The sequence below is a fragment of the Thalia democratica genome, chromosome 2, assembly GCF_965202585.1.
Source record: "Thalia democratica chromosome 2, ktThaDemo2.hap1.1, whole genome shotgun sequence".
NCBI lineage: Eukaryota > Metazoa > Chordata > Thaliacea > Salpida > Salpidae > Thalia > Thalia democratica.
The window spans coordinates 103,184,781-103,328,959 of NC_139166.1; positions in this window are offsets into that span (position 1 = coordinate 103,184,781).

The window sequence follows — 144,179 nt, forward strand, 5'->3', positions numbered from 1 at the left end:
AATCGTACTTTTCCAATAAATTATATATATATATATATACATGGAGCCCACCTTAAGGACTTTTTTAATAAAAAAGTTTTTGCAAGATGTAAAAAATTGCAAAACTTGAGTTGCGATTTTCACTCATCAACTGCAAAACAAGTTCAAAGTAAAACACAAAACAAAAAAGTCAAATGAAAGTTAAAAGTTTAAGAATAAATAAGTTATGATGTAATTTTAAAATTTTCAAAATCATGCAAAACGGCTTGTGCAAAAATTATTTTATCAATCGACATTAAATCATTTATTGTATTATACTAAATTTTTATTTTGTTATGTTTAGTATTTCCATTTAGTCTTTTATTCTGTGTAATTATCTTCAAAATTCCAAATGTAGTTTACCAGCTATGTTGCAGTTTTTTGTTAGTGATGTTGAATGAAGATTTGTAATTCCTATACCCTTGTTGGAACTATTTTCTGTAAATCATAAGTACTGTTTGGTTGCTTTATTGGATGTTACCGTTTCTCTGTAGATTATGTTAAAAACTAGGTTTTGATTGTTTACAAAGGGTTCTCTGCGGCATTTACAATTTTTATCGTTTGAGTTACCACTATCGTTTATACTGTTTTTGTTAAAAATTTTATTGTTTTTCTACATAGTATCAAAAATGTAATAAGTCATTTATATAAGTTAATAGCTTATTAAATTTTTGTATACTGATAAACTATATGAAATCTTTGCAATATTTCATAGAAGAGAGATTGTATAGTTTATTATTATTTAACAACATTGTCACAAAGTTTACAAGGTAAAAGTTTTAGTTTTAATTTTACAATAAATAATTTGATGTTATAATTTTGGAAATAAATCCAAAAAAAAACACCTTGCTATTAAATAAAAATGTTCATTATTGTTGTCTAAATAAATTGTCGTACTGATCACTTATTGTAAAATAACCATACTTTGCTTTTAGTACTAAAGTTTAAATTAAAGTGATTTATTAATTATCTACTACTTGGCATTAACAAATCTAGCACCAATGCTTACCAAAGACAGCTTTTAATGTTGGAATTCAGATAAACAACATAAAAGTGATGTTATAAAAGCTTTACATGATAGACCAATGAATGGCTCATTGCTGTCTGGAGATACTTTAAGTGTTAGTTTAATTGACTTTTACAACTTCTATTAATTAAAGATTTTAGTCTTAAAATGAATTGATTTCGATAAAACTCAATAAAAAGTTTATAAATGGAGAAGAATTTTATACAATATAACTCTTTTAATAGTAAATGATTTAAATTTCATTATTTCAGGAATTAAAAAGCAGTGTTGAAACTTTCTTGGACAATAGGGATCGCAGTTTGAAGACAAATAAAAAAAAAAGTTTGTTGAAGTTTTATTAAAAAGTCTTAAAGATTTAATCCTTGAAACCGATAATGATTCTATTAAGTAATGCGTAGGTTTATAATGTTATTAAGTTGTGGCAGTGGCTCTAGGTCAGAGGTCAGGGTTTCCCAAAGTGGGCGATATCGCCCCCCTGGGGGCGATTTTAGTAAGTCGGGGGGCGAATTTTAATAACGGGGTAAAAGGGGGGGGGGAGGATAACTAGTATGGGGGCGATTTTATAATTTTGGACAGTCATGAAATTTTTACTTTTTATTATGTTAATTTACTAATTTTAGCTTTCCATTAAATATTTGACCCTGAGATCAATTAAACGTCCCGAAGTGGATTATGGATGCCTTCGAAGCAGATCTTTTTAAAGTAAACGTTGACTTACAGGAAACTTTCTCAGACTTACAAACTAACCTTGAACTTAAAGTTTTTTAAAGAACGATATAAAAGCTTTTGGACTCAACAAAGACTAAGGCATTAGTTCCCAATCATTTAGGAGGAAGTTAGATTGTTGTTTATAGTTTTTCCTTCTTTCCATACAGTTGAGAAAGCTTTCACTTCAGTTATCAACACCTTGGGCGAAATATATGATCTAAATATTTTTTAAGGAGTTGAATTGAGGCTTTATTTGACTGATTTATAGCCAGATATAGAAAAACTTGCAAGCAGTCATTAAGCTCATTCTTCACATTAGATTAGACTTCAGTTGCAGACATTATTTTCTGTAAGGTCTTTAATTTTAGTTTATTTTCAAAGGATTTTTTATTTGAGCTCGGTTGTATTGTACTTAAGTAGTCTTTTTATGATAACAATTTTATTAAGTTATTTATTCTACAACAGGTTTGCTTGATGCCTAATGAATATTAATTATTGTAGACTTCCTCTTGAGTTCGCACTTTTTACTAAGAAATAAGTGCAAATTTAATTTTTTTTAAATTTAACTTAGTAAAGTATATAACTAACTAAGTATTAATAAAACACATATTTTATTATACTTTATTGCTTATGTAGATCTATGTTTTTAATAAATGTTTTTTATGTTTCAGTGGATTTTACGTTTTTCATAACATTATTGCATTATAACATATTGAAATTTGCTTTTATAAAAATTATGATAATGCACTTTTGAGTTAGCACTTTTTGATTTTGTTCAAAGTGCAAACTCAAGCGGAAGTCTACTGTATTTATTGAGTGGTTTTGTTTTGACTTGGTTAATTTCGTAATTTATACTTGTCGTTTTACATTACACTAAAAGTTTTTACAGCATAGTGAATAAAATATATTTATTTGTAATATTTTTGTTACTACTTGTTTAGTCTGTATAAGTAAAAAAATCTTGTAAACCTTTAAAGTTTTTATTTAAATAAAGATTTTTTGACTTTAAAAGAGCATAGATTTGAGATCTCTATTTGAAATGACTTTAACTATTTCACTAAAAACATTCAAAAAGTCAGTTTTATTTTCTAACTTGATTTATTATTGTTAAAAAAAAATGTATTTTAAGGATTTTAAACTATTAATACAATTTTTTTTTGTTTTATCTTAATTCAAAATATTTTGACAAGAAATGTGTTGTTTATTTCAACCCTAGCTTTTAATTTTTCACTGTTTTCCTCTGTTAAATTTTTATAGGTTAATTGCTAGAAAACAAATTCATTTTTAAACAGAATTAAATAAGCCGTCGAAAAGACTGCTACAGCTACAAACCAAAATTTTAATCTAATATGAATATTTTTAATTGATTACTTTCTGTTCACAAAATTAACTGTAAAACCTTTAATTTTTATATTTTTAAATTTAATTAAAGAAAATAAAATATTGTTAGGACTAAAGTTTAGTTTTTTAAAGGTTATTCCAAGTCAAATAATGAATTATGGTATTCTACTTCAAAACATATAGTTTAAAAATTTAAAAATTAAGTTTTTATCTTTACATCGAACTTGCTTATTTTTAGCATTGAAATTAATAACTTTTCTGCATTAACAGAAGCTATTGGTTAAACAACTTTTCATGTGAGATAATCAACCAGTTGGTCAAACATTCTAAAACTAGATCAGCAATGATGTTTTAATATTTATTTCATTCTGTGTAAAATAAGCTTTTTATTCTTTAGTAGTTTTTTTATCTATGGTAAAGTAGTTTTAGAATATGCCTAAGTTTTTAGATGGGTAACGTATGGTCCAGATCCAGTCAAATTTCGGCCCGCTAAGTAACTTGAAAACTACTAGTTCAAAACAAACAAAATTTAGCTTCTTGATACTTAATACTTTGAAATAGACTTTCATTTTAGTCTTCAGTTCACAATAGTGCTTCCTAGATCACAATAATAGTAAGTCAGTTTATAACAATTTTGCTCGAGTTTTTTAGTTTTGTTATATGTTAGTTTTTCAAATTATGTAGCCCGTAAGTACATTTTTAACAAGTCGACACTAAAAAGAATTTTTTAGTAAAAATGAAATGCTGACTACAAAAGTTGTCCACAACTAACCTAAAGGTTTCATTAGTTTCAAAACAATTCATATTTAAACAGAATTGATTACAGATTACAAAGGGCTTTTTAATATTTAAGTATTTTAATACACTTTACTGGAATCATAAGATAATATCTGTAAATTAATTTTTCAAGCCCTGTAAATTACTTTGAACATCGCCAAAAAGTGCGTGAATAAGAAGTTCCAGACTAAATGACATTTCGAATACAACTTTTTTGACTCAAAAGTGCTCAGTAGAAAAAATATTTTATAAAATCCCGGGGCACGATTTTTTTTTTCAAATTTCTGAAAAGGGTGCGATTTAGTAAAAGAGTTTAGGAAACCCTGCTCTAAGTGTTAGCAACATCTGGAGTGAAATAAAAAACTAGCTGAATATTTTAAAATTCTATTTCATTCAGCCAACCAAAGTAATATTACAAATTTTGTATAAAACTTTGTATCATAATTATCATAAAACAGTAAAAGTTTTACATGGGTTTATTTTTATTGTAGCAATATAACACCATTTTGTCCTTATATTTCAACTCAGTTTGAACAACCTTTTCTCAAATTATCCCGAGCAAAACTTTAATTTAAATATAGATACTAGTGTAAATCCACCACTCCACTGACATTCATAAATAGCCTTTGCTAGCAATTAGCAAGTTTAAACTAATATCACATAATGGTATAGTTTTTATTTCCAAACAAACAATGGACAACTATTTACAGTTAAACTGTTTAACTTGACATCCTAGTAAATTTTTTCGAAATTAGATCACAGTTTGAAAAAGTTTATGATTTATAAATTTTAAACTAAGGATGTATTGATTAACTAAATGATAAAGTTGGTTCATGACTATTTCATCAGTATTTTCAATTTATCCTTAACTTCAAGTATCATTTGTATAGCATATTTTTTGTTTAAGTTTGTAATAAATTTTACTACCTAAAATATTTTTGCATGAAAATTATTAAAGTTTTGTCTGAAAATGCAAACAAACTTTTACGTTTGTGTGTTTAGCTTTTGTAGTTTTATTTGATATTTTTAGCAGGCTCGCCACATAATCAAACTACTAAAGATAAATCTTGCTAATTTTTAACTTTTAAAAAACTTAGGCTGGCTTTGACATTTTTTATAAACCTCAGGGTAAATTTTGCGGTTGTAGCTTTTTTCTCTTATAACTTATATTCTTGTAAAGTCTATTTTTATCCCATGGTGTTATGTTTTTTTGTATTTGTTAAACGTAAACAATATTTATTGATTCATTGCAGTTAAAAGTGTAGAAATGTATATCATTATGCCAGTTAACTGTTAAAATAGATAATACTAATGTAGTACTCCAGCCTAAAACCTTAAATTCTTTTAGTTGTATTTGTTATACTTGCTTGTTATAATGTTTTTAAATCATAAATATTGTTATATTCAAATAAGTGTTATCCTAATTTAAATAACAATAAAATGTATAAATATAATACAATGATATGTATTATAATAAGATAAACCTCAATCACCGCTTCCATGATCAAAAAGTTAACTATAGTAAAATAATGTTGCAAAAATTTAAAACTTTTAAATTTAAATGTTCTCTTTATCTTTTATTTTGCGTTAATGTGCGTTGAAAAACCTTAACAAGATACTAATTTATATTTATACAATAAACGGTTAACTTTTGGAACACAAAAAAAAAAAACAACTGAAACAATTTTATTTAAGCTTTAATGTTGTTGTCTTTAAAACTTTAATGTCTTTAAACGGTACAACTTGACTTTAATAGTAAATAGTTTATTTTTATATTACAATAAGAATTTTTAATTGAAAAAAATTAAGATAACTAGATTAAAACATAAAGTTTTTTTTTCTGTTTATGTTTTGGACTAGCTTTTTTTTACAGCTTGAGCAAAAGTTTTAAAATCTGCTATTCAGCCTAATTTTCGGTTAAAATATTTGTTCGAAAATAAAAAAAAACTTAAAATAATAGGACGTCTAAAAAATAGTCATGTTTAACTTTTTTTTTGTGTTTAGTTTAAAAAAAAAGGAAAGTTAAGTTAATTTTTAAAGATGTATTATATTCTTTGTAAAAATAAATACTTATTAACTTAATTTCACTTTTATATTCAGTTATTGGAGATGTTTCTGATCAAAATGCAATGATAATCACTGGCAAACCGAAACCGGATATTAGTAAGTTTGTTATTAATATAAAAGGAAACTGAAAACCTTACAGTATTTTTCTTTAAAAGTAACCAAGGTATTAAAAACAATAAGAATGTAAACTTTATTTAACCGAAAAAGTTGTTTATTAACAACCTGAAACTATTTTTGTATTTAACTCAAAAATATTTTAAAAACACTGTTGTGGGTTTCTTTATCAACACAAAAATTTCTTTAAGGTTGTATTATTAAAGGTAAGTATGATAAAATAAGTAAGAGTTCATAAAATTTAGTTAGATGTCATTGTACAAAAAGTCAATTTTAGTATTTTCTCAAAAAGATAAATTTTTATTTATTTACAATTGAATTTTTTTTTTTTTGTGCTGATGTGGTTTATACAAGATGCAGATAAACTACTTCAGTTTTTCAACAACGGTGTAATATTAATCATTATAATAAAGTTAAAATCTGTAAAATAACAAAAACATCAGGGACGACGCGCGATGACGTCATAAGGGGTACAAAAAAAACCTATTATGATATTGGTACAGGCTGACTTGGGTATTTGCTCAATCAGCAAAAAATAACCTTTTTTTTTGTTATTTTCAATTTTAATTGCTAAAACTTTTTTTTTTGACTAATTTTTAAAATGTTTGGGTAAGGTTAGTAATAAAGGTATAAATTAAAAAAATGAAAAGCAAAATAGCTCACTCGGAAAATATGGAAATCAGACTGACTTTAAAATAAACTTTTAATTTTTTTAAAATAAATAGAGTGTTTTAGTAAGAGAAAAAATTGTATTTAACGCAGTTATATTGCTTTACATCACCATATGTACCATTACTCGTTACCACTTTTCAAATAAATAAAACCATAATTTATTTAAAAATAAGTTACCGAAGCTTTAAATTTCAAAAATTTATAACTGTCTTTATAACTTTGAAAATATAAGTTGAAGTTTTTGCTTTTATCAAAGAAAAATGCTAAGCTTTTTGGCTTTTATTTAAAACCAAAAAATTAATTAAGTACAACACTATTTAGAAATATTTTTAATTAAGTAATTATTAACATTTTCATCAAAATTGTGTATCACTAGATGTACAATTAATTTACTTTTATTAAAAATATTTTGCAATATAGTATGACGAGATCTTATTAAATTTTACTGCTAGCTTTAGTTGCTTAAAATTTTAATCTGTTCAGAATAGTCAATCTTATACATAACAGCAAGATAGTTTCATTATTCAAAATTGTTATGATAGGTTTTTCTGGGAGTTTTACAGGAGTTTTAGGGAATACAGAAAAAATTGCTAAGACATGAAGGAGAATATAAATCCATAGTATATCCAGGTCAGCAAGCTGCTCTTACGGCCTGACCGCACTTAAAATGTTATTTGAACACATTTAACACAGTTTTGCTTTTTAAAATATATCATACAATTTTTATGTTATCTTTAGAAACTTGAACTGTAGTTAGTTTTTTTATAACTTCTAAAAAATAAAAGTTTTTTAAGGATGTTAAGATTGTTCCTTCCCTGCTTTAGTATAAAGTTCAAAAATCTGAGACGGAAAAAAAAAAACTAAAATGAACGTATCTTAATAATTTATATAGTTTTTAAATTCGTTAAAAATAATTATTACTAAAAAAATAATTATATGCTTTAAGATTTTAATTAAGGGTCAAAGTATATTTAATAAAAAAGTTGTGGTTATTCCTTTATTGTCTTTCAGTATAACTTAAATTTAAGTTTTTAATAAGCAAACTAAAATGACACTATAAAATCTGTTACTCTTAAAATTTTTAAAAAGGGTCAAAATATATTCAAGTACTATGGGTTTATATTAACATAGCACCGAGGTTCACTTTTGCACAAAGACACTTTTGTACAGCATCAGTTTAGCACGTGGGGTAACTTTTGACATTGAAACTTTTGCACAAAGGGTCAGTTTTGCACGGATTGAATTGTTTTTTAATTAATTTTTTAATTAGTTTTTTACTAATTATATTTTTAATATCACTGTTACCCCTAAACCTGTTCCTCAATGGGTAACTTTTTGTTCTTCTTTTTTTCTTGCTTTTTATTAATTTTATTAAATAATTTTTATTTTTAGTTATACTATAATTATTACATTTTATTTTAACCACGGTCGGTAACTTTTTTTATGTCTCTGTCTTTTTTTTTATTGTTTATTTTACAATAGTTTTTATTACTCTCGTGCAAAATGACCCTCCGTGCGGAAATGGAAAATACCAAAAGTATTTTCTTGAAAAAATGTCTTGGTTCAAAAATGTCTTTTCATGCTAAAGTGTCTCTTCGTGCATATTTGACCCTTCATGCAAAAATATCTTTGTGCATATATAACCCGTGCCCTGATTAGTAGTTTATAATTTTTAAATGATACCCTGAAAGTAATTAAGTGCTTGTTTTCAAATTTTAGATTCTGATAGTTTGATGATGAAGATGTCTGGAGCTGGAGATCTTGGAGAACCTGCTTCGGTTCTGCCAGTGAATTTTGCAGAGGAACTTAAAATGAGTAGAATGCTGGATGTTGATTGTTCCATGCTGGCTGTTAAGGGTGGACTGGTGAATTTAATTAAAAATGGACAGAGTTCAAAAGTTAGTTTTTTTAAGGCAAATAGTTAAAATACATTTGACAAGTAAAACTAGTATTTATTTTTTTGTGTATGCAATTGAATTTATCTATCTGTAAAATTCAAACATGGTTTAGCTACACATAAAGATGTATCGGAGAAGAATATTACTTCTAGTCAGTTATATCAGTCATTTTTAACTGATAACGTAGTTAACTTTGCTAAATAAACTTAAACTAAACAAATAATATATTAACTGCAATTAATGATAATAAGCTTGTCTGTTTGAATAACTATGAATACAAAAACTTTTTGAAACAAATTCAATCCTTGAACTACTTCGTTTACTACGCTCCAATGCCTAAAAATTAATATTTGGTTACAACAAATGACTTAAATTATTCTACATTCCTTTCGAATATATTTTTTACAACAATTGTCAACTTAAGCTTACACTGTTTCACCTAGAAGGATCTTCAGAGCTTTTTAAGTGACAACTAAATGATATGAAAACACAAATATACATAATGAGAATATAATTAACCATTAAATCTATTAGTAATTAGGTGCTTGAGCAAATGTAAGGGATTCTAATTAATTAATTGTAAAATGAAACTAAACGAAACATTCTGGAGATATAATTAAACAATACTTATAAATAAGTTGATAGTAATATATAAATAAAGAGATAAAACTTAAGATGGTATTATAAACAAAATTTCGACAACAAATATCAAAAATGAAACTAAAAATAACTAGATCTAAAGTTTAACAAAGGGTCCATCACGCCAATTCGATCATCAATAACTTGTGGTCTGATGATCGAATTAGCATGATCAACCTTTTGTTAAACTAAAGTCTGTTTCACAGCAAACAAAAGTCCAGGCTTCTGCTCTGCAGACTTTCGCCGATATTTTTTGTTGATAGATCTAAAGTTAATTCTTTTTTTACATTGAGTGCTTTATCTCTGTCCGCTTCAGCAATGGTCATTTTTTCTAGATTACAAACAGTTCAATTATCTGTTTTTGTGGGTAATGAGCAGTTAATTCAAAAAGATATTTGCCACTCGATTTCAGAGAATTTTGTTTGATATAATAAATTTATCCAGGGCTATTGATTGTAATATCTTAAAAACGCTGTGCCTGTGTTGTTGCCACCTTCTTTTTAATGAATTTCCTGTAGAACCAATGAATCCTTTATCTCTAACTTTTGCTTTATAAACTTCTTTTAAGAGGCATTCACCGTTTAACGGGTAGTTCATCTTATTTCTGCAGTGGCATGTTCTATTCGTTTTGTTTTCAGCTTCTAATATCTTATTGTTGTGTAATTGATAATATTTTTTATGTTGGGCAAACAGCTTTACGAGATTTTAATTGTGTTCTTATTAAAAGTTTTATGCAACTTATTGTTTTTGAGAAAATGTAGACTAACAAGGTCCAAAAATTCCTCACCTACATCAATTTTTACAGTATTGTAAAACGGAGAGTTAAAATATATGATTTTTTTTTAATCTTTTGTTTTGCTTACTGTTACATTCAGTTCATTTTTATCATAATCCTTTAGCTTATCATGTCCTCTCAAAATTAGTGCTTCATTGTAATCTTTTTTTATGCTATCAAATATCTTCTTGATACTAGAGAGTGTAAATAGTCTGCTATTAATCATTTGACTTATGCCTTTTCTTACTATTTAGGGTGATTAGATCTATTATTTATGTATTTAACGTTTGATTAATCCTTTTTATGTGGTGCAAAAGTGTTATTGCTTAATTCATGTTAATTTCCAATAAATCCGTTTGTATTAGACTGCATTTAACGGAAATCTTGGGACTCGAACATTTTTCTAATTGCTGTTGTTGCGCTTTCATTTTCGCACTTTGATCTATTTTAAACGGCCATCGTCAAGATATAAGCCGAAATATAATAAACTACTCACGGCAGACAAATCAAATAAAATGTAGAGTCCTACTAGGTCGCAGATCTCAGGGACCATTAAGCTGTCCATGGCAACGTCAAAGTTACTAGTGTCATTTTTCTCAACCTATTCTGTGCTATTAGAGTCAGATAAGAAAAATGTCACGACAACAAACAACTAACTACCAACAAAATGCAACTTGTGATGCAACAAAATAACATAAAAATGAATAAAATTTTATTTTAAATTCTTCTTCTATTTCGGTTTCATAAAGTTTTTTCCTTATTTTCGGTCATTTGCATATTGTAGACCTCCACTAGACATAGTAATTTCATCCTATTTACCATTGATGACATCTGTAGAAAACAAAGTGTAATAAAATTTTGGGTCACTTTTGTAAATATTTTATATAATTAATCTAATTTTAATGATATATTTTTATTGTTGAAATAATCATTAATATTGATATTCAACAGTTTTCCAAATCTTTAAACTTTTATATTTTCGTTCAAACAAGTCACGAAAACAAACGACTTATTACCATATAGTCATGCAACAAAAGTACTACTAAAATGAATGAATTTTTTTTTGGCTTCTCCTTCTACTTCAGTTTCATAAAGTGTTGTTTTTACTTTATTTTTATTCATTTGCATATTTTAGACCTCCTTTTGACATGGAAATTTCATCCTATTTACCATTGATGAAATCTGTAAGAAATTAAGTTTAATAAACTTTAGTAAACTTTACGCATAATTAACCTAATTATATATTATATAGTATATCTCTTAAAAGTTTGATGTTATTTTTTCTTTTGATAGTTTGTTAACATTAATTCAATTATAAAGTGTATTGTTCGAAAACAGACTCTTAACTTAACTTCATGATTACATAACATTTTTATTTCTTTAGGCTAACAAAAAAATATATCCTTCTATAAAGCTCAACTCCTTAGCTGTTATTTTTACAGTTTATTTTGGGGAAGTCAGTTGAAGCAGAATCCTATTTAAAACAATTTTTTTAAAAGCTTAAACTGTAAAACTGAAACTTTTTATAAACTCTATTTTTTTATCTTCTTTTTCAAGTAGAGCAACAGCTTGCCATCCCACAATTCGCCCATTACGGTTTTTAGCATAAAAAACATAATTAAGTTTTTTAAAACAAATATAACTTGTTAAACTATTTTAAGTTTTAAACAATATTTAAAACAAAAAAAGAAACCCTAAGTTACATCAAACACGAAGTTTGTTAAAAGTTAAAAAACAATGTTAAAAAAGATAAAGTTAGAAAAGCTTTACAAAAGCTCTTCCTTTAAAACATTTTAGTTTACAAGTATGGAAAAATGATTAAGATTAATTTAAGACCACATTTTTATTAGATTTTGGTAAAACATTAATAACTGTCTTTATTTTAAATGATGTTTTTGTTTCACCTTATTTTTAGTTTTATGCAACAACAATTAAAAAAAAATTAGATTGTTAGTTTGTAATTCATAATCAACTTAATTGTATAGTTAGCTTTTGTATAAACAGTTAACAAATAGTTAAATAATAACATATTAATTTGCTAGAAGGAATCAAACTTCGGCTCTTTTTTGAAGAAACATAAAGTCGAGCGCAAAAGAAAAGCATCATCTGTGAAGAAAAGTATGTTTTGTTAATTTATAAACTTATGAAACTTAATATAAAAGTAAAAATATATATTTTTAAGTACAAAGTTTTATTTTTAGTTGTCAACCTTAGATATCGTTTTTACCGGAAAGTTATGCTGTAACATAAATTTATGCTTAAAAAAGTATTACAATTATGACAAAAGTTAAATTCTTAATGTGAATGTTTTTATAAATATCTATAATTATAATAATAGAAAAGCAATAACATGTTAAAAAATATAAAATATAAAACATAATTAAAAAAATATACAAAAGTATTATACTTTTAGTACAAAAATTATAAGTTTGGTTAGTTTTAGTAAACTGTGCAAAATAAACTTCTATTTATAGTTTATATTTTGTAGTTGCCAACAATTATCCTAAAAGATTCCGATTACATTTTTTACAGTATTTCAATCAATCAGTAGGTTAACTTTATTTTTAACTGGATATAATTGCTTAGTTAACTTTAATGAAATGTTGCATTGCATCCATGTTTACATTTGAACTTACTTCTTTTTAGAAGTATGGCATAAGTGTCAAACATAGTTAAATTTTTTGAACCTTGTTTGTAGTTTTAAGCTAAAAGTGTTTTAGTTTCAATAAGATGCTTTTTTGTAGACACTACTTATTAAGACATATTTTTGAGTTTTAAACTCAGATATATAAATAAGTTCTGCTTAAAAATATTTTACTTTTAATTTGCAATAGCTTTAAATTTGTAATAGCTTTAAATGTAAAATATTATTTAAAGAAAACAGTTGTTTAGAGGTGTTTTAGTTTAAAAATATTTCTTGAATTAAACAAATGAGTTTACTGGATGTTGTTTGTTTATTAATTTTTTTACTTAAAAAAAAAATTATCTATATATATATGAGTTTTGCTTAAAGTCATGTTTTTTATCATAACCACTTTCATAATAGTTTAGTTTTATTTAAATATGAATTTGTGTTCAAATTGTAAAAGTAGAGTAAAGAGTAAAAAAAGTTTATAAAAGAGTAAGATCTCAGTGAGCTAAAACGAACGAAAACTGATAATAAATCAATTAATTCTACTATTATAAATTTAAGTAACATTTCCTATAATTAATACAAGTTATATTAAATTATTAATTGCTATTTTTATTTTTTTGTTATTATAAATTTTCTTGTTTTTTAAACTTCACACTTTAAGTTTATCTTTTATTCAAATTACTTCCCTAAACAAACTTCTACCAAAACTTATCAAAATTTAGTCAAAACAGTTAAAGTCTTATAAAATTTTATTTCTACAGTTATTATCAAATTTTTCTATCAAATGTAGTGAAATGTTTACAAACGTATCAAATAACTACCCCAGCAGAAATATGAATAAATTAAAAAAAATGTTTAAATGAGTATAGTAGCTTAACTTTTTTTTGATGTGGGCGTAATTAAATATACAAAAGTTAAAAAAATTTTATTTGAATTTTTCTTTGACTATATCCAAAAATCATTCTTTGTTTATGAATCCGTTTTCTATCTACATAAAAAAAATCATAAAATTCTTTATATCTCTAAGCCGTTTATATGAACTACTTTACAGATGGCGTAAAAAATATAAGTTTTGTATGTTTCTTAGTTAAGCAGACAAAAATATAAGGTTCATTAAAACAAAATTAAGTGTATGGATTTGCATAGTACTAAAGGCAAGTTATATTTAAAGGCTTGAGATTAACTTTGTGGTAGTAATTTAAAATTTAAGTCATTTTTAAAAAGATTTTAGTTTCTCCTATTTAAACAACAACCTGTAAGGAAAATAGTTTTACTAATTAGAAATATTATTGCAATTCTATGACTTCTACCTAAAAGTTAATCAGTTTCAGTATAAAACTAAATAAAACATATTCGCATTAAAAAATAATTCATTTTAAGGTCGTACAGTTATTTCCTTACATTTAAAAGTAATAGTTGCAATTTTAAACGTTGTATGAAGTTGTATAATGAATATATAAAGTTGTCAAACTACATGTCATAAAACTATGTTTTTATTTTATTACTTATTAGATTCAAGGGCTGGAAAAAGAAACATTTCAAACCATATGAAGGCATCACTTAAAGTCAAAGAAGAACTTAGTAAGTTTGAGTTAATCTTAAATGTTTTAGTTTGCTTTTCTATTCTGTTTTTTAAAGATTTCAACTTCAATCAACTCTAATGTACAGAACTTATGAACAAGTCTTAAATGATGTAAATCTGCAGAACTTATGAATGAACAAGATAGTTCTGTCAAGTTACATGCAAACCAGAAGCCAAGACGATCAATGTGTAATTCAAAATTGTTTTATTGCAAAACAAATTTTGGTGAGAAGTTGCCTGAAAATGTGGACATGAAGTTTGTAACTGATCATCGTATCTCTGCCAAGTACAATATCGAGGTTTTTAAATTGTGATTTTTGAGTCACTAAATAATCATAGTTAAACATTTAATAGTTTTTTGCTTTGGTTAATTATAAAACATAAATCTTTAAGTCTAATTTTTAAATGTATTTTATAGATATTATAACCTTTATGTTATGTATGCTAATACCTTTATGAAGTTTTATATAATTACATTGTAGTTTATACTACATTGTCTAAAAAACAATTTAAAATATCTATCAGAACATAAGTGACAAGTAATTATACAATAAGTTACACAAGACACACAGTTTCAAAAAAATTAAATATATTTCGAGCAATTCTCATTAGTAGAGTACAAAGCTAAGAAGTAATAAGATTTTAGTGATCGTTTTTTGAAACTTGTACGAATAAGAAATTAATTATAAAGACTGTATAGAACAAAAAAAGTTTGTAATGATTATAACACGAATTTAATTAACTTATTCCATAAATACAAGTTATTGTAATTGTTTACTTATTATTAGGTTGAGTTCTTATAAACTTATAATTTTTATTTGCTCGCTTGTAAAAATCTCTCGTAAAATAAATTATTTAGTATTTTTTTGAATTGTACCAATAAGCTTTGATGAAAAAAACTATGTAAATTGTGGCTGTTAATAAGTAAAAATTTACATATTAATTGCCTTTAGACTGAAAGGATAATGATCATAACGACCAGAGTTGTCAAAATGTAGATTTTTTATCATTATAAAAAAATTAAGGTGTTATTATTTAAAAAGCTACATTTATGACGTAGATACAAATAATGAAAATAACGACAATATAAAATCTATCAGGCAAATTTGGTCATGGAGAAGGGAAGTTATGTGAAAAGATGGAACTGCAAGATCTGCGATAAATGTAAGAAAGATCTGATGAGGATTAGTGATGTGAAACAGCATGTTAGGGTTCACCATACAGGTTGTTATATTAAAACTAATATATTAAATACAATAATACAACAAAAGGTATTATATTATAAGTAATACTTTTATATAAATAATTCATATAAATAATTTCTTCTAAATAGTTATAAACTGTTAAGACCGCTTTTATCTAGTAGTAATAAGACTGTTTAAGTTAGTTTTAAAATATGAAAAATGTAAGATCATTAGTTAGATATGTCAGTTATTAGATTTAAAGAGGTGAAAACTAAACATCAAGCATAAAATTACATATAAAAATCTTTATTACTTCTTAAAACTTTTTTTTTCTAATAATAATTTAACTTTGGCTTTTTTTAACTTTGGCTTTTTTGAATTTTTTTTTTTATTTTTCACAACTTTAAATTTAATTTTCATAAAAGCTAAATATAAATGTATTAAAATTATTAAACCATTTTTTTTGAATATTTAAGTTTCTGGCTAAAAAACAAATCAGAAGCTAGATTTTTTTCTAAGTTAAAAAAATGGCTTGATTTTATATGGACGTGTCAGATATGCATAAAGACGTTTTTGCATGAATAAGTAAAAAGTAAGATAAAAAAAAATTGATAAAATACAAAAATAATAAAATAAAGTTACCGATCGTAGGTAAGGTTTAGGGATAACAGTGATAACTAATACATTAAAAACAAAATAGAAAAAATTAAAAAATAATGTATACAAGAAAAAAATTAAATAAGTTTTCTCAACCCGTGTAAAAGTGTATTCTTGTAAAAATGTCACCTTATGCATATTTGACACCTACCAAATTTGTATCCGCTTAATAACAAAAAAACTAACAAATCTGCAAAAAAATGTTATGTAGGTTATTACTTATTCTATTTAAAATTCATATTAACGAAAGAGCTTTTGATACTTAAATTAAACATTTAGCTCTAACAAATAAGTAATAAATATTTGAAAAAAACTAATTAGTATTTTAGAAACAACTAATTAGCAAAAATCGTTTTTTAATGAAAAATTTTCGAAAAAAAAGCTGTACAATAATCTCTCGCTTATTTACGCACATTGTGTCCACAGAGAAAATGCGTAAAGATAGAAAAGATCGCAAATATACGAGAGGTACCAAACATACTTATTATAATGGCTGTTTTTTGATATTGCTTCTAGTTAAAAATAGACTGGGAACTTTCCCATTTTCAACAATATGTTTACCTTACTATTTATAAAACGAGTGTGAAGTTAGCTTTAGTAAATATTTCAAAACTTTGGATCTAATTATTTTCCTTATTTTAATAGCTAATCAAAAACTTTTTTTATTCTAGAGTACGGTCTTGACTCCTTTGTCTTTAATAAAAAAGTCTCTGGATTGGGGTTTTGTGTTTTTTGGGTATATATTTTTGGGCCTCTTAGACAAAATTGGATTTTTTAATATTTTCTATTTAGTTTATTAGTTTGTGTAAAATTTAAATTTATTTTTTTTTTAGTTTTTTTAATAATACGTTTATAAACGGCTATAATTTCTATTTTACAAACTGTCAATATTATGCACAATTCTACCTTAATTGGGCTATTTTATGAATTATGACTCAAGCTCATAAATTGAATTAGTTTGTAATTTTAATTTTTAATTGTTTGAATTTTTTAGGATTCATAAAAGAGTAACTAAGCGAGTGTGCGTAACGTCACGAGTACGTAAAGATGCTAGAGTTTACCGTATAACGTTATTTTTAGTTTTATCAACAAGAATATAAAACTATAAGTTTTAGTTGTAACTATGTAGTACAACTATTTATTTGATATCAACGGCTAATATTACTAAATTAATGTATTTTACAATGGCATAAAAACTTAGTGGGCCCCTTCGCGACCATAAAATTTAGTAGTTAACTTTTTGACTTAGGTTAAAGCAGAGGCGTTTTTTGACTGGTTTCCTGTGAACCCCCTGAAAAAAAAAGATTTCTAGAGTATCACTTAAAACGTTGTTTATTGACTTTGTTTTGGTTATTTGATAAATTTGAATAATGAATGTTAAATTTATAACACCAAACGATTGTTAAGTTTTCTTAACAAAAAAATTTGTTTTTGCCCTGCTGAAATAGATTTTAAATAAAATTTTAATTGTGACTTCATAATAGGTTAAAGTTTTAAAGTTGCATTTTTTTCTTGGAAATATTTTACTAAGATGCTATTAGTTTACATTAAAAATTGTTACTTAGTCTAAAAAATTTTTGATTAATTATTGTTTTTCAACTAGTAATTACAATTTTACTTAAAAAATGTCCAATATAATCATTAAGTTTTATCTTACTAAGTTAATTGTATATAATAATGTTGTGTGAAACTTTCAAACCTTATAAAATCAATTTAGAGAGTTTTCAAAATCATTATAATTATTTCAAATCAAAATCTACTTCACCATCTGGCAATTTATTCCTTTATCATTTAATGGTATTTAATATTTTTATTTAAGTAATTAAATTATTGTATATCTGTTTGCCACAAAGTTGATTCTCGATTTTTTGAATTTTTCAACTATGAGAGGTTACAAAACCATAATTAGAATGCCTGCACCATCAGGCAAACATTTAATATTTATTTAAAATTGTTTTAATTTTAATTTTTAAGTCTAAACATTTTTTCTAAGTGAAATTTCAGTTTTTAATTAAGTTTTTTATTTTTGTATATGTTATTGTATATTTAGTGAAATTTCAAATTTCATAGATTGAATTAATTGAAAAAAAAAAAATTATTTTAAATAGATATGTTAATTAGAAAGTTTAAAATTTAAAAGAAAAAACTGTAAGAACTCCATCTATACTAACAATTAGATCAAAATTGTAATTCTATTTGTAAAAAATTATTCTAGCTTTAATTATTTTATAATATTGTTTCCTGATAAAAAGGTTAGTTTTCAGGGTTGTCACTTTACCTGGAATCCTAGAAAAACCTGGAATTTGACAATTTAGGCAAAAAAAAATGGAATTTGGGAAATTTTGAAAAAAACCTGGAGCTTTGAACAAAAGTCACTAAAGTAACCTGGAAAATACTGTAATTTTAACAATTATCAGCTGTAAAATTTCGATTTGACTCAAAAAATCTATCATGTAAATAAAAAAATTTTGTCATCATAATTTTTTTTTTATTAAAAAACACATTTAAAGTAGCTTTACAGTATCTTTTCAATGTATTTAAACTATTTAATACAGTTTCTTACCTTAAACTTTACTTTAAACTGAAAATCGACTTAAAAATAAGTACTTTTAAAAACCTGGAAGAAATTTGGAAAACCTGGAAATATTTATGAAAAGGCGTTAACCCTGAATTATTTTAGAGTAAGTTGGTTATGTCTGTAACAGCTGAAGAAATAAAATTACAAGTTTTGATATACCATTTGTAAGTTCATAACTTTGTTTTGGTTCTTTTAGTTTTTATTTATCTAATTTTAATACATTACAATAAATAAATAGATATATTTTTCATTTTTTACTTACATGTTTTTTTCAAGCAGAAAAAAGCATTTTAAACAAAAAGTTTTTCGGCTAAATGTTGTGTACTTAGCTAGCAGTGCATACCTAAGAAATGCGAACTTAAGCGGCAAATTATGAACAAAAAATTTGTGAATCCCCTTTGAAAAATATCGAGACAAGCCCCTGGATTAAAGTACAACACAATACAGTTTTGACGCAATCACTATTATTCAATCAACTAATAAATAACCTTTGAAATTAAATTTGTGACCATTACCTATTAGGTATTTAATAATATTAGTTTATGTTTACAAACTTTTCCAGTTTTGAAATAATAACTGTTTAATGTTGTAATTTAGCCTAATAAAAAAAAGTAGTTTTTAGATTTACTTATTAAGTTTCTTATAAATATACTTGGCTTTCTTGTATTGTTTAAAACTTGAAATAAAACTATGTATTTTATAAATTTTTATCACTTGTAGTGAATAAATAAAGTTATACCAATAAAAACAAGTTAAAATTTATTGTTTTTGTTTTCAGGTGAAAAAGCGTTCAACTGTAGATTTTGCAATGCAGCTTTTATGTACAGTAGCCAAAGGAACACCCATCAGTTAATATGTTCGAATAAACAATCAGTTGTTTAAGTGTTGCTTTTATAAAATAAATAAGAAGTGTTGTGTTTGTTAATTAGATTTAAGCTTAATAATGAACTTACTAAAATAATAATTTTGCTTGATTTGGTTTTATAAAGTATTAAAATACTGAAATCTAGTCTAATGGTTTATACTGTTTGATTTAATAATTTTAAATATTTATTTATAACCTAATGATTTTTAAATTTAATATAGCAGTTTGATTGCGCTAAACTTCTTTTAATAAACTTTCTTACAAGAAAAAATGTCTTTTTATGATTTTTAGTAAATAAAATACTGTTTTAAAAACACATTGGGTTGGTAATTATTATTTCGTTTATACAGTTTTTGTGTTTACATAAAATTGTTATTTTATTATTATAAATCTGAAATACTATACCTATAGAATGCTAGAAGTTATTTTAGTTAAAATAATATGTTGTTTAGCATGTTTATAACTTATAGTAAAGTATAACCTATAAAAGTAAAACAATCTTCAAATAATTCCAGTTAAAATTTATAGTTTTAAACTTTGTTATTGTTACTAGAAAATTATGTCTTAACTCCAATATACTATTCAAATGTTTTACTATGAATTTAAATTTAAAGCTAGAACAATTAAATTTTTGAAAATCAGACTTGACAAATTATTCATGGAAGTGTTGATTATACTAAAAACAACAATAGTTATTCATAAAGATTAAGTTTATTTAACTAACAAAAAAAACTTAATAAATAAAAACTAATCAAGCCATAGTATAATGTTATGGTTTATTCAACAAAGTTAGAATCGCCTCTAGTTTAAGATTTGAATTTTTTTTTAAATCAAATATTTCAAGTATCCTTTATGTGTCAAAATTTAAAACTTTGTCTTGAGCTTGACCAGCGTACGTAGAACTCAATCGATGTTATTGATAACTGATGTTATTGATAACTGATAAACTGTAGATTTACTCAACTATACTATGTTTGCCCACATCTTGCGGTTGTCTTTTTTTGTAAAACCAATAAGTCTTTTCTTAATTAGAATGTAAAACAAGTAGAATCCACCACGAAAACTAATTATCTTAATGATGTTTATTAGTCCTAAATAAGCTTTTGTGTATAGGAAAATAAACACGGAAAATAGTCCCTGGTTTCAAGACTAGATACACAAATTTTAAGTAAACTTAAGACGCATGTAGGACTTATATATTGTTACTAGCAATGCATTTAAAAAATAATGTTTTATACTTTAGTACTAAATATATACTTTTTTTATTCGGTATCATCCTATTACTTAGTACAATCAAGTACTAAGATAATCCAAGATAATATGTTGTTTAAATCTGTATTTGGATGTTTCCATTTAGTTTTGCATTTAAAAAAAAGAAAAATGCAAATTTTTAATTAAACAAAGTACATACATCTTAATAAGAAGTTACAGTATTACAGATTTTTAGAGTTTAGAACAATATGTTTAAACTTAAGATATTTAATTAAATGCATATAATAATACTTTATGATTGATTCTAAAAGTTTAAAAAAAAATTATACCTTACAAAGTTTGATATTTGTTGAACTTAATTCTAGTTGAGTAAATTAGACTCATTGATATAAGTTTTAAAAGCCGAGATTAAATTGTAATAAAGTTGCATATTAATTGTTTTATCTATTACCAGGTTTTCGTTCAAATAATTTCACAATTGTCAAATGCTAAAAGAGTCGTATAATGCAATAAATGATTTTGTATCAACTTATTCGTTTGAATACGTACATTTTTTATCTATATGTGTAAGTTGTGTTGTTAAACTTGTTGTTTTTAGGTTTCAAAATCTAACTTTACAACAATAAAGAAGGAAATATCAACTGGGTCAAATTGTTTTATAGAAAAAAAATATTTTTAAAATAATTTAGAAGTTATAGTAGTTCAAATAGAATAAATAGTTAAGATTTCTTAACAAACTGTGTTTTTTTGACGATTTATATTAAAAAAATAGTTTTACCTAGCAAAGATATTTAAACAATTTATTAATTGAACACATATACGATACTATTATATATTTTTTTTCATATAAAGTTAAAAATATAATGAAAGTTCTTTAATTTAATTTAGTTTTATTTATTAAATGTAAAATGCTAACAATTTTGTTCGAAAATTTTAAGTTTTTAGAATGCATCTCAATTTTAGTTATGGGAAAAGTTTAAGTGTAAAGTTATGTCAGTAACTTCAAATAAGTGTAAGTAAACTAATTTAAATAATGTACATACAAAAGTATTAAAAACTTCTTAGCTATTTTACTTTCTTTACTAATGTTCATAAATATTTATCAGGTTATATATTTCTTTTTAGTTATACTTAAAGCTTTTATGTTCCATACATCACTACAAAAACTAAACCAAAAGAATGAATAATTTACTAACTTATTAAAACAAGTGAGCAACTTTAATTAATTTCAAACTATTTTTTTTTAATTTGTAGAAATCATGTTTTATATAAAAGGGTAAACTTTTAATAAGTATAAAAATAGTCACTTATATTATAAATCAGTTTGAATTTTTAAAAAGAAGTATACTGAGTTATTTATAAAAGCAAAACATATTAAAAATAAAATTTTTGTACAAAACTCTATAAAAAGGTATTTAATTTAAAACAACACCCTATAAAACCTATTACTTATTCTTTTTGTTTAAACTAAGACTTTGCATAGCTTTAATCTTATTAACCTAACACGAATTGATGTGTAAGGAATAAGTATTAAAAACAGTAATTTTTATTTTATTTAAAATATACAGTTATGTTAAATAAATTGACAACATTTACAATATTAAAACCTTAGCTTTATGAAACATAAAATAAAAACTTTTAAGTTTTCAAAACTTTTCAATTAATTAAACCTTACAAAATGAATGTAATAGCTTATATGTGTAACTTTATTTTCAATACTTTACTAAAATAACTTTTAGAAAAACTCATAAGAAAAAAGACTAGATAGTTATGTTAGTCTTTCAAAACATTTTATTTTGATAACAGTTTAAAGTAGTTTGTGAAGCATTATACTGAGTTTCCATACTGAAAAAAAATCAGATTTGTTGAAAATCTAACAAAGTATAAGTATTGCTGTGTTTGTTTAAATCATCATATTGTATACACATATATATAGAATTAAGTTATTTTATTTGATAAATCAAATCTTTCACACTGAGTTCACCTTAAGGGCTTTATTAATAAAAACTTTTATACCAAAATGTAAAACTTAAAGGACTTGAGTTTCGTGCTTATGCAGTCATCAGCTTCAAAATAAGTTCAAAATAATTCACAAAACAAAACACACAAATAAAAAATTTATTTAAAAAATTTAGCATAAATAGATTATAACGTAATTTTGAAACTATCAAAAATCATGCAAAACGGTTTATATAAAAACTAATTTACCAATCGACAACAAACTGGCAAAAATTCATAAAACTTCATTGAGTAACTATATATTAGGACTAATAATTTTCTATTTTCACTCACTGAAATTTCATAACAGTTTGCAGTTTTGTCTGAAGGCACAATCAAATTTTTACACTACTTATGTCCGCGCAATTTTTAATAGTTCTGTCTTAATAGCAATTTTTATTTATCGAACAAAGTTCCTAGTTATTCAGACAATTCATTAATTCAACACATATACGACACTAATATATATATATTATTTCATATAAACTGAAAAATATAATGAAAGTTCTATAGTTTGATTTAAATATATTTTTTAAATGTAAAATGCTAACAATTTTGTTTGAAAATTTTAAGTTTTTAGAATGCATTTTAACTTTAGTTAAGGGAAAAGTTTAAATATAAAGTTATGTCAGTAACTTCAAATAAGTGTAAGTAAACAATTTTAAATAATGTACATACAAATGTACATATGCAATTTTTAATAGTTCTGGATTCCACGTTTTGCATTATTCTGATTAGATCTTCTTCAAAAGCCTGTAGATGTTCTATCGGCTTTGGTGTACGTGTGGTTTTGAATCCGTAGTTGTCATGACCTTCTATTGACACATCTTCTTCTTCGAAAAACTTCGCCCTCTACTTCGTATTAAATATTATATAAAAAATTCTGGTCGATAGTGCTTGAAAAATTGAATTGGATCTACATATTTATTTATTTATTTATATAAAAACAATAGTTTAGAAGCTGTTTCGTACATGAAGTATAAAACTTCTTGTACTCCTCAGTAAGCTAAAGTTTATAACAGTAGTAAACAGAATTTTAGACTTTAGTTTTTTTTTGTAATAATTATAACATAGTAATAATACAGTTTATTGTACGTTTAATTGAATTAGAAAAACACGCTGTGCTTGTTAGTTTATGCATTTTAGAAAAAGTTATATTAGAAAAATGTTTTAAACTTTTAGAAATATGTTTTAAAATGTAAGAAAAATGTTTTAAACTACTCTTGTTTGCGGCATAAACTTTACTTTGTTTTAATGTTTAGTTAGTTTTAATTTTGCTGAAAAGTTTTTTGGTAATTAATGCTTATGTTTTGCATTTCGCTTTTTTTGTTTAGTTTTATGTTTTTCTATTCTTTCTAAGTTACAAGGTCTGCAGCCGAATTAAGTATTGAATTTGATTTGGTCCTATTTAATATTTACTATTTAATTTTGTATTTATTGTTATTTTTTAAGTTCCATATGTAGTTCGCTAGTTCCGTTGTACGTCTTTTCTTAATATTGTTAAATGATGATTTGTGGTTTTTGTATCTTTGTTTGAAAGTGTTTCCTGTGAATCTGAAGTATACTGTTTTGTTGTTTTATTTGATGTTATTGTTGCTTTATTTATTATATTTGACACTAGAAATTGGTTGTTTAAATGGCAAGGTCTGTTACGAAATTGCAAAGTTTATCTTTTATGGTGCTTTTATTGTCTATATTATTTTTGTTTTTATATTTTATTTTATAATATTATATGGTTGTGTATTATTATTTTACTTTTGAAATTTCTTGTACAACTGTATGAAATTTCAACTGTGTTGCAAATTAATACTTATTGTATGGGTTATTTTCGTCAAATGTTGTGGTAATCAAATTTAAATTGTTTGCCTATTTTAAAATTTACATTTAGACTAAATGGTTGGTTGAAAATTATTATATCTCTTTTTCTTTGTCATTTATTTCTTTTTGGTATAGTGGTCTTATCGTATTTTAAGGTTATTTTTGTAATTTGCTAAATATACAAAGATACCTACTTTTAGTTTATAGTAGTTTTCTAACTTAATGTCATGAAACCTGATTTCTTAATAAAACTTAAGTACTATTACAATAACACATAATGTTTTCTATATTATTGATAAGTTTTGTGAACTTTTATTCGTATTATTTTTTTTTCATTTGATACTTATCTTACGTTTAAGTGTTGGTCAAGATTGTATTCTTTATAGCTGATAAAGCAGTTTAAATTAAACCTGTAAATTAATTAGTACGCATTGTTTAACAGTATATTTATAAAAACTAAGAAAATATATAGTATAATTATAAAACAAGTTTCTTCGTGTTTGTTGATAATACTAAATGAAAAATCAGCTTTACATCAAAAATCTACTTTATCCTAAAGTTTGTAAATTTTGAATTAGTTCCTTGATAGGAGTACATGAAATAGTGCACTTTTTTATTTCTGCTGAAAAATAACAACTAAAATTATGTTTTTAGATTCGGTTCTGATTCTTGTTCGAAACTAATTATAAATGTTTCTGTTGAGTTGAAACAACTAACTAAGATGCCTAGTTTGATAGTCGTACAAAAAGTAAACAAAACTGAATTAGCTACATACTTTCAGCGTATCAAACAAATAAAGATACATTCTTGATAACTTTCATTAAAAAATATTTCTTTATCCAAACTAAAAAGGTAAATATGATAGTTTACAAGTCAAATTTATCATTAAGATAATAATAATGCTTTTAAAATTAAAAAAAAAATTAAATCCTAATTAATTTATAAATGTTTTTTTTTTATTTCACTGTCTCAGTTTTAGAAAACTTTAAAATTAATAAAATCGAAACTCATTTCCACGAGTAAAAACTTAATTAAGTTAACAATTTAAAACAAAGAAAAATTTAAATGATGCTAACTTAAAATTAATTTTGAAAAATTTTTGTAAAGTTTTAGTATTTTGTTTTACTTAGAACCAAAATTTTTGCTTCTGTCAAATTTATTTTATTTGTACTTCTTTCAGTTTATTTGTACACTGTTTTCGTAACAGTGTTTCAAATTGAAATCTACTGAAGACTTAATTTAGTTTTATTTATATATCTGAAATATCATTTTAAATATAAATTTATCGCTGTAGTGAACGTTCGTGTGTTCACAAAATGACGTCACTAAGCGATGAAGCCGCTCGTTGTATTATCATGCAAACAAAAAGATCGCATTATAACTTAACGTAAATTTTTAAGTCTAGCTATTAGTTCTTTTATTTATAAAACCGTAGATCGATATTTGTACATAAATAAAAATGTTTTGAATGTTCTATATGTGTTTTACGAACACATCGAAAATTTGTATAAAATCTTTTTAATTAGTTTTTGGAATAGATAAATAACCTTAATTTTTGAAAAAAAACAGAATATATGTTTTAAGAAATTAAACACATATGGTAATTTTATCGAAAAACGTTAACAAAAGAGGTGTGATACTCAAATTTTTTTCAGAAAAACTATATGTTTACAGTAAATAAATAAAACAATGAAACTACTTTTAGTTTTATTATTAAAAGTAATGCTACATTTTCTTTTTAATTCGGTTTTTAGTAATTGTTGATTACTTTTTTTGTTGCAAAACGTGTCATTTTTACTATGACAATAACTCTAAGGATAAATAAAATTTTTTTTTTGTTTTAGGGCTAGTTATATTATAAACTAAAAAACGTATTGAAAATTTGAGACAAATATTAAATAACTGAAGAAAATTGAACTAGTTAATTTTTATAAATAAGCACACTTTTATTTTGAATTTGCTTAAAAAGCAAGTAGTAAACATTTGCTTTTAATAACTCTTAAAAAACTTTTTTTTAATGCATTTTAAATGAAAAATAGTATTTACACTCTCGTTCTCTATGAATTTTCTGCAGTTGTACATAAAAATATCAGTCAAAAATTAATTCACTTGTTGTACTACGGTAACTACAATATACTTAACTTAAAATATTAAACAGACATAATTTTTTCTGGTTAAATTTCTAAAAATTCGTACATTGGTGAATAAATACCCAAAATTATCGATTTATCTAATAAATTATACTTATTATAATTTTTGCACAGATACACTTATTCTATTTAAATTTTTTTTAAACCCGTAGATTGCTGAATATATACTTGAAAATTAATTATACCAACCATACAAGTGTAGCTTAAAAAACTTAATATGTGTGTTATTACGCTGTGTTCATGGCAGTGATAAAAATGCAAATCTGAAACAAACGTAATGGAATAAAATATATTTTTATCGTTTTGATGAATGTTTATGTGAATTTAGTTGACGTCAATTAGAATTTACAATGTGAGGGATTTGCGACAATTTTCAGAGTTTGAATAAAAGTTTTAGTTTTTATTCATTTTTTCCAGAACTTAAACTTAATTAGTTGTCTACAAATAAATTGAGAATCATAATTTTATTTTGCTGTAAGTTGTAATGTTTTTAAATTTCAAGTCTTGTGTTTAAAGTTCTATTTCTATTCAAATGCCTCCTAATGTTTTTCGAACAGTAAACGGAAAAATATTTTTCTAAAACAAAATTTTTGTTACAAATTATTAAAACTCGCACACTATAGGTAAAATCAATTACATTAACTTTTATAATTAGATTTTGTATAGATTTTACACTGTCTTTGAGACAGTGTTTCAAATATGAATCCGTTATAATTGTTAAAATACTTATAGCTTAATAAAAAACAGTTTTACTTATATATTAGTTTCTGTAAAGAACATTTGCTGCAATTATAATGACGTCACTGGGAGCTTTTTCAATTTATATTTTCTTGTTTTTCGACAATTTCCAAGTTACAGTAAGCTTTTAGTTTTTGTTATCAAGTGTTTTTTTCTGAACAGTTTTTAGTTAGTTAGTTACATACAAGTATATATTACTAGGATTTTAATTTAGCAAAATATTTAAAATATCAACGCTATTGACTTTAGATTTAATTAACGAATAACTTTTTTTTTTTAGCACAATTTATGCAAAATAAATTGATAAATTGAATTTAGCTCTACTAAACTACAGTGTAAATTTAATTAAAAACCATAATAACACATTAAAATAAACTTTAATTTATATTTTTAAATCCATTTTTCTTACTATATTGTTATACAAAAAAATAATAAAAATCACCAAATAATAAAACTGTCTAAACAATTTTTAAATAATAACATTACTTAAAGCAATTTTATTAAGTTATTCGTTGGTATTTCATTTAAGAGTCCAACTTTTATTATTTTAACATTATAACAACAAATGTTATTTTTTCAATAGTATTTAAAAAACATTTTATAGACCAATTTATTATATAATAATAGTTAAAATTACTAAAGAAAAAAAAAAGTACTTTTCCACTATTCGCTTGTTTTTTTTTTGAATATAGGGCTGAAATCTCTCATTTAAAACATTTAGTACTATATAGAATATTTTTTATCAATAAAAATGGGTTAATTTTAATTTCCCCCAACTCTAAGAAAGCGTTTACAAATTAATTTGTTATTTAACATAAGAATGTCTGAGTAGAAATAAATAAATGAAACAAATCGTTCAATTGTTTTCAAATCTTTAAAGCTAGGAACATAAATGCGATTTTACTAAGATAATAGTTTTACCGTTAACTTTTATTATAATTGCGATGTGTAAAGGCAAGTGCTGTTCATTAAATTTTTCCTTTGATTGCGTAAAGGAAATATCATGTCAGTAGAAGGTTTTTTAGATTAAATCCACGTTGTGACTCAGGGTTAAATGCTTATGTCAGCTTTTGGGGTCAAAAAGAATTACTCTTGCAAAAGCTTAAATCACATGATTTTTTTTTTGCTGATGATGATGTACTCGTGGCTCACTCTGCCTAAGACTTGCAGACACTACTGAGTCATTTTTTATCGAAATTCTCGGATTTCGGCCTAACCATAAGTCTTTAGAAGACTTAAGTTCTAAGCCATAAACAAGCTTATTTTTGAGTTTTAATTGCTTAGAGATTAAATAGTAAAATTTGCCATTATATTAGTTAACACAGTATTGGCTTAATACAAATAAAATGCAAAATAATAATTAAGCTTTTGTTCTGTACAACATTTACTGCAACTTTAAATAAACGTATCATTTTTTTTTTTTTCAATTATTGCACAACGGGAAATAGCTCAACGTTAAGTATAAAACAGGTACACTTTTCTGTTTAAACTTCAAAAATCCTGTATATTAGTGAATATATATTAAAAAAATTACATTAAGCGTATAAATGTAGATTAAAGAAAAAAAATATTTATTTTTACAATACGTTTAAGAGTGTGTTTGAACACAGATCTGACTAGGTTTAAATACTTATTACTTCTTAAATTACTATTATAAACATGTTTTTTATCGTTTTTTTTTTGCGTGTATTTTAAAATTTTATAAAATTTTTGTTTTAGTTTTTCTCCCACAATTTTCAGTTAGTTAGTTAGTTAATGTTACTTAAAACTTTTTGATTTTTAACCTATTTACATACACTTTCAAAATTTAAACGCGCCATAAACGATACTTTCAACTTTTTTTATATGCTTGTAATGATATAAAGCGTTTGCGGGTAAAATTTATGACGTAAGCCGTAGCTTAAATAATAAAAAATTGCGCAATTAGTAAATATAAATCACTTTATACTGCACGCTTAGTAGTGTTTTTTTTCGGTTTTTACTATTTAATTGTATGCAATACTCGACATTATTTTTTACAGCTTAACGTTAAACTAGTTTTAACAAGTTTTGGTGTTGCAAAGAAATATTTTAAACCCTAGGTTGATTTTCAAATAGTATCTAAAAGTTTCACCATAAATTCAAAATTACGAAAAAATTTAAAGTCTGTTTTTATTCATAAAAAAAAATATTTTCTTATAACACTATTTTTTTTTTAATTTTGTAACTTTTAAAAATATACAAAGATAGATTGAAGAGTATAAAATAAGTATTAGCTTAAAATATAAAAATTGTGAATACACAATGAAGCTTTTAATTTTTCGAATTGTATATTAATATAATAATCGTATGTATATCATCGATTTTTAAACTGTTTTACTTATTTATATACTATTTGTTTATTAAACGACAAAAAAATGCTCAAAATATTTGGTTCTGGGAGCTCGTGCATCATTTTGATTATTGAGCCTAAGACATTTTATAGTTACCTTCTAACATCTTTTCGAGGACATTATATATAAAAAATTAAACCATAAGTTAAAACTATCATAAATAGGTTATTTAAAAATATAGTGTGGTGTTGGAATGTTAAATTTAATGGAAATTGTTGTTTATAATTTTTTTACTATAATAATACCAGCTGTGGAACAAAAAACATATTACCTAAATAAAAAAGTACACTATTTATTTATTATTATCATTTTACGCTGAACTTGAAAAGCATCTAGCGAAATCACAGTTATTGATTTAAATAATAATTATATACTACTTAAAATAACTTTAAACTTTTAAGTAGTTTTAAGATTTTGATCCTGTTTTAAAAAAAATTTAGTAAATGTTTTAAATTACAACGGGTGTTACAATTGACAGTTTCATTAATTGGTCTAACCTTATTGAAACATTAAAAACAAAACTATTAAAGACAATAGGTATTTTAAACAAAACACTCTACTATTTAAATCAAAATTTTTTATATTACTTTTTCATTCCTTTTCTAATGAGTAATATTAGATATAGGTTACTTTTTTGGAGTAGAGCTAAAATTACTGAGATCAATGAAATTTTAAATAGAGCAACAGGGTGCATGCATTCTAAAAGCTGGAATGAAAATGTTAGTAGTAAAAAAATATCAAAAAAAAACATAGTTCGGTATGAGTTAGAAGTCTTTATTTACAAATTCAAAAAAAAAGTATATTTCCAGTTAATTTCAATCCTTACTTTACAACTATAAACTAAATCACAATCATAAAACAAGATTTTCAGAGACAAACATTTTTTTTCCTTAGGTAAATAGTCTTTACGGTTTTAAACCCTTATTTTATTTAAATTATCATAAGTGTATCTGCAATAACTTAGTTAAAAATGAGGACATGGTTTTCAATCAGAACTAGACCTTAAAAAAAACTAATTTAAATATCAATATATTTAAACAGCATTTATAGACTTGGGTCATTAAACAGTACTCCAAATTCATTTATTTTCTACTTTTTTTTTGTCATAGAAGTTAAAAAGTCTTAAACTATACAAAGTGTTGTCGTTAGTACATAAATAAATGGTTCACATTAAATTTTCTGTTCAAGTTCAATTTAAGGGCAAAAGGAGAGGAGTCCATCTTGATATTTACAAGTTGATTTTAATTTATAGAGTTTCACCTGAGCTATGAGACATTTTTGTTAGCTTTAATAGATTTAAAGTAAGTTAAAAAATTTACGAAATAGTGTAACACATTTATATGATTTTTATTTTAATGCTTTAAAAGTTGTTTTACTAAATGAGATTTTTTGAATGTAGATAGATATTAATTAAAAAAAAGTGTAAAAGTATTATTTATAAACAAAAAATTGAATTTTATAAATACAAAAGTGTTTATTAAATTAAGGTTTGTATACAATGCTTATATTTTAAGTTGCTTATAGTGTAAAGCTGTTTAAGTTAATTAAGTTTAACTTGTAGTATCAAGCTTCACAGTTTGAAGAATGAGTTTGCTTTTTAATCAAATTCAATTAGTTGCATTAACACCGTTTTAATTCTATAATGTTAATACTTTAGTTATTGAAATAAGACCTTTTTTAACTAATTATTATAACTTATTCATACGAAATTGACTAAAAATCAACTGAAAATCAATAATTATAAAATACGTTTATCAAAACAAACAAAATAACTAGTTTTTTTTTTTTTTTGGATGTTTAAGCATTAAAATTAAACAAAGAAGACATAATAAAGAACTTCCACGGTTAATTTGTTTTTAAATAAAGTTGTAAAAACTTTATAGATACATTGTATATATCATTGATAGATTCTTTTCTATATTGCACTAGATAGATAAATAAAAGAAGTTAAAACAAATTTAAAAATTTTTTATTTAGCATTAATATTTTCAAAGGTAAAAACAAATAAAGTATTTTACTTGTAAAACAACTTGCTTAAACATAAAGTTTTAATACTTTGTGCGTGTAAATAAAAAAATTGCAACTAACATTATCTTATATTCTCTTAATAAAATTTATCTAAAAATATAATTGTATTGATGTATATTTGTTAAATGTTTGGTTTCTTTTTACTTAGTTTTAATATTGGTTCATTGAACAAAAAAAAATTCTCAAAAATTTATTTGTTTCAAGGACCTGGATACGCAAAAAGACCCCTCGGTCATCAAGTTGCATACCAAACTTTTTTGAAATTATAATGAGCTACAAAAGAAAAAACATTTTTACAGTCATTTCTAAACTCTAAAACAAAAAACTTAATGAAAAATTAAACCATTAAAATATAGAAAAATAATTATATTTTATTTAATAATTTTCTCTACGCATATATCTAGCATCATATACACATTAAATTTATATTAAACTCTACGTCAAAAGGTAAAGTTTCTATCTGAAATGTATATTATTTTTAAATTTATCAAAATATTAGAAAATAGTTTAACCTTTTAATGAGTTAAAGAAGAGAAAACAAAAAAAAATAATAAATAAATTTGAAGTTTTTTTTCAAAGTATGTTTAAGATTTTAGACTCTACTATCAACTTATTTACACTTATTAAAAAGTAAGAAAAAAATTAAAAATATATTAAAGCTATAAAGTTTAAAAGAATTAAAAAAACTTATAAAATAAAGCTGCAATATTCAAAAAAAGAAAAAGTGAAACAAAGCTGTTTCCTTATGGAAAAAAAAGCTATAGATAGATAAAAGATATAAAATAAATATACTCTTTTAATTAAAATTATCAGTTTTTACAGTGATGCATAAATAAAAAATATACCAGTTTAATTATACCAAAATAGTAATATAAACAACCACAAAAAAATCTTAGAATAGTAAATAAGAAATTTTCTATAATAAAAATAAATAAGACAGAAATCACTAATAATCATAAAATAAATCAACTTACAAACAAATATTACAGTTTTAAGTTTTATCAGTGATTTCAGCTCATGATTTAAGTATTAAACGTTCTTTGTTTTTTAGCAAAAATATTCAGAGACTTTTGATATTACTTACACACCAAAAATGTAGACTATATGAAATTGTTTACTAACACATTAACCATCAACAAAAAGTATATATATATATATATATTACAACTTTCCACAAACTAGACTGTATCACTGCTAGAGAGCTAAAACAGTAAGTTAAAAATCATTTGTAAAATAAAAGTAGCTGGTTTCTGAACTATATATAGCAAGCTGAAACATATTACATATTATATATCAATATAACAATATATATTGTATATCTACAGAGACTAATACTTTTGTGATAAAATTACTAATTTTATTTTACCTTGAATTAGCCTTATAAGTGTTATTACACACATAATTTTAAAGTATTTAGATTTACAGTTGTTTTTTAGACAGTCTTTTTAATTTTGATGAACATGTTAAAAATAAAATTAAGGATTTGTTCTCAAACTTTAATAATATATTTTATGAACTTCAAAGTAACAGCAATATAAGCTTTTATAAAATAATTATACTTCTGTTTTTATTTTCGTAATTTATATTTAGCAAGATTGCTTATCAGAATTTCGTTACTCGGACTAACAAAATGAAAAATTTTAAAGATTTTAATAAACCCAAAAGCGCGTTTATATAGTTGGCTATTTAAAAAAGTTTTAATCACCAGATTTACAACAGAAACTTTGTCTTTTATATTGCCTAAAAATACAGAGATAAGCCAACTGCAGCCAATAAAATAAAATGTATTTTAAAAGATATTTTAGTTGACTATATATAATAATCTAGTACATATATTTTATTTTTTTTTTATATCTTAATAAAGTTTTAATCTTTAATTCAGACTACTTTTCTTTGATATTTTTCTTTAAAGTATAATGTTAAAACTGTTACTTTTACTAAAATAGCAGTATGTCAATCATTGAGTTGAGAAATGTTCCATGCTGTAACTTTAACCTATAAAGTCATCTAAGTGCAATAACTCGTTTCAACAAGTAAAAATTGACTATTAAGTAAAAAAAGTTTAAATAAAGCAGCCACTAAAAAAAAAGCAAAATTTAAATAAGGAGAACTTAAATGCAGTTTTGATAAACTTGTGTAAATATACAAAATTAAGTTAAAGTATGGAATTAAATTCTTATTTTGTTTAAGTTTAAAACTAACATATTTTGGTTTTGTCAAAAAACATTTAATATTTTATCTTTGGTCAAAAACAGCCAGTACAGAATCTACTTTTTTCATTTATTATTACACTGTGTTCGTGACAGTGTTTCAAATTGAAAAATAGTGAAGACAATAATCTTATTCCAATAACTAACCGAAATACGATTTAAATATAATTTTTTTCGCTGTAGTAAACGTTCGTGTTTTTACAAAATGACGTCACTAAGCGATTAAGCAGATCGTTGGATTATCATTCAACCAAAAGGTCGCATTATAACTTAACGTAGATTTTTGCATAGTTATTAATTCTTTAATTTATTAAAACGTAGATCGATATTTGTACATAAGTAAAAATGTTTTGAATGTTCTATATGTGTTTTACGAACACATCGAAAATTTGTATAAAATTTTTATAATTAGTTTTTGAAATAGATAAAATAACTTTAATTTTTGAAAAAAAAAAAACAGAATATATGTTTTAAGAAATTAAATACATATGGTAATTTTATCGAAAAACGTTAACAAAAGAGTTGTGATACTCAAACTTTTTTCAGAAAAACTATATGTTTACAGTAAATAAATAAAACGATGAAACTACTATTAGTTTTATTATTAAAAGTAATGTTACATTTTTTTTTTAATTCGGTTTTTAGTAATTGTTGATTACTATGTTACTTTTCTTTTTTGTTGCAAAACGTATCATCTTTACTATGACAACAACTCTAAGGATGAATAATTTTTTTTTTGTTTTAGGGCTAGTTATATTATAAACTAAAAAACGTATTGAAAATTTGAGACAAATATTAAATAACTGAAGAAAATTGAACTAGTTAATTTTTATAAATAAGCACACTTTTGTTTTGAATTTTCTTAAAAAGCAAGTAGTAAACATTTGCTTTTAATAACTCTTAAAAAACTTTTTGTTTAATGCATTTTAAATGAAAAATAGTATTTACATTCTTGTTCTTTATGAATTTTCTGCAGTTGTACATAAAAATATCAGTCAAAAATTAATTCACTTGTTGTACTACGGTAACTACAATATACTTAACTTAAAATATTAAACAGACATAATTTTTTCTGGTTAAATTTCTAAAAATTCGTACATTGGTGAATAAATACCCGAAATTATCGATTTATCTAATAAATTATACTTATTGTAATTTTTGCACAGATACACTTATTCTATTTAAATTTTTTAAAACCCGTAGATTGCTGAATATATACTTGAAAATTAATTATACCAACCATACAAGTGTAGCTTAAAAAACTTAATATTGTTTGTTAATACGCACTGTTCATGGCAGTTTTAAAAATGAAAATCTGAAACAAATTTAATGGATTAAAATATGTTTTTATCGTTTTGATGAATGTTTATGTGAATTTAATTGACGTCAATTAGAATTTACAATGTTAGGGATTTGCGACAATTTTCAGAGTTTGGATAAAAGTTTCAGGTTTTGCTTCATTTTTTCCACAACTTTAACTTAGTTAGCTGACTACAAATAAATTGAGAATGATAATTTTATTTTGCTGTAAGTTGTAAGTTTTAAAATTTCAAGTCTTGTATTTAAAGTTTTATTTCTATTCAAAATTCTTCTTAATGTTTTTCGAACAGTATATGAAAAGTTATTTTTCTAAAATAAAATTTTCTGTTACAAATTATTAAAACTCGCACTAAATAGATAAAATCAATTACATCAACTTTTAAAATTAGCTTATGGTATAGATTTTACACCATCTTTGAGACAATGTTTCAAATATGAATATTTAGTAAAAATTTGAGAACTTATTACTCAATTAAAAGACAGTTTTATTTATATATTAGTTTTTGTAAAGAATATTTGCAGCGAATATAATGACGTCACTAGCAACTTTTTCAATTTATATTTTGCTATTTTTTTGTTTTGCGACAATTTCCAAGTTACAGTAAGCTTTTAGTTTTTGTTATCAAGTGTTTTTTTTTTGAACAGTTTTAAGTTAGTTAGTTACATACAAATATATACGACTAGAATTTTTATTTAGCAAAATATTTAAAATATCAACGCTATGGACTTTAGACTTAATTAACAAATAACATTTTTTTATGTTTTTAGAACAATTTATGCAAAGAAAATTGATAAATTAAATTTGGCTTTACTAAACTTAAAATTAAATTTAATTTAAAACCATAATAACACATTAGAATAAGCTTTGTATTTTTAAAATCTAATTTTTCTACTATACAAAAGTAAAAAATAATAAACTTTCATAAAAATCACCAAAAAAAAAAACCGTCTAAACAGTTTTTAAATAATAATAATAGTACTTAAAGTAATTTTGTTGGAATTTAGTTTTAAAATCCAATTGTTTTTTTAATAGTATAACTACAATCTTTTAAATGGGACTTTTTAAAAATTTTATAAACAAAATTATTAAATAATAATAGTTAAAATTGGTAAAAGAAAAAAGTACTTTTCTACTTTTCGCCTGTTTTTTTAAATATAGTATTGAAATCTCTTATTTGAAACATATAGTACTTTATAGTAGATTTACCGTCAATAAAAATTGGTTACATTTAATTTCTTCCAATTCTAAAAAAACTTTAACAAATGATTTTGTTATTCAACATAAGATTTTCTAAAGAATAATAAATAATAAATGAATCAAATCGTTGAATTGTTTTCAAAACTTTAAAACTTAAATCTTTTCATTGCTTATTATAGATAAAAAAAAATATTTTTTACTTAAAAACAGGAACCTGTTTTATTAAGAGAAGATGAGTTAAGCTAAAGACGTAAATTAAATTTCAGTAAAATAAGAACTTCACCATTATAGTTATAATAATTACGTTATACAAAGGTATGTTTTGCAAAATACATTTCTCTTGTAACATGCATATAGGGAATATCATGTCAGCGGTAGATCTTTTGATCTAATTCCATATTGAGACTCAGGGTCAACTCTTTATGTCAGCTTTTGGAGTTAAGGAAGAATTACTTTTGCAAAAGCTTAAATCACGTGATATTCTCTTTGTTGATGATTCTGCACTCATGGCTGTTTCAAAACCTGTATAATGGTGAATATATACTTAAAAATCATTTGCATCAACCATATAAAAGTACCTTAGAGACTTGACTACTTATTTTTACACTGTGTTTAGAAAAGTCTTTAAAAATCGTATATGATTAGGGATTAAATACTCAGTATTTTAATAACAAAACTATTTTATATATGATATGATCATTTTGTTGAATGTTTGCGCTTATAGTGACTTCAATTATTAAAATGTGCGCAAAATCGCAAATTATTTCAAATTTTTGATACAACTTTTTTTTTCCAGAATTGAATTTTCAGTTAGTCAGTTATATGCAAAGAATTGGAACCAATATTTTTTTAGGCTTTAAATTTATATCGTTTTTAAATACTAACGATATGAGTTTATCATTTTATTATAACTAATGTTCTTTTTAATATTTTTGAACTAACTTGTTTTGTGCAAAGTATTATCTGTTAATAATGTACTTTTGTGTTAAAATAACAAAAATTTGCACATACTAAATAAAATCAATTGCAAAAAATATAAAAATTTAACTTAAATAGTTTAATTTTTATATTAGTTTTACACTGTGTTAGTGACAATGTTTTAAATTGGAAAAAAATTGATGGGTTTTAATAATTCATAGTCGAAAAATTACAATTTTTTTCAAGTTTTACAAGTTTCCACAAGTTAAAAATGACTATAAAGTAAAAAAAGTTTAAATAAAGTAGCCACTAAAAAACAAAGCAAAATTTAAATAAGGAGAACTTAAATGCAGTTTTGATTAACTTGTGTAAATATACAAAATTAAGTTAAAGTTTGGAATTAAACCCTTATTTTGTTTTTGTTTAAAACTAACATATTTTGGTTTGGTCAAAAAACATTTAATATTTTATCTTTGGTCAAAAACAGTCAGTACAGAAACTACTTTTTTCATTTATTAATACACTGTGTTTGTGACAGTGTTTCAAATTGAAAAATAGTGAAGACAATAATCTTTTTCCAATTACCAACCGAAATACGATTTAAATATAATTTTATCGCTGTAGTGAACGTTCGTGTTTTTACAAAATGACGTCACTAAGCGATGAAGCCGCTCGTTGTATTATCATTCAAGAAAAAGGTCGCATTATAACTTTACGTAAAATTTTTAGTTTTAGCTATTAGTATTTCTTTTTATTTAAACGTAGACTGATATTTGTACAAAAGTAAAAATGTTTTTAAATGTTCTATATGTGTTTTAAGAACACGTCGAAAATTAGTATACAATATATTCTATTAGTTTTTGAAATGGATTTTTTAAACTTAATTTTTGAAAAAATAAACAATATATGTTTTAAGAAATTAAATACATATGGTGATTTTATTGAATGTTATTTTTTTAACAAAAAAGTTGTGATACTGAAACTTTTTTTAGAAAAACTATATGTTTACAGTAAATAAATAAAACGATAAAACTACTTTTAGTGTTATTATTGAAAGTAATTCTACTTTTTTTTTGATACGGTTTTTAGTAATTGTTGATTACTATGTTACTTTTCTTTTTTGTTGCAAAACGTATCATCTTTACTATGACAACAACTCTAAGGAATAATTGTTTATTTTTATTTTAGGGCTAGTTATATTATAAACAAAAAAAAATTTGAAAATTTTGGACAAATATTAAATAAGCAAAGAAAATTGAAAAGTTGTTAATTTTTATAAACAAGCACACATTTGTTTTGAATTTGCTTAATAAGCAAGTAGTAAACATTTGCTTTCATAGTAGTTAAAAAAACGTTTGGTTTATTGAATTTTGAATGAAAAATAATATTTACATTCTTGTTCTCTTTAAAACTTACCGCATTTAACCTAAAAATATCAGTTAAAATTTATTCACTTATTGTACTACAGTAAATACCATATACTTATGCTTAACTATTAAACAGACATAATTGTTTTTGCTTAAATTTTTAAAACCCGTATATTGATGAATAAATACCAAAAATTATCGATTACATCTAATATATTAAACTTATTGCAATTTATTGCAAAGACACACTTTTTCTACTCAATTTTTTTTAAACCCATATATTGCTGAATATATACTTAAAAATAATCACACCAGCCAACCAAGTGTACCTTAAAAAACTTTTTATTGTTTGTTATAATGCTGTGTTCATGGCAGTGTTAAAAATTCAAATATGAAACAAATAAATGGAATAAAATACTTTTTTATTGTTTTGATGAATGTTTATGTGAAATTAATTGACATCAATTAGAATTTACAATTTGAGATTGTTGCGACAATTTTCAGAGTTTGGATAAAAGTTTCAGTTTTTGCTTAATTTTTTCCACAATATTAACTTAGTTAGTTGTCTACAAACAAATTTAGACTGATGATTTTATTTAGATGTAAGATGTAATGTTTCTAAATTTTAAGTCTTGTATTTAAAGTTTTATTACTAACTAAAATTCCACTCGATGTTTTTTGAACAGCATATGGAAAGTTATTTTTTCTAAAATAAAATTTTCTGTAACAAATTATTAATACTCTCACTAAATAAATAAAATCAATTACATCAACTTTTAAAATTAGCTTATTGTGTAGATTTTACACCATCTTTGAGACAATGTTTCAAATATGAATTTTTAATAAAAATTTGAGAACTTATTACTCAATTAAAAGACAGTTTTATTATATATTAGTTTTTGTACAGTATATTTGCTGCGAATATAATGACGTCACTAGCAACTTTTTCGATTTATATTTTGCTTTTTTTTTTGTTTTGCGACAATTTTCAAGTTGCAGTAAGCTTTTAGTTTTTGTTATTATATTTCTCGTTATTTTTAATTAGCTAGTTTAATTTAAATAAATTACACTGATACTTTTACGTATTTTTTTTTTGAACAGTTTCAAGTTAGTTAGTTACATACTAGTATATACGACTAGAATTTTTATTTAGCAAAATGTTTAAAATATCAACGCTATGGACTTTAGACTTAATTAACAAATAACATTTTTTTATGTTTTTAGAACAATTTATGCATTTTTTATGTTTTTAGAACAATTTATGCAAAGAAAATTGATAAATTATGTCTGGCTCTACTAAACTTAAGTTTAAATTTAATTTTAAACCATAATAACACATTAGAATAAGCTATATATTTTAAAAATCTAATTTTCTATCATACAAAAGTAAAAAATAATAAACTTTGATAAAAAACACCAAAAAATAAAACCATCTAAACAGTTTTTTAATAATAATAGTAGTACTTAAAGCAATTTTATAAAGTTTTTTGTTGGAATTTAGTTTTAGAATCCAATTTTTTTTTAAATAGTATAACAACGAATGCAATTTTTTCAATGGTACTTTAAAAAAAATAGATAAACAAAACTATCAAACAATAATAGTTAAAATTGATGAAAAAAAAAAGCACTTTTCTACTTTTTGCTTGTTTTTAAAATATAGTACTGAAATCTCTCATTTAAAACACTTAGTACTTTATAGTAGATTTTTCGTCAAAAAAAATGGGTTACTTTTAGTTTCTCCCAATTCTAAGAAAACTTTAACAAATGATTTTGTTATTCAACATAAGAATTTCTAAAGAATAATAAATAATAAATGAATCAAATCGTTGAATTGCTTTCAAAACTCTAAAACTTTTAACCTGTTTTAATAAGAGAAGATGAGTTAAGCTAACGACATAAATTAAATTTCAGTAAAATAACAACTTCACCATTGTAGTTATAATAACTACGTTATACAAAGGTATGTTTTGCACAATACTTTTCTCTTGTAACATGCATATAGGGAATATCATGTCAGCGGTAGATCCTTTAGATCTAATTCCATATTGAGACTTAGGGTCAACTCTTTATGTCAGCTTTTGGAGTTAAAGAAGAATTACTTTTGCAAATGCTTAACTCACGTGATATTCTCTTTGCTGATGATGCTGCACTCGTGGCTGTTTCAAAACCTGTATATTGGTGAATATATACTTAAAATTCAATTGCATCAACCATATAAAAGTACCTTAGAAAGTTGACTACTTATTTTTACACTGTGTTCAGAAAAGTGTTTTAAAATCAAATATGATTAGGGCTTAAATACTTATTATTTTAAAAACAAAACTATTTTATATATGATATGATAATTTTGTTGAATGTTCGCGCTTATAATGACGTCAATTATTAAAATGTGCGCAAAATCGCAAATTATTTCAAATTTTGGATACAATTTCTTTTTTCCAGAATTGAATTTTCAGTTAGTCAGTTATATGCAAAAATTGGAACCAATATTTTTTTAGGCTTTAAATACTAACGATATGAGTTTATCATTTTATTATAACTAATGTTCTTTTTAATATTTTTGAACTAACGTGTTTTGTGCAAAGAATTATCTGTTAATAATGTACTTTTGTGTTAAAATAACAAAAATTTGCACATACTAAATAAAATCAATTGCGAAAAATATATAAATTTAACTTAAATAGTTTAATTTTTATATTAGTTATACACTGTGTTAGTGACAATGTTTTAAATTGGAAAAAAATGATGGATTTTAATATTTCGTAGTCGAAAAATTACAATTTTTTCAAGTTTTACAAGTTTCCATGAGTTATTAAGTAAAATGACTATTAAGTAAAAAAAGTTTAAATAAAGTAGCCACTATAAAACAAAAAAAAAATTAAATAAGAACTTAAATGCATTTTTATAAACTTGTGTAAATATACAGAATTAAGTTAAAGTATGGAGTTAAATCCTTATTTTGTTTAAGTTTAAAACTAACATATTTTGGTTTTGTCAAAAAACATTTAATATTTTATCTTTGGTCAAAAACAGCCAGTCCAGAAACTACTTTTTATATTTATTAATACACTGTGTTAGTGACAGTGTTTCAAATTGAAAAATAGTGAAGACAATAATCTTTTTCCAATTACTAATTGAAATACGATTTAAATATAAATTTATCGCTCTAGTGAACGTTCGTGTTTACACAAAATGACGTCACTAAGCGATAAAGCGGCTCGTTGTGTTATCATGCCAGAAAAAGGTCGCATTATAACTTAACATAAATTTTTTAGTCTAGCTATTAGTTCTTTTATTTATAAAAACGTAGATCGATATTTGTACATAAGTAAAAATGTTTTGAATGTTCTATATGTGTTTTACGAACACATCGAAAATTAGCATACAATAGTTTTTATTAGTTTAAAAAAGAAAAATTAACCTTAATTTTTGAAAAAAAAAAGAATATATGTTTTAAGAAATTAGAAACATATGGTAATTTTATCGAAAAACGTTAAAAATAAGTTGTGATACTCAAACTTTTTTCAGAACAACAATATGTTTAAAGTAAATAAATATAACGATAAAACTACTTATAGTTTTATTATTGAAAGTAATACTATCTTTTTTTTAATTCGGTTTTTAGTAATTGGTGATTACTATGTTACTTTTATTTTGCAAAACGTATTATCTTTACTACGATAACAACTCTAAGGAATAATTTTTTTAAAATTTATTTTATAGCTAAGTATATTTTAAGTTTTGAAAATTTGAGACAAATATTAAACAACTGAAGAAAATTGAAAAATTGTTAATTTTTATAACCAAGCACACATTTGTTTTCAATTTGCTCAAAAAGCAAGTAGTAAAAATTTGCTTTTGCAGTAATTAAAAACTTTTTGTTTGATGCATTTTAAATGAAAAATAATGTTTTCATTTTGTTCTCTCTAAAACTTACTGCAATTTAACATAAAAATATAAGTTAAAAATTTAATCACATTTTGTACTACAGTAAATGCCATTTACTTAACTTAAAATCTTATACAGACATAATTTTTTTTCAATATTTAAAAACCCGTATATTGGTAAATAAATACCCAAAAGTTACCGATTGCATCTAATTAATTATACTTATTGCAATTTATTACACAGATACACTTTCACTATGTAAATTTACGAAAACTCGTAGACTACTCAATATATAAATTACACCAACCATACAAGTGTAGCTTAAAATACTTATTGTTTGTTATTACGCTGTGTTCGTGGCAGTGTTAAAAATGCAAACCTAAAACAAATTTAATGGATTAAAATATGTTTTTATCGTTTTGATGAATTTCAATTTGAATTGAATTGACGTCAATTAGAATTTATAATGTGAGAGATTTGCGACAATTTTCAGAGTTTGGTTAAAAGTTTTAGTTTTTGCTTCATTTTTTTCACAGTTATAAGTTAGTTAGTTGTCTTCAAAAAAATTGAGAATCATAATTTTATTAAGCTATAAGTTGTAAGTTTTTAAATTTCAAGTCTTGTATTTAAAGTTTTATTTCAATTTAAAATTACTCTCAATGTTTTTCAAACAGTATATAGAAAGATATTTTTCTAAAATAAACTTTTTGTTACAAACTATTAAAACTAGCACTAAATAGATATAATCAATTACGTCAACTTTTATATACTTATAACTTTTAAAACTTTTATAACTTTTATAGATAGGTTTTGTATAGATTTTACACTGTCTTTGAGACAGTGTTACAAATATGAATTTTTAATAAAAATTTGACAACTTATTTCTCAATAAAAAACAGTTTTAGTTATATATTACTTTTTGTAAAGAACGCTTGCTGCAACTATAATGACGTCACAAGGAGCTTTTCAATTTGTGCTTAGCTATTTCCTTGTTTTGCGACAATTCCCAAGTTACAGTAAACTTTTAATTTTAGTTATCAAGTGTTTTTGTGATCAGTTTTAAGTTAGTTAAATACTAATACAGTAACCTGTCGCATCTTTACACACTCCTGACGTTACAAACTTTCGTTTGGTTACGCATTTCAGAATTCTAAAAAATTCAAAAAAAAAATTTTTTATTGTATATTTTTTATTTTAAATATGCTTTTAAATTCTAACTCACCTGTCCATATTTTTAGACTTTGTAAACTTATGTTCCTTGAATTACTTATAAACATTTAGACAATATTATCTTAAGTACAAAGCAAGACAAGTTTATCTTTATGTGGGCAAAAGTTAAATTAAAAAATAAAGTTCTATTAACATAAACAACTTTTATTAAACATTTTTTATTATTTATATATTTTGTTCAAAAGAAAAAATCCATTACAGCAACAAATGTATATTTTCGTAAAAGACTATATAGACACAACAAAATTTCTTAATTGTAAACAAATGGTTAATTATAAATTGAATGTGCTAAGTAGAATAGAAGATAAATGTTAAGTATCTAATAAGTCACATATAAACAAAAGTAAAGCAAAAATCTACTCATTATCAAAATTAGTAAAAATTTTCTACAAGTATTATTATCTTAAATAAATTTAAAACCTTCTTATTTTAATATATGTATAGTTTTATCTTTTGTTTTCTTATTTATAAATAAATTAAACAAACTGTTAAAAGTTGGAAAGTCCACAGTCTGCCTTTATGTAGAAACAATATCAAAAAATAGCCATTATAGTAGGTATGTTTGTTATCCCTCGTATCTTTACGATCTCTCATATCTTTACGCATTTTTTCTGTAAGCACAATGTGCGTAAATAAGCGAGAGGTTACAGAATGTATGACTAACATTTTTATTTAGCAAATTATTTTAAATATTATCGCTATAAACTTTAGATTTAGCTATCTTTTAACTTTTTTTTATGTTTTTCGAACAATTTATGTAAAAAAAATTGATAAATTAAATTTAACTCTACTAAACCACAGTGTAAATTTAATTAAAAACAATAATAACACATTAGAATAAACTTTATATTTTTAAAATCTATTTTTCATACTATACCATGAAAAAAATAAAAAACTTTGATAAAAATTCCAGATAATAAAACTGCCTAAACAGTTTTCTAATAAAAAAAGTAAATAAACAATTTTATAAATTTTATAAAGTTTTTTGTTGTTAGTTTTAGAATCCAAATTTCTTTTTTTAATAATATAACAACAAATGTTATTTTTTCAATGGTACTTGTAAAAGTTTTTATTAACAAGTTATTAAACAATAATTGTTTAAATTGTTAAAAAAAAAGTACTTTTCCACTTTTCGCTTGTTTTCTCAAATATAGTACTGAAATCTCTCATTTAAAACATTTAGTACTTTATAGTAGATTTTTCGTCAATAAAAATGGATTAATTTTAATTTCTCCCAATTTTAAGAAAGCACTTACATATTATTATGTTATTTAACATAAGAATGTCTAAAGAATAGTAAAAATAAATGAACCAAATACCAAATTGTTCAACTGTTTTCAAAATTTTAAAACTTGAAGCTTTTCTTTGCTTTTAATAAGTATTTTTAGTTTTTATATAAAACAGGAACCTGTCAAATTAAAAATTACAGAGAAAATGAGTTTAGTGCAAATGCAATTTCACTATAGTTACAGTTTTACCGTAAAATTCTATTAGAATTGCGTTTTATAAATAAATAAACTGTTCATTATATTTCTTTTGTAACTGGCGTAAAGAGAAAATCATGTAAACGGTAGATCATTAAGATCGAAACCCACATTGAGACTCAGGGTAAACTCATTCAGCATGCTATTTTAGTCGAGGACGAATGCTCTTGCAAATGCTTGAATCACATGATTTTTTCCTTGCTGATTATGCTGCCCTTGTTACGCTTTGACCTGCATACATAACTAAGTCAGTTTTCATCGGATTTTGGCCTTACTATAAGTCTTTAATGGACTAAATATTTATGTCAAGGAACATAAATTTTACCTTCAATCAAAATCAATGGCGAGGATATTGAACATGTATCAGACTTCAAAAATGTACCTTGGCTCAAATGTTGTATCAAGTGCATCATTATCCACCGAAACAAATAGTTTGTAAGACCTCGGGCACTTTTGCTTGTTAGACTACAAGAATTTATGATAATCAAAAGCATTCGAACAAAGGATTTGTTCTGAATCAATAAAGATATATTTTACGAACCTGAAATCCGTAGCAATAAAAGCTTTACTAAAATAAACATATTCTTGCTATTATTTTTTCGTCATTTTGTATTCCGTCGGGCAAGTTGTGCTTGAAAATATTTTCGGTTAAATTATAAAAATCAGTGGAATCTCTCATAAACACAAAAGCACGTTTTCTTAGTAAGCCTTTTTTTAAGTATAAATCTAGAGATCTACCTAAAATGTTGCATTTTACACTCACTATAACCTTGGCCTTTTAGATTGCCTAAAACTACTGATGTATGCTGTACAGAGATCGGCTTAATGCAGCCCACATAATAAACGGTAAAAAGCGGCTATTATAAGAATATTTGCAATACACTCACTAAATACTTTATATTTCTTGTTAACTGAAACTGAGGCCTGAAAACAATTTGTTTTCGATATATCACCTTTATTTTATCTACCTACCCTAATTAAATGGAAATTTTTTTTTTAATTATTGTAAAATTGTTTTTTTCTTTATCTTTCCTTTCTTTATTTAATAAAACTATTTTGTTGTTAAGATTAGAATCAAACTTCTGATTATTTTATAAGTGATGAATTATACAGTAAAAGATAAATGCATAATAAACATACCTTTACAACTTGTTATTCTTTGTATTCAATTGTTTTTGTATAAAAAACTAAAAACTATTAGGAATCACACTTGATTTGAACACTTTCTAGTTTACACTTTATTTTTTTGACTATTTTTTTGTGACTTTTTAAAAATAAGAATGTTTTGTGTTGAAATTGCTTTTAGAACAAATAGTAACATTTGCATTTATAGAAGTAAAAACATATTCAAATTAATGTTTGTTTTCTGTTCTATTAATTATTTATAAGTTTTATATACATATTAATACAAAGTTCATTTATTATAGTACGAGAAATAGCTGATAATCAACGTTAAACATTTCGTAAATACACTTTATTTGTTAAAACTTCAAAAAAACCTGTATATTGGTGAGTATGTACTTAAAACAAAATTGCATCAGGCATATAAATGTGGCTTATAGAAGTAGTTTTTAATTTTACACTGTGTTAAAGACAGTGTTTTAAACACAAATCTGATTTGGTTTAAACTTTAAGTATTTCTTAAATAACAATTTTAAATATATTTTTATTGTTTTGATGAATATTTGCGTGCATTTATAATGACGTCACTTACAACTATATGCGAGAGAATTGCCTGAATTTTAAAAAGTTATGATAAAATTTTATGTTTTTTTCTTCACAATTTTCAATTAAATATTTGTCAATAATATATAAAAATTTAAGCTGATTTTTTTTTACTTAAATTGTAAATCGTTTTTAAATATTAGCGTTATCGACTTAAGGTTTATTATAATTAACATTTACTTAATTTTTTTTCAAACCCTAATGTAAAAAAATTTATCTTTAACTATTTTCCTTTAAAATTCATAAACTCGCACTTACTAATTAAGACCATCAATCATATAATTGATCAATTGTTGCAACTGAATTTTAACCAATTGCAACTATCAAATAATTCTAGTTTATAGATTTAGACTTTTATATTAGTTTTTCACTGTGTTCGAGACAGTGTTTCAAATACGTAACAAATCTCACGGAAAACTATTATTCATTAAATTACAACTTTGAACATAATTAATTCTTTGTATTAAATGTTTGCGTGCATTCCAAATTACGTCACTAGGAACGTTAGGCAATATATATTTAGTTAATTTCTTGTTTTGCGACAGTTTTTAAGTTAAGGTAATTTTTAGTTTTAGTTATAATTTTTTTGTGAATGGTTTAAAGTTAGTAACTTGTATTCATTTATAATTGAACTGATATTTTATTTGTTTAAATATAAGTTACTTACTACTTCATATTAAATTAAAAACAACCAAGTTCAATCTAAATGAAAATTATACACTGTTCGAAGAATTTTTAGATGAATATAGTACTTTAACTAGTTTTATTAAGTTTCATTTTGGTCTTTTATTATACTTTTTATTTAATTTAAATAATATAACAACAATCTAATGTTACTTTTTATCAGTCGTACTGATAGTATTGATAGTACTAACCTTTAAATAACTAAAAGTTTTTAATATATAAGAATAAGAAAAAAATAATATTAGTTATTAATTATAACTGTATTAAATAAAACAAACAAATCACTACTTTAGTTAGTTTTTGCTTGTTTTTATTGATTCAAATAATTTTAGTAGACGTTTTGTCAGTAAAAAACGGGTTACTTTTAATTTCTTTGAATTTGAAGTAAACTAGTACAAATGATTTTGTTATTTAGCATAAGAATGTTTAAAGAAGAGTAAAAAGTTCTATGAATAAAATTGTTAAATTGTTTAAAACTTTGTATAAATAAATATTTGTTATTAGTTTTTTTTAAAAAGTATTTACCTGTTTAATTAACACTTAATAAGTCCAGAAAAAAATGAGTTTAATTAACAAAATAACTGCAACTATGTAAAATAACATTTTCGCAATTAAATGTTATTATAATTGCGATATGTAAAGGCATATGTTGTTCATTACATTTTTCTTGTGAATTGCATAAAGGGAATTTCATGTCAGTAATAGACAATTTAGATCCAAATCCACGTTGAGACACAGGGTCAACTCTTTATGCCAGCTTTTGGAGTCGAAAAAGAATTACTTTTGCAAAAGCTTAAATCACGTTATCTTTTCTGATGATGATGCACTCCTTGCCCACTCTTCCCGAAACCTGCTTTCATCAAAATTCTCGAGTTTTGACCTTACTATAAGTCTTTAGAAGACTAAATTTCTAAGCCATAAAGTTAATAAAAATTTAAATATAGTAACAGCTAGTTGCAAAAACTTGAGAGGAAATATTTTATATTTGAAACACTGTCCAGAACACAGTGTAAAATTATTATAAAAGCTAAATATATAAGTTAGAATTATATGAATGATCCGAGTAATTTTTCTTAGTACTTGCGAGTTTTCGAACTTTGAGTTAAAGTTACTTCGGGGAAAAATTAGTAAAGTTTGCTATTATAGTAGTTAACGCAATAACGGTTTAATACATTTTAAATGCAAAACAATAATTACAATCTCGTTCTGTCTAATATTTACTGCAACTTTAAATAAATATATCAGTATAAAGTTAATTCAATTATTGCACTAGGGGAAATAACTTGACGTAAAATATAACATAGGTATACTTTTTCTGTTTAAACTTCAAAAAACCTGCTTACTGGTGAATATATATACTAAAAAATAATTGCATTAAGTCTATAAGTGTACCTTATAGAAACAATTACTTTATTTTCACTGGGATCAAGAAAGTGTTTAAACAACAAATCTGATTGGGTTTAAATAATAAATTTTTCTAAAAAACAAATTTAAACATTATTTTATTACTTTGTTAAACGTTTGCGTGCATTTAAAATGACGTCACTAACTATAATATGCCAGAACTTGCAACAATTTTTAAAGTTTTAATAAAATTTGTAGTTTTTGCTTTATTTTTAAAAATTTCAGTTTGTAAGTTATCCATGTTGTGTGTGTATTTTAAACTATATAGATTTTTAGCCTATTTGAATAGGCTTTAAAAATTTGAGCGTGCCCTTAACAATTAATTCTACATAAATTTATGTAAATGGGTTTTTATTATATGCTTGTAAGAATCTACTCTTAATGCGGGCAAACTCTAATGACGTCAACCGAAGCTTACATACTAAAAATTGCGCATTTAATAAATATATATTACTATATATTAAACGCTTAGTGCTTTTTTTGCGTTTGTTTTTATAGTTAAGTCTACGCAACACTGGTATTTATTTTTCAATGCTTATCTTAAACTAGTATTAACTTTTATTTAGTATTGCTTAGAAAAGTTTAAAAAATTAAAATAAAATAACGATTGAATTCAATTTGAAAACACTTTTTTTACTGGCAAATATTTAGAAAACATTGTTAATTTATTTTTTTGGCATAATTTTATGGTTGAAAAAATGTCTACATAAATAATAGTTGATGCATTTTTACGGTTTACTATCATTTCTTACTCGCTAGCATTTCTAACCCGATCATTTCTAACTCAATCACTTCTAACCCGATCATTTCTAATCCAAACATTTCTAACCGAATCATGTTAAACCCGATCACTTCTAACCCGATTAATTCTAACCCGATCACTTCTAATCCAATCACTTCTAATCCAATCACTTCTAACACGATCACTTCTAACTCGATTACTTCTAACCCGATAACTTCTAACCCGAAAACTTCTAACCCGATCACTTCTAACCTGATCATTTCTAAAACGATCACTTCTAACCTGATCATATCTAACCTAATTATTTATAACCCAATCGTTTCTAACCCGATCTAATATGACAATCATTAACCCGATCTGTATTAATATGTTTATTTAATTTATTTTCTAAAATAAGGGTTTGTTTGAAAAACAAAATAATCTCAACAAAGTTGTTTTTTTAATGAAATTTAGTTTGTATTGTTTAAATTAAAACTTAATTTTCTTATAGCATTTCTTAAAATTTAGTTTTTGATATTTATTGCTATTGGAAGTTTGTTATCCTACGCAAGACCAAGGTATCAAAATCTTGGCCACTTAAACTGAATGACACTTAACAAAGAGACAAAAATTTAGTTTTAACTTCTTAATTAGCAAGGTAAACATCACTTATTCATCGATCAGTGATTTCCAATAAAATTAAACACAGCTACACAATCTTTCTAGTTAGAATTAACTTCCGATTTGTTTTCAACAAACAAACCTTCTCTTAAAAATTCAGCAACACATATTGAGACGATTTAGTAAACTATTTTAATGTGTTAGTGCAGTGATCAGCAAAATAGTCTGAATAACACACTTCTTCATTAAAATAAGGTTCATAGTTACTTTTTAAAAATTTGTTTAGAACATAATAGAATGTTAGAATTTAAATAAACTACAAAAGTTCATGAAAAAAAGTTTATTTTTGTTTAAACATTAACCGGATAAACACATACAGACTTTTAGAGTTAGGCTTTGTACACTTGTGCAACCGTTTAGTATTTTATTGTTTTTTATCAATTATTTTTGTTGCTTTGCCAAAGCACAATCAATACATTTAAAATAAACATTATTGGAATTAAGGTACAGACTATTGTAAAAAAAAATATTAAGTGCATTGACTAACCACTAAATTTAAAATTCAAAGTCCAAAGCACATTACGAATACAGGTCAAATAAATATCAATCAAAAATATTGAAAAACGGTTTATTACTTACAGGAATGTCGCTGCTAATAAGATCAAACTATAGAATGAACCACATTATACATAGTAAATCAATGGTTTAAAAGTTTAAAAACTTGTTAAACTACTAATAGTTTCTCGTATAAAGTATTTTGTCTTAATCAAGCAAATTTAAATCAAAGTTGTTGTTTTTTTTTTTTTTTTGCAAAAATTAGTTTTGTTTAAAAGCTAATTCAATATTTAACCTGAAAAATATTTATGAAATCATGAATTTTCGTTTTTTTTTCGTGGTAATTAACTATTTTGATAAGGTTAAAAAATTAATTTTAAGTTAATTGTAGTTTTAATAATAAGTTTTAAAAAGCATTAGGAAAAGTATGCGTTGTTTGAATTCTAAATATTTAATATTAAGTTTTGATAGTTGTCAGTGTAAGGAATATAATGAGTATTGCGGCCGTTAAAGACTACTCCGTACTTTTTCTTTGAGAGAATCTATATGGTTGATATATAATTTTAATAATGGAGAACAGATTGGCAAGTTGCGTTTAAATTTAGGGCGATTATATATGATACACAACTTTTTAAGAATGATAATATCGGTATATATTAAACTAGAAATAATACAGTTAATAAAATTTAGTGATCGTAATTAGGGTGGTGGTTTCATTTAAAATTATCGTTATTAAATTCTAAGTTCTTAAAACGAAAGTTTATACTGATTAAGTATAAGTAGAAGTAGACGTTTTTCAAATATTTAGAACCTGTCATTTACTGAAACTTAGATTCAATTTTCTTTCTTTTAGCCAATGGTAAATTATATATAAATATTTAATAAGATATCCTTATAATAAACTAATCTAAAAAAATTAAGTGTCAAAAGCTTATTACATTGTTTTTTTATGATGTATATAAATAAACCAAAATAAATTTACATTTATCATAAAAATTTAAAAGTTTTCATAATTTTAAATTGCATAAACAGTTTCTCACGACTAGTAGTAGAAACTACTTTAAAAAAAACTCTTGGTATCATTTAAAAGTTACTATGTCACATGTTTTCAAAAACACAAAAACTTTAGATTATTAGCGATAATTAAATATAAAGTGTAAGTATTTTTTTTTATTTATATATATAACTTAAAAACTTATCAAGAAATAATAAAATTTGTCTGTATTGTGGAACTCTAATATAGGTTTGATTTTATAATTTAGAAAAAACTCATGACATTTATAAAAATGTAGAGGTGGAAAAAACACCAAGAATAAAGCAATAGGCTGGCTTTACTGTAATAAATAAAAAGAAAATATGTTGCGTGGAATAATCGTCTGAAAAAATATTTGATTAAAGGAAACAAAGAACTTGATGGAGTTTTTTATAAACTTCTGCTCCTAGTTATACTTAATTTATATTAATTTTTATTTAACTATGTTTTAATTAACTTTAATTAATTTATTACCATATTTTTAAAATGTTTTTTCAGTACTTATTTCGTTTTTACTCACGTTATTTCAACTATTCATAATAAAGTGAATTTTAAAGAAGATTTTGTCAACTAAAGTAACTTAAGTTGTTAGTTAAAATACTTTGTATATTATAAAGATTTATGTGAAGGTTTTAAAGTAGATTACCTGGGCGATATTAGATTGACCTCTGATTTGTTATACAAATAAACTTTTAAATGTTTAATTATTAGTAACATTTTTGCTCTAGGACTAAGTAGGAATTTTTTAATGATGTGAAAGCAAAATGGTCAATCGACGTAACAGACTTTAGCGGTTGGTTATATGAGATAACTATTTTAATATTTGTTTAATTTTCAAGTCTGTTTAGACCTAAAAATATGCTACTTCACATAATATAACAAAAGTATTCAAATTCTCTTGGTTTTTTTTCGAATTCAATTATTTTTATAGGCCTATGCAAGTTTATAACAATTTGTAATAGTTATTAAATTAAAAATTAAAACTAACCTACTATAAAACGTTAATACACTAGTCAGCAATAATACAACATTTACAACAGACTTACAATGTAGTTTTTAAATCGTAATATAAATGTTTTTGAATCAGATTATTAAAAATGCAAAGGTTTACTTTTTAAATTTGCTTATGTTAAAATTGTTTAGTCACCTAAATTATTATAAGATCCAACTTCAATATAGTTACAACTGCTTACTTTAAAATCTTACAAAGAATAGTTCAGTTATTGTAAAGTAAAAGATTTAGTGAATTGAATATGATTAACGGAAAACATCTGTTAAAGTAGTTTGAAAGAACAAAGTAATATGAAATAATGAAAAAAGAATTGAAATTATCTGTAGGATGAACTATCAAAAATGAGGTAATAGAAATAAATAAAGCTTTTGTTAAGTTAATATCAAAATTAAAATTTATACTAACAATCTTTTTTCGTAACACATTAAAACATAATGTTTTAAAGAAAATAAAAGTAAATAAAAACAATAGTTTTAATAACTTTATTAAGACTAGTTTGTTTTTGCATGAAATACAGATTAAAAAACTTAAAAAAATAAAAAAGATGGGGTTAGAAATGATTGGGTTAGAAGTGATCAGGTTAGATATGATCGGGTTAGAAGTTTTCGGGTTAGATGTGATCGGGTTTGAAGTGATTGGGTTAGAAAAGATCGTGTTAGAAGTTATCGGGTTAGAAATGATCTGGTTGGAATTGATCGGGTTAAAAATGATAGCGGATTAGAAATGATCGGCTCCCATTTTTAACAGTGTAAAATCTAAGATTAATTTTATTTTTTCTTAGTTGTAGTGTCAGTGAACAACTCATTAAGAATTTAAAGTTTAGTGTATATAAGTTATATAAAAGTTTGTGCATACATTGTAATTTCAAATATAAATTGAGCAAATATAGTAATTGGTGAATTAGATATACTGTAAAAACACTTGCAGGCTTGAAATATTTTCAAAACTCTTTTTTTGTTTTACATTTAAAAAAAAACTATGCTTTAATAACTCAAATAGGACACTACAAAAATAAAACTTTAATAAAATAATCTCATTTAGTTATAAACTGTAATTGTATTAACTTTAATCAAAGTTTAGAACTCTAAATGTTGCACTTAAAATCAAAGTATACAAAATGCATTAGATTTTTATGAAAATAAAATTAAGTGCATTTTTCAGAACATTTATGCAAAAAATCACTATTATATTTTAATTTAAGTTTTTTTTTTAAGTTATTTATTTAAAGAAAGTCGCGGGCAACAGACTTTACTTAGTTGGCCTTCATTGGCTACTTCTCTTTGAAATATAAATGTTTAAGTCTTGTAAATATATGCTAAACATTTGTCACAAAGCTATTATCGTGCAACAGATTTAATTAGTTGTTTTTGTTTTTTGTTTAGTAAAATCAAACGAATTCAAAAAAAGTTTATACTAGACATCATGGCAAATATTTTTATTATCTAAATATGGTTATGAAAAAATTTTAATAGTCGTAAAGGGGAGAGTGATTTTATAAAATTGTAGAATTTATCTTAAAAAATGAAAATAAAATCTTTAGTTATCAGTGTATTAACTGCTTTGAATTAGCTATCAGCAGATTTGAAACTTATAATTCTGTTTAAAATATTTCAATATGAATGTATTTTGCTAATCTTTATTACAAAGTTTAATTTCTTGCTCACTTATTATTAAAAATGTGTTTAAATTTTTTTGCATGATTGATAGAAACAAAAATTAGTGAATCAGCTATTATAATTTTATAGTAGCTTATATTTTATAATGTTATCTAAATTAAGAGATAACAATTCCACTATAATGAAAAAAGTTACAAACAATTTAAATCAGTACTTTAAACTAAACTTTGAGACTAAACAGCTAATTAAACACAATAAGTAAATACAAGCAAATCCTAAAAAAATATTTATTCCCTTGTGGTAAAATAAAAAATAATCTAATATAAAAATACATTAAACTTCATTCTTAGATCTTTTAAAGCTTTTTTATTTTTACCAGAGTAAAAAAACATTAACAAATTTAAATCCCCTTTTAAGATAAATATTCATTTATACCTATATGAAGTCCGTATGTTTTAACATCATGTATTTCTATTACTATGCACAAATAGTAAAATCTTTTAGAATACTATTTTGATTTAGAAAGTAGGATTTAAAGTAAAGATGTAAACGATAACATAACACTCCTTATGTTTAGTATAGCTAAAATATTTCTTTTATTGTTTAAATTGACAATCTACTAGTATTTATTGCCAATGTCACCCTTGATTTTAAAACCTTTTTTTATACCTCAAAGTGGTCCCCTTGGGTTCCGTGACAAAAGTTCTGGGAAAATAAGCAGTAAAGGTGCTTTTGAGGTCATAATTTTAAACTTTCACTAAATTCTCTGGAGTTAATGATAAAGAGCTAAAAAAAAGGGTTAAGATAGTTTTTTGAGTAAAATTGTTGGGTGTGGCCATAGCGTTTTTAATTTCTGTAAAAGGCGCCTTTTGAAAAAAAGACGAGAAATATAGAACTAAATACTTTTATACCGAAGTTTTGATATTTTACTAGTTTTTATTTTAAAAATAGTAAATAGTATTACTAGTGACGTCATTAATAATGCACGAAAAGTCCAATAAATTTTACAATTTTTGTTTTCTTCATAATTTCAAGTTAGTTGGTAATATACAAACATTTTTATTTCGTCTTAGTTTATAATTTTTTAAATGTTTAGATACTGATTTAAGACTTTATAATTATTATCATTCCTTATTGTATTTTCGAACACTTTATATAAAAGATGTTATCTTAAATAAGTTTTTCTGTTAAAAACCCCAAAAACTCGCACATACTAAGAAAAATTATTCTGATCATTCATACAATTTTAACTTATATATTTAGCTTTTATATTAATTTTATACTGTGTTCTTGAAAGTGTTTCAAATATGAAATATTTCCTCTCAAGTTTTTGCAACTAACTCTTATTAAATTACAATTGGAAATATATTCAAATGTTTGTAGTAAATGTTTGCGTGAATTCAAAACTAGGAACTCACTGGCATCGCAATTTATTATTAATATTTATATATTTGCAATAATTATTTCGCAATATATATTTTGCTACTATTTGTTTTGCGACAATTTCAAAGTTACAGTAAGTTTATAGTTTTAGTTATAATATTTCTCGTTACTATTTTAAAATCAGGTAGTTGAATTTAAATAAATGACATTCATACTTTTACGTATCATTTATTTAAAATTATTTTAATACTATTAAAAAGGATTTAATTAAAACTTTAATATCATTTAACATTTATTTTAATGTATTTTGAACACTCTATGTAAAATAAAAATGATATAATTTTTCTTAAAGAATACAGTTAAATTTTGAAAATGTTAATATTATAAGTTTTAGAGTATAAACTTTTTATACTGGTATTTTACTGCTTTACTGTTAAAAGTATACAGTTGTAAAATTTAAAGTCTTATTGACGTCATAAGCTTTAAATCGTAAACGCATATTAATTAAGAACTTAACAAATTAAAATACCAAGTAAATTACATTGAAGATTCATCCAATTATATAACTGCCATAAGTTTTTAAGCCTTTGTAAAAAGGCTAAAAATCAAACTTATTCAAGCGTAGCCATGAAACTTGATATAAACAGAAATTGATATTTTTAAGGTGGTGTTTGGTTTTATATTTCGCAGAAAAAGCAAAGTTTTTCAAATTTATGTTTGTATTTGAAATATGCATTAATTATTTCCAAGTTTATGGTTTGTTTATCTTAAACTAGTAATTCAGGTACCAGTATTGTGTATGATTTAAAAGTATAGCTAACAAAAACTTAATTAACATGCTGGAGTATTCGTAACTGATAAGATTATGTATGTGTAAGAATAATAAAAATAATATCAAAAAAAAATGATATAAAAACACTTGAAATTCCAATGTTTCACTTAACTCAAAACCTTATTATAGCTATATCCAAAAAATTTAATAAAATAAAAAGAACTCTTAATTAAGTTTAATCGATAAGACTGTTATTGTTCAATTTTTAATTTAAAAATGTAACAAAACACATTTGATTTTTTTCTTAAATTTGTTTGAGATCCTTCGTAGTAAGTCTCATCAAAAATTGCATGTTACCAAGTTAAACTGAATCAAAATTGAAATAAGATAATATTGTAGATTAAAGTTTTAAATTATAAAATAGCGTAATAGTTAAATGTTAAAAATTTACTAAATACTTATAATGTAGAACTTTGCTAAGTAATAAAACTCGCAAGATTAAAATCAAACTAAAATAAACCAGCGATAAAAATGTAAATAAAACTAAACTTAAAAAAATACGTGAAACTATTACTTTAAAATTACATAGTATAAGGATTTAAAAAGTCTAGTCTGGTATACGAACTTTTTCTGCTTACATAACCAGGGTTTAATGATTGAATACATAAGGCTTATATAACCTGAAAAGAGTTCTCCCCTCTAACAAAAACTGAAAAGTTCTCTCTTTTATAGTTTCAAAACTATTTAAAAAAGTGCAGTTGTATTTTAAAAGTTAAGAAGCATTAATTTTAAATTAACTACAACTATTACTGATGGTTTAAAAAATAGTTATCAATGTTTAGTTATCAAAATTCTAATTAGTTTAACAAATAGTAAACGAATTATTTTATAAATCAAGAAAATGCATTTTTCGAAAAACAACTATGTATATATATTTTTTTTAGTATGCACTTTTTTGACAAAAAACTTAGTGTTAAAATGTAAATCTTTGTTTTTGGCATACTTAATAAAACTTATTTAAAGAAACTGGTTTTGTAAGAAGTACAAATATTATTAATAGTATAGTTGTTCTAGATGTAAAAAAAATTAACTTCAATAAAAAGAAAACGTTCAAAAATATCCACATCAAAAATATCAAAATTTTGATAAACACAAAAGCACGTTTTCTTAGTAAGCCTTTTTTCAAGTATAAATCTAGAGATCTACCTAAAATGTTGCATTTTACACTCACTATAACCTTGGCATTTTAGATTGCTTAAAATTACTGATGTATGCTGTACAGAGATCGGTTTAATGCAACCCACATAATAAACGGTAAAAAGCGGCTATTATAAGAAGATTTGCAGTACACTCACTAAATACTTTATATTTGTTGTTAACTGAAACTGAGGCCTGAAAATAATTTATTTTCGATATAACACCTTTATTTTATCTACCGACCTCTGATATGTATTAATTAAATGAAAACAAATTTTTTAACTTGTTTTAAAATTGCTTTTTCCTTTCTCTTTCCTTTCTTTATTTAATAAAACTATTTTTGTGGTTAAGATTAGAATCGAAAATCTTATTATTTTATAAGTGATTAATTGTATAATAAAGGATAAATGCAGCTAAACATACTTCTACAACTTGTTATTTTATTTATTCAATTGTTTTTGTAAAAAAAACTAAAAACTATTAAGAATCACACTTGATTTATTCACTTTCTAATTTCCATTCTATTTTTTTGACTATTTTCTCGTTACTTTGCAAAAATAAGAAAATTTTGTGTTAAAATGGCTTAAATAATAAATAGTAAAATTTGCATTTTTAGAAATTAAAACATATCCAAACTAATGTTTGTTTTTTGTTCGAGTAGTTATTTATAAGTTTTATATATACATTTTGTACAAAGTTCATTTATTATAGTACACAGCTGATAATCAACGTTAAACATTTCACAGATACACTTTTTCTGTTAAAACTTCAAAAAATCTGTATATTGGTGAGTATGTACTTAAAACAAAATTGCATCAGGCATAGAAATGTGGCTTATATAAGTAGTTTTTAATTTTACACTGTGTTAAAGACAGTGTTTTAAACACAAATCTGATTTGGATTAAACTTTAAGTATTTCTTAAATAACAATTTTAAATATATTTTATTGTTTTGATGAATATTTGCGTGTGTCTTGTTACAAGGATGTTTAAGGGGGTAATAAGATTATTAAAGTAGATTAGTACAACAATCAAAACAACACTTATATTTTATTTACATAAACTAAACAACACAAAGATACAATTACATCACTCTATACGAGAACTAAAGTTAAACACACAAGAAAACATTAGTTCTTAAATCTAACGTGCTTAAAATGCATCTTAACTTAAAGCACACTTGCCAAATGCTCTGCCAAAAGTGCTACTGCTACTGCAAGTAAATGCAAGTCAAATTCCGTTTTATAAGCACTAAAACAAATGTAACTCCTAACAATAAAAAATGTTTTTGTTTTCAATACTGGAAGTACGTCACGAAATCTGCGTAAAACAGTTTACAACATCCGCTTTTAAATAAATTTGGAAAAGCTTGTTTTGAGAATAATGAAAAATATTTTATTGTTACAAAAAATTCCATATTTATTCACAAGCTTTAAAATACTAAAATGAAATGTTAGTTTCATTACATTGTTTCTTTTTTAATTTTCAATTTTAACGTTTAAAGCCTAGTTTTAAATAATTTAAATCCTTAAAATCCTACTTAACTTAAAGCTTTTTTATAGGAGTTTTAAGCGCGGGTAAGAAAAAAGTAAGAAAAAGAAACTGTATAACTTATTATCTCAAAAGTTACATAATTCACAAAAACTTAGATAAAACACAACATAAAGACAAAGTAAGTAACAATGATAGTCATTTAGTTGTCCTCAGGCTTGTTGTCCTCAAAGTTCTTGTCCTTGGGCTTGTTGTCCTCGGGCTTGTTGTCGGGCTGTTATCCTCAGGCTGTTATCCTCAGGTTGTTATCCTCAGGTTGTTATCCTCAGGTTGTTAATAGAGGCTTATGAACCATCAATTGGATTATTGACAACGTCTTGGTTCTTTTAGGAAACATTTACTTTCTGTCTTCTAGCTGGTTTGTTGAATCAGCAAAACATCACATCGATTGGCTTTGGAAACAATGACAGCAGGAATTTTGATCGTGACGTCATAGAATAAACACAAAATCTTCATTCTATATTTTGTCTTTTGTCATACTTATAAACAAAAAAACTTTTAAAGTTTCATGCAGTAGCAAGGTGTTAGTTGTGCTTAAAGCTGTGGTTATCAAACGACAATTTGCTTCAAACAACGTTAAAAAGATACAAACGCAACAATTTATTTAACAAGCGACGACTGCTAAATTTAAGGGGAGTTTATTTCTGATTTCTTTCAAAGGGAAAATTTTAACACAACTTTATACTTGAACTTGAAACGAGTAATAAAATGTGGCAAACGATAAGCCATTTAACGACTAAGAAAGATGAAAACTCATTCAAACATATTTTTAAACTTCAGAAACATTCTAATTTAAAACAAATACAATCTATACTTTAGTACAATCAATCAGCAGATCAAAACAATAAACTAGTAGTAGTAAACAAATAGACAAATTTGTTTTATCAGCTAAAACTCAGACGTTATTAAGAACAACTATTCTGCTGTTGTAATTCTAAATTTTATTGCGGTTTTTACTTTACATTTCTTTGCTTAGAAAAATATAATAACTGCGCTCTCTTGGCAACTTATAAAGTGCAATTTTGCACTAAAATACTGCGTCCCCTGACGACTTATGTAAATTGCAACATATTCAAAAAACATTGTGCACTATAGTAAAAAGACTGTGCTTTTTATAATTTAAGAATATAATTTCTTTTTTAGTTTAAGCTATCGTTTTTTGTTAATAGTTTAAAGTTAGTAAGTTGTACACATACTGAACTGATATATTATTTGTTTGAAATCTAATTTACTTACTACTTCATATTAAATTAATAACAACCAAGAATAAATCTGAAAGAAAGTTAAACACTATCTGAAGAATTTTCAGTTGAATATAGTACATTCCGTGATTTCATTAAGTTTTTTTTTGGTCTTTTATTTTACAATTTTTTATTTAATTAAATAATATAACAGAAAATGTCAGTTTATCAGTCATAATGATAGTATTTATAGTACTGTCTTTTTTCAGTAAATATTAGTAACTAATATATAATAATAATATAAATAATAATAAAGGTTATTAATAACAATTAGCATTGAAAAAGCAAACAAATAAGTACCTCAATTAGTTTTTGCTTGTTTTTATTGCTTTAAAAAATAAAACTTTTAATGTTTTAAATTTTATACTTTTTAGTAGACTTTTTTTGAATAAAAAAGGGGTTACTTTTAATTTCTCCGAATTCGAAGTAAACTAATGAATAAAATCGTTGAACTAAATTTGATACCTTTCGTTGATATTTATAAATAAAAAATTCTTTTTAGTTTTTACACAAAAGCATTTACCTGTTTAAAAAACACTTAATAAGTTCAGAGAAAATAATTTCCTTTAACAATATTAATGCAATTTAAGTAAAATAACAATTTTGCCGTTAATTTTTATTGTAGTTGCGATGTATAAAGTTCTTCTTATACATTTCTCTTGTAACTGGCGTGATGAGAATATAATGTCAGTGGTAGATCGTTTAAACCTAAACTAATGTTGAGACTAAGGGTAAACTATTTAAGCATGCTTCTGCAGTCGATGAAGAATTTAAGCAAGATCGTTTGGACATAAATCCACATTAATACTCAGGGTATACTCTTTCAGCATGCTTCTTGAGTCGAGGAAAATTTACTCTTGTAAAAGTTTAAAACACGTAATCTTCTCCTTGCTGATCATGTCTACCATCACAGTTCACTCTGCCTAGGACCTGCAGACAATACTGAGACAATTTTCATCGGATTTAGACCTAATAAGTCTTAAAAAGAAGTCAAGGAACATACATTTTACTTTCTTTCAAAATTAATGGCAATAATATCGAAAATGTAAACAAACTTGTGTACCTTAGCTCAAATGTTACGTCAAACACATCATTGGACACCGAAAAAATAGTCGGTAAGGCCTTAAACACTTTTACTCGTTAGACCGCAAGAGTTTATGATATTTTTGCATAGGTACAAAGGATTTAGTCTGAAACTTAAATACTATGATGTATCAACTTTAAATTAACAGCAATAAAAAGTTTTACTAAAATAATAATAATTTTCTTAATAATTTGTATTATATCAAGCAAGTTTTGCGGAAACAATCTTCGGTAACTCGGAGTAGTCATATTAGAATTTTAAACGTTTTTTGATAATTCCAAAAGCACGTTAACTTAGTAGGCTCTTTTAAAAAGAAATAATCATCAAATTTACAGCAGAAACTTTGCAATTTATTTTACCTAAAACTACTGAGGTATATTATATGCTGTACTGAGGTCGGCTTACTGCAGCCAAACACAATATAAGATAAAATGAGGTTAACGTAAAAATGTTTGAAATGCACTCACTAGATACTTGCATTTATTGTCCAAAAAAAATCAAACTAAGGCTTGCAAATAATTTATTTTCGATGTTTCACCTTTTTTGTCTACCGACACCTGACGAAATGAATTAATGAAAACAATTTTTATAACTCAATTTTGAACCTTTATTTTGCTTCCTCTTTCCCTTATTTATTCAACATAACTACTTTTGTGGTAAAGACTCTTTTATGAGTGAAGAATTATATAGAGAAAGCAAACTAAATATACTTTAACAACTTGTATTTTTATTAGTATAATAGTTCACATATAAATACTTATAACTATTAAGAATCACACTTGATTTAAATACTTTCTAATTTATTTACTATTTTTTTGATTAATTTGTAGTGACTCTATATAAATAAGAATATTTTGTGTTAAAACTGCTTATAGAATAAATAGTAACATTTGCCTATAAAGAAGTTGATACATATTCCAATGAATTTTTATTTTCTGTACTTTTAAATATTTATAAGTTTTATATGTACATATCAATATAAAGTTTATCTATTTATTATAATACGGAATTAGCTGATAATTAACGCAAAACATTACAAAGATACACTTCATCTATTTAAGTTTCCAAAAACCCGTATACTGGTGAATATATACTTTAAAAAAGCTTCATCAAGCATATAAATGTAGCTTAAAGAAATATTTATTTATTTTTACACTATTTTCTAGACAGTTTTTACGAAACAAACTGATTGGAATTAAATAATAACTATTACTTAAATAACAAATTTAATATTATTTATCGCTTTAATAAACGTTTGCGTGCATTTAAAATGACGTCGCTCATAATAATAAGCGAGATTTGCGACAATATTCAAAGTTTTATAAAATTATTAGTTTTAGTTTTTTTCTGCACAATTTTCAATTAGTCAGCTAGTTAGTTAATTCTGTGTATATGCTTAAATATATTCGACCATTACATGAAAATAACAAGTTTAATAATTACAGATACCTTCCAGTTTAACTATAAAATTGTTAACCGTAGTTACTACAGTTTTAAAAATTGCCTGTTTGACAACAGGCTGTCACATATTTTGCTTAAACGACATTAATTAGAATTTATATATGTACAAAAGGTTGTAAAATGTTTTCAATTTCAAGCCTTAAAATTACCGCTAGGAGAGTTTTGTTTTTCCTATACTAAATAAAACATATATAATTAAATGCATCATACATTTTTAAACCATAAAATTTTTGAGACAAATTTAAGCATTTTTATAGCAGCTACTTTAAGCACTATATTCAAGAATATTTTTAAAACAGAAATATCAAACTAAATTAATATACTTGGTAATTCTTAAATAACGAATATAAACATGTTAATATTGTTGAAAAGACCTAAATTTAGTTGTACATTTATCTTTACATAAAGTGTTTAAAAAATATTTTAATGAACGTTAAGTTATTATTAAATTTTTAATCACTAGTATAAATATTTTAAATATTTAACTAAATAAAAATATCAGTTTCATTTAATTGCATATAACTAACTAAAAAATATTCACAAAAAATTATCGTAACTGGGAAATGTCCACGAAATTGGCTATATATAAATTGTTATGTCAAAAGTAAATAGTGACGTCATTTATAATGCATGAAAAGTCAAATAAAAGTTACAGTTTTTGTTTTCTTCAAAATTTCAAGTTAGTTGGTACTATACAATATTTTTATCTCGCCTTAGTTTATAATCTTAAAAATATTAAGATATTGATTTAAGACTTTATAATTATTATCATTATTTCTAGTTTTTTTGAACACTTTATATAAAAAATGCTATCTTAAACGACTTTTTCTGTTAAAAACCCCGAAAACTCGCAAATACTAAGAAAAATTATTCTGATCATTCAGATAATTTTAACTTATATATTTAGCTTTTATATTATTTTTACACTGTGTTCTGGACAGTGTTTTAAATATGAAATATTTCCTCTCAAGTTTCTGCAACTAGCTCTTGTTAAACTTAAGTTTTAAATTTATTTAAATTTTTGTAGTAAATATTTGCGTGAATTCAAAATTACGTCACTATGAACTAACTGGCATCGCAATATATATTTAGCTACTTTTTAGTTTTGCGACAATTTTCAACTTACAGTATATTTTTAGATTTAGTTATCATATTGTTTGTTACGAAATTTATTTGAGTTAGTTGTGTTGAAATAAATAGCATTAATATTTTTATTTAGCATTATATTTAAAATTAATTTAATATTATCTCAATAATTTAAACTTTTAATATCTGTTTAAATATATTTTAATATATTTTGAACACTTTATGTAAAATAAAAATAATAAAAATTTTCTAAAAAAATTCTGTTAAACTTAAAAATGGGTAATGTTATACGTTTTAAAACATGAAAGTTTTACACTGGTATTTTGCTGCTTTACCGTTAAAAGTATACCGTTCTAAAATTTAGAGTCTTTGTTAACAAATTAGTATCTTATTGACGTTATAAGCTTTAATTCGTAAACGCTTATTAATTCAGAATTAAAAAAAAAAATCAATTAAAATTAGATTGTAAAATCATTCAAATATATAACTGCTATAATTTTGTAAGTCTTTGCAAAAAAGCTAAAAATCAAACTTATTCAAGCGTAGTCATGAAACTTGATATAAACAGAAATTGATATTTTTAAGGTGGTGTTTGGTTTTATATTTCGCTAAAAAAGTAAAATTTTTCAAATTTATAGGTATATTTCAAATATGCTTTTTTTTTTCAAAGTTTATGGTTAGTTCATCTTAAACTAATAATTCAGGTACCAGTATTGTGTATGATTTAAAAGTATAGCTAACAAAAATTTAATTAACATGCTGAAGTATTCGTAACTGATAAGATTATATATGTGTAGAAAAAGTAAAAAATTTATGAAAAGACATAATAAAAAAAACACTCTAAATTCCAATGGTTTACTTAGTTCAAAAACTTTTTGTAGCTATATCTAAATATTAATAAAATAAAAAGAACTCTTAATTAAGTTTAACTGATAAGACTGTTATTGTAAACTTTTTGATTTAAAAAATATAACAAAACACATTTCATTTTTTCTTAAATTTATTTGAGATCCTTTGTAGTAAGTCTTATAAAAAATTGTATGTTACTAAATTAAACTGAATTGAAATTGAAATAAGATTATGTTGTAGATTAAAGTTTTAAAATATAAAATGACGCAATAATCGAGTGTTAAAATTTAATTAAATGCTTATACTGTAAGACTTTGCTAAAGTAATAAAACTTGTTATATTAAAATTATACTAAAATAAACCAAAGATAAAAATGTAAATAAAACTATGCTTGAAAAAAAAAAGTTTACGAGAAACTAGCTTCTTTAAAATTATCTAATATAAGGATTTAAAAAGTCTAGTCTGGTATACGAACTTTTTCTGCTTACATAAACTTGGCCTAGAAAATTGGATGCATAAGGTTTCTATGACCTGAAAATAGTTCACCCTTATAACAAAAACAGAAAAGTTCTCTTTTTTATAGTTTCAAAACTATTTTAACAAGTGCATTTGTATTTTAAAAGTTAACAAACACTAATTTAAACTAAATTTACTACGACTGTTAGTGATGGTTTAAAAAAATTGTTATCAAGCTTTAGTTATCAAAATTCTAATAAATTTAACTAAAAATAATGAAATTAACGAATAATACACAAAATATTCTATAAATCAAGACAATGCATTAGTCAAAAAAACAATTATGAACAGTAATCTTATTTTTTAGTATGCACTTCTATGCTAAAAAACTTTGAATTTAAATGTAAATTTTCCTTTTTGCATATATAACAAAACTTATTTAACGAAACTGGTTTTGTAAGAAGTAAAAATATTATAACTAGTTTAGTTGTTCTAGATCTAATAATATTTAACTTCAATAAAAAGAAAACGTTCAAAAATATCCATTTTAGACTTAATTAATAATGATTTAAAAAATTAAGCTAGTTTTGAAAGATTAATGATAATGAAAAAAGAAAAACAAATTTAACGGAAGATGACCAGATTTTTTATAAATCACTTATTAAAAAGTAAAAATAAATACATTAAACTTAAAAAAAATACTTCCTTTCGCTTCCTTTTCATTTTAAAAACGATAATTACTATTTTATAATTATGCATTCCAATAATAGCAATTGTAAAAATATACACCAGATAGTTCTTGATAATGTTGTTTACTAAAATAATTTTAGAAGATGTACATTATATTCAAAATTCATTATAACGTAATTATTATCAAAATTGCAGAGGTTTCTTAGACGCCATGTTCACTAAGTTTGTAAGTTAATTTTAAAGCATATATTTTTGATTCAATAATTGCTTGTAAAAATTTACGGCTTTAAAGTATTATATAGTTTGTTTAAACTTTAAACTAAACTAAAATAAAAACTTGTTTAACTAGTTATCAAGAACTTAATGTTTCTAATATGATTTGTAAGCTGTATTCACATCAGCGAAAAAAATTCCTTTAAAGATAAGGTAGTGATAAATGATTCTAACAATAAAGTTTTTTTAAGTTAATGTTCGAAAAAATTTACATTAAAAATTGTTTCGATTTTGGACTTTTCCACTAGAGGCGTTTGAGAAAACTGAGAATCTTAAGTAGTTTTAATACTTGTCTATAACAAAGTCTGTTTTTCAGGTTTAACTAGATTATAGGGAGTTTAAACAAAATACTTAACTTTTAGATGTTTTTAAATAAAGTTTTCAATTTTAATTAACATCATTAAATGTTTTAAAATGATAAACCTTTAATTATTTTTCTTAGCATAAAATGTTAAATTATTAATATTGCTAAATTTATTATTAGCTAGATCAATTATAGATTTGCCTAAAAAAATAAACAATTTTTTAATTTCATATCTTTATATATTTAAGTTTAAAATTATTTTTTATTTGCTTGTTATGTATTTTTAAGAAATTTTATTTGATTAATCAATATTTAAATTTTTATAACATTCTTTTAAAATTCAGTTTAGATAATAATTTTATAAATTTATAAAAAACGCCATATATTATTGTTTTCAAGTATTTCATTTAGGTGCTTAAGATGACATTAAAATATGTATAAAACAAAAGAAAAAAGTAAGTTGTTAATGAAAGAAAAAACAAAAGAAAAAAGTAAGTTGTTAATGTAGTGCATTCTAGTGGTATTTAAATGTTGGAAGAAATATTTAAGCTTGGCTAACAAGTTTGTGCTACTAGTGAAAAAAAACAAACATTAGCCATATACAAAAAAAAAGTTTAGTTATAATTTAGATCAGGATTTCCCAATCTTTTTTTATAGAATCATTTGAAGAAAATATAAAAGCTATGGTCCTTTCCTACAGTGTGTTTAAATTTTAAAAAAATATTTAGCTTGGCTGTCAAATTGTAGCTACAAGTGAAAAGAAACAAAGAAATAGCAAATTGAAAAAATAGTTTAAATGTTGCTAAAATCAGGGTTTTCCCAAGTTTTTTTTTTCACAAGGCTCTTTTGAAGAAAATATTAAAGCTATGCCCCCTTCCAATAACTTTTCTCTATAAACTACGCTACGAACTTTCTTTTGCTCTTCATCATCAACTCCAGATGATCTAGTGTAAGTTTAAATTATGGTCTTATGGCCCTCTGTGTCCTCTTTGCAGCTTTAGCCCCAAAAATTTTAAATAAGCCTCAAAGAAGACCATTTAACCCAAATTTGTAAACCCTGACTTTTATAATACATCAGGTTATTTTATTAGTTAGCTATTTTGCCCTTGTAAATGTTCATCAATACAGCCTCACGATTAAATCAAAGTTAAGGTTTACTTTTACGGGACTAAATTTTAAATGTTTTTTTTTTGTATACTAAAACTTTAATGTTAAAAGTAAAATATTTTTGTTAACACTAAATCCTTATTCATAAAACTGAAACTTTATTCTTCAAACTAAAACCTTGTTGTAAAAATTAAAACTTTATTGCTAAACTAAAAACCTTATTGTTGAAACTAAAACCTTAATGTTAAAACTAAATAATTAGATTTTTTATAACTTAAGCTGTATTTTCAATCTCAAACAGTAAAACAATGTTTTCATTACAATTAAACCTTTTTTTAAAACTAAAGCATTTTTTAATAATTTTTTATTTTATCATATTTTTCAAAATAAAACTTCAAATTTAAAACTAAAATATTTTGGATAAAACTAAAACCTTAATGTTTAAATAAAAACGTGATTGTTAATACTTAACAACTATTTAAAATTATTTTATTGCAATAAAAGCATTATTTTAAAAACTAAAGTCTTAATAATAAAACTACAAATTAGATTTTTAAAGTAAAACCTTTTTGGTAAAAGTAAAACATTTTTAAAACTAAAATATTATTTTGATTCCTTTTTTAAACTCAAAACAAAGAAATTTAGAACAAATGCCTAATGTTAAAACTAGAGTATTAAAAATCTTTTTAATACTAAACCATAACCTTAAGGTTAACTTTATAATGTTTTGTTTTAACTAAATAAAGTTTAACTGTTGTTTAACTAAAAAAGGTTTTCAAAAAGCAATTTTTAAATAGATATTCTATTGGTCCTAACATTAAACACCGTTCGAAATTCGCTGTTAATTTAAATTATAACAAAAAAATCTGCCTGTGGTATTCATTGTACTGGTAAACCTTAAAATTAATTGTTAATTACGACAAAAAACTAATATTGTTTGTAAAATTATTTTTATAATAAAATACACCGTGATAATTGAATGCTTGTTAGAACGATACAACGTAGAACCTTATTTAGAAATCGTTTCAAAGGTTTAAACAAATTATTTCGTTACATTGAAAAGTTAATTGAAAGGTTGTTTGAACAATTCTACATAGAACTTAATTTAAAAACATTGGGTGTAGTATTTAAATTATTTCGTTAAAAAAAATTATTCATTTTATGAAATTTTTTCAGTTGTAGTTAACATTAGATAAACGTTGACGTCTATAAAAACTTAATAAAGGTAATTAATACTAGCTATTAAAATTGTTGCAATTATACAGTTGAGTTATTGTAAACAACTTTCACTATTTAACAAAAAAATATATATAACAAAAAAAAACTGGAAATACTTTATTTCAAAAAATTTTGTTATAAATCAATGTTCATGTTTGAAAGAGATCTTCAGTTGTAACTAAACTTTTATTTCTAAAGATTTATTTATGAAAAAAACTTACTAAGTTGTTTAACTACACAATCTGAAGGTCTACAATAAAATGATATCAAATATTTTACGACAAATTTATTTAAAATAATAAATCTGTTTTTATGTGAACCTAAGTTAAAAAATATTTTCATATAATCTAACACTAAAAGCATAGTTTAGAACTATATTTCAAAAAAAACAATTTATAAACTAAAAAGAAGTTTTTATTAGTAAGTAAGTTTTTTAGCAATTTGTATCTGATATTAAAACACGAAGTAAATTACTGTCTTTAAAATTGTTTAAACTGCTTATATATACTGAATTTAATTAATTTTGTAAAACAAATACTCTGTTTACTATTACTACAATTACACTGGATAAAACTTATTTAACTTAATTTATTACTGTCTAATTAACATTAACTAAAATTAAAAAAATTATGTTTACTTAACTTTTAATACAAGTTATATACCTTGGTTACATTAAACTATTTTTTTGTTATTAAAAAATTACCTATAAAGAGTATCTTACTGAAAAAGCATAGCACTTTGAAATTTTGCGAACCTGATAAAAATGTTTTAGCTTTATTAATCGAAAAAAACTTACATCATAACAAAATCATATAAATTGAAAAAACTTAAAAGCTTACTGAATCGTTGGTTTTATTGCTTCAGGACTATAAAATATCAGAAAGTTTTTTTTTTATTTTTGTTCGTTTAATACAAATAGACGGAGCCCTTATAAAAGTAAAAAGTAATTGAAGTATAAACGTTAAAAAAACGGAATCACTTATTTACTCACTTATTTACTTACTTTTGTCATTTATAATTTATGATAGAATTCACTGTATTTTTTTCACTTTTACATTATTTAGGTAGGTGTATTAAAAAACTTTAGGATTAGTAGAATTTTTATATAAAGCAATAATAAACTATTCTGCTTCAAAAATAATATTTATAATTGCTTATCTCTTTATTTTGTGATAATTCTTTGAAAAATTAAATCTTTAAATATTGAAAGCTATTTTATTTTTTTAGCAATATGTTTCAATCTTAAATTAATGTTTTCAAGTACAAAAAAATGTTACTAAATAATGAGAATGACTACTAAGTAGCAAAATTAAAACTGCTACAAAAAAAAGACCTACTAGAAGATAATAAGTAAAAGTAAATGTTTAAAGTAATATACTGATTTTGAAGTAAAATTATATTATTTATAAAATTGATACATTTGCTGTCAAAACATTGATTTGCTTTGTAATTTTTAAATAATCTAAAAAGCGCTTAGCTATAGCAGTGAACTACTTCATAAGTGTTATTGCTAGCTTTTACTTTGGTTTGTAAACCAGTGACTCAAAGTCATACTTTCTTTAAACCAAATCCATTGACTCAACAACTAGATTGATGATCTTTTATCATGTACAATAAACATAGAAGTAAATAGATTTAAGTATTTTTTATCCATAGAAAGTATATTTTTTTTTGGTAACAATACTATAAGTTAAGAATCTTTATAGACACATAGAAGTAAAAAGCTTAAAGTATATTAAGTAAAACAAAAAAGAATATGGCCGTTTTTACAAAAAAAAGCTTAACCTTTTTTTTAGCAGATTTAAGGATTATAAATCGTTAAAAATGATGCCTTCGAAAATTAATAATTAAAATTAGTAGAACAAAAATGTCAAAGTAATTTCTTGAAAGAATTTTTTTGCAAAGAAATAAAACAAAAAATACATTTTATAGTCAGGGTTGGCCATTTTACTGGAAACCTGGAAAAACCTTGAAAAACCTGGAATTCAACAATTTAGGCAAAAATAACCTAGAAAAACCTAGAATTTGGAAATTTTGAAAAAAACCTAGAAAAACCTGGAATTTTTAATAATTTTAACATTTTCAGTACTAAAATTTCAATTTCATACAAAAAATCTATCGTATGAATAATATTTGTTTGTCATCATCAAAAATTTTTCTTATTAAAAAAATATTTAAAGTAACTTTACAGCATCTTTTTAATGTGTTTGTACGATTTAACACAGTTTCATTTATGAAATTAACTTAAAACTAAAAATAGACCCATAAATATTTACTTTTTAAAACCTGAGAGAAATTTGGAAAACCTGGAAAAAAGTTTGAAAAAACGAGTGGCAACCCTGTCTAGTTTTTATTTAAAATTTTATAACATTTTTTTTAAACTTTTTTTTTTAATCTTAAAATTTGACATCTTTTAAACCCGTTTTTAAAAAGGTTTTTGTTGAACGTTGAACATGTTTGAAGCAAAAATAATGTATTTCCTTATTTCAAAAGCTACAGCTGTAGTATTGTTTAAATTTTTATGGAAGTAAGATGGGCAGAAAGTTAAATTTTTATTAAAAATCTTATTTGAAATTTTTCAGTGTTTGAGGCCCATTGGTATAGATTGTTTGAAACTTTAGTACGTAATATGTAAAAAGTTGAGCAACTAAAGAGATGAGAATCAATAAAATAGTAAAATCAAGAAGTAAGAACAAATTGGCTAGCATTTTTACTAATAAAATTAGTTTTTAATGTTAATTAAGTAGGTAATCTTGTCTAAACTGTTGTTTTATTTACTATGTATTATATAATGGCACCATATGTAATTTTTAAAATAGAAACTTAGTACTCTCTTCTAAATTTCAAAACAATTAAATTTTGAAAAAAAATAATTGAAGCTAAATAAATCAAAGACCAGCAAATAATCTAATAATACCATATACATTTTGTATACTTATTTTTGAAAAAAAGGCATTTTTTAATAAGAACCTTATTTTATAACATACTATACATATGTTAAAATAAAATTGTTATTTTGCTATAGAGGCCTTTTTAAACTCACTTTTCAATTTTAATTTAATCCTTAAAAAAAACTAAGTCTGTGGGTTTGTATAATAGTGAGTTTTTTGGTGTGAAAATACAAACACCTAAGCGATTGACTTAAAATTATTGTTAAAAGTTTTATTTAAAAGTCTAGTCAAATGGCTTTAAAGACTCATCGAGTTTAACCTTGAAATCATACTGGTTGAAATTCAGAGGACCTATCATTTACCACAAAAAAAAATATTTAGGTGTTCTATAAGTGTATTTTTTTTTAAATTATCATAACTGTGTCTGCAATAACTTTTTAAAAAAACGAGTCATGGTTTTGACTCAGAACTAGATCTTAAAAACAAATATTTTAAATATCCTTATATTTAAAAAAAACATTTGTAGGCTTAAGTCATTAAACAGTTTACCAAATCCATTTATTTTCTACTTTTTTTGTCATAGAAGCAAAAAAGTCTTAAATTATACAAAATGTTGTCATTAGTATCGTAAAAAATGATTCATGTTAAATTTTCTGTTTAAGTTCAATTTAAGGGCATAGGGAGAGGATTCCACCTTAACTTTTACGAGTTGATCTTATTTTATAGAGTTTTATCTGAGCTATGAGACATTTTTGTTAGCTTTAATAAATTTGTAGTAAGCTAAAAAATTTACGAAACAGTGTATCACACTTATTTAATTTTAATTTTAATGCTTTAAAAGTTGTTTTACTAAATGAGATTTTTTGAACATAGATAGATTTTAATTAGAAAAAGTGTAAAAATATTATTTTATATACAAAACTTTGCATTTTATAAATACAAAAGTATTTATTACATTAAGGTTTGTATACAATGCTTATATTTTAAGTTGCTTATTGTGTATAGCTGTTTAAGTTAATTAAGTTTAATTTTTAGTATCAAGTTTCACTGTTTGAAGAATGAGTTTGCTTTTTAATGAAATTCAATTAGTTGCATTAACACCGTTTTACTTCTATAATGTTAATACTTTAGTTATAGAAATAAGACCTTTTTAAACTAGTTATTATAACTTATTCATATGAAATTGACTAAAAATCAACTGAAAATCAATAATTAAAAAATACGTTTATCAAAACAAAAAAATAACTAGTTTTTTTTTTTTTATAGTATGTTTAAGCATTAAAATTAAACATAGAAGACATAATAAGGAACTTATATGGTTAATAGTTTTTAAATAAAGTTGTAAAAACCTTAATAGATACATTGTATATATCATTGATAGATTCTATTCTATATTGCACTAGATAGATAAATAAAAGAAGTTAAAACAAATTTAAAAACTTTTTATTTAGGTTTAATACTTTCAAAAGTAAAAACAAACAAAGTATTTTACTTTTAAAACAACTTGGTTAAATACAAAATTTTAATACTTTGTGTATGTAAATACAAAAATTGTAACTTACATTACCTTAAACTCTCTTTATAAAATTTATCTAAAAGTTCTAATTGTATTCATTTATATTTGTTAAATGTGTAGTTTCTTTTTACTTAGTGTTTAATATTGGTTCATTGAACAAAAAAAAAAAATCTCAAAAATTTATTTGTTTCAAGGACCTTGATACGCAAATAGACCTCTCGGTCATCAAGTTGCATACCAAACTTTTTCAAAATTATAATGAGCTACAAGTGAAAAAAAAACTTTACAGTCAAGTCTAAACTTTGAAACAAAAAACTCAGTGAAAAGTTAAACCATTAAATTTACAACAATGAATATTTTTCCAAAAAATCAAAACAAATTTCTATACGCATATATCTAGCATTATATACACATTAAATTTATATTAAACTCTACGTCAAAAGTTAAAGTTTCTATCTGAAATGTATTTTATTTTTAAATTTATGAATATATTAGAAAATAGTTTAACCTTTTAATAAGTTAAAGAAGAGAAAAAATAAAAATAAAAAATTTTTAATAAATAAATTTGAAGTTTTTCTTCAAAGTATGTTTAAGATTTTAGACTCTACTATCAACTTATTTCCACTTATTAAAAAATAAGAAACAAATTGAAATATACTAAAGCTATAAAATTAAAAGGAATTAAAAAAGTTAAAAAATAAAGCTGCAATATTCAAAAAAAGAAAAAGTAAAGTAAAGCTGTTTCCTAATGAAAAAAAAAAGCTAAAGTTAGATGAAAAGTATGAAATAAATAAATTATTTTAATTAAATTATCAGTTTTTACAATCATGCATAAATACCAAATATAGCAGTTTAATTATACCAAAATAATAATGTTAACAACCAGAAGAAATACTTGGAATAATAAATAAGAACTTTCTATAAAAAAAATAATTAAGACAAAAAACACTAATAATCATAAAATAAGTCAAACTATTACTAGTTTAAAGTTTTATCAGTGATTTTAGCTCATGATTTAAGTATTTAATGTTCTTTTAGTTTTGGCAAAAATATAGTTAGAGACTTATGATATTACTTACAAACCTAAAATGTAGACTATGAAATGAAATTGTTTACTAAGACATTAACCATCAACAAATAATATATATATATTACAACTCTCTACAATTTAGACTGGACCACTGCTATAGAGTTAAAGTAGAAAGTTATTAATCATTTGTAAAATAAAAGTAGCTGATTTCTAAACTATATATAGCAAGCTTAAACATATATATTATATAACTGTACAGAGACTTATACTTTTGTGAAAAAGTTACCAATTTTGTTCTTACTTGAATTAGCCTTATAAATGTATATTACACACATAATTTTGAAGTATTTAGATTTACAGTTGTGTTTTAGACGTTTTTTTTGATTATGATGAACATGTTAAAAATAAAATCAAGAATTTGTTCCTAAACTTTAATGACATATTTTATGAACTTCAACTTCAAGCAATAAAAAAGTTTTACTAAAATAATCATACTTCTGTTTTTAATTTCGTACTTTGTATTTAGCAAGATTGATTATCAGAATTTCGTTACTCGGACTAATAAAATGAAAAGTTTTAAGAGTTTTAATAAATCCAAAAGCGTGTTTATATAGTTGGCTATATTAAAAAGTTTTAATCACCAGATTTACAACAGAAACTTTGTCTTTTATATTGCCTAAAACTACATAGATCAGCCAACTGCAGCCAATAAAATAAAATGTATTTTAAAAGATATTTTAGTTGACTATATGTAATAATCTATTACATATATACTATTTTTTATATCCTTATAAATTTTTAATCTTTTATCTCAGACTACTTTTCTTAGTTATTTTTCTTCAAAGTTTAATGTTAAAACTGTTGCTTTTACTAAAATAGCAGTATGTCAATCATTGAGTTTAGAAATGTTCCATGCTGTAACTTTAACCTATAAAGTCATGTAAGTAAAATAACTCGTTTCCACAAATAAAAATTGACTATAAAGTAAAAAAAAATTAAATAAAGTAGCCACTAAAAAACAAAGCAAAATTTAAATAAGGAGAACTTAAATGCAGTTCTGATAAACTTTTGTAAATATAAAAAATTAGGTTAAAGTTTGGAATTAAATCCTTATTTTGTTTAAATTTAAAACTAACATATTTTGGTTTTGTCAAAAAACATTTAATATTTTATCTTTGTTCAAAAACAGCCAGTACAGAAATAACTTTTTTCATTTATTAATACACTGTGTTAGTGACAGCGTTTCAAATTGAAAATAGTGAAGACAATAATCTTTTTCCAATTACCAACCGAAATACGATTTAAATATAATTTTATCGCTGTAGTGAACGTTCGTGTTTTTACAAAATGACGTCACTAAGCGATGAAGCCGCTCGTTGCATTATCATTTAAACAAAAAGGTCGCATTATAACTTAACGTAAAATTTTTAGTTTTAGCTATTAGTATTTCTTTTTATTTAAACGTAGACTGATATTTGTACAAAAGTAAAAATGTTTTTAAATGTTCTATATGTGTTTTAAGAACACATCGAAAATTAGTATACAATAGTTTTTAATATTTTTGGAAATGGATATTTTAACCTTAATTTTTGAAAAAATAAACAATATATGTTTTAAGAAATTAAATACATATGGTGATTTTATTGAATGTTAATTATTTACAAACGGCTTTTGTTTATATGCTTGTAAAAATATAAAGCGTTCGCGGGTAAAATCTAATCAAGTTAGTCGAAGCTTACATATTGAATAATAAGTATAAATTATTAGTTATAAAGTTATAAATAAATGCCTTTATTTTTATTTTATTGTACGCAAAACTGGTATTTACTTTTTGGTTTTTAACTTAAAATACTTTAACAAGTTCTTTGGTGTTGCTAAGAAATGTTTAAAAATAAAAACATAATATAACTAAACTATCTCTGTAAAAATTTGTAATTTTTGTAAAAAGAACTAAAAATAATCTGTAAGCTAAAACACTTTGACAAAATTTTAATAAAAGTTAAGTATTGTTTTATTATATTAAAACAATTTTCTTGTATTTATTAAGTATACTAATAATGATTGTATGACATTTAAAAAAAATTGTTTTTTTAAATTACGAATTTCTTGACTAGTTTTAAAAAGTGTACATTAGTCAAGAATTATTGTACATCTTACTATTAACATTTTGCTTTATTAATTTATTCTTTTAACATTTTTTGTAATTGCAAAGCATAACTTCTTACTAAAATATTTGTAATGTTATTTGAAAATCAACACTATATTTTTTGTGTTTAGTTTTGTTGAGAACATTTATTACATAAAACTTAATAAAAAAGCAGAATCTGCCTTAAACAATATAGTATCTTTCTGGCTTGTTGTTTAATAAATATCAACTAATATAAATCTAATAAATGTTTAGTTGTTATGTAAGTATAAAATTGATCTATTTCTTGGTAAATACTTTTTGTATAATTTTTCTACTTTATCAAAATTTGTTAAATTAAGTTTATGCCAAGTTTCTATTATTATTAGCTTTAAATGTTTTTTAAAAAGGTTTGAACCCTGAGTCGATTATTAAATAAGATTTTAAAGTTTTACTTATAAACTACAAAACTAAGAAAAAATTTAAACCTGTTTTTATTTATTTCAAACAATAGTTTTTTATTTCACTGATTTTTTTAATTGAAAAGTTTCAAAATATATACAGAGATAGATTACAAAGTATAAAAGAAGTATTAGGTTTAGATATAAAACTTGTGAACAGACAATGAAACTTTAAAATTTGCGAATTGTATACTTATTTTATGATTTTATGTATTTTAAAGATTGTTTAACTATATATATTAGTATATATATACTATTTGCTTATTAAACGACTAAAAAGTGCTCAAATTGTTTGGTCCTAGGACGTCGTGCACAAAAAAAAATGTTCAGTTATTGAGTCGCAGACCTTTTACCGATACCTTCTAACGTCTTTTCGAGAACATACATAAAAAAGTAAAACCAAAAGTTAAAATAGTTATAACTAGGTTATTTAAAAATATAGAGTGGTTTTGAAATGCCAAATTTAATTAAAACTATTGTTTTTATTATTCATCACTATATAGGTTTATATTACCTAAACATCAAAATTTATAAAATTTACATTTTATTAATATTTTATGCTAAACATGAAATCACAGTAATGTCAGTAAGTTAAAATCATATACTATGTAAAATACATTTAAACTTTTGAGTAGTTTTAAGAATTTAAACCCGTCCAATGAGAAATAATTGATTTTATTAAAGTACCACTTAAATTATTTTAAATAGCTAAAAAAAAACAAGTATTTTAACAACATAGAAAAAAGTTAACCTAAGTTTTAATTTTAACTTTTTTGATTTAATAACAATAATATAATAAAAACATTAGTAATAATAATAATTATATGCTAGTGTTATAAAATAAAAGTACGTTTAAGTATATATTGTATAATTTTATTTCATTTTCTTTAAAAACTATTAGATTATTAGTTTGACAAGTCTCTTATATAAAAAAAAGTCTAAATACTTAAAATATTATATTATTAAGCCTTTAACATGTTAAATAGTTAGTCAATAGTTTATAAACATATAAGTATTAATTATTAAAAATAGAACCTTCAATAATATTAATAATGATAGTTACATTAACTTATAAATAAAAATAAAAATTTTAGAATAATTTTTTTTATTTTACGACCCTTACACGAAAATAACAAGTTTAATGATTACAGATACCTTCCAGTTTAACTCTAAAATTGTTAACCGTAATTACTACAGTTTTAAAATTGCCTAGTTGACTACAGATTGTCACATCTATTGCTTAAACAATATTAATAAACATTTATATATGTACAAAAGTTTGTAAAATGTTTTAAATTTTAAGCCTTAAAAAAACCGCTGGGGGAGTTATGTTTTTGCTGTACAGAAATAAAAATATATATGCAATTAAGTGCATCAAATTTATTTAAACCCTAAAATTTTTGAGACACTTCTAAGCATTTAAATAGCAGCGACTTTAACCACTATGTTTAAGAATATGTTTAAAATAGAAATCTAACTAAGTTTTAATTCTTGGGAATTCTTAACTAACAAATATGAAAATGTTAAAATTGTCGAATAGACCTAAATTTAGTTGTAAATTTTTCTTTACATAGAGTGTTTAAAAAATATTTAAATAAACGTTAAGTTGTTATTAAATTTTAAAGCACTAGTTTAAATATTTTTAATATTTTGCTAAAAAAAAATATCAGTTTCATTTAATTGCATATAACTAACTAAAAACTATTCACAAAAACTTTCTGTAACTTGGAAATGTCGCCCGAAATTGGCTAAATATAAATTGTTACGTCAAAATTTACTAGTGACGTCATTTATAATGCACGAAAACTCCAATAAAAGTTAAAGTTTTTGTTTTCTTTAAAATTTCAAGTTAGTTGGTAATATACAAATACTTTTATCTCGCCTTAGTTTATAATTATAAAAATATTAAGATACTGATTTAAGACTTTATAACTATTATCATTCCTTATTGTATTTTCGAACACTTTACATAAAAGGTGTTAACTGAAATGAGTTTTTCTGTTAAAAACCCCAAAAACTCGCACATATTATAAAAAATTATTTGGATCATTTATATAATTTCAATCTATATATTTAGCTTTTATATTAATTTTACACTGTGTACTGATAGTGTTTCAAATATGAAATATTTACTCGCGTGTTTGTGCATCAAGCTGTTATTAAATTTAAGTTTTAAATCTGTTAAAAAGTTTGTAGTAAATGTTTGCGTGAATTCAAATTCAAAATTACGTCACTAGGAAGTCACTGGCAACGCAATTATTATTTAGCTACTTTTTAGTTATCATATTGTTTGTTAATATTTTTGTCTTATTTAGTTGTATTGAATTAAATAGCACTAACTAGTATCTTATTGACGTCATAAGCTTTAAATCATAAACGCTTATTATTTGAGAATTTTATAAATAAAAATAACAAATATAATTAAATTGAAGAACCATCCAAATGTTAAACTGCTACAATTTTGTAAGCCTTTGAAAAAAGGCTAAAAATCAAACTTATTCAAGCGCAGTCATTAAACTTGATATAAACAGAATTTGATATTTTTAAGCTGGTGTTTGGTATTATATTTCGCTAAACAAGTTAAGTTTTACAAACTTGTAGATATAATTCAAGTATGCTTTATATTTTCAAGTTTATGGTTTCTTTATCTTAAACTAGTAATTCAGGTACCAGTATTGTGTATGATTTAAAAGTACAGTAGACTACCGCTTAAGTACGCACTTTTTTTGGTACGCACCACGCCTTAAGTACGCGATTATCAAGAAAGGTAGAATGGCCAACCTGCTGAGTTAGCCTAAGACTTTCACAAATTTTAAACTAGGGCGAGTAATTCTGAGTAGCCTAAGTGGCCTGAAATTGTGTCAGTCCTGTTATTAAATTCTATTAAACTAAATACTTATGTAGTGGTTGCAGAAAAGTGAAAAGAATAATGATATATGAGCTGTAATGCTATCAAATAAATAAATCTAGATGACAAAGCTAAAAAAACCTACAAAAACAACATACTTAAGTCATAACTTAATTTAAATGTACAACCATTGATGTTTTCAAAATGTTTGGTAAACACAATGTAGTTTGGTACTTTACCTCTAACAAAATATGGCTTAATATTCTTTTTTATACCATTGACTGATATTGACTTTCTATATTAATAGTATGTATTAATTATATAAAAACTTTTTATAGACAAAATAAATCATTTTAAAATCTAATAAAAAGTTTTGCAGATTAGAATTATGTATAAAATGTTATTTAAAATAAAAAGACTTGTTTATTTGGCTTAATTATTTGGTGGCTAGTTGTAAGAAAGAAAACAAACAACTAAAGTTCATATTATACTATGTCTTTAAAAAGTACGCATTACCCGTGCTAAGTACGCACTTTTTGGTCGGGTTCAATTTGCGTACTTAAGCGGTAGTGTACTGTATAGCTAACAAAAGTTTAATAAACATGCTTGCGAAGTCGTAACTTATAAGATCATGTATGTGTAAAAAAATAAAAATTTTATAAAAACAGATAATACAAAAACACTTGAAATTCCAATGGTTCACTTAACTCAAAAAGTTATTATAGCTATATCGCAAAAAAAATGAATAAAATAAAAAGAACTCTTAATTATGTTTAATTGATAAGACTGTTATTGTAAATTTTTTTATTTAAAAATGTATTAAAACACATTTGAATTTTTTCTTAAAGTTGTTTGGGATCCTTCGTAGTAAGTCTCATCAAAAATTGCATGTTACCAAATTGAACTGAATCAATATTGAAATAAGATAATATTGTAGATTAATGTTTTAAAATATAAAATGGCGTAAAAGTTAAATGTTAAAAATTAACTACATGCTTATAATGTAGAACTTTGCTAAGTTATAAAACTCGCAAGATTAAAATCAAGCTGAAATAAACCAGCGATAAAAATGTAAATAAAACTAAACTTAATAAAATACGAGAAAGTATTACTTTAAAATTACATAGTATAAGGATTTTAAAAGTCTAGTGTTGTATACAAACTTGTTCTGCTTACATAAACTGGGCCTCAAAGATTAAATACATAAGGCTTCCATAACCTTAAAAGAGTTCTTCCCTTTAACAAAAACTAAAGTTCTCTTTTTTTATAGTTTCAAAAGTATTTTAACAAGTGCATTTGTTTTTTAAAAGTTAACGAACATTAGTTTTAAATTAACTAAAACTATTACTGATGGTTTAAAAACAATTACTAAGCTTTAGTTATCAAAATTCTAATAAATTTAACGAATATTAAACAAGTTATTTTATAAGTCAAGTAAATGCATTTGTCAAAAAGTAATGTATATTTTTTTTTTTAGTATTACTTTTATGCCAAAAATCTTAGTGTTAAAATGAAAATTTTTCTTTTTGGCATACTTAATAAAACTTGTTTAAAGAAACTGGTTTTGTAAAAAGTAAAAATATTACTACTAATAAAGTTGTTCTAAATCTGATAAAATTTAACTTCAATAAAAAGAAAATGTTCAAAAATATCCATTCTAGACTTAATAAATAAGGATTAAAAATATTAAACTAGTTTTGAAAGGTTAATGATAAAGAAAAAAAAATCAAACTTAACGGAAGATGACCAAATGTTTTATAAATCCCTTATTATAAAGCAAAAAAAAAAAAACAAAAAACCTTAAAAACTTCCTTCCTTTCGCTTCCTTTTTATTTTTAAAACGATAAACACTATTTTATATTTATGCATTGAAATAATAGGAACTGTCAAAATATACACTAGATAGTTTTTGATAAAGTTGTTTACTAAAATAATTTTAGGAGATGTACATTATATTCAAAATTCGTTATAACGTAATTGTTATCAAAATTGCAAAAGTTTTCTAGACGCCATGTTGAATAAGTTTGTAAATTAATTTTAAAGCAAATGTTTTTGATACAAAAATTTCTTGTAAAGTTTTACGGCTTTAAAGTATTTTATAGTTTGTTTAAACTTCAAACTAAAATAAAATAAAAACTTTTTTAACTAGTTATCAAAAATTTCATGTTTCTAATTTGATTTGTAAGCTGTATTAAGATCAGCCAAAAAAATTCCTTTAAAAATAAGGTCATGATAAATGATTCTATCAATAATAACTTTTTTAGTTAATGTTAAAATGTTTTATATTAAAAATAGTTTCGATTTTTGACTTTCCCACTAGAGCCGTTTGAGAAAACTTAGAATCTTAAGTACTTTTAATACTTGTCTACATCAAAGTCTCTTTTTCAAGTTTAGCTAAATTAAAGGGAGTTTAAACATAAAGCTTGTAACTTTTTTGAAAATCATTAAGTGCTTTAAAATGATAAACCTTTGATTATTTTTCTTACCATACTATATTATTTTATTGATTGTGCTAAATTTATTATTAGCTAAATAAATTTTAGGTTTGCATGAACAAACAAATTAAAACTTTTTAAATTTTATATTTTTATATATTTAAGTTTAAAATTATTACTTATTTGCTAGTTATGTAATTTTAAGAAATTTAATTTGATTAATCAATATTTAAAACTTACAACATTCTTTAAAAATTCAGTTTAGAATAATAATTTTATACAGTTACAAAAAAAAATCCATACGTCGATGTTTCAAAGTATTTCGTAAAGGTGCTTAAGATGACATTGAAGTATGTAAGACTTAATTAAGTACAGACAAAAAAGCAGTTGCTAATGTAGTGCATTCTAGAGGTATTTAAATGTTGGAATAAATATTTAAGTTTGGCTGACAAGTTGTTGCTACTAGTGAAAATAAACAAACATTAAAAAAATAAAAATAAAAATCTTTAATTTTAACTTAGATCAGGGTTTCCAAAGCTTTTTTTATAGGCTCATCTGAAGAAAATATAAATGCTATGGCCCATTCCTACAGTGTGTTTAAATGTTAAAAAAATATTTAGCTTGGTTGAAAAAATGTTGCTTAAGTTAGGTTTTCCCAAGTATTTTTTTTTCACAAGGCTTTATTGAAGAAAATATTAAAGCTATGGCCCCTTCCAATAACTTTTCTCAACAAACTACGTTACGAACTTTCTTTTTCTTTTTATCATCGACTCCAAATTATCTAGTGTAAGTTTAAATTATGGTCTTATGTGTCCTCTGTGTTCCTTTTGCAGCTTTAGCCTCCTAATTTTTTAAAATGACCTCAATAAAGACCATTTAACCCAACTTTAGAAACCCAGATTTTTTTAACTGATCAGGTTATTTTTCTAGTTCGCTATTTTTCCCTTGTAAATTTTCATCAATACAGCTTAACGATTAAATTAAAGTTAAGGTTTACTTTGACGAAACTAAAATTTAAATGCATTTTATTTTTGTATACTAAAACTTAAATATTAAAATTAAAACGATTTTGTTAACAGTAAATCCGTATTTTTAAAATAAAAATTATTTTCTTAAAACTAAAACCTTGTTGTAAAAACTAAAACTTTATTGTTAAATCTAAAACCTAATTGTTAAAACTAAACCCTTAATATTAAAACTAAAGCATTAATTATTTTCTTTTTGACTTAAAAGTTAAAATATATTATCAATCTCAAACCTTAATAAAAAAAAAGTTTTTAATATAAGTAAAATCTTATTTTTAAAACTTAGGCATTATTTCAAAAACTTTCTTATTTACTCAAACTACATTTTTAAAAGTAAAATTTTAAAATTAAAACTAAAATATTTTTAATAAAACTAAAACTTTAATGTTTTAACTAAAACGTTAATGTTAAAACTTGACGACTATTTTAAAATATTTTACTGCAATAAAACCACTATTTCAACGACTAAAGTCTTAGTATTATAACTACAACTTTAACTTTTAAATTAAAATCTTGTTGGTAAAAGTAAATCATTTTTTTAAATTTAAAATATTATTTTGAAACCTTTTCTAACTAAAAACAAATAATTTTAGAACAAAGGCCCAATGTTAAAACTAAAGTATTAATAATCTTTTTATATAAAACTATAACCTTAACGTTAAGACTATAACACTTTGTTTAAACTAAATAAAGTTTAACTGTTGTATATATACTAAATAAGGTTTGCAAAAAACAATTGTCGGAAATATTTTCTATTGGTCCTTACATGAAAAACCGTTCAAAACTCGGTGTTAATTTAATTTATAACAAAAAAATCTGCCTGTGGTATTCATTTCACTAGTAAACCTCAAAATTAATTGTTAATTACGACTAAAAAAAAAATTTTCAATAAAATCAGCTAAATAGAAAACTACACCCTGTTAATTGAAAGGTTGTTATAACGACTCTACAAAGAACTTTATTTAAAAATCGTTTCAAGTGTATTATTCTAATTATTTCGTAAGAACAAAAACTATTCATTTTATAATATTCTTTCAGTTGTAGTTAACATTAAAAGAAACGTTGACGTCTATAAAAAATTAATAAAAGTAATTACTATTGGCTATTAAAATGGTTGCAATTATACAGTTAAGTTATTGTAAACCACTTTCTATATTTATAACAAAGTAAAACTTGAAATACTTTATTTCAAGAAATTTTGTTATAAATCATAATGATGTTTGAAAGAGATCTTCAGTTGTAACTTGACTTTTAATTCAAGAACTGATTTATTTATGAAAAAAACTCACTTAGTTGTTTAAGTACATAAAACTGAAGGTCTACAATAAAATGACATCAAATATTTTACAAAAATTTCTTTGAAATACTAAATCTGTTTTTATGTGAAACTAAATTAAAAAATATTTTTAAACAATTTAACACCAAAAGCATACTTAAGAACTTTATTTCAAAACTGGAAACACAGTTTATAAACTAAAAAAATAGTTTTTCTTTGTAAGTAAGTTAATTCGTATCTGATATTTCAAAACTAAGAAATTACTGTCTTTAAAAATTGTATAAACTGGTTGTAGATATTGAATTTAGTGAATTTCGTAAAACAAATACTCTATTATAATAACTACTATTATAACTACAGTTACTCGGGTTAAAATTTATTTAACTTAATTTATTACTGTCTAATTAAAGTTAACTAAAATTAAAAAAAAATGATGTTTCCTTAACTTTTGATACATGTTATATACAGAAGTTAAAACTAACTTTTTTTGTTATTTGAAAATTACCTATAAAGAGTATCTTACTGAAAAAGCATAGAACTTTGAAATTTTGCTAACCAGTGACTCAAAGTCATACTTTCTATAAACCATTCTTTTGACTAAAAAACTAGATTGTTGATCTTGTATCATAAACAATAAGCATAGAAGTAATTAGATTTAAGTATTTTATCCATCGAAAGTATAAATTCTTTTTTTTGGTATTAATACTATTAGGTTAGAATCCATATAGGTACATAGAAGTAAAAAGATTAACGTACTTTTATTCATAGAAAGTATGAAATCTAATATTTTTTCTGGTAATGATACTATGAGGTCAGGATCTTTATGAAATTTATAAAGAATAATAAAACTCTTAGCGTTTTTAGCATGGAAAATATAATGTTTTTGTTTTAGTTTAAAGTACACTAAAAAATATATGGCCTCTTTTACAAAAAAAAAAAGATTAAACATTTTTTTCTTAAGCAGATTTAAGAATTATAAATAGTTTAAAATGATGCCTTAATAAATAAATAATTAAATCTAGTAGAAAAAACTAATCTCACGAATTTCTTGAAGAATTTTTTTTACAAAGCTAAAAAATAAAAATACATTCCGTAGTTTTTATTTCAAATTTTTTATCATATTTTTCGAATTTTTTTTAATGCTTAAAAGTTGGTGTTTTTCCGACTAATTTTCAAAAATATTTTTATTGAATGTTGAACATGTTTGAAGCAAAAATAATGTAATTCCCTAATTCAAAAGCTACAGCTGGAAGATAGTGTAAATTGTTAAGGAAGTAATATGGGCCGAAAGTTAAACTTTAAAAAATAAATTTTAAGCTGAATATTCATTAAAACTCTCTATTGAAATTATTTTTAAAATTTAAAGCTTATTAATATAGATTTTGGTAGTTTTAGTATGTAATATGTAAAAAGTTGATCACCTAAAGAGATGATATACAATAAAGTAGTAAAATCAATAAGTAAGAACGAATTGGCTAGCATTTTTACTAATAAAATTAGTTTTGAGTGTTAATTAAGTAGGTAATCATAGCTAAGTTGTTTTTTTTTTTACTTTGTACCAATATAATGGTACCATATGTAATTTTTAAAATAGAAACTTAGTACTGTTTTCTAAAGTTCAAAAAGATTAAATGTTGAAAAAAATTAATTGAAGCTAAATAAATCAAAGACCAGCAAATAATCAATTAACACCCTAAACTATTTATATACTTCTTTTTTGTAAAAGAGTGCAGTTTTTGATAAGAACCTTATTTTATAATATACTGTACATAAGTTAAAATAAAATTTACTTTTGCTATAGAGGCCTTTTGAAACTCAATTTTTGATTTTAATTTAGTTTATTGAAAAAGTCTGTGGGTTTGTAAAGTATTGAGCTTTTTGGTGTGAAAAAACAAATACTGAATGAATTGACTTGAAGTTATTGTTACAAGTTTTTTTTAAATTCTAGTTAAACGGCTTTTAAGACTCTTCGAGTTTAACATTTAAATCATTTGGTTGAAACCCAGAGGATCTATCATTTGCCATAAAAAATAATTTTATTGAGGTATTAAATATTGAGGTACAATTTTATCTGTATTAAATTATCATTTGAAATGAAACATTTTAAAAACGTCTTATAAGAAAAAATTGAAATTAATCTTACTATTGATACTTTTAAGCTTCTAAAAAAAATGTAGTTGAAAGTGTAATTTTATTTTTGATCTATATATTCTTTTAGAAATAACTTTTTTCCTTTTTATTTGTTTTAATTCGTTAAGATATATGTACTTCTAACATAATTCATAAATTTAAGTTGTTACTAATAATAAAATATGTATAATTTGTTATTATAAGTTGATACATGTAATAATACTTACAAAGTAAGTTTTATACTAATGATATCATTTTAAAAGTAAAGTTGCTTATTTAATATTGTTTTAATAGTTGAGTTCATACTTATTATAAAGTTACAATGTTTAATTATTACTTCAAACTAATATTTACAGTATACAGTTCATACATAAAATACTTTGTTAAGTTAGAAATTCTTACAGTAAGTATACTATACAGTAATACTTAAAATAATATTTACAACATGAAATTACTAATAAAAGTACCAATTTTAATATAAAACTACCACCATAAGAACTACAAACATTTATCATTACTTTTAAGTATTTAAACCATGCATTGATTATTTAACAGTTATTTTTATTTTTGTTTAATAGAAAAAACAATTGGTTGCAGCCAGGCTCGCTTTATGTACTCAAGCGTTAAGTTTTTAACATAAAATAAACAAAACTTTATTGTCTACGCTTCTTATTAAACTTATTAAAGTCTGTACGCTTCAGTGCTCAGTAGGCATTTTACTAAGATGTATGCAGCCGAAAATTTTTATTCAGTATATCTGTTTTAAGTTTAAACCAGTCTTAATTCTTTATAAAATTTTTAATCAGCTGTGATGATTTCTAGTTTTAAGTTAACTTTTTAATTTGAACTTGCTTTTTTGTAAAAACATTGAGTCCAACACTTGATCGATAACTTTATTACTTACTTAACTATACTGTTTACTATATAAACATTCTAATTTCATTAAAAAATTAATATTTTATGCTGGTACAAAATGGATTAGTAAATTAAATATTTTTGTGAAACCAGTCGGAGTTGGTGACCCAACATCCGAAGGTTCATTTACCCTAGAACGCCTACACTTAGGGCTTAATCTGAGTGTGACTTTACTATTGGAATTTAACATAATTGTTACTTTACCCTAGACTTACTGTTACTAGATATCAATACTACTATAAATAACCAGGCACAACAATTTAGTTGGTTTCTCTATTAAACGACCTTAATGAATACACAACCAATTGTTAAAATTACAAGAACTGTTAAATATGTAAATTGCGTAATAAAAAATTGTATATTAACCACTATAAAAAACTCAATAATATTTTAAGAAATACTTAAAATTAAATGCAAAACCAAATGTTAAAAACTTTGAGAACTATAAAAGTATGTCACTTTTGTGAAAAATGCTTTACAATAAACCAATGTAAAAACTGCTTTTAATAAATCACTTGTTGAAAATCAAGAGCTATAAAATGTACAGTAAGAGAATAACAAAACTTTCTTTAAATAACAATCTTTAAATCTAACAAATACAATTATAAATATATATACTAAAGCTTTATAAAACAACTCAATACCAATACTCAAGTGTTTTTCTTGTAAACAAGAAAGTCTGCAACTCCTGGCGGTTCTGTCAACACAACTCAGTCTGGACTGTCAGCTTGTGACTAAAAACATTACATAAAAAAATTCGTCAGTCAGTTTCATCAAAGAGAAATGCGCTCTCATTCTCTTTATTCTCTTCCTCACTTTTTGTTACATCAGACTTTGCCCGGGCAAGAGTAGTAAGTGCAATAACTCTTAAAAACAAAACGGTTTTCAAGTGAAACTCGGAATAGCATTATAAATGCATGCTTTCTTATAAAACAATAAAATGATAAAAACCCTCATAGGCATTACTAAGTTTTCATAAGTTTTTTTTTTTGTACTTATTTACTTTAAACTATATAATACTTATTGTAGTTTATTTGCTTTACATAGATTTTTAGCCTATCTAAATAGACTTTGAAAATTAAAACCTGCTAGAGGTGACTTTTTTTTTACTTTAAACTGTAACAAACGGTTTTTTTATATTGTATTAATGTATAGCATTCACGGTTAAAGTATTATGACGTCAGCTGAAGCTTAAAAAGTTGCGCATTTAATAAATTTGTAACACTATATACTACTTGCTTTTTTGTTTTTTTGCGTCTGTTTTCTTAATTGTTTAAGATAATCAACATTGGTATTGATTGTTAGTGTTTAACTTAAATTAGTTTAGACACTTTTTAAAGTATCGATGAGAAAGTTTTAAAAATAAAGACTGAAGTATAACTAAATTGTTTGTAAAAAGTTCTGCTCTTTTTTGCTTATAGAACTAAAACTAATTAATAAGCTAATATTAACACTTTTGACTCAAATATATTAGAAGTCATCAAAATATTTTTATATACTAAAAGTTTTTTCTTGTATTTTTAAGGTATACTAATTGAGATGTTAAGATGTTAAATATATTTTTCAATAAATTTTTTTTTTTTTTAAACTTACGAACTTCTAAAATACTTTCTTTCAAAGCGCTTCTTAAGAAAAGGTTTAATGTAATTATTACGACTAACTTTTTGCTTCATTTAATTTTCTAATATTATTTGTAATTACAAAGCATAACTTCTTATTCTAACTTTTATATTTATAATGTTATTTGAAAATCGGTACCATATTTTTTATGTTTAATATTACTAGTCTGTACACAACATTTATTATATAAAACAAAATGATAAAATATAATCTGCCTTAACTAATAAAATACATGTTTGGTTTGTTGTTAAACAAATATCAACAAAGAAAAAATCTAAAATATTTTTAGTTGTTGCGTAAGTATAAAATTGATCTAGTACTTGGTAAATACTTTCATGTATTCTTTCCATTTTATCAAAATTTATTAAATTAAGTTAATACCAAGTTTCTATACTCATTAGCAAAATGTTATTAAATAAGATTTAAAGTTTAACTTATAAATTACAAAACTAAAAAAACAACGAAATCTGATTTTATTTATTAAACATAATATTTTCTTATTACACTAATATTATATAAAATCAAAAAAAAAATTAAATATATAGAGAGAGGTTACAAAGTATAAAAGAAGTATTAGCTTTAAATATAAAAGTTGTGAAGAAACCATGAAACTTTAAATATGCGTATTGTATATTAATATAAGAATCGGTTTGTATATCACTGATTGTTTAAATGTATATATTTGTATATATATATAAAACAATTTGTTAATTGAACGACAATAAAGTACTCAATACATTTGGTCAATGGACCTCGTGCTATAAGGAGATTTCGGTTATTGAGTCGCAGACCTTTTTCAGATACCTTCTAGCGTCTTGTCGAGAACATTATATATAAAAAAGTAAAACGAAAGGTTAAAACTGTTATAGTAAATGTAAATTTAAAACAAAGTCTGGTATTTAAATGTAAAATCCATGGTTTAGTGAAATTATTATATTCATTTTCATTACTATAAAAAGAGCAGCTATGAAAAAAAAAATATATTCCCTAAACATTAAAATATACAAAATGTTTTTTTTTATAATTTTATGCTAAACTTGAAAAGCAGCGTGTGGAATCACAGTTATTAATGTAAATTAAAATTTTATACCCTTTAGATAAATTTAAACTTTCAAGTATTTTTAAGACTTTAAACCCATCCTATAAAAAATAAGTTATTGTTTTAAAGTACCACGTAACTTATATTTTAAATAGCTAAAAACAAAGTACATTAAGATAGAAAAAAAGCAACTAAGCTTTTATTTTTTATTTTATAATATTTTTTCATTTATTCGTTTTTATTGCTAATTAAGTTAAAATTAACTCTAGGAATTATTTGGCCTCAAAAAATATTACGATACATCTTATTTCTTTTTTAATTAGATTTGTATTTCATCTCTACACTTATAAAAACTGCATTCATTTGAATTAAGTATTTTGTAAAGCAGTAAAAAGTTTTTTTTTTTTTTTAACTTTTGTTCTAGTCTATTGTTTAGTATTTAGTTCTATAATAAAAATTAGTCTGATTTTTAACTCAAATCAATTGTGTAACATGGTTAAAGTGCATTGTTTGAACTAAATGCGAAACCAAAATGATAATTTAATGACGAAGACAAAAACTAAAACTGCAATTAAAAAATATCGCCAAAATGTTTCTTAATTGTTTTAAATTATGTTTTATGCACCTAGTGACGTCATAATTTCTAAACACACAAATGCTCGCTTTCAAGGCGTAGATAATATTAAATCGAAAAAATGATAATGAACTTTTCAGCAACGCTTCGTATAGATCAGGGTTTCCCAAACTCATTTACTAAATCGCCCCCTTTTCAAAAGTTTGAAAAATAATCGCCCCCACGATTTTACAAAGCAGTTTTTCTATTGAGTACAAACTTTCGAGCCAAACAAGTTGTGTTCGAAATGTAATTTAGTCTGGTACTTCTTATGCACGAACTTTTGGGCTGTGTTCAAAATAGTTTACAGGACTTGAAAAAATAAGTTACTTTTGTTTTCTTATAAGCCAAGTAGAGTGTATTGAAATACTTAATTATTAAAAAGCCTCGTGTAATCTGTAATCAATCCCGTTTAAATATGAATTGTTTTGACACTAATGAAACTCTTAGGGTAGTGGTTTACAAATTTTCTAGTCAGCAATTCATATTTACTAAAAAATCTTTTCTAGTTTTAACTCGTTGAAAAAAGTCATTGTGGGCTGCATAATTTAAAAATAACATATAAGGAAACTAAAAAACTAATTTAGTAACATTGTGATCTAGGAAATACTATTGTGAACTGAAAACCAAATTAAAAAAGGAATTTCAAAATATTAAGTATCAAAAAGCTGAATTTTGTTTATTTTGCACAAGTATTTTTCAAGTTACTTAGCGGGTCGAAATTTGACTTGATCTTAACTGTACGTTACCCATCTGAAATCTTAACTGAAACCTGACATTAGAATAGTCTCTCATATAACGAATTTCGGACATTTAGAAGTTAATACTAAGTAACTTATTTAAGCCGCAAAAAAAAACTTAAAATATTATAAAGATAGGCATATTCTAAAATTACTATACACGAGATTAAAAAACTATAAAAGAATGAACAGTTTATTTTAAACATAATAAAATAAATATTGAAACATAATTTTTGATCTAGTTTGAGAAAGTTTGACCGACTAGTTGATTATCTCACATTAAAAGTGGTTTATCAATAGCTTCAGTTAATGCAGTAATATTATTAATTTAAATGCTAAGATATATTATAAGCAAGCTAGTTGTAAAGTTAAAAATTTAATTTTAAACTTTTAAACTATATGTTTTGTAGTAGAGTACCATTGAATAGTATTTGACTTAGAATAACCTTTAGGAAGCTAAACCTTAATTTTGACATATTTTTTTCTTAATTTAAATTCAAAAAAAAATCAAATATTTTACAGTTTATTTTGTGAACAGAAAGTAATCAATAAAAAAATCTTTTAATTAGGTTAAAATTTTCTTTTGTAACTGTAGCGGTCTTTTTGATAGCTTATTTAATACTGTTTATTTTTTTTTCTCTAGTTATTAGCTTATAACAATTTAACCAGAAGAAAATGGTTAAAAACTAAAAGCTTGTGTTTAACTACTAGAATAAACAACACATTCTAATTGCTTAAATATAAAAAAAAAGATAAAATAAAAAGCAGTTGTATTAATAGTTTATGATTCCTTAATATATAAATTTTTTAACAATAATAAATCAAGTAAGAAAATAAAATTGAGTTTAAGAATCTTTTAAATGAAAAATTTGAAGTCATTTCAAACAGAGACCTCAAATCTATACTATTTTAAAACCAAAAAAAAAATTGATATAAAAACTTTAACAATTATCAGGATTTTTTATTTACACAAATTAAACAAGTAATAACAAAAATATGTCAAATAAATTTTTTTCAAAGAAATACTTTAACCACTATGCTATGAAAACTTTTGGTGTAATGTAAAACGACAAATATAAACTAAAAAATTAACCGGGTCAAAATAAAGCTATTAACAAATTTAAAACATAAACCATTTAATAAATACAGTAGACTTCTGCTTGAGTTCGGACTTTGAACAAAATCAAAAAGTGCTAACTCAGAAATTGTTACCATTTTTTTTACAAAATAATAAATTTGAATATGTTTTATGCAACAACGTTATAAATAAACATAAAATCAACTAAAACATAAAACAAACATTCACTAAAAAATTAGATCTGTATAAGTTATTAAATATTAAGTATTTTTAGTTTTATTTACACTTAGTTAGTAATAGGCTTTATTTAAGTTAAATTTAAGAAAATATGAGTTTGCACTTTTTTTTGGGTAAAAAGTGCGAACTCAAGAGCAAGTCTACCGTAATTAAAATTTCTTAGGCATTATGCAAGCCTGTTGTAGAATAAATAACTTATTAATTTTTTTATTATAAAAAGACTACTTAAATACAATACAAACCAGGTTAAATAAAAAGTATTTTAAAAGATGAAATAAATAAAAAAACTTTTATAAAAAAATGTCAGCTATTGTAGTCTAATATAATGTGTAGGATGAGGTTTATGACTGCTTGCAAGTTTTTTTAATCTGATTCTTTATCAATAAAACAAACCCTTCTCAACAACATGGATAGAAGGAAAAACTATAAACAAAAATCTAAATTCCTCCCAAATGATTGGATACTTTTGCCTTAGTTAATATTGAGTCGAAAAGCTTTCATATCGTTCTTTGGAAAAATTTACATTAAGTTCAAGGTCAGTTTTTGAGTCTGAGAAGGTTTCCTGTAAGTCGTTTGCTTCAAAACGATCTGCCTCGAAGGGACCCATATTTTTACCTATATGGTAGCTTTTTTGTGTCAAATCGAAATTTTACTACTTGATATGTTGAAATTGTTAAAAATTCAAGATTTTTAAGGTTTTTTTTTGCCTAAATTTTCAAAATTCAGGTTTCTCCAGGTTTCTAAGTAAATTGGCAACCCTATATAGTTTTATTTCTTAGTCTAACTTAGTGATTTTTCAAAAAACAATTGGAAATACCATGAGATGATAGTTAATAATAGATACATAGATTCTACGAACCATTTATGATCCTAAATAACCTATATGTCAGGTTATAAAATGGTGAGAGGGATTCCAATCGTCTATGATCTATGTAATTATTAGTAAGAAAATATATGAATGAAAATATGTAATTTACTTGAAAGTAAGAGTCATAAGTACTTGATTTTTTTCAATATTTTACATAAACAAAATAAACATTTTTGTTTAAGATTACCTCAGGGTCAAATATTTAATAGCAAGATTAAATTAGTAAAGTAGCAGGATAAAAAGTAAAAATTTTATGACAGCCCAAAATTTTAAAATCGCCCCTTTTCGCCCCCTTACTAGTTATCGCCCACCCTTTCGCCCCCTTACAAATTATCGCCCCCGGATTTACTAAAATCGCCCCCAGGGGGGCGATATCGCCCACTTTGGGAAACCATGGTATAGATCATTATTTGAAACACTGACGATGACTCGGTGTAAAAAAGTATATATTGAAATAAAAAAATTTATAACAGTTTAAGCCTGTACATTAGCATTAGGCTTTTAAAATAATGCCAACATACTTAAAAATATTAAACTAATTCAAAGTAAAACATAAACTAAATTTTCAACTAAAATTTTTCAGCAAATTTTAAATTATATTATTTGTAAAGAAAGTATTTCTTATTCCAAGTCGTAAATGAAAGCAAAACTAAGCTATATAAAACAACTGAACGTAAAAAAAGTATAAAGATCCTTATTTGAAACACTGACATAGTTAAAAGATATTTATTATAATTCAAAAGCTTTACAGAATATTTTTATAAATGCATTCAAGTTCAAAAAATTATTGTTGCATTCTGTGTAAAGAAGTTTCAGTTAAGTTTTTTGTAACTTTTATTTTACAAAACTTATCGATTAAATAGATAATAAAAAATTTAGATGTCTAAGTTATTATTTAGGGAACGGGTCTAAATTGCTCGAAGACAAAATTGCACGAGGTTACTAAACTGCACGTGGGGTCTAAACTGCACGAGAAAAATATTGCACGAGTGTACAAAATTGCACGAAGATACTTTTGCACGAAGACTAGTTTGCACTGACATGGTTAATATAGATTTATTATAATTTAAAAGCTTTACAGAATACTTTTATAAATGTTTTCAAGTTCAGTAAAATGTTGTTGCATTCTGTGTAAAGAAGTTTCAGTTAAGTTTTTTGTAACTTTTATTTTACAAAACTTATCGATTAAATAGATAATAAAAAATTTAGATGTCTAAGTTATTATTTAGGGAACGGGTCTAAATTGCTCGAAGACAAAATTGCACGAGGTTACTAAACTGCACGTGGGGTCTAAACTGCACGAGAAAAATATTGCACGAGTGTACAAAATTGCACGAAGATACTTTTGCACGAAGACTAGTTTGCACGCGGGCACAAAATTGCACGAGGGGACAAAATTGCACGAAAACTGTTTTGCACGGAAGGTCAATTTTGCACGACAAACAGTTTTGCACGGAGGGTTAATTTTGCACAAAAGAATACTAACTTAAAATAAGTAAATAAAAAATGTATTAAAATCTTTATATTTTATAAAAAAATAATAAGCATGTATTAGTGTAATTAATTTTAATTTTATTAGATTTATATCTACTTTATCTATTTATTTTTAAAATTTTATTTAGCTTTTTTTTAATTGAAATTAATTTATTCTGTTTAAAAACTAATATAAATTAAAAAAGTTTTTAATAAAAAAAGAACTAGAGTTTTATTTTCATGAAAATAACCCTTATTAAAGAATAAACTTGTAATGATTTTAACTTAAACTAAATTAAAATTATACTAAATTTCAACATGAAATAAAACAAGATAGAAAAATTATAAATGAATAATAATTACATGGGTAGGTGTTAAAATTGCACGAAGATACTTTTGCACAGAAAAAAACGAGCATGCAAAATAGTGAGACAATTAGATAAATTTATAAAGAAGAAAATCCGTCTGATAAAATTTTTGTTGTGCATTATACAGAAAGTTCTGTTATGGCTGTGTACTTTCATAAACTATACTTAAAATTGTTTCTTTTTGTTTTATATAAAAGTCTTCAATCAGATTTTTTAGTTTTCTTTTAAGTGTTTTATAGTTTAAAGTTTTTATATAACATTAAGTTTAGGGTCATTTTTTTATATCATAAATATCTTTGTTTTAAGAGCTAAATTAAGGCATATTAAACTCATGGTTTAATTTATTTCGATTTTTTATTGCTCGTAAATGTTTAGTAGACACTAAACACAAAGGTCTAGAAGTAAAAAGAAACAATTCTTTTTACGGCAAATATTTAACGTAAATTTAAGATTTAGGCTCTATATGGTGAAAAATACTAGAATTTTGATATCTTTTGATTAAAAGTCTGGCAAGGGGTGCCATTTTTCTGAAATTTAATTTTACATCTACAAAATCGAAGGATTCTAAAACTATAAACATTATTTTTATATCATTTTTTTCTATTTTTCTAAACTTTAATTTAGTTGCATCACTATTTGCTTGCGTTGACACTAACTAATTAGCTCTTAAGTTACTCCTGCCATGTTTTTTCTCTTTATCTAACCCAGACTTGCAAAAAAGCACTGTCAGGAAATATTTTCTTTTTACTACTAGAGAAAAAAAAAATATACAAGCGTTTGACTAAAATAAAACAAACAAAATAATACAACAGCTACAATTAGTTAATTTCTATTAGAAAAAATATTTTATAATATAAAAAAACTTTTTTTGGTAATTATATTTTTATAAGCATTAGAATCTAATTTAATAATCTAGTTTTCTATTTTCATTTATATAATTTTTTTTTGATTGATTTTTTGTTTAATTATTTTATTTATTCATTTTGACTATTTTAATTATCGTGAATTCATTTAAATTTATTTAACTATTTATTTCATTTAAATTGACTTTTTTTATTAATTTTGTTAACTTTTATTTTGGAATTTTATTTAATGTATTTATTATGAATTTTATAAACTTTTAATTTCTATAAACTTCTTTTTTCCTTTTTTTGTTGTTTGTCTATTTTTTTTTAACTTCTGACTTTTTTATTTAATTTTTTTAATATTTTTGACATATAACATATTATATTTTAATTGTTAATTTTTTTAATTACTTTTTTTGTTATTAATTATTTTATATGTTATTTTCCACTTAAAATTTATTTATTTATTTTTTATTGATTAGTTACTTTTTGTATGAAAGTTTTTACTTAATTTTTATTTAATTTTATTTTAGTTTAGTATTGATTGTTAATTAAGTAGGTAATCTTGTCTAAGATGTTGTTTTATTTACTTTGTGTTATATAATGGCTCTATATGTAATTTTTAAAGTATAAACTTGGTACTCTCTTCTAAAGTTCAAAAAGATTAAATGTTGATAAAAAATTAATTGAAGCTAAATAAATCAAAGACCAGCAAATAATCAATTAATACCCTAAACATTTTATATACTTCTTTTTTGGAAAAGAGTGCAGTTTTTAATAAGAACCTATTTTATGATATACTGTACATAAGTTAAAATATAATTGGTCGTTTGCTATAGAGGCCTTTTGAAACTCAATTTTTGATTTTAATTTAGTTTATTGAAAAAGTCTGTGGGTTTTTTAAATATTGAGTTTTTTGGTGTGAAAAAACAAATACTGAATAAATTGACTTAAAGTTATTGTTAGTAGTTTTATTTAAAATTCTAGTTAAACAGCTTTAAAGACTCTTCGAGTTTAACATTGAAACCTTTTAGTTGAAACCCAGAAGATCTATCATTTGCCATAAAATAATAATTGTGTTTAGGTGTTCTATTAGTGTATTTTCTTTTAATTATAATACGTATGTCTTAAATATATTAGTAAAAAATGAAGTCATGGTTTTCAACTAGAACTAGACCTTAAAAAGAAATATTTTATATATCCTTATATTTAAACAGCATTAATAGACTTAAGTCATTAAACAGTTTTCTAAATCTATTTATTTTCTACCCTTTTTTGGCATGGAAAGTTAAAATGTCTTAAATTAATCAAAATTTTGTCATTAGTATAACAATACATGATTCATATTAAACCTATGTTTAAATGTAATTTAAGGACATAATGGGTGCACCTTGATTTTTACAAGTTGATCTTTATTTACAGAGTTTTATCTGAGCTATGAGAAATTTTTGTCTGCTTGAAAAATGTCTTAATTTTTGAGATATCAGCAATCAAAGTTGGTGATCTCAAAAAGTTCCTAATGGAAGGCGCAAACTAAAAACAGAAAGATCATTTTACTAAAAATCTATCTCCTCCTTAATTTTTATAAGCAATCTTGTTAAAATTTTTGCAAAAATTTTATTATAAATTTTAAAAAGATTGAATGCAGATTTTTTTTGTTTTTAATAACAAAATTTTATTGAAAACAATCAACTATCTTTTTTTATCTTAAATTATTATTTTTCAGTATTGTAACAATTAAACATTCAAGTTTTTACGTTTCCTGAAAGTTTAAGGCCTCTAGCTCAAAAAATTAAGGAGAAGATAGACTTTTAGTGATTTTTAAAATTTCTAAGAAAACTGACCGGGAAATTTTGCTATCCATAAGTTTGTATTGGAAACTATTTATAAAAATTACTTCATCTCAAAATTTAAATAACTTTTTAATTCTATAAAAGCTGCTTGTAGTTACTACTTGAAGCTTTCATATACGATGCCATGATATGTTTAGTAAAAAAACATGTGGGACCCCCCTATGCCCTTAAGTTAATGTCACTTTTTTATCTCTTAAAAACCAAAATATAAGTCCAAAATAAGTTTTCTTATGAGCAGAGTTTGTTCACAAATTATCTTAAGATATGCTGCTAGATTTTTGTTTAAACTTTATACTTATTTTTATAGAAATAAACTACTAACTTCTTAATTTATTTTATTATTTTATATTAGTATTAAATTAAAAGGAGATAAAAAACAATAGAAATGTAACCTAAATAAAATTACTTTTACTTAACTTTTTGATATAGCATAGCTTAATCTAAAAATTATTTTTTATAATCTAGTTTGACATAAGATATTTGATACTATCTTATTATACATTCACCAATTTAAGACTGAATGTTAATTTTCTAAAAATAAGCAAATTAACATAAAAATAGGTTATGCTTTAGCATAAACATGTTTTGAATGGTACACTTAAATTATCAATTTATAATCTTTTTTAGTATTAATTTTAATGTACTTTATTAGATAATTGGTAATTGCACGATATTTTATTTCAAAATAATATTTATGCTTATAAAAGAAAAGTTTTATTTACTCAATGAAGTTTATTTTTTGCAATATGATGCTTAATTATGCTAAGTTTTAGAAGTTTAACACTAAAATTATGTAGAAAAAGTTCGTAACCTAATGTTGCAGCTTTCAAATAAATCATAACTTAATAAAATAAGAAAATTATACTTGATTAACCACCATATTCATAATTTTTAAGTTAGGTTACACAAAATTCAATTTATTATTGTAAATTTAGATTGCTTAGAGTTTTTTATACAAATGTATGCTAACTAAACATAATACTTTAGTTTCATAATACCTAAATTATAAAGAATAAAACATAAACAAAATAACTTATAGTCTTATTTTAAACTTTGTGTTACTTATAAAATTAATATATTGTTGTTATTTCACTGTTAAATAACTTAATTGATGTTCCTTTACTATATTAAAATAAAAGTTAAACTTAGATAATCATTTACAAATTGAAATGTTTTGTCACAGATTTTTAGTTTTAGTCATTAGTTTAATTTTTCGACAGTGTGAAAATAATCAGTTTGTCTATTTAAGTTTTTTTACAAAATTATTATGTATTGGTATGTATTAATTTATCATTTGAAATGAAACATTTTAAAAACGTCTTTGAAGAAAAAATTGAAATCAGTCTTACTATTGATACTTTTAAGCTTCTAAATAAAATGTAGTTGAAAGTGTAATTTTAGTTTTGATCTGAATATTCTTTTAGAAATAATGTTTTTCCTTTTAATTTGTTTTACATCGTTAAGATATACTTCTAACATTATTCATAATGTTAAGTTGTTACTAATAATAAAATATGTATAATTTGTTATTCTAAGTTGCTACATTTAATAATACTTACAAAGTAAGCTTTATACTTATGATATCATTTTTAATGTAAAGTTGCTTCTTTAATATTGTTTTAATAGTTGAGTTCATACTTATTATAAAGTTACAATGTTTAATTATTACTTCAAACTAATATTTACAGTATACAGTTTATACATAACATACTTTGTAAAATTATAAATTCTTACATGAAGTATACTATACAGTAGTACTTAAAATATTATTTACAACATGAAATTACTAATAAGAGTACCAATTTTAAAAGAAAACTACCACCATAACAACTACACACATTTATAATTACTTTTAATTACTTAAACTATGCATTGATTATTTAACAGTTAGTTATTGTTTTGTTTAATTGAAAAAACAAGTGGTTGCAGCCGGGCTCGCTTTATGTACTCAAGCGTGAAATTGTTAACATAAAACAAAAGAATTATACGCTTCAGTGCTCAGTAAGCATTTTACCAAGATGTATGCAGCCGAAAAGTTTTATTCAGTATATCTGTTTTAAGTTTAAACCAGTCTTTGTTCTTTTTTAAGTTTTAATCAGCTGTAATTGTATTTAGTTTTAAGTTATATTTTTGTTTTTAACTTGCTATTTTGTAAATACATTAAGTCCAACACTTGATTGATATTTTAGTTACTTACTTAATTTTACTGTTTACCATATATAAATTTTAATTTCATTAGGAAATAAAGATTTTACTATATTATGGTGGTACAAATTAGAATTAGTTAAATTTATATAAATGCATGCTTTCTTATAAAACAATGAAAATAAAAATCCCAATAGACATCCACAAGTTATCATTAACTTTTAGCTTTTGTATACTTGTTTACTTTAATCTACTACTTATTGTAGTTTGTTAGCTTTACATAGGTTTTCAGCCTACCTCAATAGGCTTTGAAAATTTAAACCTGTAGTAGGTAACTTTTTTAACTCAAACTGTAACAAACAGGTTTTATTAATTTTCTTATTTAATAAAAAATGTATAGCGTTCACGGGTAAAGTATTATGACGTCAGCCGGAGCTTAAAAATCTAAGTATTGTGCATTTAATAAATATGCAACACTATATACTACATGCTTAGTGTTTTTTTTTTTGCGTCTTTTTTTTATTAAAAAAAAATCAAAACTGTTATTAATTATTAGTGATTACGTTAAACTAGTTTAGACTCTATTTTTCAGTATTGCTGAGAAAACTTAAAAAATAAAAACAGAAATATAAATAAAATGTTTCTAGAACATTTTACTCTTTTTTTTACAAAACTAAAACTAATTAATAAGCTAAAATACTTTGACACAGGTTCACTGAAAGTAAGTAAAACTTTTTTAAATATCAAAAATTTTTTCTTATGTTTATAAAGTATATTAGTTATGATGTTAAGATATTAGATATATTTACTGATAAAAACAATTGTTTTTTAAACTTACGAACTACTAAACTACTTTCAAACGCTTTAGAAAATGGTCATTGTAATTCTTACTATCAACATTTTGCTTAATTAAATTCCTTTAACATTATTTCTAATTGCAAACCATAACTTCTTATTCTCACCTTTATATCTGTAATGTAACAAATACTGTATTTTTTATGGTTCGTTTCACTAGTATGTTCAGAACATTATTACATAAAACATAATAAAAAAGTAAAATCTGTCTTAAGCAATAAAATATCTGTATGGCTTGTTGTTTAATAAATATCAACAAAATAAAAACCTAATAAATGATTAGTTGAAAGTATAAAATTAATCTATTTATTGGTAAATACTTTTTATTAAATTTAACTTCTATTTTAAAATTTATTAAATTAAGTTTAAGCCAAGTTTATAAACTTGTTAGCTTAATGTTATTAAAAAAGGTGTTAACCCTAGTTTGACTTTAAATAAGATTTAAAAGTTTCACTAATAAATTACAAAACTACGAAAAAGTATGAATTATGTTTTTATTTATTTAAAATAATACTTTTGTATACAATATTGTTTTATAAATTTTGAAAAGGTTTATAAAATATAAAGAGATAGATTTCAGAGTATAAAAAAAAGTATTAACTTAAGGTATAAAAGTTTTTAATAAACAATGAAGTTTTAAAATTTGTGTATTGTAAGACAATATATTAATTGTATGTCTATCACCGATCGTTTAATTGTATATATTAATATATATATAAACTATTTGTTTATTAAGCGATAAAAATATTTGGTCCTAGGACCTTTTGTAACAACAAGATTTCGATTATTAAGTCGCAGACCTTTGAACTTACCTTTTACAGAAATCTTCTAACGTCTTCTCAGAGACAATATATTTAAAAAAGTAAAACTAAAGTCTAAAGTTGTTATAGCTAAGTAAATTAACAATAAAATCTGGTCTTTAAAAGATAAATCCATGGTATAACATAATATACATTTTTTTTTCATTCTTAAAAAAAAGAAGCTGTGAAACAATAAGTAAATTACCTAAATATTAAAAAGTACAAAGATTATATATTATTAATATTTTATATTAAACTTGAAAATCAGAGAGTGAAACCACTATAATATATATAAATTATATTTATACGTTATATAAAATAACTATAAACTTTAAAGTACTTTAAAGACTTTTAACCCGTCCTATATAAGAATAAGTAATTGTTTTAAAGTACCACGTAGCTTATATTAAATATTTTAAAAAATCGCTATTTTATCAAGATTAAAAAAAGGAAAAAATCTTTTAGTTTTTTATTTATAATATTTTTTCCTAAACTCGTTTTTATTACTAATTAAGCTAAATATAACTCTAGGAATTAGTTAGCATCAAAAAATAACTACTAGACAACTTATTTCTTCTTTTTTTTATATATACACTTGTTAAAACGCGTTTAAGTTTAGTATTTGTAAACCTGTAAAAACTATTTTTTCGTATGCGTTTGTTTTATTCTAATACTGTATTTATTTTAAAATAAAAATTACTCTTATTTTAAGCTCCAATCGTTGGTGCATGATTAAAGTGCTATAGTGTTATTGTTTGAACTTAATGCAACGACTAAAATCATAATAACAGTTCAAAGAATAAGACCGAAACCAAAACTATTATTAAAAGAATACTCGCATAAATGTTATTTAATTATTGTAAATGTTGTTTTATGCGCTTAATGACGTCATAATTTCCTAACAAATAAAAGCTCGGTCCAGGCCGTAAACATTAATAAATAGAAACTATGTGATATTTCAGTAGTAATTCGTATGGTCATCATTTAAAACACTGACACTGACTCAATGTAAAAAACATCTATTGAAATAAACGCATTTATAACAGTTTGAGCCTGTAAGTTAAATTTTAGTTATTTAACAAAATGCCAACATACTTATAAAAATTTTAATTAAATTTCTGTAAATCATACACTAAATTACCACTTAGAATTTTTCTGCAATATTAAATTTCTTTATTTGTAAATAAAATATTTCTTATTCCTAGGCGTAAAAAAAAGCAAAACTATACTTTATAAAACAACTGAACGTAAAAAATGTGTAAAGATTCTTATTTGAAACACTGACTCAGTTGTAATAAATTTATTATAATTTAAAAGCTTTATATAACACGTTTATAAATGTTTCCAAGTTCAATTAAATGTTGATGCATTACAAAAATTTCAGTCAAGATAAATCTATAATAAAAAAATTAGCTATGTATTTTGTTAATTATAATAAGAAGGGTAGTTCGTTAAATTTTAGGCTTTCGCTAAAATGCTAATATTATTAGAAAATTTAGATAAACTGAAAACCAAATATCGATTAAATTACCAACTTGAACTTGTACAAACAAAAATAAAACAACTTTTTATTAAAGTAAGATTTTTGCCCTGTTAACGTTTTACACTTAAAAATTTTTCTACAACGTTAATACACTTAAAAGTTTCTTATAGAATAACTTCATGTATTATTCACTATTTTATCTCTTTGTACGTGCTTTTTAGTATTTAAATCCAAAGCTTTTTAAAGAATTAAAAATTAAAATGTATTATTGTTTTCATTTTTTGTTTTACTCATATAAGTGTGCACATACATATTTAACTCTTTGAACTGTTGCTTAATATGCAACATTTTTTGTAACCAATCCTTGTTCAGAGTACGTTATAAACTTAGACTTAAAAACTACATATATAACTAACATTTTTTGTATTATTTAAAGTTAGGAAAACTAATTTAGTATTAATAAACAAAAAGTAATTAAACTTTACATTTTTTAAAAACATTTTTTTGAGGTCAAAAATTTTTGTCTTAGTTTAGATACCATTTGAATAAGTTTTTATACAGAATTAACAAATTAAATCACTTTTAGCTTTAGCTTTAATGGTTTTAAACGAGAATGAATAACTAAACAACTTTTATTTTTATTAAAGCTTTAAAGCACACAGTCTTGCGAAATGTACAAAAGGTTAATTAAAAGCGTTCTATAATATGAATTTTTAAATTAAAAACTTACAAAATCACAAAAGTATAAAAATAGAAATAGTTAAACAAATTTTTATTTCCTTCACCAACATTGGAAATTACTAATCAAATTTATTTTAATAAATAGTTACTCAACTAAAACACAATATCTTGATAAGTTTCAAAAGTAACCTGATTTATGAAAAAAATTTACTATTTAAAATATTTGTTAATAAAATGATAAAGCTTCCTTTAGATACTCTTATTTTTACCAGCAAGAATTTTGAACACATTCAAAAAGACTTTATTTTTGTGATCAAAAATAATAGAAAATAAACACGTGTACAGAAACAATAGTTGATATATTATGTTGCTTTGTATTGAAATTGTGATATATAAGCTAAGCTTGATTGTTTTTGTGCTTTAGATGTAGTGTCAGTGAACAATTCACTATGAATTTAAAGTTTATTTTGTCCAAAAACTTTTCATTTCAAATGACAATTGAGCAAGTATTCTAAGAAAGTTATTAAGATTTACCTTAAAAACGTTCGCGGACTGGAATTAGTTGTAAAACATCTTGTTGATTGCATAACTACAAAAAATATATTCTAACAACTCAAATAGGACACTTTAAAAGTAAAACCTTAATGATTATTTTTAGTCATACACTAAAGCTGTATCTACTCTAACCCTAATAAAGAACTAAAAATTTTCACACTTTAAACAAAAGCATAAAATATGCTTTAGTTTTTGATGAAATACACACACTAAATATTTCATGTTTGCTATCAGGCTATCAGGCCAATAAAATAATTTAAAAACATAAACTAAGGCCAATAAATAAATTATTTTTGATGTTTCACTATCAAAAATCGTGACCGACCCTTGACGTAGTAAAAAATGTAAAAGAATTTTTCTAAATCAAATTTCCTAGCTTATTTTATTGTTCTCTCACTTTATTTTTTTAGAAAAGTTTATGTTTGTGATAAATAATTTCATTAGTTGAGTCTATCATTAAACTTCTGTTTTTATTTATTAATGAATAATTTTATAATAAAACACAAATGTATACTAAACATACTTAAACAACTTGTACTTCTATAAATATAACGGTTTGTATAAAAACAACTACAAACAAATAAGAAATACTTTCGAATAATACACCTTCTAGTTTAATTATTTCGATTTTTTTTTAAATAGTTACTTATTCTAGTTACTTTTTTTTAATAAGCATACTTTATGTTAAATTTTCAAAATAACAAAAAGTAAAATTTGCCATGTTAGAAATTAAAACACTATTGGTATAATGTACTTTAAATGAAAATAAGATTTATATTGCAGTTCTTTCTAATATTTACTGCAGTTTAAAGTTTACTTACAGATACTTAACGTTTAATGATACACAGATACATTTAAAAACCCATATACTGGTGAAAATATACTTAAAAAATGAATTGCATTAAGCATATAAATGTAGCTTATAAAAATAGTTTTTTTTACACAATGTTTAAGACAGTGTTTAAAACTACAATCTTAACTAAAATAAAGTTTTACTAGGTTTTTATTGATTTAATGAATTTTCGAAAGCGTTTAAAATGACGTAACTTAGATCTTTTGGCATTATAATGTGAAAGCTTTGCTACAATAATTATAACTTCAATTAACATTTTAGTTTATTTAAAGTTAAAAAGTTATAAACAAACAATTGCATGATAAATTGAAGATTCATTATCATTTTAAATTTATTTAATGCTTTTTAAAAAGTCTTTAATGAATTTTTTCGTTAAAAATTCCGAAATCTCGTACATGCTAAATTAAACTAAGTGCAACAACAATCTAAGTTTAACTTATATATTTAGCTTTTGTTTTAATTTTACACTGTGTTCAGGACAGTGTTTCAAATATGAAATATTTCCTCTCAAGTTTCTGCAACTAGCTCTTGTTAAATTCAAGTTTTAAATCTATTTAAATTTTTGAAGTAAATGTTTGCGTGAATTAAAAATTACGTCACTACGAACTCACTGGCATTGCGATAAATTTTGCTACATTTTAGTTTTGCGACAATTTTCAAGTTACAGTAAGTTTTTAGTTTTATTTATAACTTTTAAGTGAGTAAATTATTTCCAATTATTGAGACTGACATCTTTATCCAGCAAAATATTCCAAATATTAACGCTATAGATTTTATGTATTAATTATTCTTAAATTCTATTATTATTATTATCGATGTTTTGGCGAAGTATCTAGAAATCCGACTAAAACAAAAATTTTAAAAAGTAAAAGCAACGATTTTCAACTGTTGCAATTGAATTGACAATTCATAACTAAGACTAAAACCAAAGCTTTATTTTAAAAGACTCGCATAAATGTTGTTTAATTTCTGTTAATTTTGTTTTATGCTCTTAGTGATGTCACAATTTCTGAACGCACAAAAACTTGCTTCCGAAGCGTAAAAGTTAATAAATCGAAACATTATTATGTTTTAATTATTCTTAAATTCTATTATTATTATTATCGATGTTTTTGCGAAGTATCTAGAAATTTAACTTAAAAAAAATTTTTTTAAGTAAAAGCAACCTTTTTACAAGTCTCAAAAAATAACAACTATTCAGAGTTAATACTATATATTTCAAGTATAAACTGTTTGCAGTTTCTAATTATTTAAATAAAAACTACCAGTATTGTTGAAACGACTGATAAAAGTATAAAAACATTATATTGAAATTGTATAAAAACATTTTAATTTTAAGTGTTTAATAATACTTGTCAGTTAGACAACTTATTTTGCTAAACATTTAAAAAATATACACATTTGTAGATAACTTGTACTGTTGTTATAAGTTACAGATTATGTTTGTTGTCAATAAAAAACAAAACCAAAATAGATAATATATCATAAAATAATCGGTTTGTTAAAATATAAGTTGAATAATATGATTATTAATTTCGAAAACATATTTTTTTAGATTTTAAATTTGTAATCCTTAAATAGTTTATGTACTGTTTTAGGCCGAAAAAAAAATTATAATTAAAGTAATGATACCCTTTAACTTATTCATTATAACAAATAAGTTTAAAAATAAAATGAGATCATGTTAAAATATAATTTATATAGTTTAATTAAAAAAATGCATTTACAGCAGCTTGAATAATAAGTACTGGGTCATTTTTAAAAATATTGTTATTTGAGTTTACTTTTTTTAATCATTTTTATAACATTTTTTAATTAATTTTATAATAAAGAAGTTTTAATCGCAAATTGTGGAATTCTAATGTAGTGAAAACAAATTAGATATTATTTTACTAAATCTATTTAGTTTAAACAATAGTTGTACAAATTCATTTTTATTAGTTGCTAATGTCGTTTTTATTTTTTTATGTATTTTTTACTTTATTTGAGTAATTTTTATGTATATTTTTTTAAACTTAGGAACTTGTTTAGTACATATTTCTTCAGTTAGTTTAAAATAGTTGGATTTTGTTAAATTTTAGTCAGTGAAAATTTACGGAAACAGAGTATACTTAAAGTAAAATAATACACAGATATACTTTTTCTGATTAATTAAAATTTCAAAAACCCCTATTTTGTTGATGTATACTTAAAAAACAATTTTATCATGCATATAGAAGTAGCTTATAGAATTTTTTTTTTAATCTTACACTGTGTTCACGACATTGTTTTAAACACAAATCTAACCAGCTTTAAATATTTAGTATTTCTTAAATAATAATTTTAAATATATTTTCATCGTTTTGATGAATGTCTGCTTGCATTTATAATGACTTCATTTATAACAATTTATGAGAATTTCCCAAATTTTAAAAGTTATAATACATTTTTTTTTTCTCAACAATTTTCAGTAAGTTATATTAGTCGAATACATACAAAAAGTTAGGCTGTTCTTTTTATTTGACTTGAAATGTAAATTGTTTTCAAATTTTTTTAAATTCAAATATTAGCGTTATCGATTTAAGACTTATTATAATTAACATTTACTTATATTTTTTTCAAACCTTACTGTAAAGAATTTTATATTTAGTTATTTTTTCCGTTAAAACTTCCATAAACTTACACTAACTAATTAACTCCATCATTCATAGAGTTGATCAGTTTTTGATTTTAATTGTTGAAATGTAACCGATTGCATCTATCATATAATTCTAGTTTATAGAATTAGACTTTTTTTTCACTGTGTTCGAGACAGTGTTTCAAATAGTCAACATATTTGATGGAACTCTATTATTTATAAAATTGAATATTTTAGTCTTTGTATCAAATGTTTGCGTGCATTTTAATTACGTCACTAGGAACTATAGGCAATACATATAGTTAATTACTCGTTTTGCGACAATTTTTAAGTTAAAGTAATTTTTTAGTTTACATTATCATTTTTTTGTGAACAGTTTTAAGTTAGTAAGTTGTATACATATATAACTGAACTGATACATTATTTGTTTGAAATCTAACTTACTTACTACTTCATATTAAATTAATAACAACCAAAAATAAATCTGAAAGAAAATTAAACACTATTTGAAGAATTTTAAGATGAATATAGTACATTTCGTGATTTTATTAAGTTTTATTTTGGTCTTTTATATACAATATAAACATAAAAACTTTAATAATTTATCAGAAAATGTTAGTTTATCAGTCGTAATGATAGTATTGATAGCACAGTAATTTTTCAATAAATAATATCAACTAATATATAAAAATAATATAAACATCAATAAAGGTTATTAATAATAATTAATATTGGAAAGGAAAACAAATAAGTACTTAGTTACTTATTGCTTGTTTGTAAATTTTTCAGTTGTTAAATTTAACACTTTTTAGTAGACTTTTTTATCAATAAAAAACGGGTTACTTTTATTTTCTCTAAATTAAGAGTAAACTAATGAATAAAATCGTAGAATTAAACTTAAAACATTTTGTTACTTTTTATAAATAACTAATTGTTTTTAGTTTTTATACATGTCCATATACCTGTTTAATAACCACTTAATAAGTCTGGAGAATATAAGTATATTTAACAACATAAATGCAATTTAAGTAATATAACAATGTTGCTATTAATTTTTACTATATTTGCGTTATATAAAGGTATGTCCTGTCCATTACATTTCTCTTGTAAGTTGCGTAAAAGGAACATCATGCCAGTGGAAGATTATTTAGATCCAAATCCTTACTGAGACTCAGGGTCAATCAGCTTCAGAATTTATGTCAGATTCAGGAGTCGAGGAAAAATTACTCTTGTAAAAGTTTAAAACACGTAATCTTCTCTTTGCTGATTATGTTTCCCTCATTGCGCACCCTGCCTAAGACTTGCAGACACTACAGAGTCAGATTTTATCGGATTTTAACATAAAAAGTTATAAGAAGGCTAAAGATCTAAGTCAAGGAACATATATTTTACCTTCAATCAAAATCAATGGCAAGAAAGTCAAAAATATAAAGAACTTTGTGTAACTTAGCTCAAATTTTGCGTTAAAAGCAAAATGACCACCGAAACAAATAGTTTGTAAGGACTCGGGAACTTTCGCTTGTTATACAGCAAATATTTAACCAAAGGTTAAGAATACGCACAAAATATTTGTTCTTAATCTTTAATAATATACTGTACGAACTTAAAATTAACAGCAAAAAAAGCTTTTACTTAATTAAACATATTTTTGCTGTTATTTTCGTAATTTTGTACTCTGCAAGGCAAGTTGTATTTTCTAACATTTCGATTTATATCAACTTAAAAAAATCATAGGTGTTTTGATAAACACAAAAGCAAGTTTACTTACTAGGCTCTTTCAAAAAGTATTATTCACCAGATTTGTATGAGAATTGTTTCATTTTATATTTCTTACCATTACTAACCTACGCTGTACAAATGTTTTTACATCTTCAGCCAACAAAATATAACTTGGTTAGCGGCTAATATAAGAAGATTTGAAATGCACTCACTAGATTCTTCAATAAAAATACATACCATTATTAACTGAAACTGAAGCCTAAAAGTATTTTATTTCTGATGCTTCACCATCAAAAATGTCTACAGATATCTGACGTAAAAAATAAATGAGAACGTATGCTTGAAAATAAAGTTTATTTTTTTTGTGCTCTCAGTTTCATGTCTTCATTAAAACTATGTTTGTTATAACTATTATCTTTGGTTAAGATTAAACATCTGTTTTGATTTATAAGTAAAAATTATCTAGTAAAAGATTAATGCATACTAAACATACTTAAACAACTTGAATTTCTATTAATATAATGGTTAATATATAAACTACTAAAAGTAAATAAGAAATACACATGAGTTAAACACATTCTAATTTACTTATTTTGACTTTTTTAACAACTTTCCAGTGACCTTCATTAATAAGTGTACATTTGTCTTCTAGATTAAAATAGTCAAACAAGCATTTATGGTAGTTACCACACTTTTGGTATAATGCAATTTAAATGAAAATAAGTATTTATGTCCTGTTTTTCAAATGTTTACTGCAGTTTTATATATCATATCAATTTAAAGTTTGTTTATTTATTATATTATGAAAATACCATACATTTAAAGTTAACATTTCGTTGATACACTTTTACTGTTTAAATTTCAAATATTCCCTTTATTGGTGAATTCGTCTTTAAAAGAAATAGTATCAACAATATAAATGCAGGTTATAGAAACAATTATTTATGTTTACACTGTGTTTAAGACAGTGTTTTAACACAAATCTGATTGAATTTTAAAAGTTTGTAATTCTTAAGATACAATTTTAATATGTATTAATCGTTCTGATAAACTTTTGCGTGCATTTAAAATGAATTCTATTACTAGAAAATAGGAAAATTGCGACAATATTCAGAAATTTGAATAAATTTTTAGTTTTAGTTTTTTTGTTCACAATTTTCAGTTAGTCAGTTATATATAAATAATTAGAGCTGATATTTTTATTTGGCTTTAAATTTATATCACTTTTAAAAATTAACTTTATGAATTTAAGATTTATTTTTATGTTTTTTGAAATTTAATGCAAAGAATTTTCTATTTAATTAATTCGTCTCTTAAAAATTTTTGCACTTACTTAATTAAACCAATTGCAACAATCATAAGTTTAATTTTTATACAAAATCCAAAAACTCAATTATAAAAAGATAAATGAATTGCAATTGTTATATTAATTTAACTTCTATAGTTAGGATTTTATACTAATTTTACACTGTGTTCGAGACTGTGTTTCAAATGGGAATCAAGTTTAATTGGTTTTGATTTTGTCGCATTCATTAAATTACAACTTTAAATATATATATAACTTTTGTATTAAATGTTTGCGAGGATTCAAAATGACGTCACTAAGAACTTACTGGCATCGCAATTTATTTTACTTTTTTGTTTTGCGACTATTTCCAAGTGACAGTGAGTTTTTAGATTTATTTATCATATTGTTTGACAATAATTTTGTTTTAGTTAGTTGTATTTAGATAAATGGGACTGAAATTTTTATTCAGAAACATAAAATTATTTTAATTTTTTCATTAAGGGTTTATAATTTTATTATCATTTAACATTCATTTAAATGTTTTTTGAACGCTCTATGTAAAAAAAAAGGTTAAATTTTTCTAAAAGAATACCGTTTAATTTTAAAAAGGTTAATATTATAAGTTTTAAAACATAAAAGTTTTATACTATATTTTGCTTCTTACTGCTAAAATTATACAATTGTAAGCTTTAAACCGTTAAAGCTTATTAATTAAGAAGTTAACAAATAAAATTACCAAGTAAATTAGATTGTAGATTCATCCAAATATATAACTGCTATAACTTTGTAAACCTTTGCAAAAAGGCTAAAAGTCAAATTTATTCAAGCGTAGTCATTAAACTTGATATGAACATATCTTAACTAATTAATATTTTTTGCTATTGTTTGGTTTTATATTTCACTAAAAAAGCTAAGTTTTACAAATTTATGGGTGTATTTGAAATATGCATTAATTATTTCCAACTTTATGGTTTTTTTATCTTAAACTAGTAATTCAGGTACCAGTATTGTGTATGATTTAAAAATATAGCTAACAAAAATTTAATTAACATGCGTAACACATACATAGTAAGTTAACATACGTAATTAACATGAGTATTCGCAACTGATAAGATTATGTATGTGTAAAAATAATAAAAATTTTATGAAAAAAGATGATATAAATCACTTGAAATTCCAATGTTTCACTTAACTCAAAAACTTATTATACAGTAACCTCTCGCTTATTTACGCACATTGTGTCCACAGAAAAAGTGCGTAAAGATATGAGAGATCGTAAAGATACGAGAGGTACCAAATATAATTACTATAATGGCTGTTTTTTGATAATGCTTCTAAATAAAAGCAAACTGGGGACTTTCCCACTTATAACAATTTGTTTACTTTCTTTATGAATGTGAAAAAAAGTTAAAACTCTACATATATTGAAAAAAGGATTTAAATTAACATAAAATAATAATTAAATTTTTATAATAAAAAAAATTTACTAATTTTAACAACAAGTAGATTTCATCTTTATCTTTATTTATATGTGACTTATTTGATACTTAACATTTATATTCTATTGTACTATACTTGACATTTATATTCTTTTGTACTTAGCAAATTAAATTTATAATTAAGCATTCGTTTACAATTAAGAAATAGTTTGATGTCTATAATAAAATTTGTTTCTATAGTCTTTTACAAAAATATGCACTTGGTGCTGTAACGGATTTCTTCTTTTGAACAAAAATATATAAGATATAAGAAAAATTTTAAGGAACAATTGTTTATGTTACTACAACTTTTTTTAATTTGACCTTTGCCCACATAAGGATAAACTTTAACTTAATCGCTTATTGTTAACAAAATTTCTGATATACTGAGGTATAACTAAACGTTCATTAATTAGTCAAGGAACAGAAGTATACAAATTCTAAAGATATAGAGAGATAAGTTTGCAATTGAAAACATATTTTAAATTAAAAACATACAATAAACCAAATTTATGCAATATTAAAAAAATTAAAAAAAAATTTATTTGAATATTTTAGAACTTAAAAATGCGTAACTAATCGAGAGTGCGTAACGTCCTGAGTGCGTAAAGATGCGAGAGGTTACTGTAGCTATATCAAAAAAAAATTAATAAAATAAAAAGAACTCTTAAATAAGTTTAATTGATAAGACTGTTATTGTTAAATTTTTAATTTAAAAATGTAACAAAACACATTTGATTTTTTTCTTATATTTGTTTGGGATCCTTCGTAGTAAGTCTCATCAAAAATTGCATGTTACCAAAATGAACTAAATCAAAATTGAAATAAGATAAAATTGTAGATTAAAGTTTTAAAATATAAAATGGCGTAAAATGTTAAAAATTTACTAAATGCTTATGATGTAGAACTTTGCTAAGTAATAAAACTTGTTAGATTAAAATCAAACTAAAATAAACCAGCGATAAAAATGTAAATAAAACTAAACTTAATAAAAATACGAGAAACTATTACTTTAAAATTACATAGTATAAGGATTTAAAAAGTCTAGTCCGGTATACGAACTTTTTCTGCTCACATAACCAGGGTTTAAGGATTGTATACATAAGGCTTCAATAACCTGAAAAGAGTTCTCTCCTCTAACAAAAATGAAAAGTTCTCTTTTTTATAGTTTCAAAACTATTTTAACAAGTGTAGTTGTATTTTAAATGTTAACAAACATTAATTTTAAATTAACTACAACTATTACTGATGGTTTAAAAAAATAGTTATCAATTTTTAGTTATCAAAATTGTAATTAATTTAACAAATAGTACACAAATTATTTAAAAAATCAACAAATAAGTACACGAATTATTTTATAAGTCAGGTGAATGCATTTTTCAAAAAACAATTATGTATATATTTTTTTTTTATTAAGATGCACTTTTTTGACGTAAAACTTCGTGTTAAAATGTAAATTCTTTTTTGCATACTTAATAAAACTTATTTAAAGAAACTGGTTTTGTAAGAAGTACAAATATTATTAATAGTATAGTTGTTCTAGATCTAATAAAATTTAACTTCAATAAAAAGAAAACGTTCAAAAATATCCATTCTAGACTTAATAAATGAAGATTAAAAAATGAAACTAGTTTTGAAAGGTTAATGAAAATGAAAAAAATCAATCTTAACGGAAGATGACCGAATGTTTTATAAATCACTTATTATAAAGTAAAAAAGACAATTAACCTTAAAATATTCCTTTCTTTCGCTTCCTTTTTATTTTTAAAGCAATAAATATTAATTAATACTTATCATTTAAATAAAAGCAATTGTATAAATTTACAGCAGATAGTTCTTGATACAGTTGTTTATTAAAATAATTTTAGGAGACGTACATTATATTCGAAATTCGTTATGACGTAATTATTATCAAAATTGCAAAGGTTTCCTAGACACCATGTTGACTAAGTTTGTAAATTAACTTTAAAGCAAATATTTTTGTTACAAAAATTGCTTGTAAAGTTATACGGCTTTAAAGTATTTTATAGTTTGTTTATACTTTAAATTAAAATAAAATAAAAAATTTTTTAACTAGTTATCAAGAACTTCATGTTTCTAATTTGATTTGTAAGCTGTATTTAAATCAGCCAAAAAAATTCCGTTAAAAATAATAACTTTTTTAATTAATATTCGAAATGTTTGATAATAAAAATAGTTTTGATTTTTGACTTTCCCACTAGAGGCGTTTGAGAAAACTGAGAATCTTAAGTAATTTTAATACTTGTATATATCAAAGTCTGTTTTCAGGTTTACCTAGATTATAGGGAGTTTAAACGTAAAATTTACCTTAATATTTCAATATAAGGCTTGTAACTTTTTTGAAGATCTTTAAGTGTTTTAGAATGATAAACCTTTAATTATTTTTCTTACCATACAATAATATTTTATTACTTGTGCTACATTTATTATTAGATAAATAAACTATAGATTTGCTTGAACAAAAAAATAAACTCTTTTTAAATTTCATATCTTTATATATTTAAGTTTAAAATTATTTCTTATTTGCTTTTTATGTAATAAAAAAAAAAAAATTTTTGATTAATCAAAATTTAAATTTTTTTTTAATGTTCTTTTAAACTTCAGTTTAGAATAATAGTCTTATACATTTACAAAAAACGTTATTGTTTCAAAATATATTGTATAGGTACTTGAAATGACATTAAAATATGTAAAAAACAGAGAAAAAAGTAAGTATTGTCAATAATGCAGTTACTAATGCAGTTATTATTAATATGTTTAAATAAATATTTAAGCTTGGCTGATAAGTTGTTGCTACTAGTGAGAAGAAACAAACATTAGCCAAATAAAAAAAAGTCAATTATAACTTAGATCAGGGTTTCAAAGACTTTTTTTATAGGCTCAATTTAAGAAAATATAAAAGCTATGGCCCCTTTCTACAGTGTGTTTAAATGTTAAAAAAATATTTAGCTTGGCTGACAAATTATTGCTACAAGTGAGAAAAAACATTAAAAAAATTGTTTAAATGTTGCTAAAATCAGGGTTTTCCAAAGTTTTTCTTCAGAAGGCTCTTTCAAAAATGTTAAAGCTATGGCCCCTTCAGAAACTTTTCTCAAAAAACTTCGATACGAACTTTCTTTTGCTCTTGATCATCGACTCCAGATTATCTATTGTAAGTTTTAATTATGGTCTTATTGCCCTTTGTGTCCCTTTTGCAGCTTATGGCCCCTAAAATTTTAAAATAGCCTCAAAGAAGACAATTTAACCCAAATTTGAAAACTCTGACTTTTATAACAGATCAGGTTATTTTTTTAGTTAGCTATTTTGCCCTTATAAATTTTCATCGATACAGCTTCACGATTAAATCAATGTTAAGGTTACTTTTACGAAACTAAATTTTAAATGTGTGTTTTTTTTTATAAACTAAAACTTTGATGTTAAAAGTAAAATATTTTTGTTAAGACTAAATCCTTTTTCTTAAAATTAAAACTTTATTCTTAAAACTAAAACATTAATGTTAAAACTAAAGCATTAACTAGTTTCTTTTTGACTTAAACTATATTTTTAATGTCAAACCTTAACAAAAAAATTGTTTTTATTAAAAGTAAAACCTTATTTTTAAAAATAAAGCATTATTTCAAAACCTTTCTTATTAATTCAAACCATATTTTTGAAACTAAAATTTTAAAGAAAAAAATAAATATTTTTGATAAAACTAAAACTTTAATGTTTTAACTAAAACTTTATTGTTAAACCTGAAAAACCAATTAAAATATATTCTATTGCAATAAAACCACTATTTTAAAGACTAAAGTCTTACTATTAAAACTACAACTTTAATTTTTAAAGTAAAACCTTGTTGGTAAAAGTAAAACATTTTTTTAAAACTAAAATATTATTTTGCAATCTTTTTTAACTAAAAACAAAAAATTTTAGAACATAGGCCCAATGTTAAAATTAAAGTAATAATAATATTTTTAAAAGAAAACCATAACCTTAACGTTAAGACTATAATATTTTGTTTAAACTAAATAAAGTTTAACTGTTGTATATATACTAAATAAGAGTTGCAAAAAACAATTGTCAGAAATATATTCTATTGGTCCTTACATTAAACGCCGTTCAAAACTCGGTGTTAATTTAAATTATAACAAAAAAATTTGCCTGTGGTATTCATTGTACTAGTAAACCTTAAAATTAATTGTTAATTGCGACTTAAAACTAATATTGTTTGTAAAATTAGCTTTATTATAAAATACAACCTTTTAATTAAAAAGTTGTTAGAACGATTCTACATAAAACTTTGTTTTAAAATCGTTTAAAGTGTATTATTCAATTTATTTCGTTAAAAAAAAACTAATCATTTTATAACATTTTTTAGTTTTATTTAACTTTAAAAGAAACGTTGACGTCTATGAAAACTTAATAAAGGTAATTAATATTAGCTATACTTATACAGTTAAGTTATTGTAAACCATTTTCACTATTTATAACAAAATTAAACTTGAAATACTTTATGTCAAGGAATTTTTTATAAATCAATGTTGATGTTTGACAGTCATCTTCAGTTGTAATTAAATTTTTAATTCAAAACACTGATTTATTTATGGAAAAAAACTTACCAAGCTGTTTAAGTACACAAAGTGAAGGTCTATAATAAAAAGACATCAAATATTTTACAATACATTTCTTTGAAATACTAAATCTGTTTTTATGTGACCTAAATTAAAAATATTTTTATACAATCTAACACCAAAACATACTATATTTAAAACAAAAATCATTATATAAACTAAAAAAAAAGTTTTTGTTAGTAAGTAAGTTGATTTGTATCTGTATTTAAACACTAAGTAAAATATTGTATTTAAAAATTGTATAAACTGCTTATAGATACTAAATTCAATTAATTTTGTAAAACAAATACTATGTTTACTATAACTACAATAACACTGGATAAAACTTATTTAACTTAATTTATTACTGTCTAATTAACATTAACTAAAATTTTAAAAATGATGTTTACTTAACTTTTAATACACGTTATATACATTAGTTACAATAAACTTTTTTTTTGTTGTTTAAAAATTACCTATAAAAAGTATCTTACTGAAAAATCACAGTACTTTGAAATTTTTCGAAACTGATATAATTATTGTAGCTTTATTAAATCCAAAAAACTTACATCTTAACAAAATCATATAATTTTGAATAATTCATTCTTACTGAATTGTTGGTTTTATTGCATTAGGACTATAAAATATCAGAAAGTTAACTTTTTGTTTTTGTTCATTTACTACAAATAGACGGAGCCCTTATAAAAGTAAGAGAAGGCAAAAGTAAGTAAAGTACAAACGTTCAAAAAACGGAATCACTTATTTACTTCTACTGTCATTTATAATTTATGATAGAATTCGCTGTTTTTTTTTCACTTTTACATTATTTAGGCAGGTGTGTAAAAAAACTTTAGGATTAGTAAAATTTTTATATAAAGCAATAATAAGCTATTCTGCTTAAAAAAATAATATTCATAATTGCTTATCTCTTTTCTTTTGTGAATATTACTTTGAAAATAATCTCTTTAAAACTTACTAAATTGGAAACTATTTTGTACTTCTTAGCAGTAGGTTTCAATTTTAAATTATTGTTTTTAAATACAAAAAAAATGTTATAAAGAAATGAGAATGACTACTTCGTAGCAACAATAAAAATGCTACAAAAAAATCTACCTTAAGATATTAAATAAAAATTAATGTTGAATGTAATATGTTGATTTTGAAATAAAATTATACAATTTTAAAAATTGATACATTTGCTGTTAAAATATTGGTTTGCCTTTTAATTTCTAAATAAACTTAGTGCTTAGCTTTTGCAGTGAACTACTTCATAAGCGTTATTGCTTGCATTTATTTAGTTTGTAAACCAGTGACTCAAAGTCATACTTTCTATAAACCTTTGAGTAAACAACTATATTGTTGATTTTGTATCATGTACAATAACTATAGAAGTAATTAGGTTATGTATTTTTACCCGCAGAAAGTATAACATCTTATTTTTACTTGGTGAAAATATTATTAGGTTAGAATATTTATAGGTACATAAAAGTAAATTGATTAATGTACTTTTACTCATAGAAAGTATAAAATCTTATATTTTTTCTATTAATAACACTATTAGGTCATAATTTTTATGAAATATATAGAGAATAATAAAACTCTTAGCGTTTTTAACGTAAAAATATTAACATTTTGTTTTAGCTTAAAGTACATTAAAAGAAAAAATGGCCTCTTTTACAAAAAAAAGTTCAAAGTTTTTTTCTTAATCAGATTTAAGAATTATAAATAGTTAAAAATGATGCATTTATAAATTGAGAATTAAAACTAGTAAAAAAAGCTAGTCTTACGAATTTCTTGAATGATATTATTTAGAAAGCAATAAATAAAAAACATTCTTCAGTTTTTATTTCAAACTTTATAACATAATTTTTTAACTTTTGCAATACTTAAAATTTGACGTCTTTCTAACTCTTTTAGAAAAATATTTATATTGAATGTTGAACACGTTTGAAGCAAAAATAATGTATTTCCCTTTTTAAAAGCTACAGCTGTAATATAGTGTATATTGTTAAGGAAGTAATATTGGCAGAAAGTTAAACTTTAAAAAATAAATTTTAAGTTAAAAATTAATTAAAACTCTTTATTGATATTATTTTTAGAATTTAAAGCCGATTGATATAGATTGTTTGGAGTTTTAGTTTGTAATATGTAAAAAGTTGATCACCTAAAGAGATGATAATCAATAAATAGTAAAACCAAGAAGTAAAAACGAATTAGCTAGCATTTTTACTAATAAAATTAGTTTTGAATGTTAATTAAGTAGGTACCCTTGTCTAATTTGTTTTTTTTTACTTTGTACCATATAATGGTATCATATGTAATTTTTAAATAAAAAACTTAGTACTCTCTTCTAAAGTTCAAAAAGAATAAATGTTGAATAAAATTAATTGAAGCTAAATAAATTAAAGGCCAGCAAACAATCAATTAATACCAAAAACATTTTATATACTTCTTTTTGGAAAAAAAGGCATTTTTAACAAGAACTTTATTTTATAACATACTGTACATAAGTTAAAATAAAATTGTTCTTATGCTATAGAGGCCTTTTTAAACTAACTTTTCGATTTTAATTTAATCCATAAAAAAAACTAAGTCAGTGGGTTTGTATAATAGTGAGTTTTTTGGTGTGAAAATACAAACACCTAAGCGATTAACTTAAAATTATTGTTAAAAGTTTTATTTAAAAGTCTAGTCAAATGGCTTTAAAGACTCACCGATTTTAACCTTGAAATCATACTGGTTGAAATTCAGAGGACCTATCATTTACCACAAAAAAAAATATTTAGGTGTTCTATAAGTGTATTTTTATTTAAATTATCATAACTGTGTCTGCAATAACTTTGTAAAAAAACGAAGACATGGTTTTGACTCAGAACTAGATCTTAAAAACAAATATTTTAAATATCCTTATATTTAAAAAAAAACATTTGTAGGCTTAAGTCATTAAACAGTTTTTCAAATCCATTTATTTTCTACTTTTTTTGTCATAGAAGCAAAAAAGTCTTAAATTATACAAAATGTTGTCATTAGTATCGTAATAAATGATTCATATTAAATTTTCTGTTTAAGTTCAATTTAAGGGTATAGGGGAAGGAGTCCACCTTGATTTTTACAAGTTGATCTTATTTTGTAGAGTTTTATCCGAGCTATGAGAAATTTTTGTTAGCTTTAATAGATTTAAAGTAAGTTAAAAAATTCACGAAACAGTTAATCGCACTTATTAAATGTTTATTTTTATGCTTTAAAAATTGTCTACTAAATGAGAATTTTTGAATATAGATAAATTTTTATTAGAAAAAGTGTAAAAATATTATTCTATATACAAAACATTGCATTTTATAAATACAAAAGTGTTTATTACATTAAAGTTTGTATACAATGCTTATATTTTAAGTTGCTTATTGTGTAAAGCTTTTTAAGTTAATTAAGTATAACTTGTAGTATCAAGTTTCACAGTTTGAAGAATGAGTTTACTTTTTAATTAAATTCAATTCGTTGCATTAACACCATTTACTTATATAATGTTACTTTAAACTTTTTTTTATTGTTACTTTAGTTATTGAAATAAGACTTTTTAAGCTAATTGTTATAACTTATTCATATGAAATTGACTAAAAATCAACTGAAAATCAATAATTAAAAAATAATTTTATCAAAACAAACAAAATAACTAGTTTTTATTGTTTTTTTTTTAGTATGTTTAAGCATTAAAATTTAACATAGAAGACATAATAATGAACTTCTATGGTTAAATTGTTTTTAAATAAAGTTGTAAAAACCTTAATAGATACATTGTATATATCATTGATAGATTTTATTCTTCATTGCACTAGATATATAAATAAAAGAAGTTAAAACTAATTTAAAAACATTTTATTTAGCTTTAATATTTTCAAAAGTAAAAACAAACAAAGTATTTTACTTTTAAAACAACTTGGTTCAGTAGAAAGTTTTAATACTTTGTGCGTGTAAATACAAAAACTGTAACTTACATTACCTTAAATTCTCTTAATAAAAATTATCTAAAATTTATAATTGTATTGATTTATATTTGTTAAATGTTTGGTTTCTTTTTACTTAGTTTTTAATATTGGTTCATTGAACAAAAAAAAAATTCTCAAAAATTTATTTGTTTCAAGGACCTGGATACGCAAAAAGACCTCTCGGTCATCAAGTTGCATACCAAACTTTTTTGAAATTATAATGAGCTACAAGTGAAAAAACAACTTTACAGTCATGTCTAAACTCTAAAACAAAAAACTTAATGAAAAACTAAACCATTAAAATATAGAAAAATAATTATTTGTCTATAAAATAAAACAATTTTCTCTACGCATATATCTAGCATTATATACACATTAAATTTATATTAAACTCTATGTCAAAAGGTAAAGTTTCTATCTGAAATGTATTTTATTTTTAAATTTATCAAAATATTAGAAAATAGTTTAACCTTTTAATGAGTTAAAGAAAAGAAAACAAAAAAAAAAGTTATTAAATAAATTTGAAGTTTTTTTTCAAAGTATGTTTAAAATTTTAGACTCTACTATCAACTTATTTTCACTTATTAAAAAGTAAGAAAAAAGCTAAAAATATATTAAAGCTATCAGATTAAAAAAAATTAAAAAAACTTATAAAATAAAGCTGAAATATTCAAAAAAAAAGAAAAAGTGAAACAAAGCTGTTTCCTAATGGAAAAAAAAGCTATAGTTAGATAAAAAATATAAAAAAAATATATTTTTTTAATTAAAATTAAACATTTAATATTTTATCTTTGGTCAAAAACAGCCAGTCCAGAAACTACTTTTTTCATTTATTAATACACTGTGTTCATGACAGTGTTTCAAATTGAAAAATAGTGAAGACAATAAACTTTTTCCAATTGCTAACCGAAATACGATTTGAATATAAATTTATCGCTGTAGCGAACGTTCGTGTTTTTACAAAATGACGTCACTGAGCGATTAAGCCGCTCGTTGTATTATCATTCAACCAAAAGGTCGCATTATAACTTAACGTAAAATTTTCAGTTTTAGCTATTAGTATTTTATTTTTTTAAACGTAGATTGATATTTGTACAAAAGTAAAAATGTTTTTAAATGTTCTATATGTGTTTTAAGAACACATCGTAAATTAGTATAAAATAGTTTTAATTAGTTTTTGAAATAGATTAAATAACCATGTTTTTTTTTTAATATATATTTTAAAAAATTAAATACATACTGTAAATTTATCGAAAAACGTTAACAAAAAAGTAATGATACTGTACATTATTTCAGAAAAAACTATATGTTTACAGTAAATAAACTAAACGATAAAACTACTTTTAGTTCAATAATTTAAAGTAATGCTACCATTTTTTTAAAATTCATTTCTAATTTACTGATAATTACTATGTTACTGTTTTTTTTTTTGCAAACCATCATTTTTATTATGACAAGAACTTTAAGAAATAATAAACAAAATATTTATTTTAGGGTTAGTTATATTATTAACAAAAAAAAGTTTTGAAAGTTCAAGACAAATACTAAATAACTAAAGAAAACTGAAAAGTAGTTTATTTTTATAAATAAGGACACTTTTGTTTTGAATTTGCTCAAAAAGCAAGTAGTAAAAATTTGCTTTTGCAGTAATTAAAAACTTTTTGTTTAATGCATTTTAAATAAAAAATAATATTTACACTTTGTTCTCTTTAAAACTTACTGCAATTTAACATAAAAATATAAGTTAAAAATTTATTTACATGTTGTACTACAGTAAATGCCATTTACTTAACTCAAAATATTATACAGACATAATTTTTTTTTAATATTTAAAAATTCGTATATTGGTGAATAAATACCCAAAAATATCAATTGCATCTATAAAATTATACTTATTGCAATTTATTCCACAAATACACTTTTTTCTATATAAATTCACAAAAACCCGTAGATTGCTGAATATATACCTAAAAATAATTACACCAACCATACAAGTGTAGCTTAAAAATCTTATTATTGTTATTACGCTGTGTTCATGGCAGTGTTAAAAATGAAAATCTTAAACAAATTTAATTGACTAAAATATGTTTTTCATTGTTTTGATGAATTTTTATTTGAATTTAATTGACGTCAACTAGAATTTACAATGTGAGATATTTCCGTCAACTTTCAGAGTTTGTATAAAAGTTTTAGTTTTTTTTTCATTTTTTTTCCACAATTTTAACTTAGTTAGTTGTCTACAAATAAATTGAGACTGTTAATTGTATTTAGCTGTAAGTTGTAATGTATCTAAATATTAAGTCTATTATTTAAAGTTTTATTACTATTTGAAATTCCTCTTAATGTTTTTCAAACAGCATATGGAACAATATTTTTTTGAAACAAACTTTTCTGTAACAAAATATTAAAACTCACACATAATAGATAAAATCAATTACATCAACTTTTATAGTTAGCTTTTGTATAGATTCTACACTGTCTTTGAGATAATGTTTCAAATATGAATTTTTAATAAAAATTTGAGAATTTTTTATTCAATTAAAAACAGTTTTATTTATATATTAGTTTTTGTAAAGAACATTTGCTGCAACTATAATGACGTCACTAGCAACTTTTCCTGTTTTGCGACAATTTCCAAGTTACAGTAAGCTTTTAGTTTTTGTTATCAAGTGTTTTTTTATTTGAATAGTTGTAAGTTAGTTAATTAAATACAAATATGTAGGACTAACATTTTTATTTAGCTAATTATTTAAACTATTAACGCTATGGACTCCAGATTTAATTATCATTTATTTTTTTTAATGTTTTTAGAACAATATATGTATGAAAACTTTTAAACTTTCATCAATACATCTCTACGATTAAATTAAAGTTAAGGTTCACTTTTACGGAACTAAATTTTAAATGTATTTTTTTGTATACTTAAACTTTCATGTTAAAAGTAAAATATTTTTGTTAACACTAAATCCTTATTCTTAAAAGTAAAACTTTATTTTTAAAACTAAAACCTTTAAGTAAAAATTAAAACTTTGTTGTTAAGTTTAAAACCTTATTGTTAAAAATGAAACGTTATGTTAAAACTAAAGCAATAAATAGTTTCTTTTTAACTAAAAACATAATTTCAATCTCAAACCTTAATAAAAAATTTGATTTTATTAGAAGTAAAATCTTATTTTTAACACAATAGTATTATTAACTCAAACCATATTTTTAAAAATAAAATATTTTTAATAATACTAAAACTTTAATGTTTTAACTTAAACGTTATTGTTAAAACTTAACAACTATTTAGTTATTAATATTAATATTTTATTGCAATAAATCACAATTTTAAAGACTAAAGTCTTAGTACTGAAACTACAACTTTGATTTTAAAGTAAAACCTTGTTGGTAAAAGTAAATCATTTTTTTTAAATTAAAATATTATTTTGAAACCTTTTTTTAACTAAAACCAAGGAATTTTAGAACAAAAGCCCAATGTTTAAACTTAAGTATTAATAATATTTTTAAATAAAAACTATAACCTTAACGTTAAGACTATAATACTTTGTTTAAACTAAATAAAGTTTAACTGTTGTATATATACTAAATTAAGTTTGCAAAACACAATTTTCAGAAATATATTCTACTGGACCTTACATTAAGCACCGTTCAAAACTCGGTGTTAATTTAAACTATAACAAAAATTCTGCCTGTGGTATTAATTGTACTAGTAAACCTCAAAATTAATTTTTAATTACGACTAAAAACTAATACTGTTTGTAAAATTAGCTTTGTAATAAAATATACCCTGTTAATTAAAAAGTTTTTAATCGATTTCGCATAGAACTTTATTTAAAATCGTTTCAAATGTTTTATTCAAATTAATTATTTAAAAAAAAAACTATTAATTTTATAACATTTTTTAAGTTGTAGTTTACTATTAAAAGAAAGGTTGACGTCTATAAAAACCTAATAAAGCTAATTAATATTAGCTTTTAAAATGGTTGCAATTATACAGTTAAGTTATTGTAAACCATATTCACTACTTATAACAAAACTAAATTTGGAATAATTTATTTCAAGGAAATTTGTTATAAATAAATGTTGATGTTTGAAAGAGAATTTCAGTTGTAATTTGATTTTTAATTGAAAAGACGGATTTATTTATGAAAAAAACTTACTAGGTTGTTTAACTACACAAACTGAAGGTCTTCATTAAAATGCCATCAAATTTTTTACAAAAGTTTCTTTGAAATACTAAATCTGTTTTTATGTGAAACTAAACTAAAAAAAAATTTTTTAACAATTTAACACCAAAAGTATACTTAAGAACTTTATTTAAAAACAGGAAAAACAGTTTATAAACTAAAAAAGAGTATTTGTTTGTAAGTAAGTTAATTCGTATCTGATATTTAAAAACTTAGTAAAATACTGTTTTTAAAAATTGTATAAACTGCTTATAGATATTGAATTTAGTGAATTTCGTAAAACAAATATTCTGTTTATTATAACTACAGTTACTCTGGTTAAAATTTATATAACTTAATTTATTGCTGTCTAATTAACATTAACTAGAATTTAAAAAATGATGTTTACTTAACTTTTAATTCATGTTATATACATTAGTTACAACAAACTTTTTTTGTTATTTAAAAATTACCTATAAAGAGTATCTCACTGAAAAAGCATAGAACTTTGAAATTTTGCGAACCAGTGACTCAAAGTCATACTTTCTATAAACCATTCCTTTGACTCAAAAACTAGATTGTTGATCTTGTATCATGGACAATAAGCATAGAAGTAATTAGATTTAGTATTTTTATCCATCGAAAGTATAAAATCTTTTTTTAGTATTAATACTATTAGGTCAGAATCTATATAAGTACATAGAAGTAAAAAGAATAACGTACTTTTATTTATAGAAAGTATTAAATCCAATATTTTTTCTGGTAATAACACTATTAGGTCAGAATCTTTATGAAATTTATAAAGAATAATAAAACTCTTAGCGTTTTTAGCATCTAAAATGTAATATTTTTCTTAACTTAAAGTACATTAAAATAAAACAAAATATGGCCTCCTTTACAAAAATAAAAAGATTAAAAGTGTTTTTTCTTAAGCAGATTTAAGAATTATGAATAGTTAAAAATGATGCCTTTATAAATTAATAATTAAATCTAGTAGAAAAATCTAGTCTTACGATTTTGTTAAAGAATTTTTTTTTACAAAGCAATAAAAAAAAATACATTCCGTAGTTTTTATTTCAAATTTTATATCTTAATTTTTAATTTTTTTTAATGCTTAAAAGTTGATGTCTTTCAGACCAATTTTCAAATTTTTTTTATTGAATGTTGGTCATGTTTGAAGCAAAAATAATGTAGTTCCCTACTTCAAAAGCTACAGCTGTAGTATAGTGTAAATTGTTAAGGAAGTAATATGAGCAGAAATTTGAACTTTAAAAAAAAAATGTTTAATTTCATTAAAACTCTTTTTTGATATTATTTTTAGAATTTAAAGCCCATTGGTATAGATTGTTTGGAGTTTTAGTATATAATATGTAATAGCTGATCACCTAAAGAGATGATAATCAATAAAATAGTAAAATTAAGAAGTAAGAACAAATTGGCTAACATTTTTAGTAATAAAATTAGTTTTGAATGTTCATTAAGTAGGTAATCTTGTCTAAGTTGTTTATTTTTACTTTGTACCATATAATGGTACCATGTGTAACTTTTAAAATAGAAACTTAGTACTCTCTTCTAAAATTCAAAAAGATTAAATGTTGAAAAAAAAATAATTGAAGCTAAATAAATTAAAGATCAGCAATTAATAAATTAATACCCTAAACATTTTATATAATTTTTTTTTGGAAAAGAGTGCAGTTTTTAATAAAAACCTATTTTATAATATACTGTACATATGTTAAAATAAAGTTGCCTTTTTCTATAGAGGCCTTTTGAAACTCATTTTTTAATTTTAATTTAGTTCATGGAAAAAGTCTGTGGGTTTGTAAAATAGTGAGTTTTTTGTGTGAAAATACACATACTGAATGGATTGACTTAAAGTTATTATTGGAAGTTTTATTTAAAATTCTAGTTAAACGGCTTTAAAGACTCTTCAAGTTTAACGTTGAAATCATTTGGTTGCAACCCAGAGGACCTATCATTTGCCATAAAAAATAACTTTATTGAGGTGTTCTATTAGTGTTTATTCTTTAAATTATAATATGTGTGTCTGAAATAACTTTGTAAAAAATGAGGTCATGGTTTTAAACCAGAACTAGACCTTTAAAAGAAATATTTTAAATATCCTTATAGTTAAACAGCATTAATAGACTTAAGTCATTGAACAGTTTTCCAAATCCATTTATTTTGTACCCTTTTTTGCATGGATAGTTAAAATGTCTTAAATTAATCAAAATGTTATCAATAGTATAACAATACATGATTCATATTAAATTTTCTGTTAAGTTTAATTTAAGAGCATAGGGGGTGCACCTTGATTTTTACAAGTTGATCTTATTTTACAGAGTTTTATCTGAGCTATGAGAAATTTTTGTTTGCTTGAAAAAGTCAAAGTAATTTTTGTGATATGAGCAATCAAAGTTGGTGATCTCAAAAAGTTCCTAATGGAAGGTGCAAACTAAAAACTCAAAGATCATTTCACTAAAAATCTATCTCCTCCTTAATTTTTTAAGCTATCCTGTTAAAATTTTCGCAGAATTTTTATTTTTAAATTTTTAAAAAGATTGAATGCAGAAATTTTTTTATTTTCATTGACAAAATTTTATTGAAAAATATCATCTATTTTTTTTTATCTTAAATAATTTTTTTACAGTATTGTAACAATTAAACATTTAAAGATTTTAATCATAAAAGGACCGTTTCCTGAAAGTTTAAGGTCTCTAGCTCAAAAAAAAGGAGAAGATAGATTTTTAGTGATTTTTTAATTTTAAAGAAAACTGACCAGGATATTTTGCTATCCATACGTTTGTATTGGAAACTTTTTTATAAAAATACTTTGTCTCAAAATTTAAATGATTTTTTTATTCTATAAAAGCTGGCTTGTAGTTAGTACTTGAAGCTTTCAAATACGATGCCATTATATGTTTAGTAAAAAAACATGTGAGACCCCCCTATGCCCTTAAGTTAATGTCACTTTTTTATCTCTTAAAAAAAAAATAAGTCCATGTGCAAGTTTTCTTATGAGCATTTTCAAAAATTATCTTAAGATATTCTTCTAGATTTTTGTTTAAAATTTATACTTATTTTTATAGAAGTTAGTTTAACTTCTAACTTCTTTATTTATTTTATTATTCTATATTCGTATTAAATTAATAGCAGAAGTAAAAACAATAGAAATTAACCTAAATAAAATTACTTTTACTTATTTTTTTAATATAGCAAAGCTTAATCTAAAACTTAATATTTATAATCTAGTTTGACATAAGATATTTGATACTATCTTATTATACATTCACCAATTTAAATCTGAATGTTGATTTTCTAAAAATAAGCAAATTAACATAAAAACAGGTTATGCTTTAGCATAAACCTGTTTAAAATGGTAAACTTAAAATATCAATTTATATTCTTATTTGTATGAAATTTATGGTACTTTATAAGATAATTGGTAGTTCCACAATTTTTTTTATTGCAAAATAATATTTATACTTATAAAAGAAAAGTTTTATATACTCAATGAAGTGAATTTTTCAATATGATGCTTAATTATGCTGAGTTTTAGAAGTTTAACACTAAAATTATGTAGAAAAACACTGTTTTTAACTACACAAACTGTATGTTGTTTAACTACACAAACTGAAGGTCTTCATTAAAATGCCATCAAATTTTTTACAAAAGTTTCTTTGAAATACTAAATCTGTTTTTATGTGAAACTAAACTAAAAAAAATTTTTAAACAATTTAACACCAAAAGTATACTTAAGAACTTTATTTAAAAACAGGAAAAACAGTTTATAAACTAAAAAAGAGTATTTGTTTGTAAGTAAGTTAATTCGTATCTGATATTTAAAAACTTAGTAAAATACTGTTTTTAAAAATTGTATAAACTGCTTATAGACATTGAATTTAGTGAATTTCGTAAAACAAATATTCTGTTTATTATAACTACAGTTACTCTGGTTAAAATTTATATAACTTAATTTATTACTGTCTAATTAACATTAACTAGAATTTAAAAAATGATGTTTACTTAACTTTTAATTCATGTTATATACATTAAATACAACAAACTTTTTTTGTTATTTAAAAATTACCTATAAAGAGTATCTCACTGAAAAAGCATAGAACTTTGAAATTTTGCGAACCAGTGACTCAAAGTCATACTTTCTATAAACCATTCCTTTGACTCAAAAACTAGATTGTTGATCTTGTATCATGGACAATAAGCATAGAAGTAATTAGATTTAGTATTTTTATCCATCGAAAGTATAAAATCTTTTTTTAGTATTAATACTATTAGGTCAGAATCTATATAAGTACATAGAAGTAAAAAGATTAACGTACTTTTATTTATAGAAAATATTAAATCCAATATTTTTTCTGGTAATAACACTATTAGGTCAGAATCTTTATGAAATTTATAAAGAATAATAAAACTCTTAGCGTTTTTAGCATCTAAAATGTAATATTTTTCTTAACTTAAAGTACATTAAAATAAAACAAAATATGGCCTCCTTTACAAAAATAAAAAGATTAAAAGTGTTTTTTCTTAAGCAGATTTAAGAATTATGAATAGTTAAAAATGATGCCTTTATAAATTAATAATTAAATATAGTAGAAAAATCTAGTCTTACGATTTTGTTAAAGAATTTTTTTTTACAAAGCAATAAAAAAAAATACATTCCGTAGTTTTTATTTCAAATTTTATATCTTAAATTTTAATTTTTTTTAATGCTTAAAAGTTGATGTCTTTCAGACCAATTTTCAAATTTTTTTTATTGAATGTTGGTCATGTTTGAAGCAAAAATAATGTAGTTCCCTACTTCAAAAGCTACAGCTGTAGTTTAGTGTAAATTGTTAAGGAAGTAATATGAGCAGAAATTTTAACTTTAAAAAAAAAATTTTTAATTTCATTAAAACTCTTTTTTGATATTATTTTTAGAATTTAAAGCCCATTGGTATAGATTGTTTAGAGTTTTAGTATATAATATGTAATAGCTGATCACCTAAAGAGATGATAATCAATAAAATAGTAAAATTAAGAAGTAAGAACAAATTGGCTAACATTTTTAGTAATAAAATTAGTTTTGAATGTTCATTAAGTAGGTAATCTTGTCTAAGTTGTTTTTTTTTTACTTTGTACCATATAATGGTACCATGTGTAACTTTTAAAATAGAAACTTAGTACTCTCTTCTAAAGTTCAAAAAGATTAAATGTTGAAAAAAAAATAATTGAAGCTAAATAAATTAAAGATCAGCAATTAATAAATTAATACCCTAAACATTTTATATAATTTTTTTTTTGGAAAAGAGTGCAGTTTTTAATAAAAACCTATTTTATAATATACTGTACATATGTTAAAATAAAGTTGCCTTTTTCTATAGAGGCCTTTTGAAACTCATTTTTTAATTTTAATTTAGTTCATGGAAAAAGTCTGTGGGTTTGTAAAATAGTGAGTTTTTTGTGTGAAAATACACATACTGAATGGATTGACTTAAAGTTATTATTGGAAGTTTTATTTAAAATTCTAGTTAAACGGCTTTAAAGACTCTTCAAGTTTAACATTGAAATCATTTGGTTGCAACCCAGAGGACCTATCATTTGCCATAAAAAATAACTTTATTGAGGTGTTCTATTAGTGTTTATTCTTTAAATTATAATATGTGTGTCTGAAATAACTTTGTAAAAAATGAGGTCATGGTTTTAAACCAGAACTAGACCTTTAAAAGAAATATTTTAAATATCCTTATAGTTAAACAGCATTAATAGACTTAAGTCATTGAACAGTTTTCCAAATCCATTTATTTTGTACCCTTTTTTGCATGGATAGTTAAAATGTCTTAAATTAATCAAAATGTTATCAATAGTATAACAATACATGATTCATATTAAATTTTCTGTTAAGTTTAATTTAAGGGCATAGGGGGTGCACCTTGATTTTTACAAGTTGATCTTATTTTACAGAGTTTTATCTGAGCTATGAGAAATTTTTGTTTGCTTGAAAAAGTCAAAGTAATTTTTGTGATATGAGCAATCAAAGTTGGTGATCTCAAAAAGTTCCTAATGGAAGGTGCAAACTAAAAACTCAAAGATCATTTCACTAAAAATCTATCTCCTCCTTAATTTTTTAAGCTATCCTGTTAAAATTTACGCAGAATTTCTTTTATTAAATTTTTAAAAAGGTTGAATGCAGAAATTTTTTTATTTTCATTGACAAAATTTTATTGAAAAATATCATCTATTTTTTTTTATCTTAAATAATTTTTTACAGTATTGTAACAATTAAACATTTAAAGATTTTAATTATAAAAGGACCGTTTCCTGAAAGTTTAAGGTCTCTAGCTCAAAAAAAAGGAGAAGATAGATTTTTAGTGATTTTTTAATTTTAAAGAAAACTGACCAGGATATTTTGCTATCCATACGTTTGTATTGGAAACTTTTTTATAAAAATACTTTGTCTCAAAATTTAAATGATTTTTTTTATTCTATAAAAGCTGGCTTGTAGTTAGTACTTGAAGCTTTCAAATACGATGCCATTATATGTTTAGTAAAAAAACATGTGAGACCCCCCTATGCCCTTAAGTTAATGTCACTTTTTATCTCTTAAAAAAAAAATAAGTCCATGTGCAAGTTTTCTTATGAGCATTTTCAAAAATTATCTTAAGATATTCTTCTAGATTTTTGTTTAAAATTTATACTTATTTTTATAGAAGTAAGTTTAACTTCTAACTTCTATACTTATATATAACTTATATATAGTCTAACTTCTAACTTTATTTATTTTATTATTCTATATTCGTATTAAATTAATAACAGAAGTAAAAACAATAGAAATTAACCTAAATAAAATTACTTTTACTTAATTTTTTAATATAGCAAAGCTTAATCTAAAACTTAATATTTATAATCTAGTTTGACATAAGATATTTGATACTATCTTATTATACATTCACCAATTTAATCTAAATGTTGATTTTCTAAAAATAAGCAAATTAACATAAAAACAGGTTATGCTTTAGCATAAAAATAAATGGTAAACTTAAAATATCAATTTATATTCTTTTTTGTATGAAATTTATGGTACTTTATAAGATAATTGGTAGTTCCACAATTTTTTTTATTGCAAAATAATATTTATACTTATAAAAGAAAAGTTTTATATACTCAATGAAGTGAATTTTTTCAATATGATGCTTAATTATGCTGAGTTTTAGAAGTTTAACACTAAAATTATGTAGAAAAAGTTCGTAACCTAATGTTGCAGCTTTCAAATAAATTATAACTTAATAAACTAAGAAAATTATACATAATTAGCCAGCATATTTATAATTTTTAAGTTAGGTTACACAAAATTCAATTAATTATTCTAAGTTTAGATTGCTTGGAGTTTTTTTTACAAATGTATGTTAACTAAACTTAATACTTTAGTTTCATAATACTTAAACTATAAAGAAAAAAACAAAAAAAAATTACTTATAGTCTCATTTTAAACTTCGTGTTACAAAGTAAATTAATATATTGTTCTTATTTCACTTCTTGTTTTTTCTATATAAAAATAAAAGTTAAACTTAGATAATCATTTACAAATTTAAATGTCTTGTCACAGATTTTTAGTTTTAGTATTAGTTAAAATTATTGACAGTGTGAAAATAATTAGTTTGTCTATACAAGTTTTTTACAAAATTATCATGTATTGATATGTATTAAGTTATCATTTGAAATGAAACATTTTAAAAAAGTCTTAGAAGAAAAAATTGAAATGAATCTTACTATTGATACTTTTAAGCTTCTAAAAAAAATGTAGTTGAAAGTGTAATTTTATTTTTGAGCTATATATTCTTTTAGAATTAACTTTTTCTCTTTAAATTTGTTTTACTTCGTTAGAATATACTTCTAACATAATTCATAATGTTAAGTTGTTACTAATAATAAAATATGTATAATTTGTTATTCTAAGTTGCTACATGTAATAATACTTACAAAGTAAGCTTTATACTTATGATATCATTTTTAATGTAAAGTTGCTTCTTTAATATTGTTTTAATAGTTGAGTTTATACTTATTATAAAGTTACAATGTTTAATTATTACTTTAAGCTAATATTTACAGTATACAGTTCATACATAAAATACTTTGTTAAGTTATAAATTCTTACATGAAGTATACTATACAGTAGCACTTAAAATATTATTTACAACATGAAATTAAAAATAAGAGTACCAATTTTAATATAAAACTACCACCATAAGAACTACACACATTTATCATTACTTTTAATTACTTAAACCATGCATTGATTATTTAACAGTTAGTTTTTTTTTTGTTTAATTGAAAAAACAAGTGGTTGCAGCCAGGCTCGCTTTGTGTACTCAAGCGTGAAATTTTTAACATAAAACAAAAAAAAACTTAATACGCTTTAGTGCTAAAAAAGCATTTACCAAGCTAGGATACAGCCGCAAAGTTTTAGTCTGTATATCTGTTTTAAGTTTAAAATACTATTACTACTATTAAGTCTTAGCTCTTTGTTTTAGTTTAATTCAGCTGTAATTGTATTTAGTTTTAAGTTAAATTTTTAATTTTAACTTGCTTTTTTGTAAAAACATTGAGTCCAACACTTGATCGATAATTTTATTACTTACTTAATTTTACTGTTTACCATATATACATTCTAATTTCATTAGCAAATTAAGATTTTATGCTGATACAAAATAGATTAATTAAATATAAAATTATATAAGTGCATGCTTTCTTAGAAAACAATAGAAAGATAAAAGTCATCATAGACGTTAACAACTTTTCATAAATATTTAGTTTTTGTGTACTTAGTTACTTAAAACTATATAATACTTAGTTTAGTTTATCTGCTTTAAACTTTACATAAATTTTTAGCCTATCTAAACAGGCTTTGAAAATTTTAACCTGCAGTAGGTAACTTTTTTAGCTTAAACTGTAACAAACGGATTTTGTTTATTCTCTTGTATTAATGTAAAGCGTTCACGGGTAGAGTCTTATGACGTCAGCGGAAGCTTAACTATTTAATATTGTGCGTTTAATAAATATGTAACACTATATAAAACTTGCTCTTTTTTTTGTGTCTTATTTTTTAGTATTTTACTATAATCAACATTAGTATTTATTGTTAGTGTTTAGCTTAAACTAGTTTAGACTTTTTTTAAAGTATCCCTGAGAAAGTTTTAAAAATAAAGACAGAAGTATAACTAACTTTTTTGTAAAAAGTTCTGCTCTTTTTTGCTTTTAAAACTAAAACTAATTGATAAGCTATAACACTTTTGACTTAATTTTATTGTAAGCCATCAAAATATTTTTTTATACTAAAAGTTTTTTCTTGTATTTTTAAGGTATACTAATTGAGATGTTAAGATGTTAGATATATTTTTCAATAAAAAAGATTTTTTTTTAAACTTACGAACTTCTAAACTACTTTCTTTCAAAGTGCTTACTTTAGAAAAGGGTTAATGTAATTATTACAACTAACTTTTTGCTTCATTTAATTTTCTAATATTATTTGTTATTACAAAGCATAAATTCTTATTCTAACTTTTATATTTATAATGTTGTTTTAAAATCGGTACCATAGTTTTCATGTTTAATATTACTAGTCTGTTCAGAACTTTTATTGTATAAAACTTAATAATAAAATATAATCTGCTTTAACGAAAAAAATACATGTTTGGCTTGTTTAAACAAATATCAACCAAGAAAATATTAAAAATATATTTAGTTGTTGCGTAAGTATAAAATTGATCTAATACTTGGTAGATACTTTTATGTATTCTTTCCCATTTATCAAAATTTATTAAATTAAGTTTATACCAAGTTTCTATACTCATTAGCAAAATTTTATTAAAAAGAATTTAAAAGTTTTACTTATAAATTACAAAACTAAGAAAACAACGAAATCTGATTTTATTTATTAAACATGATATTTTCTTGTTACACTAATATTATATAAAATCTAAATAGTTTTTTAAAGTATAAAGAGATAGATTACAGAGTATAAAAGAAGTATTAGCTTAAAATATAAAATTTGTGAATAAACCATGAAACTTTAAATATGCGTATTGTATATTAATATAAGAATTGGTTTGTATATCAGCGATTGTTTAAATGTATATATTTATATATATATATATAACTATTTGTTAATTGAACGACTATAAAGTGCTCAAAACATTTGGTCATTGGACCTCGTGCTATAAGGAGATTTCGGTTATTGAGTCGCAGGCCTTTTACAGATACCCTCTAACGTCTTGTCGAGAACATTATATATAAAAAAGTAAAACGAAAGGTTAAAAGTGTTATAGTAAATGTAAATTTAAAACAAAGTCTGGTATTTAAATGTAAAATCCATGGTTTAGTGAAAACTATTATTTTCATTTTCATTACTATAAAAAGAGCAGCTGTGAAACAAAAAATATATTACCTAAACATTAAAATATACAAAATGTTTTTTTTATTATCGTTTTATGCTTAACTTGAAAAGCAGCGTGTGGAATCATAGTTATGAATGTAAATTAAAATTATATACACTTTTAGATAAATTTAAACTTTTAAGTAGTTTTAAACTTTAAACCCGTCCTAAAAAAATAAGTTATTGTTTTAAAGTACTACGTAACTTATATTTTAAATAGCTAAAAACAAAGTACATTAACAAGATAGAAAAAAAACGACTAAGCTTTTAATTTTTATTTTATAACATTCTTTCTTATATTCGTTTTTATTACTAATTAAGCTGAAGTTAACTCTAGGAATTAGTTGGCCACAAAAAATTATTACGATACATCTTCTTTCTTTTTTAATTAGTTTTATACTTCATCTCTATACTTAAAAAAACTCAATTCATTTGAATTAAATATTTTGTAAAGCAGTAAAAAATATTTTTTTTTATGCTTTTGTTCTAATCTTATGTTTAGTATTTAGTTTTATGTAAAAATTAGTCTGATTTTTAACTCAAATTGTGCATGTATACTATAGTGTATTGTTTGAACTAAAGCGATGACTAAAACCAGCATAACAGTTCAATGACTAAGACCGAAACCAAAACTGTAATTAGAAAAATACTCGCATTTAATTATTGTAAATGTTGTTCTATGCGCTTAATGACGTCATAATTTCCTAACACATAAAAATCGTTTCAGGGCGTGAACATTAATAAATAGAAACTATATCAATATGAACATTCCAGTAGTGATTCGTTTGGTAATTATTTAAAACACTGACACTGACTCAGTGTAAAAAACATCTATTGAAATAAACGCATTTATTACAGTTTTATCCTGTACATTAAATCTTAGGTATTTAATAAAATATTAACATATTTATAAAAAGTTTAAAATTATTCAAAATAAACCATAAACTAAATTACCAGCTAGAATTTTAGTGCAACAATTATATTATAATATTAGTAAAGAAAATATTTTTATTCTAAGGTGTAAATATAAGTTAAAAAAAAAACTTTATAATGATAATAAAAGTTTGAATTATTTGAATATTATAAAAATAGTTTTAAATATAATGTTGATTAAAAATATTAGTGCTATTTATTTTAATACAACTAAGTAAGACAAAAATATTAACAAACAATATGATAACTAAATCTAAAAATATACTGTAACTTGAAAATTATCGCAAAACTAAAAAGGAAGCCTTATGTATTCAATCTTTAAGGCCCCGTTTATGTAATCAGAAAAAGTTCGTTTACCAAACTAGACTTTTTTAATCCTTATATTAGTAATTTTAAAGTAATTAGTTTCTTGTTAAACTTTATTTTTAAGCAGAGTTTTAATTTAAAATTTTTATCGCTTCTTTATTTAGATTGTTTTAATTCTACCGAGTTTTATTAGTATACCAAATTTTTTTAGCATTACAACTTATTCAATTTTAAACATTTGATTATTACGTCATTTTATATCTTAAAACTTTAAACTGCAGTATAATTTTATTTCAATTTGTGTTCATTGCAATCCAGTAGGAAACAATTTCTGACGAGTCCTATTTGGAAGTCCTTAAATAAATTTAAACAATATGAAATGCCTTTTGTTATATATTTTTAGTAAGTTATGCACCGGAAAAAAACTATTTAAATGTTTGTAGTAAATGTTTGCGTAAATTCAAAATTACGTCACTAGGAACTCACTGACATTGCTTTATATTTAGCTACTTTTTATTTTGCGACAATTTTCAACTTACAGTATATTTTTAGATTTAGTTATCATATTGTTTGTTAATATTTTTGTTTTACTTAGTTGTATTGAAATAAATAGCACTAATGTTTTTAATCAACATTATATTTAAAATTATATATATATTATCTCAAATTATTTAAATTTTTAAAATCATTTGAAATTTATTTTATAGTTTTTTGAACACTCTATGTAAAATAAAAATGATAAATTTTTGTCTTAAAAAATACAGTTAAACTTTAAAATGGTTAATGTTTTAAGTTTTAAAACATGAAAGTTTTATACTAGTGTTTTGGTGCTTTACTGTTAAAAGCATACAGTTGTTAAATTTATACTCTTTGTTTACAAACTAGTATCTTATTGACGTCATAAGCTTTAAACTTTAAACGCTTATTAATTAAGAACTTAACAAATAAAATTACCAAGTAAATTAGATTGTAGATTCATCCAAATATATAACTGCTATAACTTTGTAAGCCTTTGCAAAAAGGCTAAAAGTCAAATTTATTCAAGCGTAGTCATTAAACTTGATATGAACATATCGTAACTAATTAATATTTTTTGCTATTGTTTGGTTTTATATTTCGCTAAAAAAGCTAAGTTTTACAAATTTATGGGTGTATTTGAAATATGCATTAATTATTTCCAAGTTTATGGTTTGTTTATCTTAAACTAGTAATTCAGGTACCAGTATTGTGTATGATTTAAAAGTATAGCTAACAAAAATGTAATCAACATGCTGGAGTATTCGTAACTGATAAGATTATGTATGTGTAAAAATAAAAAAAAATATGAAAAAAGATGATATAAAAACACTTGAAATTCCAATGTTTCACTTAACTCAAAAACTTATTATAGCTATATCCAAAAAAATTAATAAAATAAAAAGAACCCTTAAATAAGTTTAATTGGTAAGACTGTTATTGTTAAATTTTTAATTTAAAAATGTAACAAAACACATTTGATTTTTTTCTTATATTTTTTGGGATCCTTCGTAGTAAGTCTCATCAAAAATTGCATGTTACCTAATTGAACTAAATCAAAATTGAAATAAGATAATATTGTAGATTAAAGTTTTAAAAATAAACTGGCGTAATAGTTAAATGTTAAAAATTAACTAAATGCTTATAATGTAGAACTTTGCTAAGTAATAAAACTCACAAGATTAAAATCAAACTAAAATAAACCAGCGATAAAAATGTGAACAAAAACTAAACTTAAAAAAAAACGAGAAACTATTACTTTAAAATTACATAGTATAAGAATTTAAAAAGTCTAGTCTGATTTACGAAATTTTTCTGCTTACATAACCAGGGTTTAAGGATTGAATACATAAGGCTTCAATAACCTGAAAAGAGTTATCTCCTCTAACAAAAACTGAAAAGTTTTCTTTTTTATAGTTTCAAAACTATTTTAACAAGTGCAGTTGTATTTTAAAAGTTAACAAACATTAATTTTAAATTAACTGCAACTATTAATGATGGTTTAAAAAAATAGTTTTCAATTTCTAGTTATCATAATTCTAATTAATTTAACGAATAGTACACGAATTAATTTATAAGTCAAGTGAATGCATTTTTCAAAAAACAATAATGTATATTTATTTTTTTTTTAGTATGCATTTTTTTGACAAAAAACTTAGTGTTAAAATGTAAATCTTTCTTTTTGGCATACTTAGTAAAACTTATTTAAAGAAACTGGTTTTGTAAGAAGTACAAATATTATTAATAGTATAGTTGTTCTAGGTCTAATAAAATTTAACTTCAATAAAAAGAAAACGTTCAAAAATATCCATTCTAGACTTAAAAAATGACGATTAAAAAAGGAAACTAGTTTTGAAAGGTTAATGAAAATGAAAAAAAATCAAAATTTACGGAAGATGACCAAATGTTTTATAAATCACTTATTATAAAGTAAAAAAATACAATAGACCTTAAAAATTTCCTTCCTTTCGCTTCCTTTTTATTTTTAAAACAATAAATACTATTTTATATTTATGCATTTAAATAATAGAAATTGTATAAATATACCCCAGATAGTTCTTGATACAGTTGTTTACTAAAATAATTTTAAGAGATGTAGATTTTCGTTTCGGCAGAAAGAGATTGCGACCTTAGCAAGCAAAAAATAAAATATGAAACTGCATATAACAATATTAGTTAATTATACTGTTATTAAAAAACTTATTCATGCGTGAAGCATATAAACTTATTATAATGTACATTGGATGTACATTATATTTGAAATTCGTTATAACGTAATTATTATCAAAATTGCAAAGGTTTCCAAGACACCATGTTGTCAAAGTTTGAATATTAATTTCAAATCAAAATTTTTAGTTACAAAATTTGCTTGTAAAGTTTTACAGCTTTAAAGTATTTCATAGTTTGTTTAATCTTTAAAAAAAACTAAAATAAAAACTTGTTTAACTAGTTATCAAGAACTTCATGTTTCTAATTTGATTTTTAAGCTGTATTAACATCAGCCAAAAAAATTACGTTAAAATAATGTCATGATAAATGATTCTAACAATAATAACTTTTTTAGTTAATATTTGAAATATATTATATTGAAAATAATTTCAAATACGACTTATCCACTAAAGGCATCAAAACAGAGAATCTTAAGTAGTTTTAATACTTGTCTATATTAAAGTCTGTTTTTCAGGTTTACCTAGATTATAGGGAGTTTAAACATAAGGTTTACCTTAATATTTCAGTATAAAGCTTGTATCTTTTTTGAAGATTAATAAGTGTTTTAAAATGATAAATCTTTGATTATTTTTCTTACCATACTATAATATTTTATTAATTGTGCTACATTTAATATTAGATACATAAATTATAGATTTCACTGAACATAAATAGTTTTTTTTTTAATTTTCATATTTTTAAACATCTAAGTTTAAAAATTATCTCTTATTTGCTTGTTATGTAATTGTAAGAAATTTTATTATTTAATATTTAACTTTTTTTTATTATTTTTTTAAAATTCAGTTTTGAATAATGATTTTATACAATTACAAAAAACTCCATACCTTATTGTTTCAAAGTATTTCGTTTGTTTAACATGACATTAAAATATGTAAAACACTTTAATAAGTACAGAAAAGAAAGCAGTTGTTAATGCAGTGCATTCTAGTGGTATTTAAATGTTAAAAAAATATTTAGCTTGGCTGACAAATTGTTGCTACAAGTGAAAAAAAACAAAAACATCCAATTGAATAAATAGTTTAAATGTTGCTAAAATCAGGGTTTCCCAAGTTTATTTTTCACAAGGCTTTTTTTAAAAAACATTAAAGCTATGAACCCTTCCAATAACCGTTCTCAAATAACTAAATAACGAACTTTATTTTGCTCTTCATCATCGACTCCAGATTATCTAGTGTAAGTTTATGTCTTATGGCCCTCTGTGTCACCTTTGCAGCTATAGCCCCTAAAATTTTAAAATGGCCTTAAAGAAGACCATTAAACCCAAATTTAAAAACCCTGACTTTTTTTACACATCAGGTTATTTTATTAGTTAGCTATGTTGCCCTTATAAATTTTCATCAATACAGCTCCACGATTAAATTAAAGTTAAGGTTCACTTTTAATATACTAAGTTTTTAATGTTTTTTTTTTTTTGTATACTTAAACTTTAATGTTAAGAGTAAAATATTTTTGTTAACACTAAATCCTTATTTTTAAAATAAAAACTTTATTCTTAAAACTAAAGCATTATTTAATTTCTTTTTAAATTAAAATATATTTTCAATCTCACACCTTAACAAATCTTAAAAGTAAAATCTTATTTTTAAAACCAAAACATTATTTCAAAAACTTTCATATAAACTCAAACCATATCTTTGAAACTAAAATTTTAATGTTTTAACTAAAATATTTTTGACAAAACTAAAACTTAACAACTACTTTAAAATATTTGATTGCAATAAAACCACTAAAGACTAAAGTCGTAGTACTAAAACTACAACTTTGATTTATAAATTAAAACCTTATTGTTAAAAGTAAAATATTTTTTTTAACTAAAATATTATTTTCTAAAACTTTTTAAATTTAATTAAAAGAATTTTTGAACAAATGTCCAATTTTGAAACTAAAGTATTAATAATCTTTTCAAAAGAAAACCATAACCTTAACATTAAGAATATAATATTTTGTTTAAACTAAACAAAGTTTAGCTGTTGTATATATACTAAATAAGGTTTGCAAAAAACAGTTGTCAAAAAGATATTCTATTTTTCCTTACATTAAACATCGTTCAAAACACAATGTAAATTTAATTTATGACAAAAAATCTGCCTGTGGTATTCAGTGTACTAGTAAACCTCAAAATTAGTTGTTAGTTACAAATCTAGCTTTATAATAAAATACACCCTGTTAATGGAAAGGTTGTTAAAACGATTCTACGTCGAATTTTATTTAAAAATCGTTTCAATTTTTTTTTTTCAAATTATTTAGTTAAAAAAAATATCCATTTCATAACATTTTTTCAGTTGTATTTAACATTAAAAAAGAAACGTTGACGTCTATAAAAACTTAATAAAGGTAATTAATATTAGCTAAAAAATTGGTTGCAGTTATACAGTTATTTTATTGTAAACCATATTCACTCTTTATATCAAGAAAAAACTTTAAATACTTTATTTCAAGGAATTTTGTTATAAATCAATGTTGATGTTTGAAAGAGATCTTCAGTTGTAATTTAATTTTAATTCAAAAGACGGATTTATTTATGATAAAAACTTACTAAGTTGTTTAACTACACAAACTAAAGGTCTACAATAAAATGACATCAAATATTTTACAATACATTTCTTTGAAATACTAAATCTGTTTTTATTTGAACCTAAATTAAAAACTACTTTTATACAATCTAACACCAAAAGCATACTTAAGAACTATATTTCAAATAAAAACAGTTTATAAACTAAAAAAAGAGTTTTTGTTAGTAAACAAGTTTGTTAGTAATTTGTATCTGATATTAAAATATCTGGTATTAAAACAGTCTTTAAAAATTGTATAAACTGCTTATAGATACTGAATTCAATTAATTTTGTAAAACAAATATTCTGTTTACTATAACTACAATTACACTGGCCAAAATTTATTTCACTTAATTTATTACTGTCTAAGTAACATTAACTAAAATATAAAAAAATGATGTTTACTGAATTTTTAATACATGTTATATACATTAGTTACAATAAACTTTTTTTTTGTTATTTAAAAACTACCTATAAAGACTATCTTACTGAAAAAGCAAAGTACTTTGAAATTTTGCGAAACTGATATAAATATTTTAGCTTTATTAAATGCAAAAAACTTATATCTTAACAAAATCATAAAATTTAAAAACAATCAAAAGTACTGAATCGTTGGTTTTATTGCTTTAAGAGTATAAAATACTGAAAACTAAACTTTTCTGTTGTTATTCATTTCATACAAAGAGACGGTGCCCTTATAAAAGTTATGAATAGCAAAAGTAAGTGAAATATAAACGTCCTAAAAACGAAACACTTATTTAATTCTACTGTCATTTATAAGTTGTGATATAATTTAGTGTTATTTTACATTTTTACACTATTTAGGCAGGTGTGTAAAAGAAAATTTTTATATAAGCAAAAATAAACTATTTTGTAAAAAAAAATAACACTTTAGTTGCTTATCTCTTTTCTTTTGTGAATATTGCTTTAAAAATTATCTCTTTAAAACTTATTTAATTGTAAGCTATTTTATCTTCTTAGCAGTAAGTTTCAATTTTAAATTACTGTTTTTAAATACAAAAAAATTGTTATTAGGAAATGAGAAAGAAAACAATAAAAAAATCTACCAGAAGATATTA